This window comes from Diabrotica virgifera, chromosome 2 (assembly GCF_917563875.1).
Source record: "Diabrotica virgifera virgifera chromosome 2, PGI_DIABVI_V3a".
Taxonomy (NCBI): Eukaryota; Metazoa; Arthropoda; class Insecta; order Coleoptera; family Chrysomelidae; genus Diabrotica; species Diabrotica virgifera.
The window spans coordinates 156,157,273-156,301,451 of record NC_065444.1 but is presented as its reverse complement, the minus strand read 5'-3'; positions in this window follow the sequence as shown (position 1 = coordinate 156,301,451).

The following is a 144,179-nucleotide window of genomic DNA, read 5'->3' as shown; positions in this document are numbered from 1 at the left end:
ACATCAAATAAGGAAAATAGAAGCCATAGAAATGGATGCATTAAGAAGAGCAGCTATAGAAAAACTAAACTTGATAGGGTTCGAAACAACACAATTAAGGAAGAAATGGTTCTAAAAGAAACTACGACCGACTGCATAGATAGAAAACAGCTTACATGGTATGGACATGTTCAAAGAATTCCAGAAGAAATACTATTAAAGAAAGTAGCAAAATGGATATCACTGGAACACAGATAACAATGAGGACCAAAGAAATCGTGGATAGAAGGAGTTCGAAGATCGAGCAAATGATGATTGACAGAAGAAATTTTAATGATAGAACGCGATGGTAATTGGGCATCGGACAACGTCGCAGGACGTTCTAACCCGAATCTATATATATATATATATATATATATATATATATATATATATATATATATATATATATATATATATGTATATATATATATATATATATAAGAAGTAGATCATTAGCTAATACTCACTTGATAATTAGTCGAATACTTACTTAACCTCTTCGTTCCCACTGGACCATTGGGCATCTACGGTCACTCTCCATTTTTGCCGATCTTATGCTTTTCTCTAACTTCTTTCCAGGCTAGGCCGACGTTTTCTTCTTCTTTAATAATTGTTTTCTTCCATGTATTTATGGGTCGCTCCTATTTCCGTTTTCCTGAAGGTTGGAATTCCAATGCTTGTTTTGTTATGTCCATGTCCGGTTTCCGCAGAGTAAGGCCCAACCATTTCTATCTTCTCCTTCTTATTGCTTTATGTATTGATTCTTGTTTGTTTGTTTTTCGGTTGGGCCGAAATATTCTTAGAATTTTTCTTAAGCATTTATTGATGAAGGATTGAATCTTTCCAGTGTTGTATTTTGTAATTCTCAAAGAATGTGATCCATTTAATAGTACTGCCTGTAAATTACTCTTGAAGATTTTTACTTTGGTGTCCAGTTCTATCTCATAAAATATCCTTATATTATTTAACATATAGTATGCTGTCTGTGCTTTGTCACTTCGTGTTTGAATATCCACCTCTGCTTCTCCTGTCGTGTTCAGTTTGCTTCCTAGATAACTAGCTCTTTCCACTGATTTCAGCTGTTGGTTTTCTATTTCTTTCTTTCTTTCTCCCTTTCCTTGTACCCTATCAGGGTGTCGGATTTGGGATCGCTATTTTAATTTACATTCACCCATCTCTTCCGTTCTTTTCTGTTTTCCGCCATTATTTTTAATTCCTCGAGTGATTTTCCTTTAACTTTTCCGGCCTCTACTATTTTGTATCCATTTTTTTCTTGGTATGCCTCTTTTTCTTTTTGCAATGTTACTTGCTTCGTGGACTCTTCTCGTAATTCTGTTGGGTTGCATCCTTATCAAATACACATACCAATTCATTTGTCTCTATTTAGTTTATTCATTATTGGTTCTTGGTTGGCCATTCTCCTAATAGTCTCGTTGCTTAATCTATCCCATTTTGTCTTTCCAACTATCCTTCTTAAATGTCTTATCTCCATTGCATTTATTCTGCTCTTATGTTTTTCCAGAATTGTCCAGTTTTCACTTGCGTAGAGCACAGTCGGTATCACTATTGTGTTATATATGTTCAATTTTGTCTCTCTTGCAAGGTCTCTTTTCCCCAGTATTGGGGCTAAGGCATAGTATAACTTATTTGATTTCTTTGCTTTATTTGTTATTTCCCAGTCTATTTTTCCGTCGTTCGTAATGATACTTCCCAGGTATTCGTAAGTTGTATCTATTTCCAGTTCTGTTTTTGCATTTTATCTTTATATCATTATCTTCTTTGCCGTTGATTATCATTGTCTTACTTTTTTCTCGTTTATTTACATTTTTAGCTCTTCTATTTTCTCTACCCATATATCCATTAGTTTCTGCATTTTGTTCTCGGAATCTGCTATAAGTATTATGTCGTCCACATACATTAAGGAATCTATTGTTACCGGTTGTAATCTATGGTATCCTATTATTGTCTGTCGTTGCTTGGTTCTTGCTCTAGTTTTTCTAATTAATTCATTTATTAGGATTACGAATAGCAAAGGGCTGAGACTATCTCCTTGTTTAATACCTATGTTCTACTGATCGTTCCCCTGCTATTTGTACTCTTCCTTTTACCTCTTTATAAGTACTTTCTATAATTTTTATCAATCTGTTTGGTACATTTATTTTCCTCAAGCATTCCCCCATAATTTATCTTTCTATCATGTCAAATGCTGCTCTTAGGTCTATGAATGCTAATACCACTTTTCCCCCCGTGTCTAAGCATCTTTCGATTAGGTTCCTGATGGTATATATGTTGTCATTTGTTTGTCTTCTTGCTCTAAAGGCCGCTTGTTCATCTACCAATTTCATTTCTACTTCTTGCCTTAGTTTTTTCTCTATTATTTTCGTATACGTTTTAAAGCATACCGATGACAGACAAATGGCTCTGTAGTTTTCGCAGTTTATATGTTCTCCTTTTTTGTATATTGCTACAATTATGTTATTCTGCCAGTCTCTAGGGATTGCTTGTTTTTCCCACGTCTCTTTATATATTGTCCATAGCCAGTTTATTCCCTCTTCTCCCATGCCCTTTACCATTTCTGTTTCAATTTCATCATCTCCTTCTGCCTTGCCTATTTTTATGTTTGATATTCCTTCTATATATGTCAGGCCATGGACTTCGGGGGGTACGAGGTTTGCAGCGCAGTATATCGTGCCCCCAGTTGTACATGCTATGGCATGCTGGACGAGCCATACAGCCTGTAGTCACTACCCCGATGTATGAGCGGGAACACAATATGCATAAATACTCATACGCTCATGAATCGCACCTGGCGAGTCATGAGGGCCTTCACATTTCACTCTTCTTCAACTGGTCTTAAGTGAAATGTTCTTTGATCTATCCTATCAGCCTCCCTTGGCTAACTCTTGTTTTCTTCCGACCCCGAATGGCTATTAGGTTTCCGAGGGCAGACGGGTCACTATTTTATTCACACTATCTATTATTTCCTCTTAAACTCGCCAACACGCATGGCAAGCGCGGCGTTTTAAATTGCCATTTTCCCTCGAAAAATGAAATGTCAGATAATAAAGGAAGATTACCCCAGGTGAGTAGGGTTCAAAACCCAGAGTCTCACACTGATCTATCAGTCTGTCCCACGGATTCTGGGGGGGACAAAGTTCTGACACAACCTGAGAAAAACACAAAGCGATTTACGATGAAAGTTGCAACGCTTAACGTTAGATCCCTGATGTCGGAAGACAGATTACTGGAATTAGAAAACGAACTACAGAACATTAAATGGGACGTAGTCGGACTCAGTGAGGTAAGAAGACGAGGAGAGTCTCTCGAAACACTAAACTCTTGTCACCTACTTTACTATATGGGAAGTGAACACATCTCTGTAGGAGGAGTAGGCATCATAATACACAAGAAACTCTCCAAAAATGTGGTGTTAGTAAAAGCAATATCTGAGAGAGTAATTTATATAAATATACAGTTAAATAAAAAATGTACTGTTAAGTTCATACAAGTCTATGCACCAACATCAACCCATCGTGACGAAGAGGTAGAACAATTTTACGAAGATATATTAGAAGCCGTAAGAGAGAATAATGCCCACTACACTGTCATGGGTGGTGATTTCAACGCAAAAATGGGAACACAGTTAGATGCATCGGAAATATCTCTGGGAAATTTCGGAAGTCCGGGTAGAAATGAGAGAGGTGAAATGCTTTTGTCATTTCTACTAGAGAATAATCTTTATCAAATGAATAGCTTTTTCTACAAAAAGCTACACAGACGCTGGACATGGAGGAGCCCAGACGGCAATACCCGCAACGAAATAGATTGTTTTATTACAGATAAAAAATTTATATTTAGAGATGTGACCGTTCTTAATAGATTCTCGACAAACACTGACCATAGGATGGTTAGAGCTACCATTGAGATACCAACTCATTTAGATAGAAGCCATATATTAAAAAAGAAATACTTTCACTGGACACGCCCACAAGACGAAACAGCATTTGGAGACTACATTAATAACACTCTTGATCACACCATAATATCAAACGATGTCGATGAGTTGAACAAACAAATAGTTGATACACTTAAACTGGCACAAGCACGTTTTTGCCCAAAGACCAAACGAGATGAAAAGATCACTTTAGAAACACAACACAAAATAACAGAAAGAAGACAGTTAAAAAGTGAAAGGGACATTGATCCACAAACCATTAGGGCACTCAATAAAGACATATCGAAAGCTGTGAGAAGAGATATTAGGAAATTTAAACATGAAAAAATAGTACAGACTATAGAGCAAAACCGGAGCATGAAGGTAATGAGACGAAAAATGACGACAAGTAGAAAAGAAATTTTCCAGCTTAGGGATAAAAATGGTGAGATAACAACAGACAGACAGAAAATACTAGGAATAGTCGAAGAGTTCTACACTATATTATACACAACCCAAGTTAACAATGTCATAAATCCAGAAAATAGACACACGGTACAAAACCAGGGATCTGAGGATATTCCAGAAATTACTCAAGATGAGATACAATATGCACTCCAAAAAATGAAAAACAACAAGGCTCCGGGAGATGATGGAATAGTTACAGAAGCTATAAAACTTGGCGGAACTTCTCTTCTGAAAAAAATACAAGACCTCTTCAATCTCTGCTTGTATAGTCAAATAATTCCTATAGCTTGGAATAACTCAATTACAATTCTTATGCATAAGAAGGGTGACAACATGAACCTAGAGAATTACAGGCCAATTTCTCTACTCAACCATTTATACAAACTGTACACCAGAATAATAACCAATCGATTGGAAGCAAAATTTGAGCTGTACCAACCAAAAGAACAGGCTGGTTTTCGCCCCAACTACGGTACAAATGACCACCTACAGTGCCTCAAAGTCTTGATTGAAAAATCAATTGAATATAATAGACCTCTAGTTCTAACGTTTACAGACTTCCATAAAGCGTTTGATACTATCGAATTACCCGCTCTACTTAAGGCATTGGAAGAGTGTCGAATTGATCATAGGTACACCAATATTATAGAAAATATATACAGAAATGCTACAACAACTATAAATCTGCACGGTCCTACCAATAAGATATATATCAGGAGAGGTATTCGACAGGGAGATACTATGTCGCCTAAGTTGTTCATTACTGTACTTGAACATGCTTTGAAATCACTGGAATGGGAAAATAAAGGAATAAATATCGATGGTGAGATGCTCAGTCATCTACGATTCGCAGATGATATTGTTCTGATTTCAGATGACCTAAAAACTGCCAATGATATGTTGAATGAACTCCGCAATGCAGCACGTAAAGTAGGTCTAAATATTAATTACCAAAAGACCAAAATGATGACGAATTTAGTTCCGAGCCATCCTTTAAAGGTAGAAGACGTCGAAATTGAAGTTGTTGACAGCTACATATACCTTGGACATACGGTAAAAATTAGCAGAGGTAATCAAACTGCTGAGCTGCTAAGAAGAATAACTCTGGGATGGGCAGCATATGGAAGACTACGTGATATTTTTAAAGGTGATATACCTATCAGCTTAAAAAGAAGAGCCTTTAATCAATGTGTCCTGCCTGTTCTTACATATGGCGCAGAGACACTTACCCTAACAAGGACATCTGCACGAAAACTACAAGTGACGCAACGTAGAATGGAAAGATCATTGTTGGGCATAACGTTAAGAGATAGGGTAAGAAACGAAGAAATTCGTAGAAGAAGTGGTGTAGAAGACATAATAAAACACATAGCCAAAATTAAATGGAAGTGGGCAGGACACGTCGCTAGAATGAGAGATGATAGGTGGACCAAAAAAATCTTGGAATGGAGACCGAGAGCGGATAGACGAAACCCGGGAAGACCACCCACAAGATGGACTGACGACATAAAGAGGATTTGTACCAACTGGATTGCAGCAGCGCAGGATAGATCTGAATGGAAGTTTTTCGAGGAGGCCTATGTTCAGCAGTGGACGACTATGGGCTGATGATGATGATTCCTTCTATTCCTTCTTCTCTACTTATTTGGATTATCTCTGCATTATCTTGGCCTTCATTTATTACATTCAAATTTTCAACCTGTGTTACTTCGGTATCAAATTTTTCTTCATAATATTCTTTCCATACCCTAGCTATTCGTTCTTGGTTTATTCGAATTTGCATTGATCTATCTCTTACTGCATTTACCTCCTTTCGTTTCCCCCCTTCATGTGTCGTATTGTCGTCAAAAATTTCTATTATTTGTTCAATATCCTTCTTGTAGCTTTTCTTAAAATTCTTTCCATGATTTTGCTTTTGCTTGTGTGACTGTCTTTTTGACTAATCGTCTCTGCTTGTAATATTCTTCTTTATCTTCTTCTAATCCCGTTTCGATGTATTTTTTCCATGCCATTTTCTTCTTTTTTATTTCTGTTTTCACTTCTTTATTCCACCATCTTTTCCTTTTCAATTGATCATTACATTCTTTGGTTCCACATACTTTCTTCGATTGTCCATGTTTCTTTTTGGCACTCTATCTGCCTCAATCTTTTATTGGTTTCCTTCTTGTAAAGTTCTCGCACACGTTCTATCTTTAGTTTGTTTACTTTTACTTTCTTGTACTCTTTTCTTTCCACCTCCTCGATATTTTCATCCTTCAGTTTTGCAGTAACAAGCCTGTGTTGTGTGGACAGCTCCGTCTCTTTTTCCGTTAAGATATTTTGTATAGTCGATTAAGCTCTTTTCATTTCTTTCTTCAGCCACAAATGTATATTTGTCTTCAATGGTTTGTTCACTGAATGTGTTTCCTATTATCAGGTCATTCGTTTGGCAGAATTCTGGCATTTTAATTGAATTTCTATTTAATGTTTCTTCCCCAAATGGTCCAATACATCCTAATGCCCTATTAACGTCTTTACCTACTCTAGAATTCCAATCTCCTAAAATTATTATTTTTTCTCCTGTCTCTCTTAACTTATCTAATGTATATTGGAGTTTGTTGTAGAATTATATTATAGCCTCTTCTTCACTACCTTCTGTTGGTGAGTATATTTGTATTATCCCTATCTTATCTTTTAGTTCTATTTGGGCTGTAATAATTATTCTAGATGATACTGTTTCGTAATTTGTGATCCTTGATTCTATTCTTTTATTCACTATTATACCAACTCCTTCTATTGCTCTTTGTCCCTGCAATGCTCCGGAATAGTATAGGCTATATTTCTCGTTGATATTTATATGTCCTCTGCCTGTCTTTTTTGTTTCGCTTATTCCCAATATATGTACATCCATTTTCTCCATTTCTTCTGTAGCTTCTATTTCCTTGCCTGTCAGAGATGGCACAGTCCATGTCGCTATTCCTATAGGATTTGTCTCGTTATGATGTATTCCTTCATTGCAGTTTTCTTCTTCTCCATTACTTGTATTATCGTTGATTTCATGCTCCCTGGTTTTTGTATTATCATTATATCTGCTATTTGTTTCTTTACTGTGTTTATATATAATACTCTACTTGTATGCCCATTTCTTTCAGTGTGTGAATCATCATTAATAACTAGACAATACGGCACTTAAAATCTTCTGCCGTCGCTCAGAATGTTGCAATTCTGAGGAGTACTTTTTGAATGACAATAGTTCAATATTTAATAGCGACAGACTGGAAAAATATCAACTCCTAATAATTTCATAGCCTTTATAGCCTAATAAAATAAAAAAAAGTCAAAATGTAAATTCGTACAGGTTGAAACAAATTTTATATCAAAGTTTAGGTGTATACAAAAGATATTTTTAAAAAAGTATCCAAATCATATGAGGGGATCATTGTTTAAATAATTAAAAAGGGGTCATTTTTGTAAAAAAAATACTTTTTTAACTGCTGAGGTCATTCAATTACTAATCAAAGTCAATAGGATTATTTTCTGTAAAGTTGAAAGGTAAATATTTCACATAAGACTTACTTAATTAAATTTGACTCCCTCTTTTTTTAAATAATTGTATATAAAACTTTAAAAACACATTTGCAAAAAATTATTTTTAGCGTTTTAAATAAACACTATAACATATCTTTTTTTACAGAAGAAGTTGTGCTATGTTACCAGTATTAAGCAAAAAAAATTGGTCAAAAGATATTTAATATTTTTTGAGATATTGAATTTGTTTATTAAATGTTACTATATTTTCAATTGCAAAAACGCGGTTGTTGCCAAAGAAATATTCACCTGAATAAGATCTCGTTATTTTGATTTTTATCAATAATTTCGATAAATGTATTTATAAATTCAAATTTCAACGAAACTCCCCCTAAGATGGCATTTGAAAATTATTCAAATTTGTTTATATTTTGTTTTTTTAATAACGTCGCGGGGATTAAGTATTTTGAAATACCGTTTCGATAATTGGGTTCCTGGGAATTTTTTACCAATTAACAAAAATTTTTGTCGTTTTTTCTTCTTCTTTTTTTTCTTGGAGTTATATTACTACTTTTAGGGTTAAATTTCATTAAGAATATTGAATCTGTGAGTTGTAGATTCTAGACCTAAAAATATTAAGATTTAACTAAAATCTCTTAAATAAAATGTGGCTACTTACTGAGTTACAGGGTGTTTTATTTAAAAATTTAAAAATTATTGTTACCAAGTTCTTTAAAACTATTTGACGTATCCTTATCATACTTGGCAGAAAGTGTGGCTATTATACACCCTACTAAATTGTGATTAATAATCGTTTCTAGCTAGTGCCAGAGGCGTACGACAGGGGATAGTGAATGATTAACCCTTCCCAAATTCTACGCCACTGAGTGTATTACAATTTTAGCGAAATTTTTCGATTCTCCAATACTTTGTGTGTAAATAACTTTATTGGTATCGATGAAGTCATCAGTTTGCGAGGTATTGAAAGTTTAAAATGAGTGAATTATTAATGAATCAAAATAACTATGCCCTTTCATTATATATATATATATATATCCTTACGTCCAATATCTCGAAAACTAATAACTTAATCGTTACCAGTAAAGAGTATATTATTTAAACAAAAAGTATTGTAGAATCAGAAAATTTCGCTAAAATAGTATTTCCCTCAGTGGCGTAGAATTTGGGAAGGGTTAACCATTAACTATCCCCTGTCGTACGCCTCTGGTAGTAGATTGAAACTTTTATTTATCACAATTTAGTAAATTGTAGAGTACTCACACTTTCTGCCAAGTATGATAAGGATACGTCAAATAGTTTGAAAGTACTTGGTAAAAATAATTTTAAATTTTTAAATAAAACACCCTGTAACTCAGTAAGTAGCTACATTTTATTAAGGTGATTTTAGACCAATCTTAATATTTTTAGGTCTAAAATCTACAACTTGAGATTCAACATTCTTAATAAAACTTAACCCTAAAAGGGCCCGTAGTAGTATAACTTCAAGAAAAAAAAAGAAGAGGAAAAAAAGACAAAAAAATTTGTTAATTAGTGAAAAATTCCCAGGAACCCAATTATGGAAACGGCATTTCAAAATATTTAATCCCCGCGACGTTATTAAAAAAAAAACAAGTTATAAACAAATTTGAATAATTTTCAAATGTCATTTTAGGGGGAAGTTTAATTGAAATTTGAATGTATCAATACACTTGTCGAAAACATACATAAAAATAAAAAAATAAGATTTAATACAGGGGAATATTTCTTTGGAAACAACCGCGTTTTTGCAATTAAAAATAGAGTAACATTTAATAAACAAATTCAATATCTCAAAAAATATTAAATATTTTTGGACCAATTTTTTTTCAGCTAATATTGATAACATAGCGCAACTTCTCCAGTAAAATAATATATTTTATAGTGCTTATTTAAAACGCTAAAAATATTTTTTTGCAAATTTGTTTTTAAAGTTTTATGTATAATTATTTAAATAAATAGGGGGTCAAATTTAATTTAGTAAGTCTTATGTGAAATATTTACCCTTCAACTTTGCAGGAAACATTTCTGTAGATATTCATTAGTAATTGAATGACTTCAGTAGTTAAAAAAGTAATTTTTTTGCAAAAATGACCCCTTTTTAATTATTTAAACAATGATCCCCTTTTATGATTTGGATACTTTTTTGAAAATATCTTTTGTACCCACCTAAACTTTGATATAAAATTTGTTTCAACCTGTACGAATTTACATTTTGATTTACATGTAGTGTAATTTTATTTTACTAGACAAATTTTACTAGACAAATACTGTTATAGAAAAATCTTCAATAAGTCCAATGATTTCTTTTCACATTCTGATGGAATCAATTTAATTTTTCATTTACATCATTTTTGATGCATCATTTGAAAGCTCTTGTGTCGTCTTGGTACGATGCGTGACATAATAAAATAAGAAAATATTCTTCATGTGAGTCAATTTGAGATAATTTTCATAATTTATCCGTCGTTTTATAATTTATCCTCATTTTAAAATGGCACGACAACACCACATAAAATCTAGTAACAAATTGAGCATGTATTATATGTAAATAGATAAATTCTATCATCATTGATAAACAAAAAAAGCTTTAGGAGTAGTTTCCATAAAGCTTATTTCTAAGAGTATTTTGTTGCCAAAACCACAAATTAAATCCAAATCTGAATTTTTTACATAAGTACGAAAACATTTAATCAAAGTACAATCGTTGCAATCCGTGACTGCACGCCGGGGTTTGTCCTAGTTTAGTCAGAGAGAGCAGCATGTGTGCCTCCTGATGAGAGACTAATAAGCTTCGAAACCGGTAGAGGTGTTTGCTGCACTCTCTGATTGAACTGAAATAATGATACGGCTGTAGTTTCGTGTTGCAACAAAATTGAAAATGGTTATTCATTTTTGATCAATCAAAGTAATTAGCTTGAAGTTAAAATTAAAAAAAAAATTAAAAATACAACTTTGCATTTAAAAATTGGACCAACTAAACTCCAAATATTTACATTTATTGGATCTCCACAAAACCACTAGTTTCTTTGAAGTTAACAAAGATAAAGTTTTAGGTGGCAAATATCATGGTCATGATGACATTTTTTTATCAGTCTATTTGCTACATGTTTTGAGGCCTAACCACAAATGCATTTAAAAACATTATTTTTTTATTTTTATTTTTTGTTTTATTACTTTAACGCTTATAGTACTGAATAAGGCCCCGGAGTAGTTCAGGCGGTAGTATGTCTGACTTCCATGCGGGTAGGCATGTGTTCAAATCCCAGCGCGTTCGGGAAGACCTAGACATTCTTAAAAAATGTCTATAGGCAACATTTCAACTCTGTCTAAATAAAATGAGTACCTTGGTTAAAACCAGGGCTAATAATAGATAATTAAAGCGTAGCACTGGCTCTGTTACCTTCCTTGTATACCGTAGGCCCTAGATAGAGCAGACTACCCTGCTATAATTCCAAAGCTGCGTTAGCGGTATAAAAGGGGGGACTATTATTATTTTGTTAAGCTACTTTTGTTGAGAAACCCTGTTGAGCTACTTAAACTTTTAGACGAGGAAAACATTACCTACTTGACTACTTTCTTTAACAAAATTTACAACGAAGGAAAAATACCAGATGATTGGTTGGAGTCACTGTTTATAGCATTACCAAAGAAAAGCAGGCCCACCAAATGCAGCGATTTTAGACTAATAAGTATGATGAGTCACACACTTAAGATACTTTTACGTATTATACAAAACCGAGTATTCCTTCTGTGTGAAACTAGAATGTGTACTAAGCAATTTGGATTTAGAAATGGTCTAGGAACCAGAGAAGCACTATTTTGTATGCGCGTTCTATTACAAAAAAGTTGTGAATTCCTAAAGAACGTTTATGTTTGTTTCATCGACTTCGAGAAGGCATTCGACCGAGTACAACATGATACACTTTTCGATTGTCTACAGGCAGCAGGACTTGACCACTACGATATGAGACTGCTGAAATACTTATATTACAATCAAGTAGCCTCTATCCAAATTGGAGACAGTCGTACTGAAAAACTGCCGATAAAACGTGGAGTACGTCAAGGTTGTGTTTTATCACCAACCCTTTTTAATCTGTACTCTGAAGAAATCTTTAGGGAGGCTTTGGATGACAGACAAGAAGGAGTAAGTCTAGGCGGAGAAGTAATCAACAATATTAGATACGCTGACGATACAGCCATTCTTGCTGAAAATTTACAAGATCTTCAAACCCTACTAAATCTAGTCAGTGAAGCAAGTTACCGGAGAGGCCTTAAAATCAACATTTCAAAGACAAAGTGGATGGCAGTTGGAAAGATTAATATAGATCAAGGTCAGCTTTCTCTTGATGGAGAGGAGTTAGAACGGGTAAATCATTTCAAGTACCTTGGCAGCTGGTTAAATGTAAATTGTGACTCTGATGAAGAGATAACAACTAGGATCTAAATATCACGGAAGGCTTTTATGACCTGGAAACCAGTTTTATGTAACAGAAACCTGTCGATGAATATTTGAAAGAAGGTGCTGAAATGTTATGTGTGGTCTATCCTATTGTGTGGTTGTGAGACAAGGACGTTAAAAACCACAATGCTAAACAAAATAGAAGCATTCGAATTGTGGTGCTATCGACGAATCCTAAAGGTATCGTGGGTTTCGCACACTTCCAATGAAGATGTTCTTCAAATGCTGAATTCAGAACGTCTGCTCATAAGCATCATAAAGAGGAGAAAAACAGAATACTTCGACCATATAATTAGAGGACTTAAATACCATCTGCTTCGCCTTATAAGAAAAGGAAAAGTGGAGTGAAAGAGATGTATTGGTCAAAGAAACTTTCATGGCTGCGTAATATTAGACAATGGTGTGGCTGCACAGTAGAAGAATTATTTCGCGCAGCAGCCGATAGAGAGAGATTTCAAGAAATTGTAAACATGATGACGGCCAACGTCTGAATACAGACACGGCACCTAAAGAAGAAGATTATTATTTTATTATTGAATAGGGAATAGAATAACCTTTTAAATAAGGTAGCACGTGACCCATATCCCTATTTAAAAATCATGGAATGCATCATGACGTCACTAGTATGATATATATGCCAAAAAATTGTAATTTAAAAATACCAATCGACCTGTTTCTGGATTTATTTCCAAAATTCCCATTCATGTAAAAATGAATTTATTTCAACCTTTACGTGTCCACAGTATAATTTTTATTCCTATGTGCCATAGCCAATTTCAAGCGTAGGCAGCTTCTCTGCCGGTAGTTGTAAGTACTCTGTATTTTTGCCACTTTTAAATTATTTTATATATGTAAATATAAAGTACATAACTTTGACTGTTTGATATTTGAAAAGTAGATTATTCCGCATATCGAAAAAATCTAATTATAATTCCAGTCAGGGCTGATTGTCCCATTTTTATTTCCAGTCAAAATCGGCTCGTGCTCTTCCCGTTTTCCATATCGTCTAAATTAAAACACTCCCTATTGGACAAACCTAACTACCTCAATTAACAAAACACAATCCACACGAACCCCAAACGGGTAATACTATTTTACGTTACAAATTAGGAAAATTAAATACACCTTTCGAACATGGGTTGCATTCATGCGAAAACTGGACTTTGTTATTTACAGAGAATGGACTGAGGTAAAGTATCAGTTTGTTTTTGAAATATATCGACGAGTAATATGTGTTTATACATTGTTTTTGTACCTTAAACCAATTATGTTCTTGTGCTATCTCATTTGCATAGTTCCACTATTGCAATCTTCTAAGCTTTCCCATCGTTTTTCTTTTTTGCGTTACGGTGTAGTCATTGATTTTGCCATAATTGCAATTTAAAAAGAATTATAATATTATGTTTGCAGAATGTTCTTTTTTAATTTTGATTTATTGCAAATATGTTTGTTCACTGTTTTTTTGTGATCGGTACTGATCGGAGGGACCGCAGACATTTGGATACAAGTAGCGTCTCTTTACAAAGACAATGACGTCGACTTTGCAAAGTAACAATACACTTACTCAACACACACACTACACATGACACTAGGTACCTAACTGCAAAAATTCACCAAACCCACCATGCCAATGGCCATTAGTTGTCGAGGCATTCGCTAAAAAATGTTTTTTTGTAAATGTGAAATTTATGTAAGTTCGATCAAAATGCTTCTTAATTTATTTTCTATGGGATTGAGCCACAATTGTTGGTGTAATAAAAATTACATTTTTAAATTAAATATTCCCTGACGTTTCAATTTCCACACCAGAAATCATCCTCAGAAAATTAAAAAAACAAAGATAGGTTTGAAAATTCTAGGAAAAACATCTTAACCTAATCTTTTTAGGATGTATGTACTCTCCATTCAAAAGAAATGTTGGTCTCGATCTTATGATAAAAGTCAAAGAAGCAGCCCTCGTCCTACTCAACAAAGAAAAATCTGTATGAAACCCATCAGCAGAATACAGTAGCTTTGGTTACAAATACTAAAAGAAGAAGTCAAGAAAATACCAACAATAGACGAATAAGGATAAATATATTATGCAATATATTGTATATTACTTCTCTAGTAATATACTCATACCCAATACATATAAATACGCAACACACAACACTGAAAAAATGATTAAATTTTTAATTTGCTTAAACAAATTATTATTATAATAATTCTAGTAAATAAATTATTTTTAAATTTAAAAATTTGGTAATTAGGACAGTCAATGAGGGTATTTGGCTCCGAATTCCGAATACTACATCCATTTACTTGATATTTTCAGAGTAAGTAGGGAATAGCTCAAGAAACAAAATCTACCCTATGCCGATGTGCGCATTTTACTTGGGGTGGTTCCCACCCCTTCTCGGGGGTGGAAAATTTTTTGGTTAAAATAGCCACGGAAGTGGCTATAGAACCTAATTCTAAGCAAAAACAGTTCTATAATTTTTTTTTGAAAAGTCCATACTTTTTGAGTTATACGTGGTTGAAAATTGCCCATTTCCATTGAAGAATGACACCTGTGTGGACGGTTTTTTGCGAATACCTTAAAAACTATGCATCTAACGAAAAAAAAAAACTATATAAAATATTTTTATAGCTGATAATAAAACAAAGAGATTCGTTTCTTCATAAATCTTCTAGTTATAATATAAAAAGAGGTATATGGTAGGTGAGAAGAGTTTGTTTTTTTGGTGCATGCTCAAATCAGTGTATTAAACCTGAAATGACAGAGAAACGGTCAATTTTAGGTGTATAATGATACTAATGCCTTTTGTTGTGCTTGAAAAGACCTTTAAAACGAGCAATATTAAATGTCGATTACATTCAAACTAAGCGAAATATGCTGCAAAAAAAACTAACGACTAATGTATTTTAAGAAAGTATGAGAAGTATATTTAACCCCTCATCCATCAGAATTTAAATGAATCGTTTTCTTTTTCTACAATACATTTTATTATAGTGTTATTTATATGTTCAAAAAGTTGGACGGGTTTAAAATGAATGGTTTTTGAAAAAAAAATAAGATAAAATTATAGAGCGCATTTTTAAATTTTCTTAAAAAGCTTCGTTTTTCTCCATGTAACTCGAAAAAGATAAGAGATACCAGAGAAAAATGTAGGGTTTTCTAGTCAAAAAGTTTGCTTTATTTATCATTACTGTATCTCTTACAATTTTCAGGTTATATGGAGAGAAAAGAAAATTTTTAAGAAAACTTAAAAATGCGCTGTATTATTTGATCTTATTTTTTTCAAAAACCATTCATTTTATACCCTTCCAACTTAGAACATAGAAATAACGCTATAATTAAAGGTATTGTAGAAGAAAAATGATGCATTTAAATTCTGGTGGATGGGGGTTAAATATACTTTTAACAATACATTTTTTTTAAATATACATTTTTTCTTAAAATAGATTAGTCATCAATTTTTTTGCAGCATATATCGCTTAGTTTGAACGTAATCGACCTTTATTATTGCTCATTTTGAAGATCTTTTCAAGCACTACAAAAGGTATTAAGAGCATTATGCACTATGCACCTATAATTGACCGTTTCTCTCTTATTTCAAGTTGAATACACCAATTTAAGCATGCATCAAAAAACAAATTTTTTCACCTACCATATCTCTTTTTATATTATCCCTTAACTACAGACATCCCAATATTATCACGTAACTACAGACTCCCGGTATTTTTTACCGGTCATTATAAAATAGAGTCAAAATATAAAGTTAATAATAAAAAACAAAAACGTTTTGCATTATGTGTTTTTATGGAGTCTCTAGATATGGGAAAAATGGTAAAATGAGTGATTTTAATAATATAATACAAGATTTTTGAAGAATAATATAATAAACCAGAATTTTGGTAACATTTTTGGTCTATTGAAACAAACGGCCATAAATGCTATGGACAAAAATTTAAACTTTTTTTTAACAAATAAACGTAACATAGAATCACAAAGGAAATATAAAATAGCATCCACGAAAATTTTTACATCCATGAAAAAAAATCTGCAAGGGGTAAAATTGTAATAAAATTAAATGGCAATTCCATTTTTGCAAAGTGGCCTCAAAATTTTTATCTTCAAATTTAACCTTCATTGAAGGTCCAGGATGTCTTCCACAGTCCATTTCTTTACTTTTTCCCCAAAAACACAAAAAAATAATGTAAACATTTCAGATTTACAAATATAGTACTCATATAAAAATACTCCCTTAACACAGACATCCGGTAATTTTTACCGGTTAAGATTTTTTATGTGTACCAGAAAAGAAAATATTGACAATACACAATACACGCTTTGACTAGCATTGTTATACAAACTGCCCGAGAGGTACAGAGACACATGAACTTGTAAGGGAATGCCCGCCGGTAAAAAATACCGGATGTCTGTAGTTAAGGGTTATAACTAGAAGATTTATTAAGGAGGAGATCTCTTCGTTTTTTTATATGCTACAAAAATGTTTTATATAGTTTTTTTAGTTAGATGCACAGTTTTTAAGATATTCGCAAAAAAAGGTATTATGTTTCAATGAAAATGGCCAATTTTGAACCACGAATAACTCAAAAAGTGTCGAGTTTTAAAAAAATAATCATAGAACAGTTGTTATTTAGAATTAGTTTTTCTAGCCACTTTTGTGGTTATTTTAACCAAAAAAATTTCCAGCCGCGATAAGTGGTGGGAAACACCCCCAAGATAAAAGCGCACATCGGCATAGGGTAGACTTTGAATTAGGAGATAAGTATATGCTATTCCCAAAATTTCATTAAAATCGATGCAGTAGGATAGAATTCGGAGGTAATCACCTATTCTTGTTCCCATTGACTGGCGTAAATGGAATTCAATTCAATTTTAAATTTAATTTTTTTTTTCAAGAATCATATCTACGATACAGATTACACAAACAAACTAATACAAAAATACACAAAAAAAGTCAGAATTTGATACCATAAGTATTTTTGATACAAATGATGGCAGTAACATCATTAAACTTTTTTTTAACCACAGATTGCTAGATTTTTTATAAAGTAAAGTATATTCTGTGCCATAATAATTAAAAAACAATAATTTATAGATGTACTTACATTACTACAATCGTGGCGTATTTTGTGCACCACCGAAAACAACAAATAATAAACTGATAATTGCGATCTTCTCAGAACGCCGATTCTAACGAAACTAAAACCAATTATAAATTGTAAGGCACATGCCACTGATAGGTTAGATGGGTAAACAGGGTCAAAAATTAAAATTTTAAATATATTTTCAGTAGATTTATTATATCTGGCGTACACAATACGCCAGCGCGTGTAGTTGAAAGTAAACATAAATTTAAATTTACAGGGTGATTCACGCCTAGCATAGTCCATAAGCTTTATTTTTAATGGAACACCCTGTATATTTTTGTATTTTTAAAAGTTGATTAACAACCTGAACTGAACGGACTATATAATGTTAATTCTATTATGAACATTACAAGGCGGAATTTTATACTTACAAATTGTGGAAACCATTTATGGAATGAAATAAAATTCCCACCGAAAAGAGTACCTATACTCTGGGCTAATTAGCAAAATTCATGGAAAAGTTATTTACCAGCAATTTTATTGCTGTAATCGAATTATAAGATCCTATATATTAATAATATAGGTATGCAAAGTACGCAGATAGTGTGCTACTTTTTTATAAACAAAAGGCGCCGACAAATCGTATTTTTTTCAATTATTGCTCTATAACTCCGAAGATTTTAACTTTACAAAAAAACACCCAAATAAAAATTCACCGCAATTAAATTCTGCGTAGAGATATGTTTCTCACGATTTGCTCCGACAAAGATTTTCCTCGGAAAATGCGGGTTTTCCTAACAAAGCTCTAATATTCAAATAAAGTTTTAGGCAAGTAATTATTAATCAATAATTAAATAACTAAGTGACATCAAAGCTTTCTTGGTATAGATTGTAATTCCAGGATCCGGTGAAAATTAAACGAATATTTTAGCAACAATTCAATTGTTAATTAACAATTTACGATCGCAATAATAACCAAAATAACCATGATACATTTATCAAATTTATAAAGATTATAAAGATGAGATGCTTATTTAATATTTTATCAACAAAATATAAATTTTTCTTTTTTTTGCATAATCTTTGAATTTTGAAAAAAAAAAATAGTTATAATACGCTGGTCTAATTAGTAAAGTACAATGAAAGGTTATTTACCAGCAATTTTATTGCTGGAATCGAATTATAAGATTCTATGTATTGAATATAGGTATGCAAAGTCCGCAGATAGTGTGCTACTTTTTTTATAAACAAAATGGCGCCGACAAATCGTATTTTTCAATTATTGCTCTATAACTCCGAAGATTTAACTTTACACCAAAAACACTCAAATAAAAATTCACCCCAATTTAATTCTACATAGAGGCATGTTTTTCTCGATTTGCTCCGACGAAAATTTTCCCCGGAAAATATGGGTTTTCCCAACAAAATCTCGAATTTTTAAATAAATTTTTTGGGCCAGTAATTATTTATTAATAATTATATAGCTTGTTGAAATAAAAGCTTTCTTGGTATAGATTATAAATTCAGAAGCCGGTGAAAATGGAACGAATATTTTAGCAACAATTTAATTGTTAATTAACAATTTTCAGTCGCAATAACAACCAAAATAATCAATCATGAGACATTGATCAAACTTAAAAAGATTCTAAAGGTGTGATGCCTATTTAATATTTTGTCGACAAAATATAAATTTTTCATTTTTTTGCATAATCTTTAAATGTTTAAAAAACATTGTTATAAACAAATTAGCATTTCTCAGAAATTGTTTATTATATTCTAATTTTAGAAAATACTTAAAATGCGTATTTCATAGGTCTTGAAAACGAATGCTTTAAAAAAATTTTCCAACCATTTGCAAAAAAGTTATGAAACAGCAAATTAAATATACGATTTTTCCGTTGTTTATAATTTGTTTTCATTTATTTTCATACGTCAAACTAATTGTCAAAGTTAATTTAAATTTGGAAATCTCTCCGAAAAATATTAATTTTTGGCGGATTATTTGATTTATACCGTTCTAATTTAGTTTGTTTAGTTTTGTTAAACTTTTCCATATTTAGTTTACATTTTGAAAGTGTTCATAAGTTAAACGTTACTTGAAAACTCCTCTATGGAGTCATCTAGTGGAGGCGAACCGCCTGATATTGAGAATTCGATGGATAGTAGCTGTGATTTACAAGATTTAAATGGATTTCTACCCAACCAGCCTCAAAATAAGATAAGTAGTAGTATTAATCTTAACAATATTAATGAAAAACAAAATACTTTAGTAAACTCAGATCAACCAGAAAAAACCAGGCCTGTTTATTTATACGAAAAAATTGATTTAGGACCTTTTTACATTTTTATTGAAAACTCCAGTTTAAATTTTACAGGAAAATTAAACGCTGTTAAAATAGGCGAGATCCTATTTACGTTACATCCAGAAATTGACAATTATATAAAAAAAATTGACTCAATCGGACGCAACCGAGTTAGGGTCTCATTTAAAAATTATAGTAGCGCAAATGCTTTAGTTACTTCCAAATTCCTTATTCAAAAAAATCTGACCGCATACATTCCAAAATTTCAATTGTTTAAACTAGGTGTAGTAAGGGATATAGATTCAGATATATCGGAAGAATATCTTAAAAATAGAATAAAGGAATTTGATCACCATTGCAAATTCTCGGTTGAGTATGTGAAACGAATAACAAGAAAAATAGTAGCAGATGACAAAGTAATATTTAATCCAACAAAATCAGTTATTGTGTCTTTTAAATGCCAGAATATACCAAAGTATGTAGTAATTAATCATGTCTTACACACTGTTGAAAAATACCAGCAAAAGGTAATTATCTGTTACCACTGCTATAGGTATGGGCACATGAGTAAGCAGTGTAAAAGTAATCCTCGCTGTTTTAAGTGTCATGAATCTCACCTTTCCGATTCTTGTCCTTTATCATCGTTTAACAAAAAATGTCTATCCTGTGAAGGTGAACACTTCACTAATGAATGGGAGATATGCCCAGAATTTGATCGCCAAAAGAAAATAAAACATTATATGTCTGAAAACAGCTTATCTTTTAAGGAAACAACTAAACTCTTTCCTAAGATAACTTATGCATCTATAGCAGCCAATAATTCCTCAATAAATTCTCATCAAACTCCAAATATGAATGCACCATCCTCTTCATATTCCTTTACTCAATTGTCCACGTCTCAAACATCTTCCAATCAGTTCGCTCTACCTTCAGTTTCAAATAGATATACAATAATAAAACCACCAAAATACAAACGACCTATCTCTTCCTCACCAGACCAAGTAACAATGGAACATCAAAAAATAATAAAGTTAAACCCCATGTCCAACAGACCTGGTGGTATTATCACCTCTTCTTCGTATCAATCTACATTTAATCCAGAACAAGGATCTAAAATACATGAACCATCAAAAGAATTAACAGAATTAATATCAAATATAGTTACAAGTATTATCTCTAATATAAATCACAAAAATTTTGAAATTCCAGAAAAATCAGTTCTAGTAAATTCAATTCAATCAGTTTTAAGTTCTCTCTTATATAATAATGAATAGATTGGTAATTTGTCAATGGAATTGTAGATCGGCTAACTCTAATAGAGAAAACCTTATCCACCTATTAGAAGACCAGAAAGTTGATATCGCATTATTATCAGAAACTAGATTTAAACCAGAAAAGTATTATAACTTTCACGGGTACAATATTGTCAGAGACGACCGCTTTTCAGTAACTGTTGGCGGTGGCTCAGCAATTTTAATAAATTCAAACCTATATTACGAGGAAGTCACCATGAAAGTAGATTTAATAAACGTCAATAAAGTAGCAATAAAAATAAAGTTTAAGTCATATACTGTCACATTTATATCTATGTATGTTCCCCCAGGAACCAAGTTATTGTTACAACAATGGAACAATTTCATAACATCTATAGAAAGACCATTTATAATAGGAGGTGACCTTAATGCTCACCACATTGCCTGGGGCCTAGACAACCAAACAGATATGAAAGGTAAAATCTTGATGGACTGTATAGACGATAATAATTTAATATTCAAAAATGATGGCTCTCCTACTTTCTTTAGGAACTTCTCGAAATCGGCAATAGACCTGACCATTTGTACTCCTGACTTAAACCACCTGATCACTTGGAAAACACTTCAAGACCTATTTGGTTCAGACCATACACCTATAAGAGTAGAGTTAGAGGATCAACCAACTCATACATATAATCCATATTCACAAAAGTGGAATTTAAAGAATGCCGACTGGAAATTATATGAACAGTATTCGGAAGATGTATTCTCTCAATTTAAAGATATAAATTCTTAAAAATGAATAACCATTTTCAATTTCGTTGCAAAACGAAAATACAGCCGAACCATATTCCAGTCCAATCAGAGAGTGCTGCAAGCACCTCTACCGGTTTCGAAACTTATTAGTCTCTCATCAGGAGGCACATATGCTGCTCTCCCTGATCCAACCAAAACAAACCCCAGCGTGCAGTCCCGAATTGCAACGAACGAAAATATAAATTCTTATGAACAAATTTTGCACAATATAAATACAACTGCATCCTACTGCATCCCCAAATTTAAAATAAAAAAACCGACTTCCAGAGGAAAATACTGGTGGGATTTAGAATGTGAAGAAGCAGTCAGAAGAAGACAGGAAAGTTTTTGTATATTCAAAGAAAATCCAAACCATGAAAACCTACTTAGGTATAAAAAAGATGATGCACATGTCAAGAAGATCACTAAACAAACTAAAAGAAATAGCTGGAGAGATTATGTCGGATCCCTAAATAGGTCAGTCCCTATTAAAGATGTATGGTCAAAAGTTAACCGAATAAAAAATAGAAAAACAAAGAACAAAGTCCCTGTTATTCTGTCGGAAGCTTCGTGGATAGAAGAGTTCCATCAAAATATCACACCGCCGTCTGCAGAATTAGTAATTCCTGATATACAACTAAATGCTCTGTACGACTATCCAGAACCAATCCGTTTCCTAGTCAAACCATTTTCTGCCACTGAACTAAACTTTGCGTTGAAGAAAAACTCAAATTCAGCACCAGGTGCCGATAATATCCATTACTCGATGCTATCAAATCTTTCAAGAATTGGTAAGGCTGCACTACTAAATATATATAATGAAATTTGGATGCGCCGCATAAAGATTCCTGACGATTGGCACGTTTACACTATTATCCCGGTTTTAAAACCAGGAAAATCATGAAAGAATTGGGATTCTTACCGTCCAATCGGTCTGGCTTCCTGTATACTAAAAACATATGAGAGACTTATTAAAAACCGTCTGGAATTTTGGCTAGAAAAGAACGACCTATTACCAAGAAGTCAGTTTGGTTTTAGAAAAGGTAAATCCACACAAGATAGCCTCTGCCACTTTTTAATAGACATTTATAGTTCCTTTACTTATAAGAAAGCAGTTAGTGCTTTGTTCTTAGATATAAAAGGGGCTTACGACAACGTTAATCTTCACATACTATACGCGAAAATGTTGGAAATAGGAATACCCGAGATAGTAACATGGAACATCATTAACTTATACATTAATCGAGCAGTTCACGTTAGATTAAATGGAGATCAATCTAACTCCCGATACACATCTTTGGGACTACCTCAGGGTAGCATCCTAAGTCCTATATTATATATACTGTATACTGCTGACTTAGAAACTAAACTTCCTCAACACATAAAAATCCTACAGTACGCTGATGATGTTGCGATATATGCAGAAAATAAGTCAATAGATAGATGTAATAACTACCTTAAATCGACATTGAATATTATAAAAAAATGGGCTACCGATAATAACTTAACAATATTAGAGAGTAAATCAACCATTGTTACCTTTACTAAAAAACGATATGTTCCTCAAAGCCATCTACAATTTGATAATACTAGTATTCCTTATAAAACTTCAATAAAATTTCTTGGCGTATTTTTAGACTCCAAATTAAATTGGAAAGAACACACAAATTACATATTACGAAGAATGGAAAATGCAATGAATATCATGAAGACTGTAAGTGTCAGTAACTGGGGAGCTGATCCAAACATATCAATATTACTATACAGAAATTTGATAAGATCAATCTTAGACTATGGATCTATTTTTTATGGCTCAGCATCAAACTCTGTACTCCAAAAAATCGAGAGGATCAAAAATAAGGCACTTAGGTTATGCACTGGTTATCTTCGTAGCACACCTATATTGGTCATGGAATGTGAGCTTAATGAACCTCCACTTTCATTACGCAGGGAATACCTAAGTGAGAAATTTATAGTTAAAACAGCGGTTAACGATAAACTGCTATTAAATAAAATTGTTCATTTAACCACCTCATACCTAACTCATTATTACTGGGAAAAAAAGAAACTGCTTTTAGTTGTGGAAAGCTTCCTCAACGTTTCTAATTCCATTGGCGACATACACCAAATTGAACAAAGCTCGTCTCGAAAGCTAAATTATGAAGATTATTTATCTCCAGTTAACTGTCATTTAAGTAATATTCGTGCGACAGACTTCCTTACTAAAATAGACCACCTTCAGTGTGTACAAAAAAACTGGGGGAGTTATCAGAAATTATATACGGATGGTTCAAAAATGGAAGGAAAAGTTGGATATGCTATATATTACCCACAAAAAAGTATAAAAATAAACAACAGATTACCTGATAAAATGACAATTTTCACAGCTGAACTCATTGCAATCAAAGAAGCATACAAAATATGTATTAATCAAAAAGAACTCAATTATGTTATATTTACAGACTGCCAAAGCATTGTAAAGACATTGAAATATAATGTACATAATTTTGCAGAAAATTATATCATCAGTGACATCATAGCAATGAACAGTGAAGCTTTGAAATCGGGCAAAAATATAATATTGTGTTGGATAAAAGCACACATTGGTATAAAAAACAACGAAATAGTAGATGATCTGGCTAAAAAAGCAACAACGAAGGAATCCACTCTGCATACTTATCAACTTCCTATGGGAGACATAATTTCTATTATGAGATCTATCAAACGGACGAAATGGCAGGAACAATACAATAATTCAGACAAAGGAAATTATTACAAAAAAATCCAGCCTACACTTCCCATCAAGACATGGTTTAATCAAGTTTCCAACAAAGGCTTTATCAAAACTATTTGTCGAATAAGAAGTAATCACTGTCTGACTCCAGTCTACAAAAGAGAAATAGGACTTGTAGATAATGATGAATGTTTATGTGGAGAGCTAGCTGATCTACAACATATGCTATTAGAATGTCCTTTACATTTTATTGAAATATCAAACTTTTTTGCCAATCTAGTTCAAGTTAATGTACAATTTCCTTTTAATCTTATATACCTTTTACAATCAAACAATCTAGATGTTTATAAAATTTTGTACAACCATGTTAATTGTTTAAAATTAAAGCTCTGAGAAAAAAAGAAAAAAAAATAAAAAAAAAAAAATAATTAAATAAAATAAAAAGATACTAAGATCTAAACCTCCGCGAGGTTGAATCGGGTTTAGGTCTTAGCGCGATAAAAAAATATACAAAAAAAAAAAAAAAAAAAAAAAAAAACTAAAAAAAAAATAAAAAATGTAATAAAAAAAATGTTAAAAAATATAATAAAAAAAAATAATAAAAAAAACAGAGTAAAAAAAAACAGTAGTACTAATAGTTTTAAATTTAGATACTAAGCATATATTTTGTAAAAGAGAGAATTCAAAACACATTGACTGGCCAGTTGGTTGCTTAAACCAGTGCCAATAAAACATAAACACACACACACATAATTTGTTTTAATTGTTTCAAAGCTTAAAAGTGAATCTATGGTACAGTCTAATTACTCGCAAAAAATGTCAAAAATTAGTGCAATGGTTATATTTTAATCAAAGATTAAAAATATTTTTTTGTAATTTTTAGCGCAAAAGTAGGCCTGATACAGAGTCGGAGCTAAAATGTTCACTCGAAGTGACTGACGCGCAGCATACATTATTTATTAAGTGTCGTCGCGCGGCCGGTCGTCGCTCCGAGTGAAAATTTTAGCTACAGTACTGTATTAGTTTAGTTTGGCGCGTGTAAATTACAAAAAAATATAATTATAATCTTTAATTAAAATATAACCATTAAACTGATAATCGATATTTTTTTGTAAATAATTAGCTTGTACTTTAAACTCACTTCTACGCTTTGAAAGAATTTAAAAAAATTATAAACACCGTAGTAATTGTATGTTAATTTTGCTGTTTCAAAACTTTTTTGCAAATGGATGCGAAAAAGTTTTAAAGCCTTCATTTTCAAGATATTTGAAATGCGCATTTTAGCTATTTTTTTAAATTATAATATAATAAAAACTTTCTGAGAAACGTTAATTTGTTTATAACTATTTTTTTTAAACATTTAAAGATTATGCAAAAAATAAAAAATTTATATTTTGTCGACAAAATGTTAAATAGCCATCTCATCTTTATAAAATTTCAAAGTTTGATCAGTGTATCATAATTATTTTGGTTATTATTGCGACCGTAAATTATTAATTAACAATTGAATTATTGCTAAAATATTCGTTTCATTTTTACCAGCATCTGAAACTATAATTTAAACTAAGAAGGCTTTTAAGTCAGTAAATTATTTAATTATTGATAGATAATTACTTATCTAAAACTTTATTTGAAAATTAAAGATTTTGTTGGGAAAACCCGCATTTTTCGAGGAAAATTTTCGTCGGAGCAGATGGGGAAAAACACGTCTCTATGCAGAATTTAATCACGGTGAATTTTTATTTGGGTGTTTTCGTTGTAAAGTTAAAATCTTCGGAGTTATAGAGCAATAATTTAAAAAAACACGATTTTCGGGCGCCATTTTGTTTATAAAAAAAGTAGCACACTATCTGAGGACTTTGCGTACCTATATTAATAATATATAGGATCTTGTAATTCGATTCCAGCAATAAAATTGCTGGTAAATAACTTTTCCCAAAAATGGCCTATTCTCCGATAAATCAGCCCAGACTACTAACATAAAATAATTGTTTGTGCTCTTTTATTTTAGAACATTATAAAAAACGCTGGTACACGTTAACTTTAAATTCAAATTTGTGCTATACATATAAACACAGATTTCAAAAAGGGATTCTATGTAAGATCCATGATGTAAGACATTTAATACATAAAATTTTTAAATTAATAAAATTTTTCTACAACCGTGTTAAAAATGCAATATTTAGCACTCCATACGAGTGTTAAAAATGCTACTTTAAGGCACTAGTGCTTTAAAATATTTTTAAGGCACTGCAGTTCGTATTGACCGTATAGACAATTTTGATGTAATGTCAAAAAAATATAAAAATGGAATGTCAGTCACGTTCAAGTAAAAGTTTTTGTACATATTGTCCTGTAATTTCCTTTGTAGAAAAAATATTGCATGATATGCGTGTTAAAAAGTACATTTTTAAGGCACTGATGTGAATTACAGAACTCGCTATCGCTCATTCTGCAAACTTTCACATGCGTGCCTTAAACGTGTACTTTTAACACTTATATCATAAATAACTATTATTACACATACATCAATTTTCTAACTAAGTATAAATATATTGGGAAGTGTAAAACCATTATATTTCGCACATTATAGAATATGATGGTGCAAGATTTCCGTTAAGGAATCAGGGAATCACGGTGCATATTTGTTTATATTGCTTACAGTGTATAGTGTATACCTTTTTCTTAATCTTAACTGTTGGCAATAAATCGTGACTAATTTTTCTTTGTAAGTTTTCTTTGACAAGCTAAATATTAAAGTCACCATGATTTTGTCACCATGAATTCAAATTTTAACTACTCTCTAAAATATTCACATTTCCTTCCTTACAAGAGCTACCAAAATCTACATAAGAGTGATTTTCTCAAGGAAAAAAATCCTGTAAAATTTATAACTATTGTAATACAGTTTATAATTCTGAAAGATAAAAGATAATTTAATTTTATTCTGGAGTCGTCTCGCTCTTGAAGATGTTTCTATTCTTTTGAAAGCCCTGAACAACTTTTTAGACAATCGTAAAAGTAAAATATACCCAACATCGTCTCTATTTGATTTACCGAATTACTCATCTTTTCATCTTGACGAATTCAGACAATAAAAGAATAACCCCTACACTTTAGATTCCCGCTATAGCAGTTATTAAATAACTTCATCCCCTTACTTAAACAGAAAGTATCCGAAAGGAATCATTATTAAGTTTATTTTGGAATAAAAATATGCGTAGATATTTACTCGTTTTTTGTTTAGAATTTCCCAGAGTTTGCTAAAACTTTTAAAGTTTTAAATTAATATTTAATTTTAGCAAGCAGCATGACTTCTTTGAAAACAGTTAATAGTTACAATTTGGGGTAGAGACTGTCACAAAAACTTGGTTATTCGCCACAAGTACTTCAGTAGGTATATTTATTCTTCTTCAACCCGTCCACAATCATTATCTACTTATTTTTATTGCCCGAAATTTTCTACTGTGAATTTTTAGAAATAAGGGGCTTATTAAAAGAAGCAGATAGGCTACATGTTCACATAAATTGTTATTATTGTTATATTTTGTTAAGCATTAATGTAACAAGACACACTAAAAACCTTAAGTATTTTATAACACATACAGATATCACCACCGTACCTGAAATTAAATCATGTTATTGTATTTTTGTGTTTTTGTATGACCTTCAATTTTAAATGTGATAAGCGACATTAAAGTTTCGACTATCTAAAGATCGAAAAAAGAAAATTAAAATGGTATGGACACATTAGGAGAATGGACCCGGGAAGACTACCAAAACAGGTGATGGAATCAAAAAGATATGGTAAAATAAGGAAAGGGAGGCTAACGAAAAGATGGATCGATCAGATTATAGAAATAGGACAAGAAAAAGGAAAAACACATCAACAAATGAAAGAGTTACCAAAGAACCGCAAGAAATGGAAGAGATGGATAGAGGATGAATAAAACCTCCGACGCCCCTGAGGGGCATAAGGAGTTTCGAGAAAAAAGAAGAAGAAGAATGCCAGATGCAGTTATTTCAGACAGTTTAATTTTTCTAAAGTTAATTTCTGTAAATATATTAGCAATACAAGCAAAACTGCAGATACATTATTTAAGACCTCACAAGAATGTTTATTGGAAATAAAAAAAAATAGTTTTTTATAGTTTCTAAGTTTTTTAAAACTGTGGTATACAGCCATCTACTGGGACTTTCCATTCTAATTTGACACAAATATAAGACACAAAAGAATGTCTTAAGTAATAATGCAAGCATTTAAGGATATGATAAAAAATAAAAGCAAACAAAAGTGAGACTTAATGGACTCAATGTGAGAATTAGCAAGTACATAAATTAGCCAATCCACATAAGGAGAGTTATCAATAGTTTTAAAACCGATAAGAAACTGCAATACTTTGTCAAATCCAGTCACAGTTATCCGATGTGGAATACAAGTTTCTGATATTGAATAATTGGCATATAATCGATAGTTTGTGGCTAGTGTTGCCCAAATGCAAGACCAAGACGAGACTTAGACAGTCTTGATCGTGGTCTTGCAACAGTACACCTGGTTTTGGTCTTGGTCTTGGTATTGCGCTCCAGGTCTTGGTCTTGGTCTTGCAGCAAGAGTCTTGCAAGTCTCGAAGTTGCCCATTAGCCTATTACATATCTTAGAACAACGTAACAGAGTAGGTAAACTTTAAGCTTGAATTATTTATTCGTTAACAATATCGCTGTAATAATTTTGCTGCTAGAAGGTAAATTGTCGTTATACCTATAGGTACCGGATACCGTATCGGTACCAATGAGTGTACCAATCAAACTGTCTTTTTTCTCAAAGTTCGTATCATCCAGTGGAATATTCTAGCCTTTATAAAATACTTAAATTAAAACCCTACTACAGTCTGATATTTTCTTAACATTATGTTTTTTTATTCATTCGCTTATGTTGGATGACAACAAAGTTAGGTATTTTAATAGCCATGTTTTTCATCAGTACATGCTGTTTTGAAATAAGTATGGCAACATTTAAGGGGTAATTCTAAACAAGCGGGTTACACGTAGGTATGCGCGCCATTGGTGAATATTAAAATCCTAATTTTATGTCAAAACTGCGTAATAACTACCTCTTAAAACCTACCAAATTTCATTTGCATATCTCAACGGGTTTTAGAGCAATCAATAAATCGTCAATTTGTAAGAACAATGTTAACACCCCTATTTCGCAAACGAAGCATTTGCGAACATACGTTTACAAGCGAACTGTAATTACTTATTCGTGCAGAGTAATTACCCCTTAAAGTTTGCCATACCTATTGCCATACTTATTTAAAAACACCCTGTATTGATGAAAAATATGGTTAGCTAAAAAAGTACCTAACTTTTTATTATCCAACATAAGCGAATGAATCAAAAAACAAAATGTTAAGAAAATATGAGGCTATAGTTGGGTTTTAATTTTAATATTTTATAAGCTAGAATATTCCATAGGGTGATGCGAACTTTGAGAAAAATAAACACAGTTTGATTGGTACACCCGGTATACAATGACAGTTTACCTGACTAGCAATAGTATTATTACAGCGATATTGTTAAAGAATAAGGCTATAATATATTTAAAAATCACTTCAATCGGACAACAGGTTTAGGAAATTCAAGACATCAAAAATGACCCGTTTTTAAGGTGATTCGTTAATTTCTTGAAGTAGTGTATACCACCAAACACAAAGAGTAACAAAAGAACAGTCGATTGATAAAACAAATGACCAATTTAACTTAACTACAGAAAGGGGAGTGCAATTAGAACGAAAAGATACAGTGTTTCGGAAAAAATCAAACAAGGTTATATTTTTCTAAAACATTTTTTGTTAGTTTATAAATATGTTAAAGTAAAAAGTTCTACTCACAAATTTCGCCGCTAATTGTTTATTAATTGTTTAAACAATAACAATTGTTTTGTAAAAATAATGCTAAGAATATGGGTGAATTCAACATTTTATTTTGATAAAAAATGTTTTTATTTTAGTTTTGATTATGCTGAACCCGATTCTGACATTACAATTTGCAAATTCAAAATGAAGGATTCAAAATGGCGGATTTTTTCCTAAAAATCCTTAAAAAGTAGTTGTAAAATCCGAATTTTTTTATAAAACGTGTTTGTTTGAATATATGTGGATATTTTTGAGAGGTTGCTGAACCTGAATCACATTTTGATAATTTAAATTATAAAATGGCAGATCCAAAATGGCAGATAACTTAAAAAATAGTTGTAAAATCATAATTTTTTACAAAATGTATTTATTTCTACATATATTTATTTTTGAGTGCTTTGATAAACCTAACTTAAGTTAACATTATAAATTATAAAATGGCGGATCCAAAATGGGGATTTTCTAAAAATAACATAAAAAAGAACATTATTCTAAAACATTTATTGTCTTTATTTTTAACAGGTTGTTGAATCTGAATTAAAGATTAAAAATGTAAATTTCAAAATGGCGGATCCAAAATGGCGGATATTTAAATGAAAAATAAGTAGAATCCAATCAAACAAATATGGAATTTCATTCTTAAAAAAAAGATAAACAAATAATTTTCACAATAATATTAAAAAATAAAATGTATTAGAAAGAATATTTAAAAAAAAACAAATTTTCGATTACAAGGATATAATTACATAGTTTTTAATTCCAAACAACTTTCCTTTATAAAAATTTTCGATATTGTGAAATATAAAGGTACTTTACTCTTGAGTGAAATTCATATTTTTTGGAATACCTCGTACAACATTAACAAAATTTGATATTTGATGGTTGCATCTTATGTTATATACGATGCAGAGTATTTTATAAAGAATAACTTTTTTTCGTAAAACTGATACTAAAAAAATTATCAATAGGTTCCAAGTTACGCAGACATACTGTATAAGAGCTAAAAAAAAATTTTTTTGTTGAACATTTATTATTGTTGAAGCTTATTATTAAATGTATTTTAGGTAAGTTTTACAGAAAAAAGTGTTGATCACTCTGTATATACATTTTTTCAGCTGGTAATTTTCGGTTTTTGTATTACATTTTTGTTATCTTTCTTAGTTTTTTCTAAAATAAATTGTTTATTTCATTTTTAAACTAAAATAATCAGTGTTTTTTAAAGACTACATCCCAAGCTTTAAAAAAATAGCAAAAAATTTTTATTAGATTTATTCAAACTTGAGTAATACCATCTTAAAATGGTGGGAATTCTGTAAAACTACGAAGTTTTCAAAAATTACATTGTTTGAAACATCGTATTATTTGAATTAAATTTTTGAGATTTTTTTTGAATAAAACATCGTTTAATAAAATGATTGAGAGTTAAGTTGTGAAAATTTGAGAGTTTTATAGATAAAATTGTATTAGTTACACATTTTTTAATAATTTTTAAACAAAATTCATGTAAGGCTCATTTCCGCCCACACCGTACTTATGTCCATACATTTTATTTCTTTTTATTACAACCATAAGATAGCTTATTTCATCTTCTTTCATGTCCAATTTGTAAAATTTCATTTGATCCATTAGTTAAAGAATTACATTTAAAAAACTCAACCGTGCACTTCTTCTAACGCTAGTTTACAGTGCGCCAATGTGTGTGAGAAGGGTGACTTTAGCGTTATAAATAAAAAATTACAGAAGCTAGAGATTTAATTTTAGAAAAATTTTTATATAAGGTTTTTTTTGTAAAATTTTGTGAGTTTTTCAATGGTCAGGTCAGTTTTTTTCTAGAAGTTATATTTTCGGAGTTATTTAAAAAACATCTAACTTCGCTGTTCATTTGTTTAATAAAAAATGAAGCACCCACTTCTCGAGTAGAACTTTTTGATATGTTGTTTATTAAATATTTCTTAATGAAATAACAAAAAGTTTTATCTTGTTTAATTTTTTCCGAAGTGAAAATCTAAATGCACTCCCCTAATAAATGTGCTTTTGGTTTGCATACATTTCACTGTAAATATTTCTTTGTTCAATGCCTCATTAGACAGTAATGCTGCCGGCATTATCTGAATTAATGTATCTCGTTATTAATACTTTTAAGTATTAGCCGCATTCTTTCAGCAACTTTTGTCTAACTGAATGAGGTCATTACACAATCAACAGAAAAAATATACATAATAGTCTTACTACTCTATATACCGATAAGATAAATGTTTGTGGTGTTTAAATTCCTAGAAAACTAATAAGCATAAAAAATGAATTGCTTATTAGGTATATTTTTTATCAGCTACAGATTTTTAACGACATTATTGTCGGCGTCGCAACGCAAGACTTTTAATTTATGAATAAAAGCCGGCTATTATTAGTGCTAAAGTGTTATTTTAACTGATATTTTGATTCGCTATGTATGTTTGTGGTATGATTCATAATGCGCATAAGTCCAATTTTCCAAGTTTTTGTTAAAATTTTTTTTGCCTATCATAGAGTATCTAATAATATACCCGAACTATTATACTCTCTAAAACGACCCTCAGTTATAACTGCAAGACGCAAGAGTCTTGCACACTTACTCCTGTTCTTGCTCAAATCTTGCACGGTAAGACTTGGTCTTTGTCTTGCTTAAATTAGGCGGTATTGGTCTTGGTCTTGGTCTTGCAAAAACGCAAGAACAAGACCAAGGCTGATTTTGGGCAACACTTTGTGTGGCCAATTTTTGCATATTTTACAACCATAACGTATTTCCTAAAAGTTTTGACACAAAATATTTATCGGATTTTTTATTTAAGAAAATTATCTAAACACTAACTATTATAAATTACGACTCAATAATTAACTATAAACGATAAAACTATATAACTATAAAAACTAACTAATAAACTATACTATCGAATTATGTGGGGTGGCCCATTCTCCTCTGCTAGACGAAAATTTCTTTAAATGTCTTTCATTAGGTCCTGGACGGAATTGAGATCAATTTCTCGCAGTTTTTCGTAAATTCGCCGTTACACAGAGCACGGAACACCAACGTAATGGATACGTGTCTTAACATTATCAGTACATGCCCTGAATCATCTACGTTGTCGGTATAAAATCCATTGTTTCCCTTCATTTCAGAATTACTCAAAGTCGTTATCTAAAATAATGAGTTTTTCATTCCCAATGTGTACTCGCCTCACTTGACAATAGCATCTTAGTATACGAAGGAGTTGCGTTTGAAAGTAGTTGAGGAACTTATTTCTCTTTCGATATTTAAGACCATTTTTCATCAATTGCAACGATATCGTACTCTTAGAAGATCTGTTTTGATAAGCCAATCTACTAGTTGGGGTCTACCCCAAAATCCCGATAGCCAAAATCCCGACAGCCACAATCATGACGGCCAAAATCCCGACACGCCAGAATCCCGACAGGCCAAAATCCCGACAGGCCAGAATCCCGACAGGTTGGATAAGTTTCTTTTAAACATATAATTACATTTATTTCTTGTTTTTTTGTTTATGGCCATCTGTTTTTATTTTTTGTTACTAAACAAAAGTATTTTGTATTAAAAGTATTAAACAAAAGTCGGAATTTTTACTTATGCGTGGATTGTTGCATGTCGGGATTTTGGCCTGTCGGGATTCTGGCGTGTCGGGATTCTGGCGTGTCGGTGTTGTGGCGGTCGGGATTTTGGCTGTCGGGATTTTGGGCGGCACCGACTAGGGGTCATTCCAACCTGGTTTTTTTATCTTTTCACCAATTTTTTGACCCCTTTGAAGTAAACACACGTGGTCTTTCACTTTTGGAAGATTTAGACATGGTGTACCATGCTCGCACTCCGTTATTGTTTTATAAATCTTCTGCGTGAAATGTTTTCATTAAGGAATATTCCACAGAATTCAGCTTTGGATACCAAACCAATCTACTTGTAGATACTTTTTCTTATTTCTAAATTATACGACATTTTAAAGCGAAAACTTCAAAACAAATAAATCTCAACTGACAGCAGACAAAGTAAACAAACTTTTGTTCCTAAAGGCAACTTAGTATTATTTTGTTTTTGTTAAAATTAATGAAGTTTGTGCCAAAACTTTTAGGACATACGTTATTCAAATTGAGAATTTTAAATTTTCTTACATGTCATAAAAATAATACGATATCCCAGATTGTAATATTAAGATGTGCTTTCGTTTAAAATAAATCATATTATTCATACTTCTTTTATTTAAATTGCTTTTTAAGATCGGAATAAAAAAACAACAACGTCGTCTTTTACATTGCAGCTAATTTCAAGCAACTGGATTAAAGTTTTCTGTAGTCGTTGCAATCAATCCGAATCTCTTCCACTCGATTTAACTTTAAACTTTTAACTGCTGCAAAATTTTTATTTCACTAGATAACGCACCGTATTGTGAATTATTGGGGAAAGGGAGTGGAATGGTGTTGCATCTTCTAAAAGATTTAAAGTATTAAACGTCTGATTTGCAGACTTCGTAAATAAAACAGCGGCGCCAGAGCGTGACACTCGCTTTCAAAATACCTGCTGCTATAATGTCTGCTTTCCCTTTTATTCCGCGGAAAAAAGTTTTATTTTATTAAGACTTTTTTATTAGGTTGTAAGGTAATTTTGTTTTTTTCTTCCTTTATTAATTACTCATTAATTAAATGGAATGTACGACGAAATAAATTATTCGACACTAATTTTGACAATAAGTTGAAAATCATAAAATTTTGTAAGTTTTCTTTGGTTCTTCTTAACCTATAAAACACAAAGTATCTTTTATGATTTTGCTAACTATTTCATTCAAAATTTGACATCATAACAAGAAAAATGAGTCCTAGTGCAAAAAAATCCTATTCCTAAAAAAATTGTTAAGATAGAATCCTCCGCGGACTCCCCCCTGCTAATAAAAATATACTCATATACTCATGTATCATAATAGTTTAGACAGTTATATGACGTTAACCTTTTCCCGTATTTCCGGTACGACCCGGAATCATTTGGGTCTCAATCATAATTATGGTACCAATGCCACTAATCTCATATGCAAAAGTATCAGATATATACCATCTAACCCTGGAGACTTATTTACTGAACTTCATTGATATCCCATATAATTCTGCTTGGTCTTCTGTTTGATGTGGCTACATACTTCCAAATCTATAGAACTTAGCCTAGTACCATTGAATGATAACATAGAATAAAACCTGTATATTTATGCAATCAGCGCTAATACGCCTTTGGTCTACATTGGCTTTCCTCTCCGCATTATTCAGATATATTGACGTCGGAAAGCGCGTGTTTAAGAGTTCTCTGAAGCTGGGTACTCACTTGAGCACGAACGCGCATGAGGCAAGCCGAGGCCGTACGAGGCAGTCAGTGAGGACGTCATCTGAGGCGCGGCAAATATGCTCAAATCGTTCGCCGCACGCCTTGGAGCGATCCATTTGTTATCGGTCTATCAAAGGGATTCGTGCCTCAGTGTGGACGGTTTTTAAGTATTTTTTCTACATCCGTATTAAAAATGCAATTTTTAGCGCTTCATAGGAGCGTTAAAAATGCTACTTTAAAGCACTAGTGCTTTAAAATTTTTAAAACATTGCAGTTAAAAGTGAATTGTCAAATTGTGAAACGTCAAAATATTTATATTTCATTTATTAACATTAATATTAGTAGTACAACTTGCGCAATTTGAAAAAGGTGCTTTAAAAGGTTTTTTAAATTTTAACACGTTTGTATAAAAAACAAGTTTATGTAACGGTATAATATTTTCGCTAAGAATTTTTAGACATTCCACTCGAGTGTAGACAACCAGTTCTACCTTTTACTGGTCATAGGCTTCATGGTTTCAGAAATCAACAAAAATATTGTATTTTATAAATTTATAACATTTGTAGAAAAAATATTGTATGATATACGTGTTAAAAAGTACATTTTTAAGGCACTCATGTGAATTGCAGAATTCGCTTTGCTCATTCTGCAAACTTTCACATGCGTGCCTTAAAATTGTACTTTTAACACTTACCATAAATAACTATTAAAAATGCGGTTGCGTTTCGATTAATATTTACACATTTTTAAACAGACCGTGCAAGCAATGAATGTAGCCATATAATATAATAATAAAAAAGGGTGATAAAAGATTTGGATTTTGTTGAATTTTATTTCTTATCTTGAAATATTCATTCTTTTGGAGAGTTATACACTTAAAAATTTAAGACAAATTTATAAATCTACCTATAAAAAATTGAATGGAGCCAAGAGTTGTGTTTCGAACTTATTGATAAATACAAAAATATGGAAATACTCTGGAATCCTCGTATCCCTAGCTATTATTACAATAAAAATTGTTTGTTCGACATATTCGCTGCCTCAGGACTAATAAATGGATCACTGCTGCGGCAAGCCTCATGCGTCCTCATGCAGGATGCGTGTCCTCATACATTTTTCCCGACTCTAGGCATTGGGTGCGGCCTGGCTTGCCTCATGCGTATTCGTGCTCAAGTGAGTACCCAGCTTAAGACTTTCCTCTTTGGTCTCTGTAAATGTGCCATTAGTCTTTTTTAGGAAACTTACCTCTTTAATGGTAGTTCCAGCTTTTCGTAGAACTTTATGGATTCCAGAGGAGACCGGTATATGTATCTGTAATCTGCTCGCAGAATTTTCTCCATAAATTTATTTTGATATTCCGAGTTTCTTATTGTCTAGCGATAAGTATTCTTTTCTATAGTATAGGCTTTGGATTTCCTACCTTACTGCTGCCGAATTTACGGTCTCTATGCCTACAAGTTTAAAAGTAAAATATATTAAGGTCAAATCGTATATATCTGTGAACCGAATATAAGGCTTTATCAAAGATGTACCAATTTGTTAACGTATCAGTTAACTTGCTTTTTTATAGTATTAAATCCAACCCTTTTTACATGCCCTAGTGACAAACGTTGCTTTTTTCCTTTATTGTTATTTTTTTTTCTGAAAAAAATAAATGCTAATTCTAAGTCTAATGACTGCTTTTGGGTGTTGACGATATTTTTATATTCTTGGCCGACCTCCGTCGCGGAGATGGCACTTGAAGAAGAAGAAGATTGTCCCTGTGGGATACTAGCGGTCAGCTGATTGTGTATTTTTTTATATTTTATATCGATAGAATAACAGTCCAGTAAGAGCATAAGTAGCTTAATGGATATATATGTTACCGGCCAACCCCGATTTCAGGACCAACTAGTTTGGCCTAGGCCAGCTTAGGGTAAGGGAACTCGTAAGGGAATAGCAACGCGTTAGGATAAACTAGTTTAACCTAGGCCAAACTAGTTTATCCTGATATTAATACGGACACTGCAGGATAAACTAGTACGGCCTAGTATTAAACCATATGGTGAGGCCGCTCCCATCTGAAAAAATTTCTGATTCGGTTTCTTTGTGGATTCCTATTCAAAAATGTCCCCTTTAAACAAATCTGAACGGTGACGGGCGGAATTTTTGGACAGAAATTGTTTAAACAATTTTTTTAAACAAATACAAAAGATGACGTTTTTTTACTCTAGAACATATATTTTTATATTTTGTTTTTTGGGTCATTCTAAATAAGAAAGGTATCTTGTAATTTTTCTTAAAAATTGATAGTTTTCGAGTTATAGGCGATTTAAAATCGGAAAAATGCGAAAATACGCATTTTCGAAGCTTAAAAACTCATATTTAAATTAGTATTTTTGAGGTTTAGGGGAGTGCAATTAGAACGAAAATATGCATTGTTTAGGAATAATTCAAACACGCTTATATTTTTTTAAAACTTTTTTGTTAGTTTATATACATGGTAAAGTAAAAAGTTCTACTCGCAGATTTGGCCGGTAATTGTTTATTAATTGTTTAAACAATAACAATTATTTTGTATAAATAACTTTAAAAATATCGTTGAATTCATCATTTCACTTTGATCAAATATGTTTCTATTTTGTTTTGGTTATGCTGAATCCGAATATGGTATTAGGATTTGAAAATTCTTATAAAGAAGCTCTTATACAGTATGTTTGCGTAGCTAAGAACGAAGAGCTTTAAGAAAAAAAGTTATTCTTTATAAAATACCCTGGATAGTCAAAAATCTAAAACTCAACCACCAGATATGAAATTTTATCAATTTTATACGAGTTATGTCAAAAATATGAATTTCTTTAAAGAATAAAGTATCTTTTTATTCCATAATATCAAAAAATGCTATTATGAAAAGTTGTTTGAAATTAAAAACTATGTTTTAATATACAATTACATTATTCTAATAGAAATAAAATTTAAAATTTTTTCTCAAATTACGGATACCCATCAACATTTTATTACAATGATTGTAACTATTTTACTATCAATTTTACGAAAAACAGTTATTCTTCATAAAATACTCTACCTGGTATAAAATCTATGATACAATCATCAGATACCAATTTTTTTCAATTTTATACGAGGTATGTAAAAAATATGAATTTTTCTTAAGAGTCAAGTGCCTTTATTATTCACAATATTTCAATTAGAAGGGCGTAGTTCAATACTGAAACATATTTTTTAATTCCAAACAACTTTTCTTTATAACAATTTTCGATATTGTGAAATATAAAGGTACTTTACTCTTGAGTGTAAATTACTCTTGAGTGTGATTACTCTTACTAATCATATTTTTTGACATATCGTATAAAATTAATAAAATTTTCTATTTGATGGTTGCATTTTACATTATATACGATGCAGAGTATTTTATAAAGAATAACTTTTATCGTAAATAGTAAAGTTTGATATTTATTTATTTAACATGCTCTACAGACCTTGGAGGCCTAGGGCTTTACAACTTAACAATAACAATTTTACGTAATACAAATAACAATATATACTAATGTCTTATATTTATTATATAATTTGATTTAATGACTATGTAAAAATTGCTGCACTATGTTTCTCCACTGTATCCTGTTTTTCGCTTTCTCTTTCCAGTCTGTAATTTCCATCGATCCTATATCTTCTTGAAACTTTTCGTGCCATCTTTTTCTTGGTCTACCTCGTCTCCTTGTCCCAACTGGTTTTCTTAATAGTATCTTCTTTGGCATTCTTGACCTATCCATCCTCTCGACATGACCTGCCCACCTGATTCTTTGTGCCTTTGTGTATCTTGTTATAGTTGGTTCCTTGTAAAGCAACCTTAATTCTTCATTAGTTCTTCTTTGCCAACCATCTGCCGTATTTTTCCCCCGAAAATAGTCCTCAGTACCTTGCGTTCCCATCTCTCTATCATTTCTTCTTCTGTTTTGTTTAGTACCCATGTTTCACATCCGTAGGTGACTGTTGCTCTTATTACAGTTTGGTATATTCTAATTTTCGTCTTTCTTGATACGTAATTTGACTTTAATAATTTTTTTAAACTGCCGACCTTTCGGTTACCTTTAGCTATCCTGTGCTTTAGTTCGTTTTGCTCGTGTTCTTTTTCATCTATAATGGCACCTAGATATGTAAAGTGATTTACTCGTTTAAATTTATATTCTTTTCCATCGAACGCTGTTAACTTTAGCATATCTACAGGTTCTCTTTCTGTGTTGCCTAGCACCATATACTTCGTCTTTTCTTCATTTATTTCTAGGCCGAATTTTTTTGCCTCTCTGACTATTCTTCTCATGATTTTCTTTAATTCGGTATTAGTTTTTGCTAGCAGTGTAAGGTCGTCGGCGTAGGCCATGCATTGATGTTCGTTACGGTAGATCGTTTCTTGTGTTTCTATTCTGCTGTTCCTTACAATTGTTTCCAAAACTAGGTTAAATAACACAGTTGATAGAGGGTCACCTTGTCTAAGTCCTTTTTTGACTATAAACTCTTCCGATTTGTGACTGTTCCACACTATTTCGTTAGATGTCATATTTAAGGTAATTCTTATTAACTTGATTAGCTTTTCTGGTATTTCCATTTGCCGTAGGGCTTCATACATTTTTTTCCTATTAATTTTGTCATAGGCCTGCTTAAAATCTATGAATAGTGCATATAAAACCATTTTATGTTCGTAGCAGCTTGTTTGGATTTCTTTTATGTTAAATATTTGCTCTGTCGTCGATCTATTGTTTCTAAAGCCTGCTTGGTATTCTCCTATTAGTTTCTCTGCGTATACCTCTAATCTTTCTCTTACAATCCTAGCAAATATCTTATAGCACACGTCTAGCAAAGCAATACCCCTGTAATTCTGCAACATCGTTGCATCCCCTTTTTTATGTAATGGGATTATCCAGGCTTTGGCCCACTCTTCAGGCATCTTTTCTTCTTTCCATGTAAGTTCTATCAGTTCGTACACCTTTTCCAGTAGTTTTCTTCCCCCTGCTTTCAGCATTTCTGCACTTATTTCGTTTGGCCCTGGACTTTTATTGTTTTTCAATTTGCTTACAACTCTTTGCACTTCGTCTTTGGATGGTTCGGCTATTCTTATATTTGCACCCTCTGTTCTGTCTTCGTCCTCTCCCTGATCTTCATCATCACTGTTTAGTAACGTTTCGAAATACATTTTCCATTCTTTCATAACTTTTCCCGGCTCACTTACTAGCTCTCCTTCTCTGGTCTTTATGTAGCTTGTTTTGCTTTGGTAACCTTTTTCTACTTTTTTTACCTCTTGATAAAATGATCTTATTTCATTGTTTTTAAATTTTTCTTCTATCTCCTGCAACTTTTTTTCATTGGATTCTCTCTTTTTCTTCCTGCAACTTTTCTTTAACTGTTTTCGTACGTGGTTATACTCTTCTCTGTTTTTGTCGTTAGGGTTGGTCAACATACGTATTCTTAACTTTTTCTTCTCTTCTGACAGCTCTGCACACTCCCTATCAAACCACTCCTTAGTTCTTGTCTGTTTTTTAATTCTGGGTATCAATTTTCTGCTTACTTCTTTTGTAATGTGTTTTATTTGTTCCCATCTTTCTTCTACATCTGTGGCTTCATTCTTTGTTTCCAAAAACATTTTTTCTATTTCTTCTTGATACTTTTGCCTGGTTGTTTCTTTTTTCAGTTCAGCTACCTCGTATGATTTTGTTCTTTTTGCATCCTTTTTTACAACTATTTTTTCTTCTACTTTACTTTTACATTCAATTTTTACTAAAAAATGGTCTGAACTGCAGTCTGCTCCTCTCATACTTCTGACATTTGTAATAAATTCCGCGTGTCGTTTTTCTATCATTACATGATCAATTTGGTTAACGGTTTTTCCGTCCGGAGATGTCCACGTACCCTTATGTATCTCTTTCCGCTGTAGCTGTGTACTTCTTACCACCATATTTTTTTCCATTGCAAAACTTATCAGTCTCTGTCCGTTGTCATTTGACTCGTCGTGTTTGCTATGCTTTCCTACTGTATTTCTGTAGATTGCCTCTTTCCCCACTTTTGCATTTACATCTCCCATTATAATTTTGACGTCATGTTTCGGTATCTTTTCATATTCCATCTCCATTTTTTCATAATATATGTCTTTTATCTCTTCATCTTTTTCTTCGGTAGGGGCGTGTACATTTAAAATGCTTATATTTCTTTTTTTCCCTTTTATTCGTATATAACACATCCTCTCCGATATGGGATTAAAACTCATAATCTTTTCTTTTAGACCTTTTCTTATAATAAAACCTGTTCCCAACATCCTATCTGCTCCTCCACTTTTGAAAAAAACCACATTTTCTAATTCCGATATTTCTGACCTCAATTGTTTTGTTTCTTGTACCGCTACAATATCCAATTTATATCTCCCTACTTCTTTTACTAATTCCTTCATGGCTCCTTCCTCATAGGTGTCGCGTACATTCCATGTTGCCATTCTTATTTTCTCTTTTTTCCCTTTTTCCACTCTTCTTTTTTCTTCACCCATTTCTTTACCTTTTTCATCATTCTCTACGTAGTCAGACTTTTGATCTCTTGGCTTTTCTGACTTATGGTTTTGTTTTGCCTCGTTATCTTGTTTATACTTCGTATTATCATTTTCCAATCTCATGTACTTGTCCGTTGCTTTAGTCGTTATACTTTTTGTAGTCGTTTCTGCATTCCTTTTTAGTTTTTTGGGAGTCCTCTCTGGCTGTTCTGTGTGCTCTCTGTCAGTTTACCATTATACTTATCCCATTTCATATCTTTTCCATTAATATTTAGCTTCATATACCCTATTTTTGTTGTATTACCCTTATCTTTTTCCTCCTTCGCTATTTTCCTAATTATAGCCTGTATCTCTCTTTCCATTTTTGTCATGTCAGACTCTATATATACTCCTTGTCCTGTTATGTTTCTAAGTTTACTTTTGTTCCTTAATACCGAGATTTTATCCGTCATATTTTCCATTTCTGCCAGAAATGATTTATCACCAATTTTATTTCCTTCCCTCAGTTTAACCTTTATTTGCAGATTTGCTTCAATATACTGTTCTAGTTTTTGTTTAGTAGACCTGTTATCATTGCTATCGAGAGTTAATCCTTTAATTATTATGTTCTTTTTTCTTTTATCCTTCTCAATTCGTTCTATTCTGTCATTTGCTTCATTGAGTCGTTTTTCTAACTCCTTATTCTTTTTCTCCAGCTGTCTCACGCAATCCAAGGTTTCTTGTTGCTCTCTGCGCAAGTTTTTTAGTTCAATCATCATATCTTCATTTCTTGACATAATTGTCTGCATCATTTGTATCATCTGTTCATTTTGGTTATCACTCTTAGTCGGAGTTCTCCTCGTTACCTTGCTTTTTCTGAATAAATCTTCCGCATCGTACCCATCCCTACTTCTCTTATTCCCGTTCTCTTCGCTGCTGCTTTCATACTCCACTCTTGTCGGTCCCGTCTTCTTAATTGCTCCACCTCCACCACTGGCCATTTTTAAGGATTATATTAATTTGTGAATTTATTTATCAACAATTATGTAGATAAAGATCTGATTGTTTACTTTTTATTTTGTTGGGTATCGATTAGTTGTTTAGTTGTTTTTGTGGATTATCAGTCACCCAGCGCCAGAATTCCTAGTGTCTAATGTATAATATGTTGTCTATCAATTGGTGCTAAATATACTCGCAAAGGAGGCCTTTGGAATATGTATGCAAATTACTGTACAGGTCTAGTGTAAAATGTGTTGCCTATCGACCGGCGCCAAAAATTACCCACAATTCAACCTTGCGGATGGGTAATTTCTACCAATCGACGTCACAACACCTTATATTCCCACAATTTGTTATCTTTTCGTCCTTATTCGATGGTTTATTTGTTCACTAACACTCTCACTGATAAGTTTTAATATTAACTTTTTCCCTAAAACACTTTTGTAAATTAAAAAGCTCGTTACTGAAAGTTTGATATAAGAAATATATAAATAAGAAATTTTTCGTTTGATAATAAAAAAAGGTATCAATAGGTTCCAAGTTACGCAGACATACTGTATAAGAGCTAATTTTTTTTTGTTGATCATTTCTTATTGTTGAAGCTTATTATTAAATGTATGTTAGATAAGTTTTACAAAATAACGTTTTGATCACTTTGTATAAACATTTTTTTAGCTGGTAATTTTCGGGTTTTGTATTACATTTTTGTTATCTTTCTTAATTTTCTCAAAAAAAAAGAAATAGCTTATTTCATTTCTAAAATAAAATAATTTAGTGCATTTTAAATACTACATCCTGAGCTTTAAAACAACTCCTACCAAACTGTAATAGATCTGTTGAAAATTGAGTAATACCGTCTTAAAATGGTGTTAATTCTGTAAAACTATGAAGATTTCAAAAATTACATTTTTTGGGACGTCGTATCATTTGAATTAAATTTATGAGATTTTTTTTTATTGAAACATCGTTTAGTAAGATGACTGAAAGGTAAGTTTGAGGGTTTTATAAGAAAAATTTTATTAGTTACTCATTTTTAAATCATTTTTAAACAAAATCCATTTAAGTCTCACTTTCAGCCCACACCGTACTTATGTCCATACATTTTGTTTCTTTTTATTATAACACTAAAATAGCTTAATTATTCTTCTTTCGTGTTCAATTTGTAAAATTTCATTTTATCGATCATTTAAAGAATTACATTAAAATAACTTAACCGTGCACTTCGCCGTACGCTAGTTTACAGTGCGCCAATGTATGTGAGAAGGAGAAGGGTGACTTTAGCGTTATAAATAAAAAAATTATAGAAGCTACAGATTAATTTTAGAAAAATCTTTATATAAGGTATTTTTTGTAAAATTTTCTGAATTTTTCAATGGTCAAGTCAGTTTTTTTCAAAAATTTATATTTTCGGAGTTATTGCAAAAATCATCTATTTTCGCAGTTCATTTGTTTAATAAAAAAAAAGAACCCACTTCTCGAGTATAACTTTTTGATATGTTGTTGATTAAACATTTCCTTATGAAATTACAAAAAGTTTTATCTTGTTTGATTTTTTCCGAAGTGAAAATCTATATGCACTCCCCTAGTTGCCAGATACTTAAATTGAAGGTTAAACATTCCGATTTAAGATTCTGAGAGTGATTGCGTCTAAACTTAATTTATACCGTTCTTTTTTAATTGTTAAATATGCGTGTTTATCCGATTTTTGCCGGTGCGGCGCGCTATATTTTAAAAATCTCCTATTTTCCTTCGAAAAATATTTTTTGCAGATACTTTGAGATATTCTAGATAAAATAAGTTTCTTGAGATTTTTCTCAAAAGTTAATAGTTTTAAAGTTATAAGCGATTTAAAGTCCGAAACATGCCAAAAAAACGCATTTTTGGATTTTAAATCGCTTATAACTTTAAAACTGTTAACTTTTCAGAAAAATGTCAAGAAACTTATTTTATTTGGAATGTCCCAAAGAATCTACAAAAAATATTTTTTTGGAGGAAAATTGGAGATTTTTGAAATAGAGCGCGCCGTACCGGCAAAAAAATCGGATGGACATACATATTTAACAATTAAAAAACAACGGTTTAAATTAAGGTTTTACGCAATCACTCTTCAGAATCTTGAAGCTGAATGTTTAAACTTCAATTTAAGTATCTGGCAAGCTCAAAAATACTAATTTAAATATCAGTTTTTAGGCCTCGAAAATGCGTATTTTCCCATTTTTCAGATTTTAAATCGCCTATAACTCGAAAACTATCAATTTTTGAGAAAATTTACAAGATACCTTTCTTGTTTAGAATGACCCACAAAATTTAAAAATATTTCTAGAGCAAACAAAAAGTTATTTTTTTATTTGTTTAAAAAAATTGTTTAAACAATTTCTGCCTAAAAATTCCGCCCGGCACCCTTCAGATTTGTTTAAAGGGGACATTTTTGAATAGGAATCCACAAAGAAACCGAATCAGAAATTTTTCCAGACGGGAGCGGTCTCACCACAAGAACTATATAAACATTATCGTATACCTACAAAGCCAAAATAAATAGATAAACTGAATAAAATACTCTGTAATTGGATGTAAGACAATCATTTTAATTAAAACGATAATGATTCGGCATAAACTAATGGACAATTAAAAATACAAACAATAAATTTTAACCTTTGTCGAAAGAAAAAAAAGTGTTATGTTATTATTAAAGACCGGATTATATGTTCCTGTTTTGACTGAAATATGTGCATATATATGTCTGAAATATGAGTAAAATATGTTGAAAATATTCCCTAAAAGTTTAAAATATGTTCCAAATATGTGGAATATGTGAAAAATATTTTAAAGTAACAAGAAAATGTTCATTAAAAAATGTATAAAAGTTTTATTAAATAAAGGTAAGTACATACATATATTGACAAAATTAACCTAAATATACGAATGTATACCTATCTAGTACCTATTACTATTACTTACGTTTCTACATTTTATTCCTTCTTATAAAAACAATTCACAATCAAATGTTTTTAAATATTTTCAATAGTGAAATTATGTCGCCTATCCGTTAGTAGTAATTTGTATGTTGAAAATCTTTTTTCAACATCAACTGATGTGATTGGTGCAAATTTTATAACATTAACAATCTCCGCATTTAAATTGGTATTGACATCAAAATCGCCACAAATAATTTGGTTTGCTTCCTGTAATAATAATTTTACATCACTATTTTTCTGTAAAGTTTCAATCCATTTTTTATTTATTAATTGTCCAATTTTTCCACAAACTTCTTCAGTGTTTTCCTTAAATTTCTGAATTAAATTAAGGGCCTCTTGTAGTGGAAACGATTCAGTTTCAAGATTGAGGATGGTTTTATAAACAAATTCATAATTCGATTTAATAAAACAAAGCTCATTGTGCAGTGGTCTGTTTTCTAAAATTGATTTGCCTTTTGAAATCGCACCAATATTTGTTTCTTCAAAACATAAAATTAGTTCTTTTATAGGGAGAAAATGTTCTGCATAAAAATAGGCAGCTTTTAAATATGTTCCCCAACTTTGTGATTATAGGCTCCGGTAGCAAAGGAGTATTTGGTAATTTCTCTTTATATATCTGAATCCTTAAAGGCGATTTTAAAAATATTTTCTTTACGTTGCTAATTAAACTATTAAATGTAGGAAATGAATTTCGAAGTTCTTCCGCCACTCTGTCTAAACCATGCGCCACTCTGTCTAAACCATGCGCCAAACATGTCACATGAATTAAATTGGGATATAAAACTTTTAGTTTTTGGCCAAATTTGACCATGTATGACGCAGCATCGGAAACTATAAGCAAGCTTTTGTTAGCTGGAACAATGTCGGGAAGGAAAAAGTTCATGAATGCATCATTTATATACCTAACCATTGTTACATGGTTAACTGTGTCAAGCTGTTTACAGCCAAAAATATGTCAAAATATGCCAAAATATGTTAAAAATATGCCAAAATATGTTAACAATATGCCAAAATATGTCAAACGGTGGAAAATATGTTCAGACCATCAAAATATGTTAAAAAACCGAAAATATTCTAAATATGTAAAATTAAATTAGTGTCAAACGCCTTTAATTATCATAATTCGTCCACATCCTGAAGCGTTTGATTGTATCTTTGATGGTTATCGATATGCAAAAAACATATAATCCGGTCTTTAGTTATTATATTTGATAGTAAAAAATTTAATATTTTTCGAGAGAATCGTTAAAATGTCCATTTTAATTGACAGTTTTTTGACAATTATTACCTATATTTTAAAATAAACTGGCAATCCAAATCAAAAAATAAATCGTTTATTTGTTGGTGCAACTGAACATTAAAATTGTGGAATATAATTGTCTTCTTGTACTGGCATCTGTTTATGGAACAGTTTATGTTGCAAGTGTATTTGAAAAAAAAAAGTTTATTCCGATTCAACTGAATCTCTGGTAGCCGCGACCATTAACGATATTTTAGAGCCTTTAGGACACTCAGGATGAAGATAACTCAAGGAAGATAATAGACAATTATTGCAATGTGAGAAGACAGTCATCCTAACGGGCAAAGGTGATCTCAGAAACATCATTGGGCTTATTCTTTCGACAAATAACGAAGGATTTTACAAAATTGGCACCAAACTTGGTGTCCTTCAGAAACTATATTCTGAGTTTATTTTGTCTTACTTAACACATTCACGCATACGACTTCATATGCAGAAAGTCACGTCCATTTGTAAATGTCTGCATATGCAGTCGTGTCCACGATTGTGTTAATAAGCTACAAGAAATTCAGTTGGTTCAGGACAAGGTCTTGTCAATTGCAGCTGCAACAAAAACAGCTCCACAAGCAGATGCAATAATACTATGCAATTATAAGTGTTAAAAATAATTTTTATAATTGAGGTTTTATATAATAAGGTTTTTTGTATTACTAATTGTCCATTAGTTTTAACGACGAATCGTTATCGTTTTAATAAATACAATTATCTTATATCCAATTGCAGAGTATTTTATTCAGAATATCTATCTATTTTTACTTTGTAGGTATGCCATAATTTTTATACTAGGCTGTACTAGTTTACCCTGCAGTGTCCGTATTAATATCACGATAAACTAGTTTGGCCTAGGCTAAACTAGTTTACCCTATCGCCATTAAGACTAACGAGTATGGCCTAGGCCAAACTAGTTTATCCTAACTCATTCAGGGAAAACTAGTTTGGCCTAGGTCATACCAGTTTGTCCTGAAATTGGGTTTGGCCGGTAACATATACGTTGATATCTTTAGCTACTCTTCATAATTCATAATATATAATTAGAGATTCAAGTTTAATAAGATAACTTAAAATTACAGTTGCTCAAATGATCAAAAAAGTAATTTTTATTAAAGTTTTTAAAAGTAAAAGTTATTTTTATAACATTTTAGCTACGTAAATGAAAACTGAAACTTTAACGTGAATTACATATAAACATTCCTAAATAAAAGCATTTTTGTCAAATTCAACTATGCAACTTTTGTATACTGCTAAAAATGCAATGATAAATTCTTTCAATATTTCACATCCAGACACAAAAGACTGTCAATATATTTGAAAGAAAGATCAAGAGAATGAAAGAATGTTCTTCTTCATATCAAAGTTGCAATTGCACATCGCATTGTGACAATCTTTTCCAAGTCATTTGAAATCTGAAATTTTCGACTGTCGCACATTTTAAAAATGGTCCTTATTTAAAGAAGGAGTTATAGGCTAGGATTAGAGTATTACTTAATAAACCGTTTTAAGGAAATAAGAAACTAAATTTGAGAAAAATGTGTTACACATAATGTACACAATAAGTAACAAAACTCAATCGTTAAATAAATAACAGTACAAAGGTATGGTACGATCCAGTGTCTCTATATCGTGGGTACGATCCGATGTTTAGCAAGCGACCGAGTAACAAGTATTTTGGCACTCAATTATCGTGCTAGTTAAATAGTAATTACAGAAACAAATTTAAAAGTAATTAAAGTAAAAATTAAGTGAAAGTGATTTGTATACGAAATATTGGAATTTTGAGTAGATAAAATTTATTACTTTTATCTATTTGGATTTAAATATTTCAATAAATCACGACAATTATTTTTTTTATTATCCAATTTTCATGAACGGGTATCGCAGCGAAAGCTATAAAGCAGCACCGATTTTAGTCTGATTTTAAATCCATTTAAAAGATGTCATCTTCCAGTCAACCATCACAAATTGATTTTACTCAAAATTAGTTAGTCAACCACGTAGTATATTAATCCCTGACAGATCTCAAGCTATTTTATTTAACACTCTAGAGAATTCTAAAATAAATGACTATCTTGAAGGATTGGGTCAGCATATAGAACCAAGAAATATAATTTTCGCATCCCGTATATCAAACGGTAGAATATACATATATCCAGCATCTAAAAACTTAGTAGATAAATTCATAGCAGAAACAAAGAAGATAAAAGTAAATGGAAATATATTAGAAGCGAGAAGATTAATAAGTCCATCAGTCCGCTTAATTATGTCCAATGTATGTCCAAGTATACCTTTCAGCTTAATAAAAGACGAATTAATAAAACGAGGTCTAAATCCTCTCTCAGATATATCATAACTATGGATAGGAGCAACTAATCCTACTTTCAGTCATATTCTAAGCTTCCGACGACAAATTTTCATTTCACTTTTGCCAGACAACTTTGTATTACCGGAATATTTTATCACCGCATATTTATAGCCCAAAACGAAACATGTTTCAAATGCAAATTAACTGGACACCAGGCAGCTAATTGTCCAAATATTTCACCTCATAATCATCCTTACATGATAATGCAGTGCAAGCAGGGGTAAGACAAAATTCATCAATAAATCATACTCAACCAGATAATTTCCAAAATACTCCCACAATTTCAAATACCACTCCCTCCACACTTACTACGTCCTCTCATACCACATTACAAACAGTAGTCATACTATATTTATCAATAAACCCACCCCAACAACTATCACTACAAAATACATCCACACATTTAACCACTTCTTCAGTTAACACTACATTCGCGACACCTACATCGTCTGAGTCATTCTCTATTACCCAAACACAAAAATCAACCTCACCTGAAACAAGCCAACACTTACCTTCAAATAATAATACACACATGAATACTCACGAACCCCAGATAACTTTGAACAAAGCAACCGGAAAAAGAACCTTAGAAGATGCAATCTCGCCACCCGCCGAAGACAACTTCGAAAAACCTAAACTTCAATTAAAGAAAAAAACCAAAACTGATGACAAAAACTTAACAGATAAGACATCATATCTTCAAACATTACTAGAACCAGTTAGAGAATATGTAGAAAGCGAATTGCAATTGTTAAGCTTCGACCAAATAGTGGATCTATTCGAAAATATACAAGGAGCAAAAGATATAATCAGATTAACAAAATTATATTCAGAATACTCTCGTGCACTTATGAAGTTTCTAACGGAATTTCATCCATATTATACCGACAAAACAATGAAAACAAAAAGCACCAGATTAATACGAAAACTTGGCAAACACATAGGTTTACTCTCTCCAGTAAAAACTTCATTGTCGGGAGAAGATTCCGACTCATCTGTAAATTCCTCTAAAGAATAATTTCATTCACTTCTCTATTTCAATAGACCTGACCTTTTTGTATTCAATTGACCTGAACAAACAATCATTCTTAATAGAAATGGAAACTTATAAAATTCACTATAAGGTATACACTAACGCATGCAAATCATCAGACGGTATTGGTGCAGACATCGTCACACCCAATACATCATCAAAATTTAAATTCACTCCTATAACTTCGTCATTCACTGAGTTGTATTCAATATTACAAGCACTTATCCACATAAAAGAGTCGAACTTCTCTCATAATAACCGGCTCACTAAGCTCCCTTGACACTATCAAACGTCTATACACCAATAATCTAATTGCCACAAATATCCAATCAGAAATACCGATCTTAAAGAAAAATCAGATCATTGTCGACTTTATGTTTGTCCCATCGCATTCAGATATACTAGGAAATGAAGAAGCAGATCTACTAGCCCATTTAGCATCCTTCAGCCAGGACTCAATTCTTGTTAACGAGGTTTCTTCCGATGACGTGGAAGTGCGTGGAAAAATAAGTGGAGTGCATCGCAAAATAAACTAAAAAAAATCAAACAATTAGTGAAACCGTGGCTCCAACCAACAACGAACAGACCCGATCAAGCGAGAATAACACGTTTGCTGCTAGGACACAGTACCCTAACACATAAACACCTATTTACGCGAACTGCGCCGCCTATGTGTAAAAACTGTTAAACAACACTCTACGTGAAGCATATATTAACTGAGTGCAAAACATTTGAAGCAACAAGAAAGAAGAACGCTATCCCAAAGAATATAAAGGAAGCCTTAGGAGTAAACATGAACGTTAAAAACACCAATAAGTTTTCTCAAAGGCTCTGTGCTGTATCAATTATAATAATCTTTACTAACTTTACCTTTGTTATATTTTTTAGATCGCTAATAACACTTGTGGTTGCAGCGTAAATAAATAAAAAAAAAGGTATGGTACAAATTAACAAAAATAAAAATTAAACAACGTAAAGCAAAAAACTATTTAAAAATAGATGAATTCGTTTTGATTCAATTCGAGTCTCTTACCATCTACTGACACGAGTTTCTCGGTTATCCCGGTATCAAAGAGGCTTTGCAAGAAGAAGAAAAAGCTGACGTTGAAGAGTATGAAAGAAAAAGACTATTTCCATTAATATTGATAGCCACATTGCAAGAGATTACTAAAGCAATTATTATTTTAAAACAAAGTTCGAGCTCTAATGGACCATTGTGCGTCCAGGGTCAACCAACAAGCAGAGCTTTTTTCGTGCTGTTTTTTTTTTGTCTGACGATTTTGTGTATATTAACCGTTTGAAATAGTTGATATTGCTGTAGTTTTTTTCGAACTATTTTATTGGGTTTTGATATTACATTGTTCTTTTTAGTTGTAAAAGGCACTTTCTAATATTTTACGAATATTGCGCGAAATTCTAGATAATGGTGATGTTTATATTTGAGATATATTATTTCATCCAGCTTTTTGAGAAGTTTTTGTTATACAGGGTGTAACAAAAATGCAGGTCATAAATTAAATCACAACATATTCTGGGACCAAAAATAGTTTGATTGAACCTACCTTACCTACAAATAAGTTATAAAATAAAAAAGTTATTTGAAGTTACAAAATTAAAATCGATTTTTTTCGAAATATCGAAAGCTAGTAGAAATTTAGTATTGAAAATAGACATGTGGCATTCATATGACAGGAAGATCTTAAAAAAATTACAGAGAAATTTGTACAACCCATAAAAAATTTTATGGGGTTTTGTTTCCCTAAACGCCCAAACTTTTGTGAACGTTCCAATTAAATTATTTTTGTGGTACCATCAGTTAAACACAGTGTTTTTAAAACTTTTTTGCCTCTTAGTATTTTTTTGAAAAGCAACCTTTTATCGAGATGTGGCTTCATTTATAAAATGTTTCAAAATGTATCTACCTAAAAATGTAAATTTTCATATTATTACCATTACATGTCTCTATAATTGTACTTAATCATATACAAATATGTTGTAGATTTGACAAATATTCAAAATAAATCGATAAAAACTGGCATATCGAAAAAGTACTAAGAGGCAAAAAAGTTTAAAAACAGTGTGTTACTAATGGTACCACAATCATAATTTAATTGGAAAAAACACAAAAGTTTGAGAGCGTTTAACCCAGCATCTGACAGGTGGGGTGTGGTACACACCAACAATTCTGAAGCGCCTTAAACATAAGGAAATTTTGCATGTAGTGGCTACAGCGGCTAGATAGCTTTCTATTGTATATTCATCTATGCGATGACACATAGTTTTTACTCGTCTGTTTAGTTCAGCAAGTATATTTGGATTGAAAGTGGTCATGCCCCACGTTTCTGATTTTGTACTTTCTGCAGAGTTGTCTTTATTTTGTTTTACTCCTATAAATAAGTAAATATAGATAAGTGAATAATACTTATTACAGAATTTAACATGTTTTTTTATTAGTCTCAGCTAAAATGAATTACGATCGAGAATTAACACGTCTTCAGGTCATATGGGATGAAGCAGGCAGTGACGAATGTATTGACAGGAGTAATTCGGAAGTAAGTCAAGAAATAGACAATCTTAGTGTAAATAGTGACTATCCTGACCACCTTTAAGATGTTGACGTTCCAGACATCACAGACAACTAAACGTAAAGAGATTTTTTGAGAATCTTTAATTCTTTCAATTGCTGGGGTTTGTCACATTTTTATGGGGTGCATTAATTTCACTGTTTTCACTAGTTTTTCAAATGTTCCTGCTATAAGAATGCCACTTGTCCATTTTTAATAACAAATCTCTAATAGTTTTTGATATATTGGAAAAATCGATTTTCATTTTGTAGCTTCAAAAGGCTCTTACTTTTTTTATGCTCACATTTCTACTAAGGTAACTTAGGTTCAATCGAACTGTTTTTGGTCCCAAAATATGTGATTTAATCTATGACCTGCATATTTGTTACAGCCTGTATATCATATATTATGCTCTCCAGTTTTTGTATATATTGTAGGACAAGGAAGAAGCCTCCACGAGATCAATAATGCCACATTAACTAGAGAATAGTAAATACTGTTGAAGGCATCCATCGGAAACATCTACTAGTAGGCGGCTAATCTTTCCAATACCGGACCAAATCAAATCAGATGGCAAACATTAAGACACAACGTTTCTTTTCAGAACCAATACTGACAGTAGCGAGCATAAATATCGAGGGGATCACTACAGCCAAAGAAAACATGTTATCAGAATTTTGAAAGAACACGAAATGTGATGTATTGTGCAACCAGGAAACCCACAGAGACCTAACTACAGCGAGACCGAAAATCTTAGGTATGAAACTGATTGCGGAGATACCACACAATAGGCATGCATGTAAACGCGGTATTTGTGACAACTTTATAGTCCCATCCTGTGGGAACAACGAACGTAAACGGTATAGAGATAATAAGCATTAAGAGGGTAAAATGCACAAAAATCTCAGTATATAAACCCCCAAACCAGCCCTTTATATTTTCACCCTCATCTAACTTCTAAAATCTTCATCTAACTTCATCTAAAATGTGGCTACTTACTGAGTTACAGGGTGATTTATTTAAAGATTTAAAAATTATTGTTACCAAGTACCTACTTTAAAACTATTTGACGTATCCTTATCATACTTGGCAGAAAGTGTGGCTATTATACACCCTACTAAATTGTGATTAATAAACGTTTCTAGCTAGTGCCAGAGGCGTACGACAGGGGATAGTGAATGATTGACCCTTCCCAAATTCTACGCCACTGAGTGAATTACTATTTTAGCGAAATTTTTCGATTCTCCAATACTTTGTATGTAAATAATTGGTATCGATGAAGTCATCAGTTTGCGAGATATTGGAAGTTTAAAATGAATGAATGAATGAATCAAAATAACTATGCCGTTTCATTTTTAACGTCCAATATCTCGAAAACTAATGACTTAATCGTTACCAGTAAGGAGAATATTATTTACATAGTAAGTATTGAAAATTTCGCTAAAATAGTAATTCCCTCAGTGGCGTAGATTTTGGGAAGGGTCAACCATTAACTATCCCCTGTCGTACGCCTCTGGTAGTAGCTAGAAACTTTTATTTATCACAATTTAGTAGACTGTATAGTACCCACACTTTCTGCCAAGTATGATAAAGATACGTCAAATAGTTTAAAAGTACTTGGTAAAAATAATTTTTAAATTTTTAAATAAAGCACCCTGTAACTCAGTAAGTAGCCACATTTTATTTAAGTGATTTTAGACCAATCCTTATAGTTTTAGGTCTAGAATCTACAACTTAGAGATTCGACATTTTTAATGAAACTTAACCCTAAAAGGACCCGTAGTAATATAACTCCAAGAAAAAAAAGAAGAGGGAAAAAAACAAAAAAATTTGTTAATTAGTGAAAAATTCCCAGGAACCAAATTATCAAAACGGAATTTCAAAATATTTAATCCCCGTGACGTTATTAAAAAAACAAATTATAAACAAATTTGAATAATTTTTAAATGCCATTTTAGGGGGAAGTTTAATGGAAATTTGAAGTTATCAATACATTTATCGAACATGTGCATAAAAATAAAAAATAATAAGATTTAATACAGGTGAATATATTTTTGGTAACAGCCGCGTTTTTGCATTTGAAAATAGAGTAACATTTAATAAACAAATTCAATATCTCAAAAAAATGTTAAATATTTTTGGACCAATTTGTTTTTTTTTAATACTTATAACATAGCGCAACTTCTCCTGTAAAATAAGATATTTTATAGTGCTTATTTAAAACGCTAAAAATAATTTTGTGCAAATGGGTTTTTAAATTTTATGTATAATTATTTAAATAAATAGCGGGTTAAATTTAATTTAGTAAGTCTTATGTGAGATATTTACCCTTCAACATTGCAGAAAACAATCCTATTGACCTTCATTAGTAATTGAATGACTTCAGCAGTTAAAAAAGTATTTTTTGCAAAAATTACCCCTTTTTAATTATTTAAACAATGATCCCCTTGTATGATTTGGATACTTTTTTGAAAATATTTTTTGTACCCACCTAAACGTTGATATAAAATTTGGTTCAACCTGTACGAATTTACATTTTGATTTACATGTAGTGTAATTTTATTTTACTAGACTATATTATATTTCTTCGCTTCAATTTCATTCATTAAGTTTGCTTAATCCATTTAGTATTTTGATCTTTGTCAGGCTTGTGCCTATTTATTTATATTATAAGTCATATTTTTCGGGTTTTAATTTTAGTTGTACGTAGCAAGCGTACTATAACCATTTGGTAGTCTCATGTGAGTTGTACCCTATGTATTAATAAGAGGTATATAGTTTTGTACATACATATAACAGGACTGTTGTTATATTGTATATCCTGTAAAAGCATTAACTTTGTCATTTTAGAGTCACGTATTTCAATTTGATAAAAATCTAGGTAGTTATTTTTAATAAATATTTACTTATTTTGTATATCATTTATTTTTGTTATTCCTTTATGTTCACATTTGCTGATTTATTATATTTAATATTTGACAGCAGTGTAAGATACCTGGGAGAGTGATCGAAGAGCATTTTCTTGGCGCCCATAATTTGTTAGTTTTATTTAATTTGTTCTTCTTTAGCAATTATTATTCTTTATTAATTTTCAGAACATTATTCTTATTTTAGTATTTAACTTTTCTAGTCACCATCATTATCTACTTTGAGCTACTGTTCTTCGACAGGCATGCAAATGAGCCGTATCCATCCTTGAGTGTCAAGTTGTCGTTCTCTTGCATCTCTTGCTAGCAACTCCATTCCGTTTGCCCCTGTCTATTCATACTTTTATTATCAGTCAAAAAGTAGTATTTTCCTACTTCGGCTTCTGAACGTAGAAGCCACCTCACTCTCTCTTCATTCTTGTTCCACCAGACCTGTTTTCCTTACTTCTGTTGGAGTTTATCGTCCTCTTTACTTTCACTCCAACAGAAGTTCTTCTTATTTGTTACATTAGCTTTCACCTTTCTCTTGCTCTTTACTTTCACTCCAACAGAAGTTCTTCTTATTTGTTACATTGGCTTTCACCCACATGCTCGCGGTATAGTCATATGATGCTTTGAGTTATATCTTGTTTAAATTTCACTTATCGCCAGGTTTTAATACATAACACGCCAATGTAAGACTTTTGGTCGGCATTTTAAGGGTTTTAACCCATGTATTTTTGGAGGATTAGCATGTAGAGCTTGCTTAGAAAACTGATGATGCTCTCTTTAGAGCGAAAACCTTCTGTATTTTAATGTAGCCCTCTATGGGGGTTTAAATAAATATACCTTTTTCACAGAAGATCTTTTTCTTCAATTTTTGTAATTAATGGTATACAGTCAGCTACAGGAAATTTTTCCTTATGGATTCTAGATATCTGTTTATCAAGTTCTAACCTCAAATATCGATGTACCAAAGTAGTATATTGTCCCATAGCAAAAACTCAAAGTATATACAAATTGGTATAAACATCTTTTCAATTGTCAAAACACAAGCTGCCTCATTCAGAAGGAGATCTAACATCAAAAATAAACTGGGAAACGTATGCAGATATGCTATATTTTGAGCTGCTACGTCTGGAGCCAAAAGTAGAGAACTACGAAAAATTTGTAGAGCTATTAAAACAATGTTTCTAGGACAGTTATCGCCAGGTGATTTAGACAACAATATGTGATATCCAGCAAGTCCAAAGAAATAATCAGGATATAGGAAACCTTCTATTCCGACAAGAAACGGTTGACGGCGCGTGCTAGTCCAACACGTGAGTCAATTCAGAAAGGAAAAGTTGATTGAACCCCTGGAAAATGGACATGGGACATAGTAGCACAATAGCTCCTTCTGTGTTAGTCTCTTTTGCTCCATTTGCACTATGTGGCCACAACAAGTTCAATTGTCTGTTTTCGATCTTCCTTATTATCGGTTTTTGCTCCAGCTCTCTCCTTATATCTTCGTTTCTAAATTTTTCAAATTTCATATTTTCAGCTACTGAACCTTGTAAAAATACTTAGCAGCGATCCTAAAGAATATAAACTACCTTACAAGGTGGTAATGGAAGAACTAAGAATCGATATAAAGACCAAAATACTACAAGGATATTGAATCAGGAGACAAACCACCTAGAAGCCCCTTTTACACTACAAGAACTCTACGATAGTATAAACAGGTTAAAAAAATGGGAAAGCTGCAGATACCACACAAAAAGCATGCATGTGAACGCGGCATTTGTGAGAACTCAAACCATAGTCTCATCTTTGGGAACAACGAACGTAAACGGTATAGAAATAATAAGCATTAAGATGATAAAATACACAAAAACCTCAGTATATAAACCCCCAAACTAGCCATTTATATTTTCACCCTCAACTAACTTCAAATCACAACCCAATCAACTTATATTCTGAGACTTAAACAGTCACAGTTTATTCTGAGGCTTTGCAGACGCAAATAGAGCCGCAGTAGAAGCGTACGCCGAAACGAGTGATCTCACATTAATCCATGATCTTAAACTTCCACCATATATCAAAGTAAAGTTTGGAAAAGAGGATATAACCTAGATATCTGTTTATCAAGTACTAGATTCAAATATTGATGTACCAAAGTAGTATATTGTCCCATAGCAAAAACTCAAAGCATAAACCAATTGGTATAAAGATCTTTCCAATTGTTAAAACACAAGCTATCTAATTCAGAGGGAGATTTAACATCAAAAAGATGATCTGGGAAACGTATGCAGATATGCTATATTTTGAGCTGCTATGTGTTGAGCCAAAAGTAGAGAACTACGAAAAATTTGTAGAGCTATTAAAACAATGTTTCTAGGACAGTTATCCTCAGGTGATTTATACAACAATAAGTTTCTGGGATATCCAGCAAATCCAAAGAAATAATAAGAACATAGGAAACCTTCTATTCCGACAAGAAACGGTTGACGAGGCGGAGGAGCAGTCCTACTCCAACAGCTGAGTCAATCCAGAAAGGAAAAGTTGATTGAACCTCTGCTAAAATGGGCATGGGTTATAGTAGCAAAATAGCTCCTTCTTTGTTAGTCTCTTTTGTTTCATTTGCTCTATGTGGCCAAACCAGTTTAATTGTTTGTTTTCGATCTTCCTTATTATCGGTTCTTGCTCCAGCTCTCCTTATATATTAGTTTCTAAATTTTTCAAATTTCATAACTCCAGCTACTGAACCTTGTAAAAATACTTAGCAGCGATGCTAGAGAATATAAACCACCTTACAAGGTGGCAATGGAAGAACTAAGAATGGATATAAAGACCAAAATACTACAAGGAGATTGAATCAGGAGACAAACTCCTAGAAGCCCCTTTTACACTACAAGAACTCTACGATAGCATGAACAGGTTAAAAAATGGGAAAGCTGCAGGTGTAGATGACATCTCTCCCTGAGACTGTAATTTTTCCTTGCCGTTGGTGTAGAATAGGGACGGTATATAACAAGTAACTGTGCAAAAAAAAAAATTTACAATATGAAAGTAGATTAAACGTCGGTTAAAAAGGCGACCCTTACTTCAAGGGACGGCCCCCCATAATCCTTTTGATCTCTTCCTGCATGGTTTTCGATCTTACTAGGATCAGAGAGTGCTCCAATGAAGCCATGGGAAGAGAAAAAAAAAACATGAACGCAACCCCTACGGTCCAGTAGGTTAGATCCTTCCCATCTCCTACCGCTCCTAGGTGGGATTATGGCCATGAACATTTTCTGACACTTTTCTTCTTCAGGCAGCTTGGGATATCCCCATGCATCGCTCTCTACAGAGCCCGTCCAGGGATATCCCGGGTCGGAAAAGGGGGTGGTTTTAGTTGGTAGGCGGCTGGCTATGGGGTGCACGCGGGATGCACTGATCACATGTGGTTGATGCATTCTAGCGTGTTCTCCTATCCTGTCCGAGTCCAACAGTACTAGGGACACCTTACCTAGTCTGCTATGAGCGTTCCTTTCAGTCAAAAAAAAAGTGTAGATGACATAGGTGTGTATAACGTGAATAAGTACAACATTTAGGCCAAGGAGCAAGAAACTGTTCCTTGCAACTCTACAACACGTGCTGTAAAGCCTGCGAAATTCTAAAATCATGGAGAAATTTGAAGTAATAGCCTTGTTGAAACCAGGAAAGTACCCAGAAAATCTCATTAGCTACAGACCTATCTTCCTGTTGTATCACTTCTCAAACTATACGAGAGACTCTCCATAATAGAAAAAAATGTCGACAAGCACCTCATCCCGCAATGAGGATTCACACCAGACAAATCTTGTACCTAGTCAAGTCCTAGCACTAACAGAACACATGAAACAGGGCTTCGGAGAAAAACTGATAACAGGGGCTGCGTTAGTTCATTTGAGAGCAGCCTATGATACAGTAAAGCAGAAGACATTGCCCCACAATAATTATACGACACTGTCAATGACCACCATCTAGGTAAATATGTTGGAGGGGTGGAGCTTATTTGTTCTGTTCCTCCTTCTTCTTTTTCGAAAAGAGGTAGGATTCGGTCTCTTCTCCATTTTTTTCATGCAGTTCTATTGGTGGCCAGGTTCTTCATGTTTTTATAGTCATGTCTATTTTTTCACCTATATAATGGATTTGGTCAATCCATGTCTTCCTCGGTCTTCGCTTTATTCTTTTGCTTCCCATTTTGGCTTCGTGTACTTTCTTTGTTAGTATCTTTTGCTCCATTTGCTCTATGTGGCCAAACCAGTTCAATTATTTGTTTCCGATCTTCCTCATTACCGGTTCTTGCTCCAGCTCTCCCCTTAGATCTTCATTTCTAAAATTTTAAAATTTCATAATTCCAGCTGTTCTTCTCATGTATTTCATCTCGGTCGCGTTTATCATTGAAAAATATCCTGTTCGTTCCTCTCAGTTCCTTCTTCAAAAATTTTCCTTCAGTTCCTTCCTTTAGTCAACATGTCCAATTGATATTAGAAATTGAAAATGACAGTTCGATATCATTTCTGGACACCAACTTAATAAGAATTTCACAAAACAAAATAATGTTAAATTGGAATCAAAAGCCAACACACTCTGAAGACATTTAAACTATTTTTCAAATCATCCTACTTAGACGAGGCAACGAAGCATTAAACCTAGGAATTTTGTGCAGTAAGATGAATCGTCATGCAACTTTTTCATTTGATTCGTGAGAGTGTCAGGCAATTTTAAAAACTAAATTGATCTCCGGCAAAAAAATTTGTGCATGAGAAAAAGTATCTTTAAGGTGCATCTCGAAGGGATGGAAAATAAAAAATTTAGGACTCAGGAGATATTGACGAAAATGAGTTAAATTTTTGTACTTGGGGGTTTTGGAGGTCACTGAACACGAATTTCATGACGGCGATGGTGTCCGCCAGAGTGGAACTGGTCGCCTGCGACGACCGAATAATTCGCGAGACTATCGAATAATTCGCGAAATAAAGATTGGATCGAAATATTGAAAAATACGTGTTCAATATTTTTCAAAAATCTATATAATGACACTAAACACGACCACTCCACTTAACCCCCTGGAGGTGGGGTGGGGGTAACTTTAAAATCTTAAATAGAAATTCCATTTGTTATTGCAGATTTGGATTGCTTACGTAAAAGTAAGCAACTCTTATTCGAGACATTTTTTAGAATTGTGAATAGATGCCGCTTTAATCTGAAAAAACGATTGTTTCGTGATACCGTAGGTAAATTATAGAAACGGTCTAATATCTCGAGACATACGCTTCCAAATAAAAAAACCAAAAAATAGGTCTGTAATATTTTTTAAGAAACTATCGAATAACATAAAACACGACCCTCCACTCCACCCCCTAGAGGTGGGGTAAGCTGTAACTTTAAAATCTTAAATAGGAGCCCCCATTTTTATTGAAGATTTGGATTCCTTACGTAAAAATAAGTAACCTTTATTCGAGATATTTTTCGAATTAAGGATAGATGGCGCTATAATCGAAAAACACTATTTATTAGCGCCATCTATTAACAATTCTAAAAAATGTTTCGAATAATTATTACTTATTTTTCCATGAGGAATCCAAATCTGTAATTAAACATATGGGGATTCCCATTTAAGATTTTAAAGGTAACCCCCACCCCACCTCCAGAGGTGGAGTGGAAAGTCGTGTTTGATGTTATTCGATAAGTTCTTGAAAAATATTAAATACGTATTTTTTGGTCTTTTATTTGGAAGTGTATTTCTCGAGATATTAGACGGTTTCTATAATTTACCTATGGTGTCACGATAAATCGTTTTTTCCGATTATAGCCCCATCTATCCACAATTCAAAAAAATTTCTAGAGTAAAAGTTACTTATTTTTACGTAAGCAATTCAAATCTGTAATACCAAATGGGCGTTTCCGTATAAGTTTTTAAAGTTACCCCCACCCCGCCTCCAGGGGATGGAGTGGGGGTCGTCTTTAGTGTCATTCGATAGATTTTTAAAAAAGATTAAACGCGTAATTTTAAGTATTTCGATCCAATCTTCATTTCGCGAATTATTCGATCGTCCCAGGTGATGAGCTCTACCCTGTACACCAGGTACATCGGAGACCATCTCCGTCATGAAATTTGTATTCACTGACCTCCAAAACCCCCAGATATAAAAACTGAACTCATTTCTGTCAATATTTCTTGAGTTCTAAATTTTTCATTTTCCGTCTCTTCGAGATGCACTTTGAAAATTCATTTTCTCATGCACAAAATTTTTTGAGGGGAGATCAATTTAGTTCACAAAATTGCCTGACACTCTCTTGACTTAAATGCAAAAAGTTGCATGACGATTCATCTTACTGCACAAAATTCATAGGTTTTGGTCTTTTTAGTGCATCGTTGCTTCGTCTAACTCATCAAAAGTTTAATACAGTACAACCTGCCATATCCGGACCTGTCATATCCGGACCTCCCCATATACGGACGGTTCTGCGCCGTCCGGATCTACCGAAATCTACCGAGAAAGGCAGTCCTGCTGTTGGACAACGCACTAAAAGAAGAACTAAAAGATGGCGAAATAATGTATTATAGAATCTATCTAAAGAGAGGTAACCTGTCATCTAGCTTCCAAGTAACAAAAGGCCTTAAACAAGGGTGCTGCTTATCTCCCATTCTTTTCAATATATATACCGACGGTGCTCTCAGACTTTGGAAGCAGAAATGCAGTGGTATGGGTATACCAATCGGAGACATAACATTATACACTTTGAATTACGCAGACGACCAGGTGGTAGTTGCCCAAGATAAGGAAGACTTAGAATATATGACCAGAAAATTGATGGAAGAATACAGGAAATGCGGTTTAGAGGTAAACGTAAGGAAAACACAATATCTACACATCGGTAACCAAATACAACAGGAGGACCTAGTTCTTGACGGAAGTGACTACATCAGGGGTTGTACAGAGTATATATATCTAGGGATTAAATTACCAAATAGTGGAAGAACGGAACCCAGTATAGATGATAGAGTGACGAAGGCTAGAAAGGTTACTAGAGCCCTAAACCCTGTCTTATGGCAACATAACATAAATTTAAATACAAAAATGAGGATGTACGACGCTATTCTGAAACCAATTTTAACGTATGGCTCCGAAGTGTGGCAAATGACAAAAAAATCCGAAAATAAGCTGCTTACTACTGAAATGGATTTTTTTAGAAGATCTGCCAGAATATCGAGATGGGACCATGTTCGAAATGAACAGATCAGAGAAAAAGTACGTAAGCAGAAAACAATAGTGGACGAGGTACAACAAAACCAACTTACTTGGTATGGACACGTCCAACGAATGGGAGATGAAAGATTACCAAAAATTACAATGAGATGGATACCGCCAGAAAAACGGAAAAGAGGAAGGCCACCGACCTCCTGGAAACAAGGAATTACAAAAGCCATGTCAGAAAGAAATCTTCAAGAAAATGACTGGCTAGATCGACAGGCTTGGCGATTGGGTACCGGAAGGCGTAGAACGCTATAGAACCGTTTATATATATATAGAATCTATAAAAGGTGTCTATCGACGAAAGTTATTGATGGCGTTGATTACTGGAATGTATGAAGGAGAAAACGTTTCAGAGGCTATAAAAGAAGTAGTGGTCTTGATATCCGGATTTTTTCATATCCGGATCGGACTGTCGCCACATTGATCTAGATATGGCAGGTTTTACTGTACAGTGATTGCAATGAAAAATATCGTAAGCTATATTAGTGACGGTAAATTCATAAACAGAAACTTAAACTCGCTGTTAAACTTCTTTGAAAATAATGGAAACCCAAAGGATATTCTTAAGGAGCAGTGCAATCAATTAAATAAAAAAACTGCCGTTAATAAAGCATTTAACCTCATCTTTGACTAGATTAATTAAACAATTTACCAGTATCAAAATTGTTTACTATAATTTATTACAAACTAGAAATACAGTGCTAAATATTTTTTTTAATTTATTGGTCATTCTGACAAAAAATTTTTTTCTCTATAAAAATTGTGCCTTTTAGAAAATCTCCTAGACTATATCTGCAAATCCATCATAAAGAGAAAGAAGCGGGCTGTGCCAACAAAAAAGCTAAATCTGGCGACACTGTCATTGGAAAAATAATACGAAAAATCATGGGAGCAACTGTCTCGTGATTGATTCGAAATGTCGGGGAAAGATTTGTCGTTCTGTTTGATGAAGACTTTGCCAGAATTTTTTAGCATTATGACAACTCACTTTTGTTGTCACGATGCTCTTTTATTGGCCAACTTGGGAATTGAGTGAAACGGATGAAAAACAGAATATATCTTTATTAATATCGTTAAAGAGCGACGCATTCAATGGAAAAACTGACGTTTTTCGGAATTTTGGCCTAATAATAAACTAAATCGTTTAGCTCTACTGCAACGAACTCATAAGCTTATATATTTAAAATACGTTGATTATAAATATTATTCTTTTAGATATACACGTATAATGTATGTATATACAGTATGGTGCAAATGAAAGAAATAAATTGTTATTTCGTAAGCCGGTGACCTTAAGAAAAAATCCCGAAATACGTCCATTTTTATGTTTAAATTATGAATTTTTGGCATACATATTATATCATACTAGTGACGTCATCCATCTGGGTGTGATGACGTAATATATGATTTTCTTAAATGAGAACATGGGTAGTGCGCTACCTCATTTGAATGGTTGTGCAATTCTATATTTAGTAAAATTAACATTAACATAATTATTTATATAGGGTGTCAAAATTTTTTTTATTAAATTAAATGACACAAAAAGAAGAATGTATGTAACGTGTTTAATCCGAAATACATTTCCAAAAATTCATGAATGAAGTAAAAAATATGTTTATTTGTTACATAAACTTTGCTTTTCGATTAAATTCAATGTTCCACTCCCCATAGGCAGGTGCTTGGTACCTTAAACATTGAATGTAAGCGAAAAACTATGTTTATTTGTTAAATAATTTTTTTTCTGTTTTCTGACAAAAATAAAATGTATTTCGGATTAATTAAATTACGTACATTCTTATTTCTGTGTGAATTAATTTAATTCAAAAAAAAGTTTTGTACATTCCGTATAAATAATAATGTTAACGTTTATATTTTATTACTGAATAGAGAATTGCATCACCTTTTAAATGAGCTTGAACACGACCCCTACTCTCATCCAAAAAAATTATCGAATACGCCATCACGCCCAGATAGATGACGTCACTATTATGGTATATTCTCTCATTCGCAACATAATGTATATAAATATTATATACATATTTGAAACTTGAAGCTAAAATCAATATCAATAGAAGAATTAATAATAAAATTGAACTCACAAGGCTTCCGGGTTGAACCGCGCCGTTGGTGTCCAGGTTTCCAGCTTTCGACGTCCTCTCTGACGTCATCTTCAGGGCTTCCGGGGTCTCAGTCTCCTAAGGCACCAGACACCCTTCTCTACTTACTACCATGCTAGTAAGTAAAGAGGTTGTTTTAAACTGGTCCTACTATAACCAATTGACTTATTGTACATAATATGCGCCTATATTAGTTATTCTGGATGTAGTTCTGTTTAGTATTTAATGGTAGATATTATAATTGTTATAAATTACTTTTAATGGGAAATAAGCCACAATTTTACCAAAAAAATTATTTTATTAACGTTTCGAAGCCCAAATCGTGTTTCGTTGTCAAAACACAAAATACTAAAATTGTGGCTTATTTCCCATTAAAAGTAATTTATTATAAAAATGCCACAAGAAAATAGCTTCAGAACAACATTATGATTGTTCTTTACCTTCCATTCTTCCTTCCATCTCTATATGGTATTAAATTAACTATCTGTGGTCTACTGATGTGTTGGATGAGAAAGAAAAATAACTAATTGCTGTGAAATAGCTAAAGTAGTCAGATACTATAATAATATTTGGGATTTTCGTTCTTGCGTCAAGTATAGGTTTTTCAACGGCTGTGTAACTATAACTAAATGTAATCGTTATCATTCAGCCGTTTACATTCACTGCTTGGCATAGACCTCTCTGAACCTCATTCAATGTTCCCTACAATAGACCGCTTATAGCCAGTTTCAGTATGATGAAAACGAGACTCTACAAATGAAATCGAATCAAATCGGGGAACATCAAATACGTCGTTGGAGAAGTGGAGCACCTGTGCAATTAGTGTTGCCCAAAATCGGTCTTGGTCTTGCAGTCTTGGTCTTGTTCTTGCGTTTTCGCAAGACGAAGACAAAGACCGCCTAATTTTAGCAAGACCAAGACCAAGACTTACCGTGCAAGACTTAAGCAAGAACAAGACTAAGCCCGCGAGACTCTTGTGTCTTGCAGTTAGAACTGAGGGTCGTTTTAGGGAGTATATAAGCTCGGCTATATTCTTAGATACTCTAAGAGAAACAAAAATAAATTTAAAAAAAATTTTGAAAATTGGATTTATGCGCATTACGAACAATATCATAAACATACATAGCCAATCAAAATATCCATTAAAAAAACACATTTGACACGTACTCAGAGGTCATTATTATAATGTAAAAATAAAATATTTTGTACAGTGTTTTCCAGCAGCCGACTTCTTCGCTCTGAAATTAATTGTCCAGGTTTTGAGAATAGTCGTATTCTAATCATAACATAACATTCCTGCCTTGCGACGCCTACAGTAATATCGAATATCGTATACAAACTTTTTAAAAAATGTATCACCTTAGGTAATAGAAAATATACTTAATAAGTATATAAGTAATTAATTTTTTTCATTATTAGTTTTCTAGGAATCCAAACACCAGAAATCTTATCGGTATACATATTATAGTAACACTATTAGGTATTGTTTTATTGTTTATGCTGACTGTGCTATGAGGTCACTCGGCTAAACAAAATTTGCCGAAACAGCGCGGCTATTATTTAAAAGTGTCATAAGAAAATGATATGAGACAAAAGTACAGATAATGCCAGATATCGTGTAAAAAAAATACCGAAATATTATTTTAACGATATACACTTCTCCAAGAAATTAACGCACCACCTTAAAAACGGGTCATTTTTAATATCTCAAATTTCCTAAAGCTGTTGTCCGATTTAAGTGATTTTTTTTAATATGTTGTCTTATTCTTCATAATTAATATGTATTGCTGTAATAATATTGTTGCTAGACAGGTCAGTTATTGTCATTGTATACCGGGTGTACCAATCAAATTGTGCTTTTTCTCACTCTGTGGAATATTCTAGCATTATGCTAACTTATTCAAGCATGCAATAGCTTACTGAAATTAAAACCCAACTATTGCCTCATATTTTCTTAGCATTATGTTTTTTATTCATTCACTTATATTTGATAATAAAAAGTAAGGTACTTTTTTAACTAGCCATGTTTTTTATCAATACAGGATGTTTTTAAATAAGTATGGCAAACTTTAATGGGTACCTAATTCTCCACAAAAAAGTAATGACAGTTTGCTTCATAAAGGTTTACTTTATAAATGCCCAGTTTCCCAAATAGGGGGTGTTGAAATTTTTCTTACAAACTGACGATATATTTATTGCTTTTTGTGGGTTTTAAGAGGTAGTTTTACCTTTAGTTAGTTAGAACAAAGTCAGGTATCACTTAGATCGTGGGTTCAAACCCCACCCGTTGTCACTTGTTTAGATGTTTATTAATTGGGCTAGCCTTTACTGTGGCTGTGATATTCATGCTTAAAATGTACCTCTCTGTTACGTTGTTATAAGATATGCAATAGGCTAATGGGCAACTGCGAGACTTGCAAGACTCTTGCTGCAAGACCAAGACCAAGACCGGGAGCGCAATACCAAGACCAAGACCAGGTGTACTAGCGCAAGACCAAGACCAAGACCAAGATTGTCTAAGTCTCGTCTTGGTCTTGCATTTGGGCAACACTATGTGCAATAGCAAACGCCATAGGGAATATTTAAAATATTGGAAATTTTTGGAAGTGTTTCTAACTCACACCATCTACCCCACCTAACAATAACATAATATGCCGGTAGCACTAACCAACTGCAAAACAAATAGAACACCACTAAGTTTAAAAAAGAAGAAACGTGAGCTCTAATAGTTGCCCCCACCTTAGATTTCCGGTATGAAAACATCCCTAACAGAATTTACCACCAAGTTACTGCTGAATCTGATAGAGCAGATCGTCTGGTATTCTTCAGCGGCAAAAACCGCCCCTAGGTGATAACGCGGTACAAAGTTTGATTATACAATAACATATGTAATCCCAAGTTATATTTTTTGCTACCATATACAAATACCTCTAAACAAGTAGTTCTTATTTAAAATCGCTATTAGTTTGGAGCCATAACGGCAACCGTTCGCTAGTTTGTATTTGTGATATTTATATTGTGTGGCTTTTTGGAACATTTAACCATTTAGAACATTTCAGGCTCATATCGATATTATTGACTTTATTATAGTGTTTTGTGTATACCTACATACAGGGTGCGCCAAACCTCTGGTTTGGCGCAAACTTATGGTATTACGGCTAAATTATGGGATATTCAAAAAATGTTTTTAACAAAATTAATGTATGTCGAAGCCGTCTATAATTTAAAATTATTTTTGATTATACAGGGTGAGTCAGAACGACGGTACGAACCAAAGTTGTGTTTTTTTTTTAAATGGAACACCCGATATATTAAATCATTTTTAAATATATTTTTTAAAAATATTAAGAATTTATATTAGGTATTGTAGGCCTAAAGTTAACAATTTTCGAAACATGTACACTTTTATTGAGAAAAATGGTAATATTAGTCGGAGAGACAGCAACGGATTTTGTGCGTGATAAGTAATATGGAAAAACTATACGGGGATATGTTGAATTAGTTGTGTACATGACTTTCACCAACTACCGGAAACCAGAGTTGGGGCCGAAGGTAGTTATAAGGGGTCAAAGTCGCGGATTTTATATTTTTTTTATGACGCTCATGATCGAGATAGTGCACCAAAATTTGGGAATAAGTAGGTCATGCCGTAACTAAGTAAAATCTCTAGGGGCGAAACGCTGCGTGGACGAAAAAGGGGTGGGGGTAGGGGTGAATATAAAAAACATAAAGGGTTTTTTGCGACGTTCGTGATTGAGATAGTTGACCAAAATTTGGGAATAAGTAGACCATGACATAGTTAAGTAAAATCCTCAGAGCCGGAAACCAGAGTTGGGCATGAGGGTAGTTATAAGGGGTCAAAATCGCCGTTTTTATTATTTTTTTTGTGACGCTCATGATCGAGATAGTGCACCGAAATTTGGGAATAAGTAGGTCATGAGGTAACTAAATACAATCTCCAGGGGTGGAACGCTGCGTGGCCGATAAAGGGGTGGGAGTAAGTGTGAATATAAAAAATATAAGGGGTTTTTTGCGACGTGCTAGATTGTGATAGTGCACCCAAATTTGGGAATAAGTAGACCATGACTTAGCTAAGTAAAATCCCCAGAGCCGGAAACCAGAGTTGGGGTGAGGGTAGTTTTAAGGGGTCAAATTCGCAGTGTGTATTAATTTTTTTGTGACCCGGCACAACATTTGTCCCCATGCAGCGTTCCGCCCCTGGAGATATTACTTAGTAATGTCATGATCTACTTATTCCCAAATTTTGGTGCACTATCTCGATCACGAACGGCAAAAAAAACCCCATATATTTTTATACGCACCCCTGCCTACCACCCCTTTGTACCCCAAGCAGCGTTCCGCCCTGAAGATTTTACTTAGTTACGTCATAACCTACTTACTCCCAAATTTTGGTGCACTATCTCCATCATGAGCGCCACAAAAAAAATAATAAAAACCGCGAATTTTAACCCTTATAACTACCCTCGTCCACCACTCTGGTTTCCGCCTCTGGGAATATTACTTAATTATGCCATGGTCTACCTAATCTCAAATTTTGGTGCACTATCTCAATCACGAACGTCGCAAAAAAACCCCTTACATTTTGTTATATTCACCCCTGCCCCACCCCTATGTCGGCCACGCAGCGTTCCACTCCTGGAGATTTTACTTAGTTACGTCATGACCTACTTATTCCCAAATTTTGGCGAGCTACCTCGATCATGAGCGTCACAAAAAAAAATAATAAAAGACGGAATTTTGACCCCTTATACCTACCTTCCTTCCTCACTCTGGTTTCCGGCTCTGGGGATTTTAATTATTTATGTCATGGTCTACTTATACATACCCAAATTTTGCTGCACTATCCCAATCACGAACGTCGCAAAAAACCCTTTATATTTTTTATATTCACCCCTACCCCCACCCCTTTGTCGGCCACGCAGCGTTGAGCCCCTAGAGATTTTACTTAGGTACGTCATGACCTACTTATTCCCAAATTGTGGTGCACTATCTCGATCATGAGCGTCATAAAAAAAATAATAAAATCCGCAACTTTGACCCCTTATAACTACCCTCGGCCCCAACTCTGGTTTTCGGCCGTTGGTGAAAGTCATGTACACAACTAATTCAACATATCCCCGTATAGTTTTTCCATATTACTTATCACGCACAAAATCCGCTCCCAGCTCTTAGACTATATTGAAAGGGCTGTGAATTAGGCTGTCAAGGTAATAAAAATTTAAATGACGTCAAAGTTTTTTTAGCATACTGTTTTTTAAATAAATTAACATATTTGACATATAGCCATAAAATATACAGTGTGTTCAGTATTTGCAAATAAAAAATTTTCTCATTTCTTTTAAATGGAACACCCTGTATATTAGGATTGCCTTTTGTAGTAAATATCACAACCTTTCTTTTGGTATAAGGTTGTATGTACCTAGCATGTTTCGTTTTGTAGATATACAAAAAAAATTACATTTTACGTTTTTGCGGATTTTTCATTAAAAATTATTTTGCAAAAAAAAAATGATAATCTGAAACATACATTAAAATATCAAATATGAAAATAAAAACGTAATTAAAGATTAAAATAAATCGTCTACTAGTACAAGTCAGTTGATTCAATAACTTAAAATTATTTTACACCATATGTTACCATACTAATGAATGCATAAATTAGTTACTAAATTAAATAAACAACCAAATTTGACATCTACCCTACTAATTTTTCTACCACAGCAACTTTCCTGTACCCAATTAATTGTTAGTTATATTGTATTTACTAGTAAGATCAGTTAAACTATTAATTTAGGTTTTAAATTTACTTATATCTTGAGAACATAATATTTGTAAATTATGCTTTGAAACAAATGAATGTTAAATGTATCACCCAAATTATTTATTAATATAAATAGTATTAAATGGTGTCACAACAGCTGGTAATACTTTTGTAGTTGAAATTTTTGTAAACATTTTTTATATTTTAAATTTTAAGGTTTCAACCGAACAATTGGTGGATATGATATTTGTTTTGGGCGAAACCATTAGAAATTATTACCAGCTTTTGTGAAGTACTTCTATAACGTTCATTTGTTTCAAAGCATAGTTACTTTATACGTTCTCAAGGTGTAGGTAAATTAAAATGTTATTAACTGATCTTACTCATAAATAAAATTTAACTAACAAAATTGGGTATACAATAAAGTTACTAGGGTAGAAAAATTTCTAGGGTAGATTTTAAAATTGGTTGTTTAATTTAATAATTAAATTATCCATATTAATTACTTATTATTATGGTAAAATATTGTTTGTAACATAATTTTAAAGTTATTAAATTCAATTAAGTTGCACTTGCATACGTTTTATTTTAATCTTTAATTACGTTTTTATTTTCATCATTGATATTTTAGTGTATGTTTCTCAAACCAGATTATAATTTTTTTTTGAAAAAAATTAATTAAAATTACCGCGGATATAAAATATCCGCGAAAAGTGAAATCTATACTTCTTTTTAAATAAGTACATAAAACCTTATACCAAAAGAAAGGTTGTAATATTTACTACAATATGCAACACTAATATACAGGGTGTTCTATTTAAAAAAAATGAGAAAATTTTGTATTTGCAAATAGTGATCACACTGTATATTTTATGGCTATAAGTAAAAGATATTAAATTATTTAAAAATGACAGTATATTATAAAAACTTTGACCTACCACTTAAATTTTTATTACCTTGGAAACATAATCCACAACCTTATAAATATTACCATTTTTCTCAATAAAAATGTCAATATATCGAAAATTATTAACTTTGGGCCTATAAGACCTTAAACAAATTTTTCATATTTTTAAAAATTGTATTTATATTAGTTTTGTTAAAAACATTTTTTTGTTTATCCTATAGTTTAGCCGTAATCAAAGAAAACCAGAGGTTTGGCGCACCCTGTATATCCATCGCTGATTTTATTTTGATTTTCTTTATTTAACAATCATTTTATTGATTAACATTATTATAGTTTAAATCCATTATTTCTAATATTTTAAAAGTCCTCTCAGCTTACAGTAGCACTAACTTTTGTTTGCTTATTGCCATTCCTATTCTTAGTATCCATCAACTGTTTCAACTTATTTGCAGTCTCGTGATCGGAGAGACTTTAAATTCAATTAAAGTTAGAAAACTGCGGTATAGACCGGGAAGTATCGTCGCCTCCTCTAGCGAAATTATTCCGATTCGATTTTTTTGCAGAAACTTACTCAAAAAGAGGTCCTTATAACATATCCATAGGGTGCCGGGCGGTGCCGTGGTCGAAAAATTGTTTAAAAAATTTTTTTTAAACAAATTTACAAAAATAATTTTTTCATTTCGAACAATTTTTTTTAGATAAATTTGCTTATTCTGAGCAAAAAAGGTCTCTTGTCATTTTTTTTTTCTAAAATTGATTGTTGTCGAGTTATACGTGATTAAAAATTTGAAAAGTGCGAAAATGGCCATTTTTAAGGCTTAATACCTCGAGTAAAACATTATTATTATGAAATTCAAAAAGTGACCAAATCAAGTTTCAAACCCCTTCTTCTAAGTCCTGAAGAGATCTTTGTCATTATTTTATTACAAAGCTGTTATTTTTAATTATTAACAATTAGCGCTATAGTCCAGGATGTATCCATCGCCCCCGTTAGTGACATTATTCCGATTTCATTTGTTTGCAGAAACTCACTCAAAACGAGGTCCTTATAACATATCCAGAGGGTGCCGGGCGGTGCCGTGGTCGAAAAATTGTTTAAACAATTTTTTTTAAACAAATTCACAAAAATATTTTTTTTATTGCGAACGATTTTTTTTAAATAATTTGGGTTATTCTGAGCAAAAAAGGTCTCTTGTGATTTTTCTCTAAAATTGATTGTTGTCGAGTTATATGGCCATTTTCGCATCTTTCAAATTATATATCACATATAATTCAATTCGACAATAATCAATTTTAGAGAAAAATCACAAGAGACATTTTTTGCTCAGAATGTCCCAAATTATCTAAGAAAAATTTGTTCTAAGTAAAAATATTATTTTTGTGAATTTGTTTAAAAAAAAATTGTTTAAACAATTTTTCGACCACGTCACCGCCCGGCACCCTGTAGATATGTTATAAGGACCTCGTTTTGAGTAAGTTTCTGCAAAAAAATCGAATCGGAATGAAAAATGAATAAACATTTTCAATTTCGTTGCAAAACGAAAAAACACAGCCGAACCATATTCTAGTCCAATCAGAGAGTGCTGCAAGCACCCCTACCGGTTTCGAAACTTATTAGTCTCTCATCAGGAGGCACATATGCTGCTCTCCCTGATCCAACCAAAACAGACCCCAGCGTGCAGTCCCGGATTGCAACGAACGAAATGGCATAGATGCCCTAGCGGCAACTGCTAGCAAAAAGACTAAGTTTTCACTCTAATGGCATATAAAACAACATAATGATATTCTACATCCCACCAGATTGAAAACAATGGGAACCTTCTCTGGTTACACCTCCGAGGCTTCTACAATTTGCAAGCCATACGGATGCTGAGACTAAGGAAGATGAGGGAATTCTACAATTTACAATTCACGTCCCATCTGCTCAGCGCGGTAAAGTTCCAACGAGAATGGTTCCCTTCATACTCCACACAGAGTAAATGTAAATAAAAAATGAATAACCATTTTCAATTTCGTCGCAAAACGAAAAAACACAGCCGAACCATATTCTAGTCCAATCAGAGAGTGCTGCAAGCACCCCTACCGGTTTCGAAACTTATTAGTCTCTCATCAGGAGGCACATATGCTGCTCTCCCTGATCCAACCAAAACAGACCCCAGCGTGCAGTCCCGGATTGCAACGAACGAAATGGCATAGATGCCCTAGCGACAACTACTAGCAAAAAGACTAAGTTTTCACTCTAATGGCATATAAAACAACATAATGCTATTCTACATCCCACCAGATTGAAAACAATGGGAACCTTCTCTGGTTACACCTCCGAGGCTTCTACAATTTGCAAGCCATACGGATGCTGAGACTAAGGAAGATGAGGGAATTCTACAATTTACAATTCACGTCCCATCTGCTCAGCGCGGTAAAGTTCCAACGAGAATGGTTCCCTTCGTACTCCAATGGGAGTAAACATGTAAATAAAAAATGAATAACCATTTGTCAATTTCGTTGCAACACGAAACTACAGCCGCATCATCATTCCAGTTCAATCAGAGAGTGCAGCAAGCACCTCTACCGGTTTCGAAACTTATTAGTCTCTCGTCGGGAGGCACATATGCTGCTCTCTCTGACCCAACTAGGACAAACCCCGGCGTGCAGTCACGGATTGCAACGAACGAAATGGCAGGGATGTCCTAGCGGCAACTGCTATCAAAAAACTAAGTTTTCAATCTAATAGCACATAAAACAACATCGAAAAATGTTATTCTACATCCTACCAGACTCAAAACAATGGGAAGCTTCTCTGGTAACACCTCCGAGGCTTCTACAATTTGCAAGCCATAACGGACGCTGAGACTAAGGAAGATGAGGGAATTTTACAATTTATAATTCACGTCCCATCTGCTCAGCGCGGTAAAGTTCCAACAAGAATGGTTAACCTTAATTTCACTAACGGGGCGACGATACAATCTGGACTATAGCGCGCTAATTGTTTATAATTAAAAATAACAGCTTTCTAATAAAACAATGACAAAAGTCTCTTCAGGACCTTAAAGAAGTGATTTGAAACTTGATTTGGTGACTTTTTGAATTTCATAATAATAATGTGTAATCGAGTTATTAAGTTTTGAAAATGGCCATTTTCGCATTTTTCAAATTTTTAATCGCATATAACTCGACAACAATCAATTTTAGAAAAAAATGACAAGAGATCTTTTTTGCTCAGAATAAGCCAATGTATCTAAAAAAATTTTGTTCGAAATGAAAAAATTATTTTTGTGAATTTGTTTAAAAAAAATTGTTTAAACAATTTTTCGACCACGGCACCGCCCGGCACCCTGTGGATATGTTATAAGGACCTCTTTTTTAGTAAGTTTGTGCAAAAAATCGAATCGGAATAATTTCGCTAGCGGGGGCGACGATACCGCCCGGTCTATGAGGGGTAAGAGTTATAACTTTTTGCAGTTAATAGGACAAGGAAGAATACAGGGTAGAAGGAGTCGTGGAAGAAAACCCATGTCCTGGTTAAACAATTTGAGAGCTTGGTTTAACTGCACTTCTGCTGATCTCTTTAGAGCAGCTGTATCGAAAGTGTGGATTGCCATGATGGTTGTTGACCTTCTTAGAGGATCATGCACATGAAGAAGAAGAGTAAGTGGTCTGGTTGTAATGTACAGTTATTGCTGATGAAGTAGCAGGAAAACTAAAACTAGTATCATTTCTGTTGTATCATTGATCTCTAAATTGTCTATATCTACATTGTCACTTTGATTATATCTAGTATATTTAAGGGATAAATCACCGTTACCTATTTTTTATCTGTTGTCGATAATATTATTGTCAAATAAGAAGTGGGTTAATTCACAGCGTTTGTTTTATATGATTAACAAGAATTAAATTTTTATGCATTTCAGTATCTCTAAATATTTTTTTTCTACGACCGTTTAATAATATACTCATTATTCGGTATTTTTGAATAGATAATTACACCCATTACTTTACCCGTGAGTAATAATTCATTACTCACGGGCTGAAGTTACTCGCGGGTCATTACTCACGGGTTGAAGTTAGATTCAAGTGGTGCATGGCACTTTTAATATGCCTATTAGCAAATAAAATTACTTAAACTTGTTTATTTAATAAAATAATCATTGTAATTTATGTGAACAATTAAATTTGAAAAATGTTTAAAGGATTTTTAACTTTAAAAAATGGGTTAGTATATTTTTTACGTTTAAATTTGACATTTTAAGATTGACGTTATTAAAAGGTAAACAATAAACAATCGGTATTAATTTCGTAAAAGGTCTTACGGATATGAAATTCATATCAATGAATTCTGTTTTACTTACTGTTCATTGTACAATAGATTTTAATTGAGAGCACACGTTGTTTTTCATGTAATTGCCTTAAAATATGTCTTATTTTTAAAAGACACCGCCATTCCATGACATAATGACAACTGTTTGATGGTTTTATCAGCCCAACGAGTGTAATTCTAACAGTGTTGCCATAGTTATATAAAATATACTTTCTTATGAAAAATAAAATATTTCGTTTTAAATAATGTTAGTAGTTGATAATTATATTTTTCTACTAATCCAAATAAAAATGGTCGTAGAAGAAGTATAGTATTCTACTTGCATGTAATGGCTATTACTCACTCTGATGAATTACGACACTCGTCAACGGCTCGTGTCGCAAACTTCATCATCGTGAGTAATAGCCATCATTACATGCTCATTGAATAATATACTATTATCGACTCTATATCGAATTATGTATAAGATTTTAGTTTGTGAAAACTGTCATTATAGGTAGCAGTGCGTGAAAGATTTAAAGTTTGCGTGAAGTAACAATGTATTTTAAATGGGACAACCGCTTGGATTGACATAAAATTTGGCATACACTACACATAGCTAACAAGTCAAAGAAAAAAGTGATATTGTGCCGATGTGTGCTTTTGCCCTAGGGATGACTTTTACCCCCTTTTGGGGGTGAAAAATATATGTTCGAAATGAGTTTTGAAATAGATAAAATGACTAATTCTAAGCAACTTTTGTTCTATAAAGTTTTTTCACCAAGTTAATACTTTTCGAGTTATTTGCGAGTGAATATGTTAATTTTTCTACAAAATAACCACGTTTTCAGACGGTATTTCGCAAATAGCTCAAAAAGTAAGTATTTGGTCGAAAAAAAAATTGCGTATATGTTACCGGAAACCCGATTTCTGGACAAACTAGTTTGGCCTAGGCCAAACTAGTTTATCCTGATATAAAGACGCACACTTCACGCCAAAGTAGTTTGGCCTAGTCCAAACTGGTTTACCCTGAAGTGTATGTTTTTATATTAAAATAAACTGGTTTAGCCTAGTCAAAACCAATTTAATCTAGTCGAAAGTAATTGGTTACAGACTGTTTGCTGATTTAAACGTAAGTTTAGATGACACTATTAAGAGTTGTAAGACTTTTAAGTATTTAGGGCAAATGATAAGCCGAGATAGCACTTGTATGAAAGATATAGAAATGAAAATAGTACGGGGAAAACAAGCCACGAAAGCACTCCATGGAGTGATATGGAAGAACACTCTAACTAAAGAAAGCAAATAAGGATTTTTCAGGGCATAGTGCTGAATATTACCCTACAAGAGCGGAAGAATGGCCAGTGACAACAATAATACGAAATAAAATACGAACAGTTGAATTGTAGTTTATGTAGGATAGAATAAGGACAGAGGAAATATGAAACAGAATAGAAGTAGAATGCTCAATTAAAAAAAAAAGTAATTTTTGTTAGTTTGTGGTAGTAAAAGCAGAGCCCTGAAATGGTACGGGCATGTACAAAGAATGCCGAAGCACAGGTGGCCGAAAAGATTACTGGACTGGGACCCGCGGGGAGGAAGACGGAGAGGAAGAACTGTTGTGAGATGGAAAACTCACATAGGAAATGCTATGATAAATAAAGACCTCAGAGGTGGCGACTAGGAGAATAGAGTGCTATGGAAGACGAAAACGGCAAACTCATAATGGGAAAAAACCAAGAAGAAGAAAGTAATTCACTGAACTAGTACGGCTTAGGTAATATAAATAATAAATTGAGTAAAATTCTTTGTTCTTGAAAAAATAATCATTTTTATTAAAATTATAATTATTCGTAACAAACAAACAAGAATATTGAGTTATATTAGCGGTCGGACGGACAGACAGCCTAGGCCAAAAATTTTCACCTTAAGTACCATCATTGACACTTTATTTGTCATTATACCTGGTATAACGACGAATGAGTTGAGTTCACGGACAGACAGACAGACGGACGGACGTGAATAATTCAACGTTTTTACATTTTTTAAAAATTGGTGAAAACAATATTAATTCGTACTCGATTTTATTCGTAAGTTTATTTTTCTTTTAATTTTTGGAGAAAACCTCATCCTTTTATTTATTATTTTTTATGTTATTTAATTATACAAGCATAATGTTGTTCTGAAGCTATTTTCTTGTGGCATTTTTATAATCAAGTATATTCAAATGGGAAATAAGCCACAATTTTACCTAAAAATGATTTTATTAACGTTTCGACGCCCAAGTCGGGTGTCGTTGTCAAAATACAAAATAATACTAAATAAACAAAAATGTTGTTGCTTAGTAAAAAATTCTTCTAATAATTTATTTAATCTGACTCATTTATATCGGCAATTCAGACACGTATTATACATTTTAAAGTAGACGACTTTAAAATGATATTGCCAATATTGATGAGTTGCGTTCCTGGGACGACTTTACTAAAAGATAGTTCATTCGATTACATGAAATCAATCCCAACTCAAAAATATCCGCCACAAAAAATCATAGCATGTGATCTGTCTTTAAAAAACAACCAAATGCAACGGTGGCACTGAAATTCTCGCGTTAGAGATTCTCGAAAAATTTTATATAGGTGAAACGTCAAGACCATTAGACGTTAGAGTAAATGAACATCAGTCTTATATAAAAAATAGAGAATTTGATAGATCTCAAATATGTCAACACTCATGGGATAATGAACATAGAGTTCAGTGGAGAGATTCAAGTATAGTCCTAAAAGAAGCAGATAGTAAAAAAAGAAAAATCAAAGAAGCGGCTCTAATTATGCTAAATGAAACCAATTGTGTCGCAAATTCCTCGGTAGAATGCAGTAGGATGTGGTTACCCATATTAAAGGAGGAAGTCAATAGAAAGAAAATACCACAATTAGTAAATCAGTAACATATCGAGTTAGTACACATTTAGTATTTTAGTATTATTTAAAATTTAAAATATCAAGTCAGAATTTGGTATTAGTTTTGAGAGTAAACTAAATGTAAACCCAAATGCTTACGATGTCGGGATAGTATCACGAGGTTTTTCCTGGTTTTCCCTCGTGATTTACTATGGAATCTCTAACGCGAGAATTTCAGTGCCACCGTTGCATTTGGTTGTCTTTTTAAAGACAGATCACCTGCTATGATTTTTTGTGGCGGATATTCTTGAGTTGGGATTGATTTCATGTAATCGAATGAACTATCTTTTAGTAAAGTCGTCCCAGGAACGCAACTCATCAATATTGGCAATATCATTTTAAAGTCGTCTACTTTAAAATGTATAATACGTGTCTGAATTGCTGATATAAATGAGTCAGATTAAATAAATTATTAGAAGAATTTTTTACTAAGCAACAACATTTTTGTTTATTTAGTATTATTTTGTATTTTGACAACGACAACCGACTTGGGAGTCGAAACGTTAATAAAATCATTTTTTGGTAAAATTGTGGCTTATTTCCCATTTGAATATACTTGATTATATAAGCATATATTGATTTGTATCAATATCTTCATTCGATGTACCATATTATACAATATATCGAAGCATATTTTTTTTTGCGATCCCTGTTGAGACGTGCTTTGGGAATTCCTTGCATGTAAAAGTACTTACATGTTCGCTAAATTACTTTCGACTCGGCTAAATTGGTTTAGACCAGTGGTGAAAAACTTATTTAATGAATGGCCACAAAGTTCAAGAAATTCTGTAGAAGGGCCAGATTTATAGAAAAAATGCATTTTGTGTTAAAGCTACATGTATACTACCCATGTCGATAATACATGTTAAATACTTTCGCGGGCCGGATTTCGCCCGCGGGCCGTACTTTGCCTATCACTGGTTTAGACTATGCCGTACTAGTTTATCCTGAACTGTGAAACTTTATTTTATCAGGATGAACTAGTTTGGCCTGAAGTGTGTTTATTTATATCAGGATAAAATAGTTTGGCCTAGGCCAAACTAGTTTGGCCTGAAGTGTGTGTATTTATATCAGGATAAACAAGTTTGGCCTACGCCCGATCGGACAAATTAGTTTGGCCTAGACCATACTAGTTTGTCCTAACGCGCTTAGGATAAACTAGTTTGGCCTAGGCCAAACTAGTTTGTCCTGAAATCGGGTTTGGCAGGTAACATATATATTAGGTCACTTTACCTAGCATTCTAGCACGAGCCATCGCACAAGACGGTTGTGTTATTGTATTCGTTCCTCATTGTAAAAGCTAATTTTTTTAAAATGTATGTGAATATGTTTTATTCTAATTATATTATTATCGTTTATTAAACTAGTAAAATGCAAAAAGAAGTTTGTCTATTATCGATTAACGTAATATCGGTTTTTTGTGCTTCATTGTCGGTCGGTGTTATCGGCAGTCAGTGAAAAGAAACAAAAAATAATAATAATAAACCTCAACCTGTTAGTCCAGGAAATAAATACAAAAATGTTTACCAAAGTGAATGTTACAGCAGTGAAAGATGCAAGGAAATAGCGATGGTGTACCTCCAGTTACGACTAACTCTGGATACAACTACCAACCACAATGCCCTACAACTATACCAAGTATGCAGGCAAGTACATATATGCTTTCTAATGTAAACAATATGCCATTACATCCCACTCATATTCAACCTATGATGTATCAACAGCAATACAACCACATGATGCATCCTGTGCAAACATATTACATGGGATTATCAAATCAAATCCAAACCCAGCCAATTCAAATAGCTGAAACTCTGCACCCACAACATGATTCAAACAGTAATGCACAAAATCAATGGAAATCAGGGGAACTATACTCCGAATACTACAGTGATTCAGACATAAAGGGAGACGTAGATATACAATCAATCATCAGCGCAGACTCAGTAGTAGATAGACCAAACGACTTCCAAAAAGTAAGAAGCAAAGAGAGAAAGATATTGCCAAATAGCCCAAAAGAAATAAGAAAACGCCCAAATCATGAAATCAAAACCCAAAACCGTTTTGAAAAGCTAACATCTATAACGTCTACAGAAAAAAACGAAATTAGTAATGATATTACCCCTCAAGAAAACAAGGAGAAAGTACCACCATTTATTCTCCACTACGTTGAAAAAATACCTCCATTAATCAAAATATTAAATAATACAATAGCGCAAAAAGACTACTATTACGAAGTACTTAAAGGAAATAAAATAAAATTGCAGGTAAAGTCGTTAGAAAACTACAAAAAAGTCAAAAAATTACTGGATGACAATAAAGTAATACGACACACATATACATTAGAGGAAAACAAGAAATACAGAGTGGTACTACGTAACCTGCACCATACCACTGATCATAATGAAATAAAAACTGCATTACAGGAAAAAGGGACACACGGTGCACAGTATAAACAGCGGATACTTAAAAAACCAGCAAGGTTCCCCAAAAAATCTTTTCTTCATTGATCTGGAAAAGAAGGAAAATAATAATGAGATATTTAATATCACCTTACTGTTAAATGCAGTAATAAAATTCGAGGAACCCAAGAAAAAATCCAAACTGGTACAATGCATGAGATGTTGCTGCTATGGACACACTAAAAGCAACTGCACACGTTCAATGAGATGCTACAAATGCGCTGGAAAGCACGACTACAAAACATGTGAAAAGAAAAAAGAGGATGGTAGAGATCCAAAATGCACACTATGCAGTGGAAACCATCCTGCCACTGCAAAAATCTGCAAAGTATACCAAGAAATAATCAAAAGACGTTTCCCAAATGAAAACATAGTACCAGTAGCATTACAAACACAACGACAACAACAACAACAAAAGAAGCAGCTTATGCCTTTAACCTAATCACACCAAACGATCCCGCAACAAACAAATCCACAGATCCCACAACAACTTACTCCACAAAATGTACGTACAAGCTGCACCAACACCCCAACAACAATACAGGTCAACATATGCGCAAGTTGCCAGTGACAATAATATATTATCCATTCTTCAAAATACAATTACAAACCAACAACAAATAATGAACCAAATGGAAGCAGAAATAAAATCACTTAGAGAACAACTCACACAACTAACAAATCTCCTAATTAGAAATGGCCCAACTGTATAAAATTGCCCTTTGGAATACAAACGGCCTTGCCAAACACAAACAGGGAGTAGAAGTATTTCTTGCGCACAACGACATTGACATTCTTCTAATATCAGAATCCCACTTTAACAGTAGTTCTTACTTTAATATTAAAAATTATTTAATGTACCACACAACACATCCAGAAGCTGACAGGATAGCCAGAGGAGGAACAGCAGTGCTCATTAGACACCAAATTAAACACTATGAGTTACCTAAATTCAGTAAAAACTTTCTACAGGCAACCAGTATCGTAATTGAAGATTGGTTAGGTCCATTAACAGTATCAGCGGCATACTTCCCACCAATTTACCCACCAAATAAACAAGAGATGGAAGAATACTTCTTGTCTTTAGGTCACAGGTTCCTAGCAGGAGGTGATTACAATGCGAAAAACATAGCATGGGGCTCAAGACTAACAGCGCCAGGTAGAGGTAGAGTACTATATAACATCATCCAAGAACTGCAATTAAGTTACCTATCCACAAATACTCCAACGTACTGGCCTAAGGATCCAGCTAAAATACCAGACCTACTTGATTTCTTCATAGTTAAAGGCATAGGAGCTGGTTACCTAAATGTAGAATCAAATCTAGACCTTTATTCTGATCACACACCAATAATAGCACAAGTTAGTGCCACAATTATACAAAAAGAACTTCCTGTAATGCTGTTCAACAAGAATACCAATTGGGAACAATATAGAAACCAAATTAATGCAGAATTTGACTTAAAAATATCATTAAAAACAAAAACAGAAATTGAAACTGCAGTAAATCAATTAACAAACATCATCCACACTGCTGCGAAAAATGCAACACCAGAAATATCAAATCACAAAAAAAAACAACACTGCCCAGTAATAATAAAAAAGAAAATAGCTGAAAAAAGAAAACTCCGAAGGATTTGGCAGCGCAATAGATACCCGACAAACAGTATAAATTATGACAAAGCTTCTAGAGAATTGAAAGAGCTTATTTACAATATAAAGAATGCACCACTTAACGAATACTTAGAAAATCTGACAAGTACAGAAGATACAGACTATTCGTTATGGAAAGCGGTTAAGAACTTAAAAAGACAAAATGAACAAATTCCTCCGATTCGTAAGAGACCGAACATGGGCACGCACTGACGAGGAAAAAGCAAATACCTTCCGAGAATATCTGGAGGAAGTCTTTCAACCTCTTCTATCGCAAAATACGCCTGAAATAGAAGCTAAAATCAAAGAAACTCTTGAAGCTCCACATCAAATGTCCCAAATTCCAAAACTCTTCAAGGTCAAAGAGGTACATGAGACAATAAGAAGAAACTTAAATCCAGATAAGGCTCCAGGGTTTGATCTGATCAAAGGCCGTCTTATTAAAGAACTCCCAAGAAAAGGGATTGTGCTAGTAACAACAGTATTCAACGCGGTGCTAGGATTAGGACACTTCCCTGCCCAATAAAAGTAGCCGAGCTTATACTTATTCCAAAACCTGGAAAACCAATAAATGAAGTAACATCATACAGACCAATCAGCCTGCTGCCAGTTCTTGGTAAACTCCTAGAAAAGCTACTCATAACCCGACTGACTCCCATAATAGAAGAAAACCACCTGATTCCTGAACACCAATTCGGATTCAGAAAGGATCATAGCACAATTGAACAGATCCACAGAGTAGTGGACGAAATAAATGAAGCATTTGAGCAAAAAAGTTACTGCACGACTGCTTTCTTAGATGTGAGTCAAGCTTTTGATAAGGTTTGGCATAATGGACTACTATTTAAATTAAAAAAATCACTCCCCCACACACTGTACATTATTATGGAATCCTACCTAAAAGAAAGATATTTTACTGTAAGGTATGGACAGACAACATCAGAAATCACATTGATAAATGGTGGGTACCACAGGGCAGTGTTCTTGGTCCACTTCTCTATCTTATGTACACAGCTGATCTTCCAGTAAGCAACCAAACAATCACAGCTTCCTTTGCAGATGATAAAGCGATAATGGTCAAACGCAAAGACGCAGTCATAGCCGCAAGAATTCTCCAACAACATCTAGTGAAAATACAGGACTGGACAAGAAACTGGAGAATCAAAGTCAATGAAGTAAAATCAGTGCAGGTTACATTTACCAAATGCAGAGGTACAGTGCCACCTGTTACACTAAATGGACAAGATCTGCCTCAATCTGACAGCGTTAAGTATTTAGGGATGCACTTGGATAAAGGACTGACCTGGAGAAAGCACATTTTTAATAAACAAAAACAACTTGGCTTAAAACTCAGCAAATACTACTGGCTCTTGGGAAGACAGTCAAAGCTTAGTTTAAAAAACAAATTATTGGTGTATAAAGTAGCCTTAAAACCAATATGGACATATGGTGTACAACTATGGGGTACGGCTGCAAACTCAAACATAGAGATATTGGAACGCTTTCAGTCGAAGGTACTACGGACGATAACAAATGCACCTTGGTTTATACCTAACAGAGAAATCAGAGACGATCTTCAAGTAGCCACAGTAAAGGAGACAGTGAATACAGCAGCCGCTATTTGGTAAAATTAGAAAACCAGCCTAATAATCTTGCACTAAACCTGCTGGATAATAGTGAGCAGACTCGGAGACTGAGGAGGCACAAACCACTGGAGCTACCACATAGGTTCTAAGCAGCAGTGAAGTGAAGTGTCGTGCAGTGCAGTGCATTGAACTACTTACCCTTTCAGGGCAGAGTTCAATAATTTAAGAGGCTAGTGGAGTATTTGTTATCATTGGATAACAAATCCAAATTTATACTTACACCCCTTTGAACAAACAACTAACATGCTTATAATTTTTTTGTTTATTGATTGCATGTAGTGAGTAACCTATAATAACAAAAATAAAAAACTTTACCTAGCAGAAGCAGAGTTATAGCTAACGAAAAATAGGTTCATATTCGTCAAATTCCAAATCGAATATTTTAACGTGCCATAACCAAAAAACGAAGCACTTTTTTGGAGAAAACTCATTTTAACTTTTTTAGAGTGTTTTAAAGAATGCTTATTTTTGTTTTTAAAAAAAATGCATCAAAAGTAAACAAGGTACGCTCAAAATAAATTTGGTCCCTTTTTTTGGTAAGAAATCGGGAAAATCACTCCCTAGTTAGCATTTCAAATGAACTTAATTGTTACCACTTCACAAGTTTTTTAACTCCCGTATGTGTTGATCATATGATCTGTAAGCTTTATCGGTTCTAAGTCCTTATTTTTGACAGAACTGTAGTTAAAAGGGCTTGAACGGAGTCACTTATCAGCGTATGCAAATTTGGAAACACCGAATCTTAACCAATTGTTGTCTTACAGAAAAACCAAAAAAATACAAAATATTCCGAAAAGTAAAGCCGACTTTTTTCATTGTTTAAGATTTTTGGTATCTCTGACAATGTTTAAGTTATTTTATAAAATGCATTTTTTTCAAAATTTAAATTTGAAAAAGTTTACTTTAAAACCAAATTTTTTCAAAAGTAAGCACTTCGAATCGGTGACATTTATAATATGGTATAGTTAGACCCAAACCCAGACATCCAAAGTGAAAGTTATCCTCCAACACCAAATTGTTCTATATGGTCCACATAATGTTCAGAAAAAAGTCACACCATTTTGAGCGTCGGGTTTGGGGGGAGGGGGAATAAATCTGCAAATTCGAAGTTTTTTACGTCTCTCGTCAATATTTCTAAAACTAAGCGGTTTAGCATGAACAACCTTCTACACAAAATTGTTCTACATTAAATTTGAAATAAAAAAGTCCCTATGCATAACCCTTCTAAAATGAACGGTTCCAAAGTTACGGAGGTAGTATAGTATAATTGGTCCAAAAAAAGGCCTAACCCAGACATCCAAAGTAAAAGTTTTCCTTCAACACCAAATTGTTCTATATGGCCCACATATTGTTTAGTAAAAAGTTAAACCATTTTGAGCGTCCGGTTTGGGTGGGAGATGGGGGAGAAATCGGTAAATCAGTAGTTTTTTTTAAGTTTTTCGTCAATATTTCTAAAACTATGCTTTAGCGTAAAGAATGTTCTATAGAAAAATGTTATACATAAAATTTAAAACAAAAAAGGTTGCATACATAATTGTTATAAAATCAACGGTTCCAGAGTTACGGAGGGTGAAAAGTGGAGGTTTTCGATATATCTTATTTTTACCGATTTCTCCCCCCTCTCCCCCCAAACCCGATGTTCAAAATGGTGTGACTTTTTTCTGAACATTATGTGGACCATATAGAACAATTTTATGTTGGAGGATAACTTTCATTTTGGATGTCTGGGTTTTTGGTATAGTTATATCATAAATATTGCCCAAAAATATAAAAAGTATCGAAAACCTCGAATTTTCACCCTCCGTAACTCTGGAACCGTTGATTTTATAACAATTATGTATACAACATTTTTTGTTTTAAATTTAATGTAGAACATTTTTGTATATAACATTGTTTACGCTAAAGCATAGTTTTAGAATTATTGACGAAAAACTTAAAAAAACTACTAATTTACCGGCTTCTCTCCCATCTCCCTCCCAAACCGGACGCTCAAAATGGTGTAACTTTTTACTGAACAATATGTGGACCATATAGAACATTTTGGTGTTGGAGGAAAACTTTTACTTTGGATGTTTGAGTTAGGCCTTTTTTTGGACCAGTTATACTATACTACCTCCGTAACTTTGGAACCATTCATTTTAGAAATATTATGCATAGGGCCTTTTTCATTTCAAATTTAATGTAGAACAATTTTGTATAGAGAGTTGTTCATGTTAAACCGCATAGGTTTAGAAATATTGGCGAAAAACTTAAAAAACTACGAATTTACCGATTTCTCCCCCTCTCCCCCCAAACCCGACGCTCAAAATGGTGTGAATTTTTCTGGACATTGTGTGGACCATACAGAACAATTTGGTGTTGAAGGATAACTTTCACTTTGGATGTCTGGGTTATGCCATCTTTTGGATCAACTATACTATACTATTACAGATCATATAAACACAACATAAGTAAAGTTTTTGGATACCATTACTTTTATGCAATGCGAAAAACCTTCACTGTTCTTAGTATCCGAATCTTGGTTGCACAAAATAATTTGGACTCTATGATAAATATACCTGGGTATAAAATTTTTAGAGCAGACCGCATAGGGAGAATAGGAGGCGGATGTTACATATATGCAATGGAATCTGACTTCTGCCAATTTAACATTGTTTGTGAAAACTTCTCTGATCACCATTATGAAGGGTTGACGCTTAATTTTTCTTCTATAAAGTTAAAAATAAATTTTGCTATAGCTTGTATATATAGACCTGGTTACAGTTCCATTCAATGTGATCAAGAATTATACAGTCAATTGGAAACGCTCATATCCAAACATAAAACCTTAATTGTTTTTGGTGATTTCAATCTAAGCAACATTTCTTGGCCGCTGATCAATCACCCTCATGATACTCAATCTCAGCTTTTTATTAATTTCTTAGAAAATTCTGGATTAGAACAAATAATCAATGAACCGACTCGTTTTCCTCTGAATCAACAACCCTCTCAGCCAGATCTTACTTTAACCTCTGATGTTAATCTTTTAACTAATATTTCGGTTACATCTCCAATTGGAAAGCCGGACCACGCAGTTATTTCAACTTCCATACAGATCCTCAAGTCGGAAATATTACAAAATAATATGCTAATGACATATAAAATAATAAACTATCATCGTGTAAACTTAGATGTATCTACTGCAAATTGGGCAGATATGTTGAATGGTAGGGATGTTAACAAACAGTGGGAAATTTTTGAAAATTTTCTGAATGAATCCATGTGCACGAATAATCCAAGTAAAACGAATGCTGACTACCTCAATCATCGAACTTTTTCTAATAACTTAACATCAACTATTTTTAAATCTAAACAAAATTTTGAAAACCAACTGTCCTCAAATAAGAACAAAAAACCTCTTTATAAATATGTCAGAAATTCTATTTTATCTAAAGTTTCGTTACCTATTTTAAAAACCGAAACAGGCGAACCAACCTCAGTGAAAATGGAAGTTGCTACTATTTTTGCCAAAAAATTTCAAGAAGTGTTTACAATCGAGGAGGCTCTTCCGAATACTTTACGTGTTGTTTCTACAAGAAATAACTACGATATTAGTGACATAGACTTTGATCCAGAGATTCTTAAACAAAAAATTTTGTATTTAAAATCCTTTTCCGCTCCCGGATTAGACGGTTTCGCCGCAATTTTATTTAAGAAGTGTGCAAACTCGATTATCCATCCGTTAAGTTTTATAATGAAAACCTCATTTTTGTCACACACTTTACCTGATGGCTGGAAAATCTCTAGTGTTACTCCAATTTATAAAAAAGGTGACAAGTTAGATCCTGACAATTATATACCAATTAGTCTAACATCCATTGCAGCTAAATTGATGGAATCAGTTATTCGCGAATCGGTTATGAACTTTCTCTTAAATAATAAGAGAATTCCTAATTCCCAGCACGGTTTTGTACCTGGAAGATCGGTAGTTACTAATATGTTAACATGTGTTAATGACTGGTCTCTTTGTTTGGACAGTAATCAACCTATTGATATTATATATTTAGACTTTGATAAGGCTTTTGATCGAGTTCCTCACAAGAGACTACTATTTAAGCTCGAACATAACGGTATTAGAAGAAACTTACTTGAGTGGATTAAAGGATTTTTAATAAACCGTAAATTTTGCGTACGCGTTGGTGACTGTTATTCCTCAATGTTTAGTGTATACAGTGGCGTTCCGCAGGGTTCAGTGTTGGGGCCGACTTTGTTCCTAGTGTACGTTGCTGATCTGCCAATTTACCGTAAAAGTAACATGTCGCTTTTCGCTGATGACACAAAGTTATATGCAAATCCCTTTTCTGGTTACCATCAATTGCAGACCGACCTTCAAGAGGTTGCTAAGTGGGTAGACGATTGGTGCTTGCCATTAAACACATCCAAGTGTGCAGTTTTACATTTAGGTAAAAACAATCCAAGGAATCGGTATGTACTTTCAAATGTTTTTCTAAAAATTGTTTCGCATCAAAAAGACTTGGGTGTACTTGTGACGGAAACATTATCTTGGTCTGAACATATCCAGTCGATATGCAATAAAGCTAGAACATCAGTTTACTTATTATCTAAGACTTTCTCTAAGATATCGCCAAAAAAATGTGTTGCTCTCTTTAGTGTATATGTAAGACCAATTTTAGAGTTTGCCGGACCCGTGTGGAATGTCGACTGGCAAAGGGATTCTGATCGACTTGAATCTGTGCAAAGATGGACAACCAGAATTTCTTATGGCCGTCGTCGTCCTTCCTACGAAGAACGGTTAACCTACTTAAATTATCCTACATTTATGGACCGACGACTTCGTGGGGATTTAATAATTGCTTATAGAGCGTTACAGCGAAAGTTTGGGATAGATCTCTCACATGTTTTCCCTTTGAGTAACGACCTTAGATTGCGGGGTCATCCATACAAATTAGCCAGACAACAGTTTCACAGTAAATGTCGTGAGAACTCTATATCCAATAGAATATTTTATACCTGGAACTCACTTCCACACGACGTCGTCGGGGCTGTATCTGTAAATTGCTTCAAAAATAAATATGACTCTTTTAGTTCTGTATCACGAGAACAATAATTTTTCGTTTCTTAAATTAAATTAGGGTGAGGTCCGGTCCTGATAGCAAGCAAATCTTACAGCTTTATATCACTCCTGACAAATTTATACATTCAAGTAGTTAAAAGTTGAAATATAATTTAATTTTTACATTGTTTGCAAGATAAAGTTTAAATGTGACAGTGTGTTAAAAAACCAACGATTCTGTGAGTACAAAATTGCATTATTTATATCTAACCATAAAATCAGAAGTTAAAAGGCAATATTTTATCGATTTCAATCCAAATTATCGATTATCGACAACAACTTTTTGCTGATTCAAGTAATTAGGCTGCCGTCTAATTTTGTTAAGAGGCCAGGTCCGGCTTCAGATCCGCTGTTCCAATGCATGTAAATTTTCAACGGGACGATGGCTGAACCGGAATTAGCTACTACTTCACGAAATACACCGACTACGTCACATATCTCTTACTCTCATGCATTAAACAGTTTTAAACATCCTTCAAAAGACCAAGGTATCATACTTTCAACCATACAAGGAATACAAGTTTTCGAATATGTAAAAGCTGTTGGATCAATAGTACAGCCCAAAAACGTTATTTGGGCATCCAGAATCGCAAACAACCGCATCTGCATCTACCTCTCGTCTAAATATATAGTTGACCAATTTCTTAGCTCCCACAAACATGTAATTATTGACGGCAACCAAATTGAAGTAAGAAGATTAATAACTCCTGCCCAGAGATTAATCATATCAAGTGTATGTCCTACTATACCTAATAGCATAATTGAAGACCATCTAAAAACTATGGGTATAAAATCCGTCTCCAACATGACGTTTCTACGAGTAGGCATGCAAGACCCGGAATATAGCCACGTGCTTAGCTTTAGAAGGCAAATCTTCATAAGTCCTTTAGAAAATGCATCGATTCCTGACTCATTCCTAATTTCATTCGACAATACATCATATAGAATATACATTTCCATAGACGGTTTAAACTGCTCCAGATGCAAGACGGTCGGACATCAAGATTCTGACTGTCCTTCTTTATCATCATTAAGTAGTCCAATTAATCAAACGGAAACTGACCATCAAGTGAACGTACTCAACTCTGCCAATAAAGAATATAGCCAGCCAGAAGAACAACCACGGAAAGAACACGAAGAAGGTACCCAGACATTAAAGGAACCGAAACTTAACATTACAAAAAATCACGAATTAACATCAGCCACAAACGACCAAACCACTTCCATACAAACAAACAAAGAACTACAGATTTCGTCACAACCACAAATATCCCAAGATTCAGTAATTGAAAGCGATAGAAAAATCTCTGAAGCTATTCATGTTACTAAAAGACAAATTTCCACTTCTCCCGAAATCCTTGAAAATGACCTACCTCCTCCCACTACTGAAAAACAAAAAAATAAAAAGCCTAAAACTCAAGATTCTATTCCAGATATTCTCAATGAAATTAAAGGAAAAATTGAAAATAGAATCCCTTCCTTCACACTTTCTTTTCATGAAATATGTGATTTTCTGTCAAATTCCCTTCACTCAAAACATCCTGAACTTATTGCTAAAAATTATTCAAATGAAAGCGATGAAATCAAAGAACTTCTAAACTTTATATATTCTCAAACACAAAATAAAAGTTTAAAAAACAATATTACCAGATTGAAGAAGAAACTACTTCTAAGCAGTCTTTCTTCTACTGACGAAACTGACTACGAATCAAGTTCTCAAGTAAATAGTTAAAATGGCCAATAATACATTCATATTACAGTGGAACCTCAATGGTTATTTTACCCATATAGAATCCATCAAGCTTCTTATAAACGATTATCTTCCTTTAGTCATATGCATAGAAGAAACCCATTTCAAACATCAAAATGTAACATTAAAAAATTATGTTCCTTTTCTAAGAAACCGAGTTACAGATCATTCAAGCGGCGGAACAGCAATTTTCGTAAGGGATGACATAGAGTCAACCGAAATACAACTGCAAACAAACCTGGAAATAGTTGCAGTGTCAGTCACCCACAAAATGAAAATCAATATTTGCAACGTATACTTACCTCATCCTACTGATTTAGATATAACTGAACTAAGCAATGTTTTAAACCAAATTCCACACCCAAAAATAATATTAGGCGATTTTAACTGTCACAACAGTACCTGGGGAAGTAACAAAACCGACAAATGTGGTAATCTCTTAAACAATCTCATCGACAATTTAAATTTAGTGTTACTGAACACTGGCAAATCTACTAGGTTCAATTCATACAATGGTACATTTTCAGCTATAGATCTCTCTTTATGCAGTCCGTCGCTAGCTACTTTATTATACTGGGACACATTGGGGTATTTATATGATAGTGATCATTTCCCTATCACAATAAACATAGATACTAATGATATATTGACTTTTCCAATTCACCAAACATGGAAAATAAAGTCAGCTGACTGGGATTTGTATCGAACACTTATAGAAGGACAAACAAACAACTTTAATTTAACCAATACCGCAAACGAAAATCTGGAACTATTTAATAATATTATTATTTCTGCAGCAACAATCGCAGTGGGGAAAACAAAATCAAGTAAAAGGCAGCCAGTTCCTTGGTGGAATAACGAAATTGCGCAAGCACTTACTTTGTCTAAACACGCTTTCAACGTTTATAAGAAACATAAAACTATCGATAACCTTATAATTTTTAAAAATCTCAGAGCAAAAAGCAGACAATTGATCAAGAAAGGAAAACGAGACAGTTGGAAAAAGTATGTGGCTTCAATAAATCCTTCCACTCCCATAGGCGACATATGGAACAAAGTACGCAGAATAAAAGGAACAAAATACTTCCGAGGCATAGATACGCTATCATACAATAACCAAATGCATTCAAACAAGGTAGCTATTCCAGAAATACTAGCAGATATATATGAACTTAATTCTAGTGATTCCAACTATAGCATATCTTTTTTAGAATATAAAAATCTAATGGAATCGTCAAATATACAAATCACCGAGAGCGACAATCCAATAAACAAACCCATAAGTCTTCAAGAATTAGAATTTTGTTTAAGCGCAAAAAATTCGACGCCAGGACCTGATGATATCCACCCTCTTTTCTTACGAAATCTTCCTCTAAATGCAAAACTAATATTAGTTGATATTTTTAATAATATTTTCATTCAGCACGACTTTCCTGATCTATGGTCGCAAGCAACTATAATTCCAATCCTTAAATATAATAAACCAAAAGACGATCCAAATTCCTATCGTCCAATCTCACTTACTTGCTGTACCTGCAAACTTTTAGAAAAAATCCTTAATTATCGTCTTAAATGGTATCTCGAAAACAATAACCTAATAAGTATCAGACAAAGTGGATTTCGTACGGGTAGATCCACAACAGACAATCTAATAACCCTTGAATCAGCTGTACATGAATCTTTTCTGCACAATCAAAAACTTATTGCCGTATTTTTTGACATAAGAAAAGCTTTTGACACAACATGGAGACATCTTATACTAAAAACACTTCAAGAATGGAATGTCCAAGGGCATATGTTGTCGTTTATTAAAAATTTTCTAGAAACACGAACTTTTCGAGTTAGAGCCAATGGATTCACATCTTCCAGACGAGTACTGCAAAATGGCACTCCACAAGGATCTACTCTAAGTCCTACACTCTTTCTGATTGCAATAAATAGTATTATACATCAAATAAAGCTGCCTGTATTTACTAGCCTATATGCAGACGACTTAGTCATTTATCTAAAAACAAATAATGTAACTCTGGGATCACATATATTGCAAACGGCCTTACATACAATTGAAAACTGGTCGCAAAACACGGGCTTTATATTTTCTGGCGAAAAGACACGTTATTTAATTTTTAGCAAAAGGAAAGACTATCCTAATATTCAATTAACACTTAACGGAGTTATGCTGAAGCAGTCAGAAGAAATAAATTTCTTAGGACTTTCTTTTGAACGTGACTTAAAATGGAAAAACCACGTAACGAATCTGCAACGTTCTTGCCAATCCAGAATTAACCTACTAAAAATGCTGTCAAATACCTCTTGGGGGGCTGATACAACAACTTTACTTAATCTATATAGATCATTAATAAGAAGTAAATTAGATTACGGCTGTTTATGCTACGATACTGCTAACAAAACATCTTTAAAAAAACTTGACTACATTCAAAATACGTGCTTGAGATTGGTTTTAGGTGCCACACGAACTAGTCCAGTAAGTAGTTTACAAGTTCTGGCTAATGAACTCCCTTTAAGCCAACGAAGGCAACTTCTATCACTGAATTACGTTGCCAGAATTTCAGCAAACAAAAGCAACGTAACCTACTCAACAATATTCTACAGAACAAATATATCTTCTGATCATTACGAAAACATTGCAAGAAATATGCTACCATTTCCTGAGCGAACAAAACGTATTGGTTTTAATTTAGAACAGTTCAGTCTCACTATACCCATTCATGTAAATTTTCCTCCCTGGATGATCAATCCTCCAAAAATAGATATGTCTCTAAAAGATCTCCCTAAACATTCCACACATCCCTTCCTTATCCAGCAAGCTTTTAAAAATTTAATTTCCAAATACCCAACAACTCATCGAATCTTCACTGATGCTTCCAAATGTGATGAAGGACATGCTGCAGCTTATATCTGCGGAAACATCAAGTCTACCGTACGAATCCCAACAAATTGTTGTATATATACCGGAGAACTTACAGCAATTCACCAGGCAATGAAAAAATGTGGTTCTATCCATGAAAGCAAATTTGTGATTATCACCGATTCAATGAGCGCATTACTTGGGATAAAACAGCTATATACAACTCACGCTATTCTTCTCAAAATCAAAGAAGAATTATCTTATCTACAGAATCAACAGAAAGATATTCTCTTCATCTGGGTACCTTCCCATATGGGAATAATTGGCAACGAGGAAGTGGACTCTCTAGCAAGCAATGCAACTACCGACCAAAGTATTTCTATCACAGATCAAATACCTTGGACTGATCACAAAGTAAATATCAAAGGTCATGTCCACAGAACGTGGCAAACTACTTGGGATCAGACTAACAACAAACTAAAAGAATGCCTAAGTCAAGTAGGAACTAAACTCATGTTACCAAGAAATAGAAAAGACCAAGTCATCATCAACCGACTCCGAATAGGACATACGTTACTAACACACAAGCATATCTTCAACAAGGAGGCCGCTCCGATGTGTACCAATTGCAACACGCAACTGACAGTGAAACATATAATTATCGAGTGTCCAGTGTACCAGAAAGAAAGGATCGCGTGTGCTCTTAGTGACAATATTAAAAGTGTACTGACTTCAAACCTAAACTCCTTATTAAATTATCTCAAAATGACTAAACAATACACCAGATTGTAAAGCATGTTTATATAATAATATGTATCTTACTGTTTGTGTATGTCCCCCCGCTAATAACCCTTAGTGGTTGATGCGGGTTTATGTGTGTAAATAAAAAAAAAAAAAAAAAAAATTAAATTAGTTTATAAGTCGTGTGTAGTCTTAAGTTTAGGTTTCTTTTTGCATAGTTCTTTTTAGTCAAATGGAGCTATATAGGTCCTAGACCTCGGCTCCTTTTTCTTTAATAATAATAAAAAAAAAGTAACTTGTGAAGCGGTAATAATTAATTTCATTTAAGTTGCTAATTGGGGGGTGATCTTCCTGATTTTTTTTTGCCAAAACAAAAGGGATCAACTTTATTTTGAGCGTAACTTGCTTACATTTGGCGCTAGAATTTTTTTTATACTCTATTTTAGAATTTGACGCTAGAATAGGAATAAAGCTTTTTTAAACGCTTAAAAGTTGTAATGTGTTTTCCCCAAGAATGCTTCATTATTTGGATATTTCACATTGAATTACTCTATTTGGAATTTTTCGAATATGAACCTATTTTTCATTAGCTATAACTGTGTTTCTGCTAGGTATAGAGACCTAATATATACACCGTTTTCTTCACTTTTTATAGGCTATAGTTTTGCTAAAAATATTTTTTTCGACAGAATGCTTACGTTTTTGAGTTATTTGCGAAAAACCGTCTAAAAACGTGGTTATTTTGTTGAAAAATGAACATATTCACATGCAAGTAACTCGAAAAGTATTGATTTGTGAAAAAAACTCTATAAAACAAAAGTTGCTTAAAATTAGTCAGTTTATCCATTTCGGGACATTATCTTGGACATATATTTTTTCAACCTCGAGATGGGGTGATACTCACTCCCAGGGCAAAAGCACACATCGACACCATATCACTTTTTTTCTTTGACATGTTAACTATGCGTGTGCCAAATTTTATGTCAATCCAAGTGGTTCTTTAAAATTTACAGCAAAAACGGGCACACTTTCATATAATCAAATATCCTTAACTTTCGCGTTATCATGGTGATGACATGTGAGCGATAAATTACAACAAAAGTTTTGACAGTTTTGTGGTTTGGAAGAAGTTTAAATTACAACAAAAGTTTTGACAGTTTTGTGGTTTGGAAGAAGTTAGAATTTTTAAATGTCAAAGTTCTAAAACATGTAGAATAGAAATGAATTCCAGTGACGAAAAGTTATAGATCTTTTTGGGTTATCGTAGATAAAATATTGTATGAAACTGTGCGTGAAGTACTTTTTGTGAATTTAAGCGATGTATAGCACTCGCGCCGCTGTCGCTCGTGCACTAAACTTCGCGTGCGTTCACAAAAAGCATATTTCACGAACTGTTTCATAAATAACTATTATTATCGTATTCGTAATATATCGGTTATTATGAGTTAGTGTAACTGATATAATAAACACAACATTTTTAACTGTCGAACTTGAAGACATAAATGTTTAAAAATAACATAAAACGTTGATTAAAGATAACCTAAATAGAGAAAACTAAAATATCTTGTATACACTCAATTCAACTAAAGAAACTTAAACAATATTTCACATAATATGTATAGTAAATTCTGCATAGTTAACTACGCAAATACTAAGAAAGCCGTAAATTACTTCCGTAATAGTGTATAAAGGATATAAATTAAAAATATAGTTATTAATGGCCCCATTAAAAGAGGTTTAATTAAAAAAATCAGCATAAAATTCGCGTAAAGCTGGTGAGCAATATAGTGAAAACGTGAAATAACAATTAGCGCACCGACCAAATGAAGAGAATTAATAATAATAATCTGATTTTAGCTCATTAGAGGCAGATACCGAAGAAGCAAAGTATAATCTAGAGAAAACTGAAACTGCGGCGTTTCGATTCCCGAGTGGGCAATCCTATATTTTAATTAACCTAACAAGAATTAATTACGACCCTGCGAGATTATTGTTTCACCGATTCTGTTGGAACGTGTTTAGTAAAGCCGGAAATTTTCTTGATAAATCTCAGATACACCATATTTAGCAGTTTGTTTAGTTGAAATATATGTGGTGCTAAATTACAAATAGATAAACCAACAATTTAACTACTACAAATAAAAAATAAACTAATAAAGAGACAAACTTAAAAGAGGAAGGGCGCAAAATGACGCCTGTCAAAATTTTCAATGTATTTTAAATGTATTATTTTTTTTTTCGACTCCTGTGAAAACTAATAAGTATATTTTAAATTTAAACGCAGAATGGATGTTTATGTTATTATCAGGGCCGAAAGTCTCTTAGAATAAATAAAAATATTCTTTTGAATGAAATATTTACAATTAAAAATCGCACTAAATTTTGTGTCTTATTTTCATCCCTATAACTTATTAAAATAAACATAATAGAAGCTTTCAGGGACTTTCAGCCCTCAGTAATAATGTAATATTTCATTCTGCGTTTAAATTTTTCAAAAATACCTATTAGTTTTCTCAGGATTCCAAAAAAAATGACTACATTGTTTAAAATACATAGAAAATTTTGACAGGCGACATTTTGCGCCTTTCCCTTTAAAACATATTATTAGGGGAGTCAAGATAGAACGAAAAGATGCATTGTTTCGGAAAAATTCAAACAAGCTTATATTTTTCTAAAACTTTTTTTGTTAGTATATATCATAGATTAATAACACATAGATTAGGCCAGTTCCAAAAAATAGCGGAACGCAGAGCAGTTCGGGTCGGTGGTCTATCTATCTCTCTCTACATGCGCTTAGCTTTCTCTCTCTAGCATATGATGGCCGCCGCCTCTGTATCTGTGTCGTTCCATTACTCCCACCTCTTGGTAGATACGCTCACACTCGTAAGACAGACAAAGATAGCTAGACCACTGTACCTGATATTGGCGTTACACCCCGACGCATTGAGTGGCATGTCCATAGCCTTGTCTACTGTTAACCTGTCTCTGGTTTATATATATATATATATATATATGTTAAAGTAAAAAGTTCTACTCACAGATTTTGTCGCTAATTGTTTATTAATTTTTTAAACTCTGCATAGTTTAAAGTCTAAAATTCAATCATCAGATATTAAATTTTATCAATTTTATACGGGGTATTTCAAGAATATTAATTTTGTTAAAGAGTAAAGTACTTTTATATTCCAGAATATCAAAAATTGTAATTATAAAAACTTGTTTTTTAATTAAAAACTATGTTTTAATATATAATTATATTTTTCTAATTGAAAAAAAAATTAATTATTGTCTCAAATTACGGATACCCACCATCATTTTATTTCAACTATTTTATTATCAGTTTCACGAAAAAAAGGTTATTCTTTATAAAATACTCTATCTGGTCTATAGTCTAAGATACAACCATCAGATATCAAACCTTTTTAATTTTATACGAGGTATGGTATAGTTTACAATATGTCAATTAGAAGGATGTAATTGAACACTGAAACATATTTTTTAATTCCAAACAACTTTTTTTAATAACAATTTTTGATATTGTGAAATATAAAGGTACTTTACTCTTGAGTAAAATTCATATTTTTTAACATACCTCGTAGAAAATTAATAAAATTTGATACTTGATTGTTGCATCTTAGATTATATACGATACAAAGTATTTTATAAAGAATAATATTTTTTCGTAAAATTTATAATAAAAAAGTTATCAATAGATTCCAAGTTAAGCAGACATACTGTATGAGCTAAAAAAATTTTTTTTGTTGATCATTTATTATTGCTGAGGCTTATTATTAAATGTATTTTAGGTAAATTAAAAAAAAAGTTTTGATCACTTGGTATAAACATTTTTTAGCTGGTAATTTTCGGTTTTTGTACTACATTTTTGTTAACTTTCTTAATTTTCTCAAAAAGAAATAGTTTATTTCATCTGTAAGGTAAAATCGTTCAGTGCATTTTAAAAATTACATCTTAAGCTTTAAAAACTTGAGAAGTACCGCATCGTCACAGTATATAGAGGTTCCACAGTAAAACCACTCCTCTGTCGGCGCTTTGATCTCAAGAAGTAATACCGGCAGTACGCAATTGGTAATTCTCCAGTGGTGGATGCGCGTTTTCCCTGTTAAAACCCGTACGTTTCTATGCGACTAGCAATGCGAGAGTGGGGCAAAGGCGACTAAGAACATTGCGCGGTCGCCATGCGCGACTACAGATTTTACTTCCAATTTTTCGGAGAGTGGTTCTACTGTCCCTCTTTATACTGTGGTACCGTCTTTAAAAGGTGGCAATTCTTTAAAACTACGAAGCTTTCAAAAATTAAATTTTTGAGACGTCGCGTCATATCATTAGAATTAAATTTTTGACATTTTTAATGAATGAAATATCGTTTAGTAAGATGTTTTAAAGGTAAGTTGTGCAAATTTGAGAGTTGTATAAGAAACATTGTATTAGTTAAAAAATTTTAAATCATTTTTAAACAAAATTCATGTAAGTCTCACTTTCCGCACACACCCTACTTATGCCCATACATTTTAATTCTTTTTATTATAACCAACAATAGCTTATTGTTTTTCTTTCATGTCAAATTTACATTAAAATAACTTAACCGTGCACTTCGCCGAATGCTAGTTTACAGTGCTTAAGTAAGTGCTTATGTTTGTAAGAAGGGTGACTTTAGCGTTATAAATAAAAAATCATAGAAGCTACCGATTTAATTTTAGAAAAATCTTTGTAAATGTTTTTTTTTGATTCTCAATAATCAACATCTAATTCCGCAGTTCATTTGTTTAACCTTTAGATCAAGAACCTTTTTTGTTACACGGATGACCAACGGGGGACAAAAATGAACCCCAGTCAAAAATGACAATTGACAAAAAAATTAAGTTGACTCAAGAAATAAAATAATGTATTCGTAATTTTAATGTTAGAATTGTATCAATAAATGATAAATAAACATTATTAAAACATATATCTTAATTACAACTGAACAAAAACAGGAATCATCATTCTGAACATAGAACTAAAGAAATTTTAAAACATGCACTTACTTACGTCGCCATAGGTTTAACAAACATTTTTTTTGAAGTGAAAACTTCTTTAGGGACGTTGTGCACTTTTTGGATAGGGGAAAAAGCATTGAATTCGCGACCGTCATTGCGACCGTCATCGCACTTTTTCGATGGGGTAAAAGCGTTGAATTCGCGACCGTCATCGCATTTTTTGGATGGGGTAAAAGCGTTGAATTGGCGACCGTCATTGCGACCGTCATCGCGACCGTCATCGCTTCGGCGAAATAAATATTGTACGTATATATTATAAATATGTATGTATATTATATATAAATTGTGTAGAAGTATTTAAATTTAAAATATATTTATCTAAAACCTATTTTTGGATGGGGAAAAAGGATTGATTTGGCGACCGTCATCGCTTCGGCGAAATAAATATTGTACCTATATCCATATATTATTATAATATGTGTGTGTGTGTGTGTGTGTGTGTGTGTGTGTGTGTGGGTGTGTGTGTGTGTGTGTGTGTGTGTGTGTGTGTGTGTGTGTGTGTGTGTGTGTGTGTGTGTGTGTGTGTGTGTGTGTGTGTGTGTGTGTGTGTGTGTGTGTGTGTGTGTGTGTGTGTGTGTGTGTGTGTGTGTGTGTGTGTGTGTGTGTGTGTGTGTGTGTGTGTGTGTGTGTGTGTGTGTGTGTGTGTGTGTGTGTGTGTGTGTGTGTGTGTGTGTGTGTGTGTGTGTGTGTGTGTGTGTGTGTGTGTGTGTGTGTGTGTGTGTGTGTGTGTGTGTGTGTGTGTGTGTGTGTGTGTGTGTGTGTGTGTGTGTGTGTGTGTGTGTGTGTGTGTGTGTGTGTGTGTGTGTGTGTGTGTGTGTGTGTGTGTGTGTGTGTGTGTGTGTGTGTGTGTGTGTGTGTGTGTGTGTGTGTGTGTGTGTGTGTGTGTGTGTGTGTGTGTGTGTGTGTGTGTGTGTGTGTGTGTGTGTGTGTGTGTGTGTGTGTGTGTGTGTGTGTGTGTGTGTGTGTGTGTGTGTGTGTGTGTGTGTGTGTGTGTGTGTGTGTGTGTGTGTGTGTGTGTGTGTGTGTGTGTGTGTGTGTGTGTGTGTGTGTGTGTGTGTGTGTGTGTGTGTGTGTGTGTGTGTGTGTGTGTGTGTGTGTGTGTGTGTGTGTGTGTGTGTGTGTGTGTGTGTGTGTGTGTGTGTGTGTGTGTGTGTGTGTGTGTGTGTGTGTGTGTGTGTGTGTGTGTGTGTGTGTGTGTGTGTGTGTGTGTGTGTGTGTGTGTGTGTGTGTGTGTGTGTGTGTGTGTGTGTGTGTGTGTGTGTGTGTGTGTGTGTGTGTGTGTGTGTGTGTGTGTGTGTGTGTGTGTGTGTGTGTGTGTGTGTGTGTGTGTGTGTGTGTGTGTGTGTGTGTGTGTGTGTGTGTGTGTGTGTGTGTGTGTGTGTGTGTGTGTGTGTGTGTGTGTGTGTGTGTGTGTGTGTGTGTGTGTGTGTGTGTGTGTGTGTGTGTGTGTGTGTGTGTGTGTGTGTGTGTGTGTGTGTGTGTGTGTGTGTGTGTGTGTGTGTGTGTGTGTGTGTGTGTGTGTGTGTGTGTGTGTGTGTGTGTGTGTGTGTGTGTGTGTGTGTGTGTGTGTGTGTGTGTGTGTGTGTGTGTGTGTGTGTGTGTGTGTGTGTGTGTGTGTGTGTGTGTGTGTGTGTGTGTGTGTGTGTGTGTGTGTGTGTGTGTGTGTGTGTGTGTGTGTGTGTGTGTGTGTGTGTGTGTGTGTGTGTGGGTGTATAAATTGTGTAGAAGTATTTAAATTTAAAATAAATGTAAAACCTATTTTTGGATGGGGAAAAAGGATTGATTTGGCGACCGTTATCGCGACCGTCATCGCTTCGGCGAAATAAATTTGCCACGAATATATATGTATATAATTATGTGTATGTATATATAAAATGTATAGAATTATTAAAATTTAAAATAAATGTAAAACTTATTTTAATATGAGGAAAAAGATTTATTTAGCGACCGTCATCTCTTCGGCGAAATAAGTTTTGCAGGTATATTATGTGTATGTATATAAATTGTATAGAAATATTAAATTTAAAATAAATGTAAAACCTCTTTTGGATGGGAAAAAACGATTTATTTCGCGACCGTCATCGCGACCGTCATCTCTTCGGAGAAATAAATTTTGTACGTGCATATATAGTTTATGGGTATGTATAATATATATATATATATATATATATATATATATATATATATATATATATATACTATTGTGTTTTAAATTTTATCAATCAAAGGCAAAATGAAAATTAAATTAATTTTTTTTTAAAACGCGGGCACATAAATTTGATACACCCTGTATATTGAGCTGTAAATATTTATTAGAATTTAGTTTGGATGTAAGTGGATTTCTCTTTTAATGAGCTTTCCGATGAACCATTAAAGACTTTTGTGAATAATTAAAGTGAAAAGGACGATGTATTTAGGTTTAAAATGGAGAAAGTTGTTTACTACGGAAACTATAAAATCCACAGCTGAATGTAATTATCATTTTCGAGAAAAGTGGTTTTGAAAAAGAAAGTTTGGAATTTTAATATTTGTTTCAACCCGAGTGAATGTTGTAAAGTTTCCCCGAAAGTAATTAAGGATGATCTGAATAATTTTGAAAACGACTGTTTGTTTGTCGAATGGAAAAGTCGATGTTTCTGATTCATGGCAAGTTGGAAGGGGAAAGGTAGTTTGAATGATTGAGAGAGTTTGAAAAAGAGGTCATTATGTTTTTGGCAACGCTGAAGAGCAGTTCGACGTTTTCGTGGATAGATATTTAGCAAATACCAGTGGCTGTTTTGATAGTGGAGAATAGTGTTGAAAAGTGGAACGAGAGACAGATCAAATTGAGACGAAATACCTCTTTGATTCTGGATTATTGTGAGAAGGAGAGCAGAGAATTTTTGGAGTTTTGTTTGAATCGAGTACGTGTCAAAAGAGGCCCGGCTTGTTGGAGAATTGGTTCTGGTATGCTGATAGTTTTGAAGCTGGAGAACGGAGAGGGCTTTGATGAGTAGCCTTTAACATAGACAACGAGGGAGAGCTGTTTTGGGTCACGAGAAGACATCAGAGTGAGTGAAGCAAAAGGTCAGTCAACTTATGTGAAAGATATTTTTATGTTCGGAAACTAAAATTTTGAGTAAAAGGCATATGAATTAAAATTCCAATATTTCTAAAAGTAAATAGGAAGTATAGCTAATCTTGCGAATACATAAATTTGTTTTGTTTAGTTGGTTTTACCAAAGTCATCGGGAACAAAACCGATAAATTGTTTTTGAAGTTATACTTCTTTACCGGCGATAGAGGGTGATTTTTTTATATGTTAAAACCTATCAGCCCGGCGCATGCGCATTATAACTTTGTTCTGATTGGATGTTCAAATGACATGTCAAAAATTATCCGATATGGCAGCTGTGGTTTGGAGGTAAAGGTAAAGGTAAACAAATGTATAATATATTAGTTTTATTGTTGTGAGGACAGAAACAAAAAAGTTTATAATATTGTAGTGACTTATAAATAGTTTTTAAAAGCAACAGGTACGTAATAATTGTTAATGTATAATGGGTATAAACCTACCTATTTGATCTGCCAAAATACATAGTATGTAATACTTTTATTTATATAATTTGATTACCATCAAAATTTCTATCAATATTCACCTACTAACATATCAATATATTCTAACTATATTCTAACTATATTCTAACAATAATTCTAACATATCAATATATTGTTTTTTTACTCTATGTTTTGTTGTATTTTTTCAATTCTAAATCATTTCAATTCAAAATTAAAATAATTTGATCAATTTTCAAAATATCAAAATATCACAAGTTTAATCCGTTTAGTTAGTCGATCTTCGTAAATAATGACACATAGTGTCCATGGCTAAGCGGAGAAGGCGAATGAATTCCAATACCAACCGCTCTTATCAGCGCTGGTTCGAGTCCCAATAGAAACTTTCTTTTTTTTTATACATTTTCTGATTGTAAGTATATTTATTATATAATTGTATTTTCAGAAAATACGTATTTAGTTAAAAAAAATTTCGACAATTAATGTTCAGACATCATTTGTGGCTTGTTTAATGTGTTTGTGTGTGTTTTATTCTTTTATTATTTTAATTTTTGGCACTGTTCTAATAAAAATGTTTGAGAAGTAGTAAGTATAAATTAGTTTGATATTTAAACAAAATATAAATAAAAGGTATATTAATTTCGTTTAAATCATATAATAGAAGTATAACTTCTTACGTGCGTACAAAGTACACACACATTCTTTTTTTTTTTAACTATAATAAATTTAAGTGGTAAAGATTTCATTCGGACATCTGTGTCCACAGGTTTTAGATTTGATAGATTTTAGAGTATTGATTTTGACAAATAAAAGACAATTCTGTATATTTATTTTAATATTTTGCTTTATTTCCTTTCCCTATTTTATCCCGATTAGGATCAACTAAGAGATACTGAACCCAAGAGAGAAGATAAGTATAACGTGAGATAATTTAGATTTTTTTTAATAGTATAAAAAGGCACCCTGAGATTTTTTATTCATTTTTATGTTTGACTTGCGACAATTAAATAATTAATCAGATAAATAATAATTAATATAAAATTAATAAAAAGCAGATCATAACAACATGGCGAGCCAACGTTAGGGCATTAAAGTATCTCTGGTTGTGAATTTGAAGGGAATAGGAAACGGAAAAACAGGTGAAGGAAAATTTATTTGCCCGTCGGAAAGATTTTGATATATTTAAAATTTTTTGAAATATTTGTTTGACTTAATTTTTTTATCTAGGTACAATTTTACATGTTTATTTTATTTTTGATTGATTTGAATTTTGAAATATTTAAAAATTTGTGGGATAAATTGATTATATTTGGGGAGAGAAAAATTTTCGTCTCGACAGCATACAAGGTATTTTCGAATTTCATATTAGGCGGGGATAAATTTTAACTACATGTCGATAACAACCAGAAGCAAAAGAAAAGAAAACAAAAAACAAGAAGAACATTTGGAACAAGAAGAACATATAGAACAGGAAGACATTTTCGAAACAACAATCATGGCATCAGAACAACAGGAATTATCAGGAATAGATAAATTATTACAACTGTTGCAACTCCAGTCACAAAAACTGGAATAAAAAATGGATGAAACACAACAAAAAATGGGTCAAAAAATGGATAAAGTGGATCAAAAAATGGATGAAACACAAAAAAAATGGATGAAACACAACAAAAATTGGATCAAAAAATGGATGAAACACAACAAAAAATGAAACAAGCAATAGAAGAGAACAACAAGAAAATGGAGGAACGCATAGGAAAGTATGAAATGAAAATTAAAGATCACATGAAAGAACAAGAGATAGATATTAAAGAAATCAAAATGAAGGAGATAAACAATTGCCAGAAAAAGGAACTAGAGAATTTGGAAACCAAATTTGAAAACGCATTACAAGAAGACAGGCGAGAAATAGAAAGACAAATGGAGGAAATCAAGAATCAACAGAATTTCGGAGAAAGAAGAGAAACGATTATCCATAGTACAGAGGATGTGAAAATAAGATTTGGCGGGGATGTAAAAAAATTACACCCAGTAATTGTCATAAACAATTTGAAAAGAAAATACGACACATCGGTAACTTCGAGACAGCCAAAGAAACGATAAGGAACCATCTTAAAGATGAGGCAAGTTTATGGTTCGATAGCAAAGAAGAAGAATTTGACAATTGGCATAAATTCGAACAAAAGTTCTTGAGTTATTTCTGGGGAAAAATACAACAGCTACAAATAAACAAGGAATTGCAAAATGGGAGGTACCATGATAGAATGGGTATTTCAGAGAAAACATATGCATTACAATTATATAATAATGCAAAACATCTACAGTACAATTATTCATCCGAACAGCTAGTAGAACTGATAGCCAGACATTTTGAAGATACCTTAGAAGATCACATAACTCTACAAAACTACAAAGATATCGACAGTTTGTGCCAATTCTTACAAATACGAGAAGCAAAAGTGAGAGAAAGAGAAATAAGAAGATCGCAAGATAATTATAGACAACGCGAAAATCGAGACTATAGAGATAGAAGACAAAACTTTAGGAGAGACTATACAGGAAGAGAATTTATTCCGAGGAGTGAAAACGAAAATAGAGACAATGGAAGAGGAAACTATGAACAAAGAAATCGGCAATGGAACGAAGACAGATACCGAGAAAACCAGAATAGAAATAACACCCGCACAAATCAAGGAGACAGAAATGATAATAGAAGACATTTTATTCCTCTTTTGTCGGCCGCTTCCCTCACTTCTTCTGTCCACGTCTTTCTTGGTCGTCCTCTCTTCTTTCTTCCCATATCTCTCGCTTCATATATCTGTCTTACTATTTTTTCTTCTCCTCTTCTCAGTACATGTCCGAGCCATCTAAGTTGTCCTTGTTCGATTGTTGTTGTAACTGAGTGTATTTTCAGATTTTGTCTAAAGGTTTGATTTCTAATTTTATCTTTCCTTGTTTTTCCCTCTATTGTTCTCAAAAATCTCATTTCTGTGCTTATTAGTCTATTCTTTTGCCTTTTTGTTAATGCCCAAGATTCACAGGCACAGGCTAGAGTGGGTTTCACAATCTTTTTTCAAAAAAATTTATTTAATTTAATTAAAAAAAATACTCTGAATATTCGTGTTGTCATTATATTTAAAACAAAAAAAGTATATTAAGTATGGAGAACGGTAAGGGTTTTATACCGATCGAAGACAATTGTTTGGAGAAGGAGCGGAGCGTAGCGTTTGGAGATCGGTTACCCTTAACGTTCGACATGCTTATAACGTTTTTTGCACGATTGATACCATTATAAGTTATAAAATTATACATTTTCGTCATATTGACTAGTTTCATTAATTTTATCAAGATAGATACTTTGGTTGTTAGGTAGTAACTAGGGTGCATAACAACAATGGAGAATTGAGTTTTTATTTAGTTGTCAATAATTTTAAGTACAATTTTGATTATTATAAATTAAAATATGAGCGAAAGTGAATTTGAAGAAATTGAACGGACTTGGGAAGAAGGGTGTTCCGCAATTATTCCCGAAAAATCCAAAATCCCTTATCAAAATACCTACCAAAGTTTTAAAAAATGGTGCGAAGGCAAGAATTTAAGAATCGAAGAAAAGACTCTATTGGCATATTTCGTTCAAAGACATATGCAGTTGAAATCTCCTGGAAGCCTCTGGGCGGAATATTCAATGATTAAATCCACCGTTTTTCTTTATGATGGCATTGATATTTTCAAGTTTTCAACTTTGATCGCGTATTTGAAGAGAAAAATTAACAAATTGTACCATAAGTTTCAATATTAATAAATATATCGTTAGTTTTCTTTATTCTTTCAAAAAATAAATTAAAATTAAGAGATTTTTTAACTCGACGGTAAGTGAATTACTTACCGTCGAGTTGGAATACTTACCGTCGAGTTGGATTACTTACCGTCGAGTTGCTAGTAAATGTCACCTACTGACGTAAAATCTGTCACGGTAAACAGTCAAAAATGATCACTCGTGCAAAAAAGTTATTTTATTTAAAAAGGTATTAAAATAAAAAAAGATAACACACAATAAACAAACCGAAATTGATTATATAGGAACTTACTTTAGGTAATCTGTATTCCTATACCTATAGTATTAAAGCGGGAATATTTTTCTTAACTAATAATAACAAAAGACACTACAAAATGCTTAGGAATTATAAAATATACAGTGCTAGTCAAAAGTCCGTACCCCCCCCTCGTATCTTTTGAACGGTTATACCTATAATAGTAAAATTTGGAGGGAGCAAATAAACGAACGTAAGCTTCTTAACTAGTCATGACAGGTGACGTAATAGTGACAGATGACGTTACAGATCCACTGTGACCGATAATTTTAAATGGGACGTTATGGCAAGTGATATCTCGTTTGAAAGGTATTGAAAATACCTATTCAGTCATACTAATTTTGTTTGAGTTTAAGCTAATTTTGATGAACAAATTAAGTAAATATAAAATTGTAGTTTCGCATTTAATTAATAAAAATTCAAAATTCCGCCTATGATTACTTGTCAAACAGGTTGACGTTGACGTAAAAACTACTAGAGATTTAAAAAACGTCAACTTTTTTGACAAAAAATCTATAGGCGGACATTTGAATTTTTATTAATTAAATTCGAAACTACAATATTATATTTATTTAATTTATTCACCAAAATCGAAATTAACCTAAACCCAAAAAAATTAGTATGACTGAATAGGTATTTTAAATACCTCACAAACGAGGTATCACTTGCCATAAGGTCCTATTTAAAATTATCGGTCACAGTGGCTCTGTAACGTCATCTGTCACTATTACGTCACCTGTCATAACTAGTTAAGAAGCTTACGTCCGTTTATTTCCTTCCTCCAAATTTCACTATTATAGGTATAACCGTTCAAAAGATACGAGGGGGGGTACGGACTTTTGACTAGCACTGTATAAATAAGTAAGTCTATTCTTGCGAGTCAAGCGAGACAAGCTGGACTCTGTATTATGAAGATAATATAATGAAGAGTCTCTCTCCGTCTTGCTTAAACTTTCATTTTCTGATATAGATTTAGAGTCTTGCCTGGTTCCTACAGATGATATAGAAAGGCTCTCATCACATAGGTACCATTTTTACTTGTTTATGATCTATTAGGAGTTTTTCATTATAAGCCGTTATACATTAACTCTACTCTATCTATTTCTCCTTTAATTATTGTGCATGAAAAAGTATGTGCTATAATTACACTCTGGTTCAGCGTAGGAAGCTGGTAATCCCAATATTGTAATTTCCATATGTTTTAAATAAGTTTTGGTGCACATTCCTTGTCACCAGCTTATACAATCTACTGATCGTGCTGAAAGAAAAATAAAATCCATTGACTAAAGGTTTGCTTTTGCACAGAACTTTATTAGTTCTGTAAATATGTTTTCTTTTTTGTCAATAAACTTGGGATGAATGGTTAATATCTTGTTTAGACACTGCAAAGCTATTATATGTCCTTTACCAATGAAGTTTTGTCCTGTTAAAGAAGAATCAAGTAAATTTGCAGCATAGTGCACAGGCTTCACTGCCAATTCTTTTTTCTAATTTAGATAAGCATTCCTTTTCCTCAAACTTACTGATTGGAAGTAATTGAATATTCTCGGTAAAAATATTTTCTGTATCCTTAAATGCCTCGACAACCTGGGATATTTTACAGTATTGCCTTTCAATAAAGTATGTACCTAATCTATTTCACAATTGCTGTTAGCACAACTGAGAGTTTTTGCAACTTTATCCAAAATGTTTCATCATCCAGACAGTTTTTTTTTTAAATTCCGTGAAAATTTTAAATTTTCTATTTTCTCTCTCTATGACCATAAGCACCGGTACATCACTTTTAGACTCAATAACGTTATTTATACAAATTAAGGAGTGAACCCCATCTAGTTTTTACAGGAAGTTTTAATGACATAACTGTATTGTAGTTTTGAATTTTTTCTTTTATTTATTATTTCTCTTTTGAAATATTCCCATGCATTATACCTATATACTACCACAATAAAGATGCACTAGAAATAAACAAAGCAAACACATCGAATGTTCGAGGAGGACCCCAAATTATGATTTACAATGTATATACATTCTAAATCCCAAATCATGATTTGCAACGTTTATACATCGTAAATCATGATTCGGAAGTACTCCTCGTAACATTCAACGTGTCTTGGTTTGTTTATTTCTAGTACGTCTTTATTATGATAGAGCTTTGGGCATTTTTAGTATAAAAATAATGAAGGTAATGTTCAAAACAATGTTCCTTTTGTACTTAGCAGTAGTACCTATAGGTTCGCTGGCTGTGTGAATTAAATAGCGCTACTTACATGTAAATTCAAATTATGTCACTGACTCTTATGTCCAAAAAGCTCTTGGAAAGATTCTCAAAAGTTCTCGGAAATATTATGGAAAGTTCTCGGAATCATTCTTGAAAATTCTCGGAAATATTCTCGAGAATTTTCGATTGAAAGTTTCCGGGAATATTCGCGGTCAAGAGAATATTTCCATTTTTTATAGGCGAATATTCTCGGAAACTTTCCAATGTTCGCGAATATTCGCTTGGAAATATTCTCGATTCACAGTTTTCACTTCAAAATTTTTTTTCGTGGAAGCAACGGCGGTCGCTAATTCAACACTTTTTCCCCATCTAAAAAGTGAACAACGTCCCTAAAGAAATTTTCAAAAATTTATTTAGACGAAATGATGACGGTCGCTAATTCAATACTTTCTCCCCATCTAAAACGTCAATTAAGAAGTTTAAACTTCAAAAATTTATTTCGTCGAAGCAATGACGGTCAGGATGACGGTCTCTAATTCAATAATTTTTCCCCATCTAAAAAGGGCACAACGTTTCTACAGAATGACGGTCGCGATGACGGTCGAGATGACGGTCGCCAATTCAATGCTTTTTCCCCTATCCAAAAATTGCACAACGTCCCTAAAGATGACGGTCGCGATAACTATCGCGAATTTAATGCTTTCTCCCCTATCCAAAAATCGCACAACGTCCCTAAAGGAGTTTTCACTTCAAAAAACATCTCCAGATAGGCAAAATTAAGACTATACCGGACAGTGATCCAGCTCACAGTCCTTTACGGGAGCACAACATGGGTTATGAACAAAAATCAATAAAATATGCTGAACATCTGGGAGTGGAGTGTTTTAAGGAAGATATTCTGATAAGCAAAAGACGATGAAGACGTTTGGATGAGTGGAAAAAATGCAGAGATCAGAGAGCTGGACCTACCGGAAACCAGAAACTAGCCAAATCGTAAGAACAAAGAGACTTATATGGTTAGGACATCTTACAATAATGGCTGACGGGACGTAGGCAAAAGACTCGCTGGTGAGATAGGTAGGAAAGAAGAGAAGAGGACGACCACGGGAAAACTGGTTTGAAGCATGTAAGGAAGCTCTTGAAACAATCGGCATAATAAAATGGAGAACTGCTGCTTTGAACAGAGGAACATGAAGAAAAACAGTGGAAAAATCCAAAGCCATGTGTCTTTATGTCCTGTTGAGCTTTATATAGGTATATCTTTTCTTAGGTTAATAGTAAAGAAAATGACTCAGTTAAGATAAAGAAAAACAAGGTAAGAACAAAACACCTTTTATTCATATTTTTTTTTATTTGTCGATTTATGTTAGGAATAATATATTCGTTGTAGCATTTCTACTAAATTTAGTTGCCGGGGAAACTTTTTGAGTGAAACAAAAATGTTTGTTTTTAATTTAATTAACTTCAAGCAAAAACAACTTGATACTCCATTAACTTTCCCTTTAGTATTACGATTATACTCTCGTTAAACGTAACCAACCATTAATTTTCAGGTTCTCCGTATAATATCAAAACAAAAAGTCCGTGTTTGTATATTTCCCTCCAGGTATTCACCTCCCAGTACCACCTGGTGCCCCACCTGGTTATAACCAGTATGGATTTAATAAGGGCGGATCCACCACAAGTCAAATATTCGTGTTGAAAATGATTCAGAGCAGTACGTATTAACAACCGTTAGATAAAACTCTTATTTTTAGATTTCAAACAAGCTTACGATTATGTGATAAGAAGACGTCTGTACCAAGCCTTAAGAATTCTTAGAATTTAGGAAAGGATGACCAGACTAGTAAAAATAACCTTACTGAAGACCGACAATATAGTAAGGATAGAACAAACCTTAACAGATAAATTTAAAGTTGAAAGGGGATTCAATCAGGGAGATCTGCTGTTCACAGTACTCAAGAACTAAAATGGAACTGGTGAGGTTTTTTAAACTCTTTTAAGCGAAGGCTAAGCAGTCCGGACTGCTTAATCATGAGCAAAATAACAAAGTGCATGGAAATAGGGCGAACCACATAATATAAAGACAGACAACTCAAGACTACCACAAACAACGAGAGTAGAGGGTATTGCTCTAAAAATGTGACGGAGTAGAAGTTTATAGGAGTAACTCTAACAAGTAAAGATGAAGACATCCAAGAAATTGAGAAGCGAATTTCCAGAGAAAGGAAGACTGTCGGAGCCCTACACAAACTACTAAGAGCAAAAAGGATGTCCAGAGAGGCAAAATTGAGACTCTACCGAACAGTGATCCAGCTCACAGTCTTTTATGGGAGCAAACCATGGGTTATGAACAAAAATCAATAAAATATGCTGAACATCTGGGAGTGGAATGTTTTAAGAAAGATATTTGGGGGAATAAAAGACGATGAAGACATTAGGATGATAGGAACAAATGCAGAGATCATAGAGCTGCACCTACCGGAAACCAGAAAATAGCCAGATCGCAAGAACAAAGAAACTTAGACGGTTATTACATCTTGTAAGTATGGCTGACGTAACGTAGGAAAAAGACTCCCTGCTGAGATAGGTAGGAAAAAAGAAAAGAGAGCGACCACGGGAAAAGTGGTTTGAAGCGTGTAAGGAAGCCCTTGAAATAATAGGCATAACAAATTGGAGAACTGCGGCTACGAACAGAGGAAAATTAATGGAAACAGTAGAAAAATCCAAAGCCTTGGGTTGTTATGTACAATTGAGCTTTATATAGCTATATATTTTCTTAGGTTAATAGTAAAGAAAATTACACAGTTTCTGCAAGCATGCGAAAATAATTTAGTCCATGCGGTGAGACCGCTCCCGTCTGAAAAAATCGGTTTCTTTGTGGATTCCTATTCAAAAATGTCCCCTTTATACAAATCTGAAGAGTGCCGTGCGGAATTTTTGGGCAGAAATTGTTTAAACAATTTTTTTAAACAAATACGAAAGATAACTTTTTTTGAGCCGAAGAATATTTTTTTAGGTTTTTGGGCCATTCTAAACCAGGGGTCACCAATTGGCGGACCGCGGTCCACATCCGGACCGTAAGCTAGTTGTGTGCGGACCGCCATTCAATTCAGAATATAGTGTTTGGCAATTTTGAAAATGCCTGGCCATGAAATTGTGTGTATGTTTGGCTTAACTTATAACTCCCTAATGAGAATCAGTTGCACTAAACTCAATACAAGCTTCAGACAGGTTGTACATAATAAAAAATGTCATTTTTCTTACTCTTACTAATGTCTTAGGCACTTGACAACCTCAAAAATAATAATTTACACATGAATTGTCAATATTATTGTCAATATATTGCCGGATATGCTATGTGACGTCGCTGTCCACCTTGTTAACAAGAACGTGAGTATACAAAAGATCCAAAGGAAGGAGAGTGTAGTCAAAATCAACTTAGTTGATGTGGCTATTATAGCCTGCTACATCCCTCTTAATATTAACATGGAGGTCTACCGAGATAAGGTGGACAGTATCATGAAAGCTGCTCTGGTGGAAAAGCATTTCATCATAGCCGGTGATATAAACGCGAAATCCGTTCTATGGGGTTCCCCAAGGAACGACAGTAGAGGAGAGGTATGGAATGAGTGGATCTCCTCTCTCGATCTGGTGACTGCGAATAACGGTAAGCATATCGACGTTGCGCTGGTGTCAAACAAGTATTTCAGCAGGGTCACGAAGTGGGATGTGCTGGATGACAATCTGTTCACATTCCACAAGTATATCTCTACGAGATCGGCTCCAGGGGGTCGACCAGTGGCGATAGAAAAGGCATGACTTTCGATAGGGCAACCTTCACCGACAGGGTTAGGGATCTCCGCGGGGATGTCCCTGACTTTGCCAGCCTTAGAGATGTTATGATACGCGCGCATAGGGCGAGCACGAGGCGCAGTCGGATTCCGTCTACGGTACCGTACTGGTGGAACGAGGAGGTACAAGCAACTATAATTAACTGTTTCAGACTAAGACGCATCGCACAGAGAGACAGAACCCTGCAATCCAGGGACACATACAAACGAGCTAAAAAGGACCTCACCAAGGTCATCAGGAGGTCCAAACGTATGTGCTGGATGAACCTGTGCGATGAGCTCGAGGACGACATATGGGGCGAGGCCTACAGGATTGCCACTAATGCCCTGCGTGTCGAAGCCCGATATAGACTCACCGAGAGTAGAACGAGAGACATCGCGGACATCCTCTTTCCCAGGAAGCCTGATTTGTTCTTCGTGCCCGCCACATGTGAGCACACTGAAGTCACTTCCATAGAACTCGCCAGAGCAGTGGAAGCGATCAAGACTGGGAAGTCGCCGGGACCGGACCGTGTGCCACCGATCCGGCACGCGGTCCGGTGTGCGGGATTTAGCACACTAAATTTTTATAGCAGCGCAGCCTGAGTTGGTCAGATCGGTACTGACCCAGCTCCTCACGGCTCAAATTTTTCCTGACGTTTTGAAGAGGGCACGCCTCACCCTAATTCCGATACCCGGTAAAAATCCGGAGGAGTCCAGCTCCTACCGACCGATCTGTCTCCTTTATAGTCTAGGCAAACTCTACGAAAACGTAGTTAAGAACCGCCTACAAGCGGAATTGGATACTATAAACACCATCTCTGATAGGCAATTCGGATTCATTAAAACCAGATCGGCGGTAGATGCTGTTAAGTTCATTACAGACCGCGTTAAAGCGACGGCGAGGAGGTGGGCAGTAGTGATCATGTTGGATGTTAAAAATGCATTTAACTCGGCAAATTGGGGACATATAGTCCGCAGGATGGAGGCCCTCAATATGTCGAGTTATCTGACAAACATGATCAAGAGCTACTTAACTAATAGGCACGTGTCTACAGGTAACGACGATATTAAACTTAAGGCAGGTGTTCCACAAGGGGCCGTCTTAGGCCGGACGCTGTGGAACATCCTTTACGACGACGTTTTGAATATACGATACGGTTGGGACTGCATCGAGGTTGCATACGCTGACGACCTGGCCATTCTCGTAACCAGCGATCTGTATTGGGAGGTGGTTAGTACGGTCGAGATGTGTTTCAGGCGGGTGAATGCCTGAATGAACGATAACGACCTTGAACTTGCAGGCGGTAAGAAAGAGGTGGTTATCCTAAAGGGACCTAGGGATAGACCGGACCTGTTGTTCCATTTTGGAATGTTGTTCCATTTTGGAATGTTGTTCCATTTTGGAATGTTGTTCCATTTTGGAAACAGCGAGCTCAAGTCGAGCCTCTGTGTCAAATATCTTGGCCTGGACCTCGACAAAGGGCTGGGATTTACCAAACACCTCACAAGGGTGGTGAGGAAGGCCGAGGCACAAACCGCAGCTCTCCGAAAAATAACACCAAATATCGGAGGGCCAAGTAGTGCCTGGAGAAAACTGTACCTACACATCGTAGAATCCACCCTTCTCTACGGGGTCCCGGTCTGGGTTGAGGTTCTACGTCACAAGAAATATAGAGATATGATAAAACAAGGCACAGAGGAACCCTCTGTTGAATGTAGTAAGCTCATACAAGACTGCATCAACCGTGGCTCTACAGGTGATCGCGGGCGCCCCTCCAATCCATCTGCTAGCTAAAAGACGCCAGTTCCTATATGAGCACCGCCACGGCCACTTACCCGAGGTAAGATCGGCCGCACGAAAACAACTCCTGGCGGACTGGCAGCTGGAATGGGAGGCGGAATCTACCAAATTCCAGTGGACCAAAAGGCTGATCCGGAACGTAGAGTCGTGGTACGCCTGCAAATTCAAGAGAGTAAATTTTTACTTTACGCAATTTTTAAGCGGTCATGGATTATTCAGGGCATTCACCCACAGGATCGGGAAGTCGTACGATGACCTATACCGGGTCTGTCGCGTGAGGGAAGACGCAGAGCACTGCGTTTTCCGGTGCAGCGTCTTTGCTCATGAGAAGATCAGGCTTCGTAATATGTTTGACGACATCCGCCCTAACAATACTATTAAGTTCGCGATAGGAAACAAGGCAGATTTTGAGGTTATAATTGACATTATACCCGGTATCATTAAGAGAAAATCCGAGTTAGAACGACTGGAGCAGAATAGGCGAGGTGGATCTCCACAATAGCTATAAAACAAAAAAATATATAAAAAATAAAAAACAAAATAATAAATAAAATAAGAAATAAAAAAAACATAAGCGTAGCAATCCTATATAATGAGTTGGTAAGGGTATAAATTCCTTTGGGCACAACCACAAACCCAACGTATTAAGCTCCTCTGTATGTGCAAAAGTTATATTGGCACACCTAAAAAGTCCACACCGTAATCCGCGTCAGAAAAATATGACCTTAGTTCTTTTAGGACTCATTTTATCCGCCACACTACAGAACATCTACGCAAGCTATGTCGTTTTCAGGCAGGGTTTGGCCCACCTTCCTCCGTGTAGGAATCAGAATTTTTCTCTATTTAGTCCTACCGTTTTTAGGCTGGAAAATAGACCCGTAAACGACCCAATGTTTCTGGTTATTTTCTTTCAGACAGCTCGGGATATCCCCATGCATCGCTCCCTAAGGAGCACGTCCAGGGATATTCCGGGTCGGAAGTGGGGGTGGTTTTAGTTAGTAGGCGGCTGGTCATGGGGGGCACGCAAGACGCATGGGCCATACTGTGGTTGGTGCGCCCTAGCGTGTTCTCCTCTCCTGTCGGAGTCCAACAGTACTAGGGACCCCTTCCATAGTCTGCTAAGAGCGTTCCTCCTCAGTGCAAAAAAAATTGTGTGCGGACCGCCATTCAATTCAGAATATAGTGTTTGGCAATTTTGAAAATGTCTGGCCATGAAATTGTATGTATGTTTGGCCCAACTTATCTCAACTCCCTAATGAGAATCAGTTGCACTAAACTCAATTCAAGCTTCAGACAGGTTGTACATAATAAAAAATGTCATTTTTCTTACTCTTACTAATGTCTTAGGCACTTGACAACCTCAAAAATAATAATTTACACATAAATTGTCAAGCTTCGAAAATATTCATTTTCGCATTTTTTAGATTTTAAATCGTTTAAAACTCGAAATCTACCAAATGTTGGGAAAAATGACAGATAAAATGAAATGAAATGAAAATGACGCAAAATCTTCTTTGTTTAAGATGACCCAAAAATGCTAAAACATATTTTAGGGGGCAAAAAGGGTAATGTTTTGAATTTGTAAGAAAAATTGTTAAACAAATTCTGTCCAAAAATTTCGCCCGGCATCCTTCTGATTTGATAGGGGATATTTTTTAACAAGAATCCGCAAAAACCCCAAATTAGAATAACCAAACACAGGTAGCATTAAATCCGGACCCCGTAAGTGTCATAGGTTTTCGAAACGGGAACATTATTGGTGATCCCTGTTCTAAACCATAAAAGTGTCTTGTGATTTTTCTCAAAAGTTGACAGTTTTCGAGTTATAGGTGATTTAAAATCTGAAAAATGCGAAAATACGCATTTTCAAGTCTTTAAAACTCATATTTAGATTAGTATTTTTGAGGTTGTCAAGTACTTGAATTGTAGTTTAAACATTAATTTTTAAAATTCTGCAGACTGATCATTGACCATGTCTAAGTTTAACTTACACCGTTGTTATTTAATTGGTAATTTTGCGTGTCCATCCGATTTTCTTGTGGGTGCGGTGCGCACAATTTCCAAAAATCTCCTGTTTTCCTCCGAAAAATGATTTTTCGGATCATTCTAAATAAAATAGGTCTCTTGTCATTTTTCTCAAAAGTTACTAATTTTAAAGTTATAAGCCATTTAAAATCCGAAGATGCGCTTTAAATCACTTATAACTTTAAAACTATTAATTTTTGAGAAAAATGACAGGAAACCTATTTTATTTAGAATGTCCCGAAAAATCTAAAAAATATAGTTTTCGGAGAAAAATAGAGATTTTTGTAAATAGTGCGCACCGCACCGGCAAAAATCGGATGGGTGCGCATAATTTACAATTAAATAACAACGCTGTAAATTTAAGGTGGACCCGATCAGTCTGAAGAATCTTGAAAATGAATGTTTAAACTACAATTCAAGTACTTAGGAACCTCAAAAATACTAATTTAAATATAAGATTTTAAGCCTTGGAAATGCGTATTTTCAGATTTTTCAGATTTTAAATCGTCTATAACTCGAAAACTATCAATTTTTGGAGAACAATTACAAGATACATTTTTTGTTTATAATAACACAAAAAACCTAAAAAAATATTCTTCGGGTCAAAAAAAGGTGGTCATTTGTATTTGTTTAAAAAAATTGTTTAAAAAATTTCTGCCCAAAAATTCCGCCCGGACCCCTTCAGATATGTTTAAAGGGGCCATTTTTGAATAGGAATCCACAAAGAATCCGAATTAGAATGTTTTTCAGACGGGAGCGGTCTCACCAAATGGACTAATTTATTTCAATTCATTTTAAGTGTTACGTAAAAGATAAATTTACAATTTTCCTAAATGAAATAATAACGGAAGATAAAGGAAATCATGGTATGAACAAAACACCGTTTGTTCCTATTTATTTGTCAATTTATTTTAGGAATAATATATTCGTTGTAGCATTTCTACTAAATTTAGTTGTCGAGTAAACTTTTTGAGTAAAACAAATGTTTGTTTTTAATTTAACTAACTCCAAACAAAGAACAACTTGATACTCCACTAACTTTGCCTTTAATATTACGATTATACTCTCGTTAAACTTCACCAACCATTAATTTTCACGTTTTCCGTATAATATCACAACAACAAAAAGTCCGTGTTTGTACATTTCTCTCCAGCGAGTCATATTCTCTCTATATCCCCCAGAAAAACATAGTTAATATTCTAAAATTACCCTTTTACAAAATACCTTATGTTTATTTGAAATTGCTTACGTATCCATGATAACCGCTCCAAAGTATCTTGTTTGGTCGGTTATAAACATAAAAGAACGTTAAATATGGCTGTATTATGACCAGAAATGACTTTAATATTCGAAATGGACACGTTTGTAACGCTCATATGATTGAAACGTTTACTTTAACGGCATAATACACCTGGCTCCCCTAATATGACAGTATAAAGACTGGATGTACATAAAATCAGCAATGAAAGCCGATATTGTAAAAAGCCAGTTGTATACATATTGGAATCCATTATAAAACAATAGATATTAAGCTTTTATTTGTTTGAATATCTACGCAGGTTAAATTTAAAGTATGTGGTTAAAATGTTTATTGGATTTAATGTATCAAATATGTATCAATAATGTTGGTTTTAATCATCTCTATTTTTTTCATCTTCGTTCGCTTTATATGTGTCTAATAATTTACGCGATACTGGGTGTTTTAAATAAAACAAATAAAATTATTTAACAAAGTTGAGGTTTTATAATAAATAATCATTTCGTTGTAAAACGAAACAAGAGCCGTCTTATTTTTCAGTTCGTTAGGAGAGCACCATAAGCACTCTAACCGGTTTCAAGCTTTATTATATTACCATCAGAGAGTGCATACAGATATGCTCTGAACTAACTAAAAATCGGGCTGTCAGTATTGGTTCACTACGAAATAACATGATGGGATGGATGTCGTGGCGACATCTGCTTAAGACAAGCGAAATTTTTATTTTTAATAAAATTAAAATAATAACAAAAATAACACTTTATTGGGATCAGTTTTCTGGTAACACCATCGTGGTTTCTAGAATTTGCAAACCAAAGTATTGTCGCAGCCAATAAAGCTGAGGGAGATCTAAAAGTTGCATCTCACTTCTCGCCTGTCCAGCGCGGCAAAATTCCAACGAGAAATGGTCCCGCATACTCAGTTAGGAGTAAAACTAATATAAATAAGTAATCAATTCGTTGCAAAACGAAACAAGGGCCGTCTTATTTTTCACTTTTTCAGTTAGTTCAGAGACCACTATAAGAACCCTAACCGCTTCCAAGCACCGGTTAGGGTACTTATGATGTTCTTTGAACGAACTTAAAAATAAGACGGCTCTTGTTTCGTTTTACTAACTGAGTGTGAGGGACCATTTTTCGTTGGAATTTTACCGCGCCAAACAGGCGAGAAGTGGGAGGAAACTTTTAGATCTCCCTCAGCCATCCTTGCTCCGGTAATTCACTTGTTTGCAAATTTTAGAAACCGCGAAGGTGCTACCAGAAAACTGATATTAATAAAGTTTTATTTTTGGTATTATTTTAATTTTATTAAAAAAAATTGGCTTGTCTTAAGCCGATGTCGCCACGACATCCATGTCATTATGTTATTTCGTTGTGAACCGATACTGCCAGCCCGGTTTATAGTCTGTTCAGAGATAATCATAATATATTCACTCTCTGATGATAAACTAATAAGGTTTGAAACCGGTTCGGGTGCTTATGGTGCTATCTGAGCGAACTGGAAAATAAGACGAGAGTCTTATAGAATTACACAACGAAATGATTACTTATTTATGTTAGTTTTTAACGCCGTTAGAGGACGTTCTAACCATACTGCGGTATAAATAGTTTATTTTATACCGAGAAACTACGGACGTGTTGGTATAAATTTGTCTTCTGCAGAGCCTCCTTGACAACGGGTAGACCTAGAAATAGTACTATGTATCAAGGTATGACAGGAGACAAATTTAAATCAAAACGAAACCGTAGATTTTCTATTTTACTAATGCCACACTCTGTATTAGAGTACAAAGACTCGATTCATACAGGTTCTCCGAAACATAAATTGGAATATTTTCCTAATGGTGCCTTTTGGTATTGTCATACATGGGTTAAACAGAAAACTTGAATCGAGTCGACATTCATTTCACTTATTTTTTTATTATTCTAACCATACTGTGGTATAAATAGTTTATTTTATACCGAGAAAATACGGACGAGTTGGTGTAAATTTGTCTTATGCAGAGCCTCCTTGACATCGGGTAGACCTAGAAATAGTACTATCAAGGGATGACAGGAGACAAATTTAAATCAAAACGAAGCCGTAGATTTTCTATTTTACTAATGTCATATTCTGTATTAGAGTGCAAAGACTCGATTCATAAAGGTTCTCTGAACCATAAATTGGAATATTTTCCGAATGGTGCCTTTTGGTATTGTCATACCTGGGTTAAAAGGAGAACTTGAATCGAGTCGACATTCATTTCACTTATTTTTGTTATTATTCTAACCATACTGTGGTATAAATAGTTTATTTTATACCGAGAAAATACGGACGAGTTGGTGTAAATTTGTCTTCTGCAGAGCCTTCTTGACAACGGGTAGACCTAGAAATAGTACTATCTAGTATCTAAAAATAGTATTCTATATTAGTTTTACTTCTGAGTATGCGGGGCCAGTTTTCGTTGGAGTTTTACCGCGCTAGTCAGGCGAGAAGTGAGATGCAACTGTTAGATCTCTCGCAGCCTTCTTTGCTCCGGCAATTCGTTTGCAAATTTTAAAAGCCACGAAGGTGTTAACAGAAAATTGGTCCGAAAAAATTTTATTTTTAGTATTATTTTAATTTAATTAAAAATTAAACTTTCGCTTGAGTAGTCCTGTCGCCAGGGGCGGTACAATGGCCTTCCTAATTCAGATGGACTTACCCAAGTTTTTTTCATGTATTTTGACCCGTAGAACACGAATTTTTTGGGTAACAATTGATCCGGATGTATGTCGATAAGTTTGTTATAAAAAATGAACTTGACGAATTAGATAACAGCGATTTTTCGCAAAACAAAATATTTTTTTGTATTTTTTGGGTGATTCTCAGCAAAAAATGGACTTACAAGTTCTTTCTTAGGATGCATAGTTTTAGAGATAAACGCGGTTGAACTTTCAAAAAATCGAAAAAGTGCAATTTTTGAACCCGAATAACGTTTGATTAAAAAATAAAATAGCAATTCTGCTTACTGCATTTGAAAGTTCAAGTCAAATTCTATCGGTTTGGATTATCTTCATTGATAAAAATTAAGTTTTTATTTGTTAAACAAAGACATAAACACATAGTGTTTCCCGTGCCCAATGCATGCGTTTTAATGTACGTAATATACGTAGAAATTGTGTGTATGCGCGCCTACTCGTTCGATTTCAAATGCGAAATGCATTGAAAACATTCAATCACTGTGTGTTTATAGTTTTGTTTAACAATAAAATAATTACTTTTTAGCAATGAAAGTAATCAAAACCGATAGAATTTGACTTGAGCTTTCAAATGAGGTAAGCAGAATTGCTATTTTATTTTTCAATCAAAAGTTATTCCGGTTCAAAAATTGTAATTTTTCGATTTTTTGAAAGTTCAACCGCGTTTATGTTGAAAACTATGCATCCTACGAAAAAACTTGTAAAACCATTTTTTGCTTAGAATGACCCAAAAAATACAAAACAGTGTTTCGTTTTGCGAAAAAACGCTGGTATGTGATTCCTCAAGTTCTTTGTTTATAACAATCTTATCGACATCCGGATCGACTGTTACCCAAAAAATTCGTGTTCTACGGGTCAAAGTACATAAAAAAAACTTGGGTAAGTCCATCTGAATTAAGAAGGCCGTTGTACCCCCACTGGCGACAGGACTAGAGGTATTGTGTTCGCTGTTTGAGTAAATATATTAACTTTTCTTCTTCTCGTAGCTCTACAACCTGCGGTCAGCCTTGGCTGACTGCACATTTCGCTTCCAACTCGAACGGTCATCCTTGATAGCTGAGTTAGTGTGTAGCTCCATTGTTTTTAAATCTGACCATGTGTCATCTCTCCATCACATTCGTGTACGTCCTAAGGACCTTTTTGCTGTTGGAACTATCTCCCAGATTTATTTATTGAGGCAGTATTAGGTGACTATTAATATTGCCAGCTTATCTTGGACGTTGGGATTTAATCTTTTGGATTACGTCGCTAGCCCTATACCTTTGTTTGATCTCGGCATTTGTTCTTATTCGGTATTGGCTAGTAGTCGGGTCGCAATAAGATCCTGATGATTTTTTTTTGCAAACATCTGAGTTTTCTTTACATTGCTATTGTCAGAGTTCACATCTCACACCCATACCTAACCGGTCTAGTTACTGTTTTATGCTGATTTTTAATGTTCGTGTTAGTTAGGCTTTTACATATAATAGTAGGCCAGGGTAATAAGACAAAAATATACCCTGTTCGTGACACTTCAGCAGCCAGGGTACTGAAGCATTTTTTCAACAGGTAATACATATAGAAACAAATTATAACTATTTCCTGCGTAGGATCTGGCGACCATTTTTATTTATAAACAATTAACTGTCAAAAAATGGCGTTTTCCCCTTTTTTCAAATCAACGGAAAACAGTGAAGCTTATGATTTTTTTAGTACAAATATCTTCGAGATTATGGAAAAATCTTTAAAATGACGTATTACAACGTTTGTTATACGCATTTATTGTTAAGAGGCTACAGTAGCGAGCAACAGGTAGCAGCAAACGCGTTCCAATATTGCGGCTCTAATTTTGAATATTTTGTCGAGATATTTGGCACACGTATTCGTAATAAAATAAAGAATGGCGGTACAGGGCCCAATTTGAAAAATATATTAATATGTGGAAATTATTCTGTAATTAAATACCATATTAAAAAAACGAGACTGTACCGCCATTAAGAAGAACAAAAAAATACAATTTCTTCAAATAAACTTTTTTATCCGATGCCTAGATTTTGTGTAATTTTGGAACTACAAAAATTTTTTATTTCATTAGTAGTTCAAAATTACACAAAATCTAGGCATCGGATAAAAAAATTGAAGAAAGTGTATTTTTATAAAAAGTGCAGGAGCTAACAATGCCGAGGAAGATCTATCAGGCTGCATCTCACTTCCCGCCTGTCCAGCACGGTAAAATTCCAACAAAGCTTAGTTCCGAATACTCAGATTACGAGTAGAACTAATCAAAATAATAAATAATCATTCCATGAAGTACGACTTAACCTGGTAGATTTCCCTCGGCCTTCTTAGCTCCCGCAATTCGTTGGCTTGCAAATTTTAGAAGCCACAAGCCACGATTGGTTTAACCAGAAGACTAGTTCTAAGTTTTATTTTATTTTTGATATTGTTAATATTAGAAGTAAAACTTTCGTTCGTCTTTAGCAGATACCGCCACGGCATTCATGCCATTCAACCGATAACGGTAGCCCGAATTTTAGTAGTTCAAAGAGAATGAAATATGCACCTCTGATGGGACCCTAAGAAGGGTTAAAGGGTGTTCTAGAGTGCCTTTGGCGCTCTATGAACTAAATAAAATAAGACTGCTCTCGTTTCGCTTCACAATGAAATTATTATTTATTATTATTTTTTCGTACAAATACCTATGTTAACATAAAATTTTCACCCATTTGGGTTTATTTTTATAAATATTTATTTACTAATAACAAAATTGTTTTCGGTTACTTCCATTTAGCGCGCCTATGAGTTAAATTGTCAATAATATTAATCTTACATAATGTCAAAGATTCCCAATGTTGCCAAAGTTTATGATACTATCTCCCGAAGTTATATTTTATTGCTACCTGTTGATCGCTACTGTTTACTCTTAATATAATTGCGAAAAAATATCAGAATTGCAAAAAAAATGTTTTCTCAATAACTGCTGTAAAAATTAGTGTACAGCTTTGAAGTTTTTGTCAAATGAGGGTTCTTTGGTGCTTAATATGTGATAAAAATTTTAAAGCGATTCATTCAATTGTTTAAATTTTATTTAAATTGTTTATCCCAGAGAGCATTTTTTTTGCATTAACATAAGTCAGAAAAAATTGACCTTAGAACCATTTCACAGGTGTCAAATGAAAGAGCATGAGCTACGTTTTCAACGTGGTTTAAAAAAGTGAATAAAAAATGCATTTATTAGTAATAAATAATTATGCAAAAGTATCGTCAATTTTTCTTTATAAAATTGTTGAATAATGTTTTCCAAAAAAATTAACTTTGTTACCCTGATTTAAGTGCACAACTACCAAGTAATGTTATCTATATCATAATTGATAAAAAAATTTAATAAATATGTATAATTTCTTATATAACAAAATAAAAAGTTTATAAGGAAAGATTTACGATACTCTTGCATAATTATTTATTACTAATAAATGCATTTATTATTCACTTTTTTAAACCAAGTTGAAAACATAGCTCATGCTCTTTAATTTGACACCTGTGGAATGGTTCTAACGTTATTTTCTTCTGACTTATATTATTGCAAAAAAATGCTCTCTGGGATAAACAATTTGAATAAAATTTAAACAATTGAATGAATCGCTTTGAAATTTTTATTACGTATTAAGCACCAAAGAACCCTTATTTGACAAAATTTCAAAGCTGTACACTAATTTTTACAACAGTTATTGCGAAAATATTTTTTTTTGCAATTCCGGCCTTTTTTCGCAATTATATTAACAATAAATGAGTATATCAAACTTTGAATAACGTCATTCTAAAGCTTTTTCCATAATCTCGAAGATATTTGTACTAAAAACCATAAGTGTTCCTCTTTTCCATTGATTTGAAAAAAAAAATGAAAAATGCCATTTTTTGACACTTAATTGTTTATAAATAAAAATGGCCGATCCTAAGCAGGAAATAGTTACAATTTGCTCTTATAGGTATTACCTGTCGAAAAAACGCTTCAGTACCCTGGCTGTTCAAGTGTCATAGAAAAAACCTTATTACTATATTATTCTATCTAGACTCTTTTTTCTGTTAACGCACATATATTTGGTTTTCCCTTCAATGATCTTTGGACCAGGTTTTTTGCCTCTATCTCTAATTTAGTTTAAGTGTCCTGTACATTAGTGTCTGTGTTTCCCACAATATGTATCAGTGTCATTATATTAGTAACTTTGGTGCATGTATTCTCAGTAATTCTGTTCTAATTTGTTCTGTTTTTTGCTACTATACTCTCCAGAATTATATTAAAGTGCTCGTACACTTTAGAAGACCAAAAATAAGCATTTTTTCAAAAACAAATTTCTCCGATCTTTTATTAAAATGAAAATAAAACTTTTTACATAATATTAATGTATAAATCTCAGATAGTACAAAAAACACATCTTTCTTCATTTAAGCACCTACATTATAATATTGTTGAGGGCGCAAAAGTCGAGACCTCGAAAAAAAGTAGTTCCGATGGCGGACAGCTAATCTCAGAATTAGGATCTCCGAAACAAAAAAATTGTACGGCATTTGGAAAAGGAACGTTTCTTACGTGAAAATTTATAACCGTTAATGAAAAATTCCGTAAAAAAAAAATTTGAAAAAATTTTGTGAAATATCGCCTTTTTTCCTTCAGTCTTTCATGGTTAAAAATATTTATTTTTTATTTTTTTGTCAAATTGTGGCGCATTTAAGAAATCTTTCTTTTTCAAATGCCGTACGATTTTTTTGTTTCAGAGATCCCAGTCATAAGGTTAACTGTTCTCCATCGGAACTAGTTTTTTTCGAGACCTCGAATTTTGCGCCCTTTACAATATTAGTGTACGTGCATAAATTAATGAAAAATATATATTTTTTGTACTCTCTAAGAGTTAGATATTAATGTGTAAATAGTTCTATGTTCATTTTTAATAAAGGTTCATAGAAAAAAATTCTTGAAACATTCTGGGTATTTCTGGTCTTCTAAAGTGTACTAATACTTCTAAAGTGTACTAAAAGGAGAGGTGAGAGCGCTTCTCCTTGTTTCAGGTCAGTGTTTATTTCAAATGATTTGAGTTTTGTTGTCTTCAGTACTCTGGATTTACAGTCATTTACATATAGTTTAACGAGCTGGATACGTTCTTTTAATGGAAAGTTCTGCCATTGCACTCCACATCTGATCCCTTTTAATGTTGTCATGCGCTTGTCGAAAATGTATGAAGAGATTATGGATAGATATTCTATTGAACTCCCATCTTTTTTCAAGCAGCTGTCTTAGTGTCAAAATCTGATCTATGGTCCATCTATATACCCCATTCCACGAATATACGACCATCTTGGATTATCGCGACAACGAATATTTTACTGTGCAAAATATGAAGAACGAAAGCAAATTGCAAATTATGTTGTTGTTTATTGGAGTAATTAGTAGAGCAAAATACTTTCGTACTTCGTATGTTTCACACTAAAATATTCGTTATCGCGATAATCCTAAACAGTCGTATATCCGTGGAATACACCATATTTTATGAATTCGGCTGGGTATAAACCTCGGTCTTACACACTCTGACGCAGTTTTGTCAAAATGACAGTGGCTATTTCTCTACGTTGCCTAATCAGTTATTTAGTTATAATATGTTTTATTCCTTGTTAGAGATAAAAAATTTTAGTAGTTTCAATATGACACAAAATCTAGCCATGGGATGAAAAATTTGATTTGACGAAAGTATATTTTGTTGTTCTTAATAATGACGGTATAGGCTCGTTTTTTTAATATTGTATTTAGTTACAGAGTAGTTTCCACATATTACACACAAAGTATTTCTCAAATTGGGCTAGGTATCGCCATTCTTTACTATACTACTAATATGTGTGCCAAATATCTCGACAAAATATTCAAAATTAAAGCCGCAACCTTGGAACGCGTTTTCCGTGTTGATTACGCACTACTGTAGCCCCTTAATTTGCATTGCAAAATTTTAATAAAGGTCAAGCATTTTTGGGAATTTTTCGCATAAGTACGTATAATATTGTGTATAGGGGCGACAGAGACGCACCATATAGTGTGACGTGCGGCGACGCGCCTTCGTGGCGCAGCGTCTTAAAAGTTTAGTTGATGCGCATAATTAGCAATTAAAATCAACGTCTAAATTGAAATAAGCTCCAATTGCTGTTTAGAATGTTAAAACTAAATATTTAAAGTTAAACTTGCTAACCTCAAAAATAATAACTAACGTATGAATTTTCAAGCCTCAAAAATGCGTATTTTCGTATTTTCAGATTTTAAGTCGCTTATAACTCAAAAACTATCATTTTTTGAGAAAAATTAAAAGAGACCTTTTTTATTTAGAGTGATTAAAAAAATCAAAGAAAAATATTTTTTCTTTGAATAAAAGAAGGAAAGAAGAAGGTGATCTTTTGAATGTTTATAACCCTTAACCACTGACATACGAACGAAAATATATTATGTTGTTGTAAAACGTATAAACCTCCACCATTATTTATTTTATTTGAAGAAGCATTTTATTCTGCAGCGTGAACAGTGTAAAGAATCATTTCGTAGTTAATGTAAAAAATAAATACAGTGATATAAGACAAATTCATATTGAAAACATAGGAGAATAGACAACGGTATGACTTACCGCATGTCAGAGTCTACGTCCTGAGTCCTAAAACATCCACGTCAGCAGTGAAGTGTTAAAAAAATTGTTTAAATAATTTGTGCCCAAAAATTTCGCCCGGCACCGTTCTGCTTTGTTTAAAGGTGACATTTTTGAACAGAAATCGGTAAAATAGCCGAACCAGGAATTTTTCTTGCGGGAGTGGCCTTACAACATGTACTACGACATTAAGAACACAAATTGGTTGGACTGCTTCTATAGTGGTCCTTGCCGAAGTTAATTTCATATAATCATATTACATATTATTGGATGCACTGTACTGAAGAAGAACAGTATCCGTTATAATTGGTGATTAGTAAGTCACCTCGTACTAGGGCAGTCAATGAGTTTATTTGGCTCCGAATTCCATCCTACTACATCGATTTACTTGTAACTCGAAAATAATAAGAGATACAAAAAAAAGATAACACACAAAAATGTAGGGTTTTATTAGGTAAAAAATATGTTTTTGTTATCATTATTGTATCTCTTATCATTTTCAAGTTACATGTATAAAACGGAAAATTTTTAAGAAAATTTTAAATGCCTTCTATAAATTATTGATCTTATTTTTTTGAAAGACCATTTATTTTGAACCTGTCAAACTTTTTGAACATAGAAATAACACTACAGATAACACTATGTAGAAGGAAAACGATGCATTTAAATTCTGGTGGATGGGGGGTCAAATAAACTTCTCATTTTTTTTTAAATACATTAGTGATCAATATTTTTTGCAGCATATCTCGCTTAGTTTGAGTGTAATCGACCTCTAATATTGCTTATTTTAAAGGCCTTTTCAAGGACAACAAAAGGTATTGGTAGCATTATACACCTAAAATCAACCGTTTCTCTGTTATTTCATGTTGAACACACCGATTTGTACATGCATCAAAAAAACAAACTCTTTTCACCTATCATATCTCTTTTTGTATTATAACTAGAAGATTTATGAAGGAATTAATCTCTTTGTTTTTTTTATAAGATACAAAAATATTTTATATTGTTTTTTAGTATAAGAGCTGTGAGACATTTTTGAGTAGGTATTTTAGGCAACCTGAAAATTTTTCAGGTGACTTTTCTATGATAGCCTAATACAAAAATGCCGGTCTGGCTGGAGGGTAGCGGTTATTTTCCCCAAAAATCCCCCCCAAAGTTAAAAAAAGGGCAAAAATTGATATTACAAAAAATACCATTGACGTGACTTTAAAGTAAATTTAAATATTCAAATATAAAGAAAATAAACAGACCAGGCGATTTGAGGGCGATTTTAACTCTGCAAGATACTTGCATGGGCGTCCCAGGATTATTTTCAGGGGATGCATCTGAACTTCACAAGATTTCATCTGAATCTGTACATACTATTAACGAGTATAAAATATACAACTATACATGCATAGCTATGTACACTCCTTCCGGGCAGGGAGGTGCAATTGTTATTTTGACAGGGTATTTTTTAATATTAAAAATAAATATTCTAAAAAAGACAGGTTTTTTTTGGTGAAATTTTCCAACTGCCATGTGATCAAACAAATTACGGGTGCATATAAATGAAAAGCGCTATAGGTAAGCACCAGTGTGAGAAAGAGCGTATACCGATAGCTGTTTGCGTCCTCTGTTCTAACTGAGCGAGTCCGTTCGCTCGAGAAAAATCACGTGACCTAGCGATAACCATGTTGTTGTAACTTTTTCTTAATTAAAGGAAAATAATACGTACTATACAATACAGTGATGAGCAAGCTAATAACCGGCAAAATAGCTCAAAAGGTTGAAAATATAACACATTGCGAAACAAAAAGAGTTTCATCTCTTTTTGTTTCGAGATGTATTATGTTTTCCATCTTTTGAGCTGTTTTGCCGGTTATTAGCGCGCTCATCACTGTAGATTTTGCAAATATGATAGAAAAAAAAAACAAATGTATTATTATAAATATATAGGTAGAAAAGTATTAAACTATAGACTAAATTAATTCTGTGTCTTGTACTTCTTCTTCAAACTCCTCATCTGAGCTTAAATATTCATTCTCTTTTTCTTTGTTAGACTCCGCTCAAGACTCAGATTCGTCTTCTACCTAATCTGTAAATAGTTATAATATGTATTTAGAGTTAATTAAAAGATTATTAGTGATTAATTAATTGAGTTGCTACGTATTCTTTCTTTTAAAACCAATACTTAATACTTTTCCTTATATAACCAATCACATCAGGTTTTTTATTTCTTAGTATATGACCAAAGTAGCTCATTTTTTTCCTTCATAGTGTTGAGTATTTCTTGTCTAATTTTCATCTTTCTTAATGTTTCCGCGTTTGTTACGTGTTGTGTACATTATTTTTTTACATTATTCGATAACACCACATCTCAACAATGGCAAGTCTTTCTTCAGATGCGCCCGTGGTTGTGCAGGCTTCGACTCCGTACAAAATGACAGAGAATACGTAGCAAATCAATTAATTAATCAGTAATTAATTTTTAATAAATTCTAAATGCATATTACAACTATCTACAGTTCATGTAGAAGAAGAATCTGAGTCTCGAGGGGAGTCTGACGAAGAAGAAAAGAATGAATATTTTAGCTCAGATGAGGAGTTTGAAGAAGAAGTACAAGATTCGGACACAGAATTTATTTAGTTTATAGTTTTATAATTTTCTACCTATATATTTATAATAATAAATTTGTCATTTCCTATCATATTTGCAAAATCTATTGTATAGTACGTATTATTTTCCTTTAATTAAGGAAAAGTTACTTAAAAAACTATAATATATAACAATTACTCTAACGTTTCGAGGCACAACAACATGGGTATCACCAGGTCACGTGATTTTTCTCGAGCGAACGGACTCACTTCGCTAGAACAGAGGACGCAAACAGCTATCGGTATACGCTCTTTCTCACACTGCTGCTTACCTATAGCGCTTTTCATTTATATGAACCCGTAATTTGTTTGATCACATGGCAGTTGGAAAATTTCACCAAAAAGCTGCCTTTTTTAGAATATTTATTTTTAATATTAAAAAATACCCTGTCAAAATAACAATTGTACCTCCCTGTCCAGAAGGAATATACATAGCTATGCATGTATAGTTGTATATTTTATACTTGTTAATAGTATGTACAGATTCAGATAAAATCTTCTGAAGTTAATATGCATCCCCTGAAAATAATCCTGGGACGCCCATGCAAGTATCTTGCAGAGCTACAATCGCCCTCAAATCGCCTGGCTTGTTTATTTTCCTAATATTTGAATATTTAAATTTACTTTAAAGTCACGTCAATGATATTTTTTGTAATAACAATTTTTACCCTTTTTTAACTTTGGGGGGGATTTTTGGGGAAAATAACCGCTACCCTCCAGCCAGACCGGCATTTTTGTATTAGGCTATTATGGAAGAGTCACCTGAAAAATTTTCAGCTTGCCTAAAATACCTACTCAAAAATGTCTCACAGCTCTTGGACCAATAGTTTTTAAAGTCAATGTTTCAATGAAAATGGCCAATTTTCAACCACGAAAAACTCAAAAGCTTAGAATTAGGTTCTCTAGCCACTACCGTGTTTATTTTAACCAAGAAATTTTCCACCTTTGAGAAGGGGTGAAAACCACCCCCAAGATAAAAGCGCACATCGGCATAGAGTAGACTTTGAATTAGAAGATAAGTAGAGGCTATTCCCAAAATTTCATAAAAATCCATGCAGTACGATAGAATTCGGAGGTAATATCCTATTCTTGCTCCCATTTTGACTGGCGTATACAGTTTGTATCGATTTCTAGTATCAATTTTATACTTTCAAGTATTTAGAAACAAAGTGGTAAATATCAGGTTAGCAAATATTTAATTACGTTCCATGTTTTGAAATATTTTCGCTTCAGATTTCCTGTATTTCCTTTTATAAGCGTCAAAGTATTCTTTTGTAATTTAGTTAAAAACAACCAATGGAAATCTGTGGCGTTTTACAAAGGAAACCAAATGCCATAGCTAATCGATATGCTCAGAAACGGACTAAGGGTTGACTTTTACGAAAACTCATATATGCACTTGTTTTCTTCCAATTTATTTTATTATTGGCTTCATCGCTTACTTCTTGCTTTATTCTAATGAAATTATATAGTATGGAGGAAAGTATGCTAAATTTGCAGTTACTCGAGCGCTTTGGGGACCTCTGTGAAGAGTAGGTCCTAAAACCAAAAAAATTAAATTTAAGTTTTCGATTTTAGTGAGGACTTTTCACTTTTTTTCCATTTAATTTTTCATTTCCAACAATGGTTTTTTCAGATTAGAGCGCCATGTGTCTATAATTCGAAAAAATGTCTCAAATAAAAGGGGCTCCTATTTAAGGTGTCCCTTCGGATCATTCGGACCATGGTGTCATTCGATAAATTTTTCAAAAGATTGAATACGTTTATTTTGAATTTTTTCGATCTAGTGTTCATATCGCGCAATATCGCGGGGTTCGTGTTTAAAATTTTAAATTTACCCCTCACCCCTCTCCGTGGGTTATCATATCGTGTTTGGTATAATATCGATAGATTTTTGAAAAATATTGAAGACATATTTTTCGGTTTTTCGATCTGACGTTCATTTTGCGAAATATTCGCTTTTTTGTGAAACTTTGTGACTCGCCCATTTCCTTACGCCCCGCTTAAATCGTCAGATTTTTGAAATATACACTTTTTGCGTGTACTTAACTTACCTTATTTTAATCTGACGATTTCGAGTTTTTGTAAGGATAGATATATTTTCGGGCCCCCCTTAACGAACTCCCCTGTGTTAAGAGCCAATATATGGTAGAGGTACATTTACAGGGTACAAGGTTCCTTCCCATATGATAATATGATGCGCTCGAGTAACTGCAAAAATCCCCTCTTGGGCTCCCCTACCATTAGAATATATGTCTGTAACTGTTAAATGGAAATAAAAAAAATTTACCAGATTTATAAATATTTTTTCTACGGCCGTGCCTAAACTGCCACTTTTCCGCACGCATTTTGTTTCCAAAAGTTGCACATTCCCGCACTAGTGCGGGAAAGTAGAATACCTTGTAATATGGCATTATAATATATTATAATATATGCAATAAACTAATATTTAGATATTATTTACTAATTTATATCAAATTTATCTTATTGTAAGGAGTTTTCAATCCTAATAGTAAATTATTAATATTGAAAATATTAAAAATATTACTAAAAGATTTTTAAATTGAAAACTTATTGGTACACTTTCCTGGTGACACCTCCAAGACTTCTACAATTTGCAAGTCAAATGGATACTGCAGTGAAGACGAGAGGGAAGGAATTCTACACTATGCAATTCACATCCCCCGTCTGCAGCTGGTAAAGTTCCAACGTAAAAATGCACCTAGTTACTCTACGGAGTAATACGACTATAAAATAAAAATGTATACCATTTTTATTCAGTTGCAATGCGAAGGCAAAACAATCCTACTTTTCAATTAGAATACGGAGTGCAGTCCAGTCCCTTGAATCGCGATTTTCGGCTCTTATTGGAGCCTTCATCGGAAGGAACGTAGGCACTGTTCTCCATATTTTAACTGATTCGTATCGAGAGGTTTTCCCACCCATTGCAACTGTGATGATAGTAGGTGGCTAGCGCCATCTGGCATTGAAAGTCTTTCAATGGCATCTTTCAATGCCAGATGGCGCTAGCCACCTACTATCATCACTTCAGTTGCAATGGGTGGGAAAACCTCTCGATACGAATCAGTTAAAATATGGAGAACAGTGCCTACGTTCCTTCCGATGAAGGCTCCAATAAGAGCCGAAAATCGCGATTCAAGGGACTGGACTGCACTCCGTATTCTAATTGAAAAATAGGATTGTTTTGCCTTCGCATTGCAACTGAATAAAAATGGTATACATTTTTATTTTATCTTATTGTGTTCATGTTTTAATGAAATTAACGCGAAAATTCTTTGAAAGAGAATTATTTTGACATAATATTCATAAGTCAAATCAGTGGAAAATCACAATGGTTTTGAATACCGTCGTCATTGAAACCATTATCGGCGTCATAGTAACCAATTTTATTGAAAGTTTGATTTTGACAACCTTGTCAAACAACGTATGCATTTGTGTGTTTTCGCTGCAATTTTCAAAAAATTACATGGATTCATCGGACGAAGAGATCCCGGAAGCTGTCTTGATAGCCGCCGCGGAAGCAAATTTAAATTCGTTGCCTGCCAAATCCAAAGAGAGGTATCAAAAACAATTTGTCCGTTTTGTGAACTGATGCGAATCCATGAAAGTAAGGAGCTATAAAGAGAAAGTATTTTTGGCATACTTTTTAGAATCGAGCAAAGTGCTTAAATCGAATACACTTTGGTCACGCTACTCCATGATTAAAAGTTTAATGAAAATAAAGCACAATTTGATATAAGTAAGTTTTATAAAGTTTTTAAAAAACAAAATATTGGTTTTCAAACACAAAAAGCAAAATTTTTTAGTAAAGAAGATATAGCCAAATTTATGTTAGACGCACCAAACGAGATATATCTTATGATAAAAGTAGTTACCATTTTTTGTTTATCTGGGGCTTGTCGTAGAGCCGAACTTACGAAAATCACTCTCGACGATATTGAAGACAAAAGGAATCCAATAATCGTCAAAATTACGGACTCGAAAACAACTCTGCGAGAATATTTGTTGTCTCGGAAGAAATAAACAATGGAATATTTTTGAAGCTATACAGAGAATACGTCAGTTTACGACCTTCAACCACAACTCATCGGCGTTTGTTTGTAAAATACCAGAAAGGAAAATGTACAGTGCAATGTGTAGGAATTAATACATTTGGAAAAATCCCCTCCGAAATTGCAGCCTTTTAGCATCTACCCAATCCTGAACGTTCTGAACGAATCAGCAACCTTCCTAGCCGATTCTGGAGAAACGATTACAAACATAAAACGTCTAGGAGGTTGGAAACAACTTCTGTAGCCGAAGGTTACCTAGAAGACTCTGAAAAGCAAAAAAGAGATGTGTGTAACAAAATTTTAAGTATCGATTCTTTAGAACCATCTACATCTACGTCGAGTGATCACAGCGAGCACAGGTCGAGGGAGAATACACAGTGCCAATTCAAGGATCAGCTTGCATCCGTTATAAATTTGCAGAATGCTGCGAATTGCTCATTTATCTTTAATATTACAAAGCAATAAATAGACGTTCTTCTTTTTCCACAAATATTTTGTTGTATTTACTAGTAAATAAAAATTGATATAACTCTATTTGTTGTGACTTTTTTTCAAACATACGGCCGTAGAAAAAATATTGTTCCTAACTCATGCGGAAAGTGTCTTTCCCGCACTCGACTGCTTGCCCGAACTCCGCTATCGCGTCGTTCGGGCCAACGGCAGTCGCGTGCGGGAAAGTATCACTTTCCGCACTAGTTAGGAAAATAACTATTTATTTTTAGAGATTAGGAAAATTACGGATACGGCACCGGCGGGACTAATAACTGGTTAAACAAATACTTACATGTACCCAGGTGGATATTCGACTACATGAGGGATGGAACACATAACAAAGACATGTTGTAAATTTGTAGAAGAAAAGGGTACAGGAATTGAATAGTAGGGGTCGAAATGTAAGCTATAATTTTTTTCTAGGATAATACGTTTCACTCTATTTATATTTATTTCAGGCCATCCTTTATCTAAGAGTAAACTTCTGGAAATTCTGGGTTTGCTGTATTGCGATACTAAAAAAGAGAACACTAACAAGGTCTTTGTCAAACCTTGCCTAAACATTAAATTTTTTAGGTTGTGCTGTACTAATTATTATTACTTTCTTTAAAGGTATAATATTGCAAAACCTCTAAATTTTAAAGAACCGATTGTATTGACATGAAATTTGGCATACACATAGCTAACAAGTCAAAGAAAAAAAGTGATATTGTGCCAATATGTGCTTTTGCGCTAGGGGTGACTTTAACCCCCTTTTGGGGGTGAAAAATATATGTTCAAAATAAGTCCGGAAATAGATAAAATTACTAATTCTAAGCAATTTTTGTTCTATAAAGTTTTTTCACCAAGTTACTACTTTTCGAGTTACTTGCGAGTGAATATGTTAATTTTTCAACAAAATAACCACGTTTTTAGACGTTTTTTCGCAAATAACTTAAAAAGTAAGTATTTGGCCGAAAAAAAAATTCTTATCAACAATATAGCACGTAAAAAAGTGAAAAACATGGTGTATATATTAACAAGAATAAAAAACCGCTAAACGCCGTAAAAATGAATGGCGCATACAATACTCCAGCTACAAAAGATCTGATATGAATATTACGTGGCACGAAAATGTATTTTCATTTTGATGCAAAACGAAATTCTAGTTTTATTTTAAAATATTTTTCTATAATATTTGCTCAATTTGAATTAAAACGCGTCACAAAAGAGTAACTTTGATACAGTTTGAATTTTGAAACTCTTTTGTGGCGCGTTTACTTCAAATTTAGCAAATATTATGAAAAAATATTTTAAAATAAAACTAGAATTTTGTTTTGCACCAAAATGAAAATATATTTTCGCGCCACGTAATATTCATATTAGATCTTTTGTAGCTGGAATATTGTATGCGCCACTCATGTTTACGGTGTTTAGCGGTTTTTTATTCTTGTATCAGGAGTTTTTCAATGTTATTTATAAATTAAATGTATAAAGTTGAATGCAATGTTTCTCGATTACACATTAAGCTTTATAAATGGTCGCCTTTGTCGCATTATCTCCCAAATTATCTAGTGTCCATCGAATGTACAGAGGTATTCACTATATTTTGACCCCCCTATAAACTGCTTTATTTACAGAATTAAAAAAAATGTAAAATACAAAAGTTGTTCGATTTTTAAATTATGATTTTTTGGCATATATATTGTACTAGTGACGTCATCCATTTGGGCGTGATGACGTAATCGACTATTTTTTTAATGGGAATAGGGGTCGACTGATAGCTCATTTGAAAGGTTATTCAATTCCCTATTCAATAATATAAACATTAATATGATAAATTATACAAGGTGTCCAAAAAAAAATTTAATTAAATTCATTGACACAAAAAGAAGAATGTATGTAATTTATTTAATTCAAAATACATTCTGCTGCTGTCAGAAAACAGAAGTAAATGTTTATTGAACAAATAAACATTACTTTTCACTTAAATTCAATGTTCAAGCTGCCACCCATCTGCCTCTTGGCAGTTTAAACATTGAATTTTAGCAAAAAACAATGTTTATTTGTGCAATAAACTTTTATTTATGTTTTGTAAAAGCAGTAAAATGTATTTTAAATTAAATAAATTACATGCATTTAGGCCTGGATCCCGCGTATGAAAAAAAAGTTGATTAATAGCAAGCTGAAAATTTGTTAATAGTTTAAGAGTGTCTAGTCGGACAAACTTTGATATATGGGAACACTGGAACAGGGGAAGTTTTAATTGTGGAACAGGTTAAAAATTTGGAACGGCCAAACGACCACGAAAACAGCACATGTATTTTGTCCGACAGAACAGACTTAAACTCTCCGAACAGAGATTAAACTCTTATGCAAAAATCAGACTGCTATTTATCACCAAATTGGCGTTTTAATGAGTGGAACATGTAGAATATGTCATATGACAGGAATTATGACAGGTGATAAAAAGGATTCTGATTTTTGAATAAGAGTTTAATCTCTGTTCGGAGAGTTTAAGTCTGTTCTGTCGGACAAAATAAATGTGCCGTTTTTGTGGTATGACCGTTCCAAATTTTTAACCTGTTCCACAATTAAAACTGCCCCTGTTACAGTGTTCCCATATATCAAATTTTATCTGACTAGACACCCTTAAGCTATTAACAAATTTTCAGCTTGCGATTAATCAACTTTTTTTTCATACACGGGATCCAGACCTAATTCTTCTTTTTGTGTCAATTAATTTAATTTAAAAAAATTTGGACACCCTGTATGATTAATCATGTTAATGTTTATATTACTAAATAGAGAATTGAAGAATTTTTCAAATGAGCTAGCACGCGACCCCTATTCTCATTTAAAAAAATAGTCGATTACGTCATCACGCCCAAATGGATCACGTCACTAGTACGATATATATATATATATATATATATATATATATATATATATATATATATAGTGGTTTGAAGTTTCAGCAATTCGGTCATGTGAAATAAAAGCTATTTGTTATTTCTCAATATTTCGTCACACTTTTGTGACTTCTTCAGGAGAAAACTGTAAATTTATTAAGATTAGAAATTAACAAAAGCTAAATATTTAATTACTTACAACTATAAGAGTATTAATTTAGATTTTTTTAACATATCGTAAGGGACATTGACTTAATTTTGATTTTGACATTTATTATTTCGGAGTTACGGTAACTGCAATAAATTTTATATTCATAGAATATTGTCTGATATTTAAAATTCTTTTTTTAATAATAAATAGGTCAAAGTAAACCAAAGAAAATATTAACGGAATTTTAAGGTGGAAAGGTATGATTAATAGTAGAAAAATTTTAGAAAGAGACTAGAGTATATTAAATTGATCTATAAAATGTAAGTGATGGTACATAGTGAGTTAGTATAAGGCTGATATTTTTCGAAATTAAATAAAAATTAAGATGGATTAATTATTAGGTGAATAATTGAGTAATTGGTTTGAATTTTTACATTTTTTGAAAATATTTTAAAGGTTATTTATTATTTAGAATGTTACAGTAGATATTACTCAAATGGTTAGTATATAATAAATATATAAAATAATAAATGTCAAAATCAAAATTAAGTCAATGTCCCTTACGATATGTTAAAAAAATCTAAATTAATACTCTTATAGTTGTAAGTAATTAAATATTTAGCTTTTGTTAATTTCTAATCTTAATAAATTTACAGTTTTCTCCTGAAGAAGTCACAAAAGTGTGACGAAATATTGAGAAATAACAAATAGCTTTTATTTCACATGACCGAATTGCTGAAACTTCAAACCACTATAACACAGTACGGTCGAAAATATTTGTACAAATATATATATATATATATATATATATATATATATATATATATATATATATATATATATATATATATATGTTACACTTGAAGTTTCCGCGGGAGCTATATGTGCTTTCTGTTGTTTTCCGGGTTTGACTCCGCGTTGAATAATTTTGGTTTTGATAAAAACCATTATTTTGACGACGTTTCGGCAAGATCTCACTTGCCATTGTCAAGTCAGGTAGTTCCGCTTCTCGCTGCTGCTTGAAGTAAACTGAATTTTTACTCACGATACCGTCGCTTATGTAGTTGATCCTGATGCTGCTTGCCCTGCGCGAACTCTGGCTCTTGTTATTGGTCCGGTGTAGGTTGCAGTCGTCGGCGGGATGTTACGCGTGGATGTTGCGGCCTGATTTATTTTGGTCTTTTTCTTCAATAGCGTTTTCCAAGTTGTAGGAAGCCGTTGCGCATCATCTCTTTCCTCTGATTTCCCGTTTTCTTTTTATTTCGATGTTAGCTAACATCGTTGTTTGGTTCAGGTTTATTGTGTGTCCTGTATTTGCGACATGTTGAGCCAGGGATGACGTGGTTTCTCCCCTTTCGATAGCATTTCGGTGTTCTTCTCGTCTTACCTGGATTCTTCGGTTGGTCTGTCCAATGTACGACTTTCCACAATCCCCACACGGAATCTCGTATACACCTTGGCTTTCTAACGATATTTTGGTCTTTGGTGTTGGTAAAATAGTTGAGATCTTTCTGTCCGTAATAAATATCGTTTCTATGTTGTGTTTTCTCAGCACTCTCCCTATTTTCTCTGTCGTACCCTTCACATATGGCAGAATGGTTTTGCCGATCGGCTTATTGTCTTCTGTAGGGTCCTTATCTCCTCTTCGAGCATTTTGAGCTTTTTCGATGTTGTATGTTGAGAAGCCGTTTTTTCTTAACGCTGTTTTCACGTTATGCATTTCTTCATTTTGATGTTCTTGGTCTGTCAGTCTTTCGGATCTTGTAATCAAGGTTTTGATGACTGAATGCAATTGTGCAGGATGGTGGTGTGAAGCAGCATTTAGATATCTATCGGTATGTGTCGGTTTCCGATACACTGTATGGCCTATGTGTCCGTCTTGTTTCTTTATTATTAACACATCTAAGAATGGAATTTGATCGTTTTCTTCCAGCTCCATGGTAAACTGAATTTTATGGTGGATATTGTTGATGTGTTCTAAAAAAGCCTTTAGTTTTTCTTCTCCGTGGGTCCAGATAATAAAAGTGTCATCCACGTATCTAAGCCACAGTTTGGGTTTGTATTCAGCTGTTTCTATTGCCCGCTGTTCTATTTCCTTCATAAACAAGTTCGCTATTACTGGTGACAGTGGAGAACCCATCGGTGCTCCCTCAATTTGTTTATATCTTTGTTCCTTATAGATGAAATAAGTGTTATTTAAACAGTGTTTGGTTAGGTTTAGTGTATCCGGTGATATTGGATACTTTTTGCTTATGATGTCCAGTGATTCATCTATAGGAACATTCGTGAAAAGTGAGACAACATCGAAGCTGACTAGCAAATGTCCCGGCTCAAGAGTCACACCTTTTATACGCTCGATGAAGTGGCTCGCGTTCTTGACGTAAGAATCCGCTTCTTCCGCGTATGGTTGCAGCTGTTGGGCCAGAAATTTCGCCAGCGGTTGTAAGGGAGATCCGATGGAACTCACAATTGGTCGCAGTGGTAATCCTGCCTTGTGTACCTTGGGTAGGCCGTAAAATTTTGGGCATCTAGATGACTTCTCTCTAGGTATGAGATGGACCTGTTGTTCTTTATTGATATTTGAGGCTTTGATCTTGGCTTTTGTTATTTTCTCTAGATAGGTTGTCGGGCCTGACGAGATGCTTTGATATGTTGTATCATTTAAGATGTCGTTTATTTTTGTTTCGTAGTCTTGAATATTCATCACTACCGTAGCGTTGCCTTTGTCAGCTGGAAGCACGATGATTTCTTTGTTGTTCTTCAAATTATGTAAGGCTTCTTTCTCTTCCCGTGTTAAATTTCTTTTTGGTGGTTTAGCTGTTCTTAATATTTTTGATACGTCTTAAGTATACGTATACGTTTTGATACGTCTTTAGTTATATACTAAATTGTTTTAAATAGAAACAAACAATTTAGTATATAACTTTTAAAATCTGACACTGGATGAAGCCACGAATAGTGTTCTTGCAAAAGGTTTCAATTTTGCTGTTGCACCTACATACATTCCCGTAGAAAACATCATTACTGAGGTAGAGACTACAATTACTAATCTCCCAGCAGAAACAGCCGAGATCATACGCCAAGAAAACAACAGAAAGTATTTCTCGCAATTTCCACAGTAGGGTGATCTCACATCGTAGTGATATAAAAACCAATAAAATAAATGCATGTGCACTTACAGAACATGCATTAACTTTGAAACATGAGTTTAATTTCGAAGATTCATGTATTTTGGCCAAAGAAACAAACCATTCAAAACGTGTTTTCTTGGAAATGTGTTTGATAAAATCCAGTAAGTCTTGCATAAATAAAAAGTCTGACATAGATAAACTGAGCAATATTTATTGTTACTTACTGGAAAAACATCAAAAATAAAATAAATATTTCTTATACATATTCACTACACAATACATCTGTGTGCATAACAGGTTGCATACCATTAAGACAGATTTAAAAATAAAAATTACCCAGTATGGGCCTATTGGTTTTTTGAAAATAAATACAATATTAAAAACACCTAATTACATTTTAATCTGACTGTTTTTTCTTTCTGTTCTCTATGTATCAGAGTTAAAACACACCATCAAAAGATGTCATAGAATAAATATAAAAATTTACCATCCTTACCAAATTTTAGAATGTATTTTGTCCATTATTTTCTGTATTCTATGTTTGTGTTAGTATTGTTGAGGGTCATAAAGCTTTTAAATAATCTCAACGACTAGTAAGTTGAACTGACGAATTGTGATATTTTATAAAAATTTACATATTTCTTTTTATCTATATTACAGAGTCTTGAAAAAGGAATAAAACCATTCCGAAAGCTAGACAAAAAGTCAAAAGAGTGTTTCTTTAACATCCTGGCCAACCTTCTGACTGCAACCCTAATAAACTAGTTGTTTGTATATATATATATATATATATATATATATATATATATATATATATATATATATATATATATATGTGTCAAAAAATCATAATTTAAATATCGAACAACTTTTGTATTTCACATTTTTTTCTAGTTCTGTAAGTAAAGCAGTTTACAGGGGGGTCAAAATATAGTGAATAACCCTGTATACTAGATTTTCTTTCTATTTGAAATAGATTGAAAAAAATATTGGAATGGCCGGTAAATGAACTCGGATTGCCCGTTGCCAGATCAAATTAGCGTCGTAACCACTACAACTACATAAACCATTTAGGGAATAATCGTTAATTCGATTATACTTTTGTAGCTTAATAACTTCTAAACGGCTTAACCGATTTTATTGACTAAACATGAGTTTGAAACGTATTGACAAGTAGTATCTTATGTATCTAAGGTCAAGTATAATAACTGAAGCTATTACAGGAATTCTTGAGCTTGAAAACCCGTTTTTCCCATAATAAATAGATTTGATCATATTTATGAAGCCTATAACTTAGAAATTCGAATTTCCTCGGATATAAGGTATACACTGGTAGATTCGTCTAAAGTCCTTCTTCTTCTTCTTGCAGTACCGTCTCCTATCGGAGGTTGGCTACCATCACAGCAATCTTAACTTTGTTGGCTGAAGCTCTGAACAACTGTATTGAACTGCACCCATTCCACTCCCTTAAATTTCGCAACCAGGAAATCCTCCTACGTC